The 120,764-nt window shown below is 38.2% G+C and overlaps 1 protein-coding gene across 4 annotated transcripts; it reads left to right on the forward strand.

Moving 5' to 3' along the window:
- Positions 1–20,147: 20,147 nt before the first annotated feature.
- LOC108231592 (plexin-A2) lies at positions 20,148–110,346 on the forward strand. Of its 4 annotated transcripts, XM_017408686.3 has the most exons (32): positions 20,158–20,513; positions 34,617–35,967; positions 38,051–38,233; positions 54,503–54,640; positions 64,804–64,904; positions 68,175–68,298; positions 69,040–69,193; positions 69,637–69,733; positions 73,814–73,928; positions 77,319–77,519; positions 79,216–79,312; positions 80,010–80,209; positions 81,769–81,920; positions 83,909–84,026; positions 84,857–84,993; positions 86,322–86,489; positions 90,102–90,195; positions 91,589–91,828; positions 92,399–92,542; positions 93,400–93,634; positions 94,049–94,191; positions 94,971–95,239; positions 97,425–97,491; positions 97,843–97,989; positions 99,742–99,901; positions 101,326–101,429; positions 103,091–103,187; positions 103,820–104,019; positions 104,843–105,012; positions 105,842–106,054; positions 106,350–106,500; positions 108,143–110,346. In XM_017408686.3, exons 2-32 carry the CDS (start codon positions 34,744–34,746, stop codon positions 108,236–108,238), a joined length of 5,739 nt encoding a protein of 1,912 aa, XP_017264175.1. In that variant the 5' UTR covers positions 20,158–20,513; positions 34,617–34,743; the 3' UTR covers positions 108,239–110,346. The 4 variants fall into 4 exon arrangements, with proteins under 4 accessions (XP_024860077.1, XP_037830990.1, XP_037830989.1 ...); XM_037975062.1 differs by lacking the exons at positions 101,326–101,429; positions 103,091–103,187; positions 103,820–104,019; ... (2 more) ...; positions 106,350–106,500; positions 108,143–110,346 and adding an exon at positions 99,584–99,665 and having other exon boundaries at positions 20,153–20,513; positions 99,742–99,871; XM_037975061.1 differs by lacking the exons at positions 99,742–99,901; positions 101,326–101,429; positions 103,091–103,187; ... (3 more) ...; positions 106,350–106,500; positions 108,143–110,346 and adding an exon at positions 99,482–99,613 and having other exon boundaries at positions 20,153–20,513.
- The last annotated feature ends 10,418 nt before the right edge of the window (positions 110,347–120,764 follow it).

Raw genomic sequence — 120,764 nt, forward strand, 5'->3', positions numbered from 1 at the left:
CTGGTATGTATTAGACAGAGATGGTTTGTTGACTGAAGATTTAACTAAATGTCAAATAATATTTATTTCTTTTCACAGACGAAACTATAAAATGATGACCTATCTATCTATTTAAAATCAAAAACTTTCAATAATAATTTGAATACTGATTTAACAATTACACTATTATTTTACTTATTTTTTCTGGATATCTAAATGTTTTTGTGGTATTTTAGCCATCAAAATATTCAGGAGGACAGAGGACGTCCACCAGCCTAACAATAGATAGGCTACTGGTTATACAATATTATTTATTGTTAAATATGTACATATGAGTGTATATCATACCATTTATCTTTACTTTGTTTGCATTTTTATGTTTGCTAACTGTTACTTTTGACAATGTATGCTTCTTCTGTTCCTCTTTTATCACCTGTGCAATGCTGCTGAATTTTAATGTCCCTGAAGGAGTCTTCCCAAGGGATTAGTAACGTTCTGTCTGTCTATCCATCTGCATTTTTTGCAGAAAATGCTATTTTTTTTTTTTACAGTAACTCACATGTTGCCCTTTGAGGCTAATTGTTGCCTTTAAGTTTTCTCGTAACCTTCCTGTTTTTAACAAGTCAGCTGAAAAACAAAACTGAGCCCTCGTCGTTTGTATCTCCTGCCCATCAATAACCTCAGCTCAACCTTCAACACTCACAACAGACATCCGGCCACTTTGGGAGAATGATGTGAGAGCAGCCGAACTTCTCTGCTTCTCCTCTTTCCTGTGATTTTTTTTTTAAAGACACCCTCATCAACAGCAGAGGGCACTGGACATATGACCTCATCACCTCCCTGCAGGACCGAGACCCTCCACCTAACCTTGGAAAGTGTCCAAGCTAGCAGCACGTAAGCCCTTAGGAGGGGGGGGAAAGAAGTTTGAGTTACATGATGAAGGTCATTGAACTGCAGTGCTGTTGCATGCTAAAGAGCTCCGCTACTCCTGAGACACGTGGAGTCTTCGTGGTTTTTTACTTACACGAAAAATAACCTTTAAGATTACAATGTTTTGATACTCTGGCTTCTGGGATTCAAATGTGAGCGGTGTTCAGCTTTGGTTACAGCACGCATTCATAATTGATGCCTCACTAATGAGGTACAACCGAAAATGTTATGTGACATTTTGCTGTCGTTTCCCTCAAGAAGCTTTGAAATGCAAGCGTCCTTTTGGCTGGCTGCACCTTTTAAACTCCATCTAGCAACAAAAATATACATCTGAGCACCATCCACTACCATCTAACTCTTTTATGTGAAAATACAACAGTCCATTCCTGAAACAGAACAGGCGGAGACAGAAACTGAAAAGTCCATTAATAAAGAAAATGGAGTCTAATGTGGAATCGACCAGCAAGTCTTTTCATGATTACTCACCTTTCATTGATCAACCACCCCAAGACACAAACCCAGAGCGCTCTGAGGGGACAAGTACTCTGATCTGCTTACGTATCTCATCAGTCATCTAAAGCTCCAAACAAAAGATGCATTTTCCCCAAAAAAGCAAAAGCTCTTTTTTTATAAATCCTAAGACCCAACCTTTTGTTTGGTGTGCATTTTTCCAATGAAATATCCCTCAATGAGGATGGAGGATCTCAGGAAGTTAAAGAATCTTTCAGGAATTTTAATGCACCAGAAATTGTCAACAGTTGTACAGGTGCAACTATTAAATAAAATAAAAGTCTTTAAAATGGCTTTAGCAATGATTTTGCTTTGGGTTAATGAGTTTAGATATTCTCCTTTAGTGCCATAGTCAGGTAAAAACTACATTTGTGGTCCATTAGGACAGAATATCTGCTGAAGGCTTGATAATTTCTGCTGCTTTGCAATAATAACAAAAAACTGCAGCTGATGTTTTCTTTTTCACCAACAGAATGACAAAAAAAATCAACAAAATTTACAAAATGCAGATAAATGCGTCTTAACTTAACTTATTTTAATTTTCTTGCTTTTTTATCTCCGCCAACAAAGGCACAGATCATCTTTTTGCCCATGTGTTTGTCGTCTGCACCCTTTTTCAGAAACTAATCACTGGATCTACATCGACATTCTTTTAACTTGGAGGGACACAATTCAAGATGGCCACCACAGCAAACTGGCCTTAAAAGCCCAAACTCAGTCACTTTTACATACATTCAGCTAAGATTTGGTGTGGTAGTAGCTGGGGGCTGTTCCCAATACATACTTTGAGAGCAATTTGTGTTCAAACCTTTGCATTAACTGTTCGAGTAAACCACGTTCGTCTGTTAGCAAAATATCTCATGAACCACTGCACAAATTTTAATGAAACTCTCAGAAAGTAATTATTGGCAGTACATCTACAACCGATTAAACAATTCAAGATGGCTACTAAATAACCTCAGCCTGCACAAATTGGGTGTTTGCAGTGAATTTTACAGATACTGAGCCAGAGTTGGGTGTGGTAGTAGATGACAGTCATTCACAAAAAACACTCCAAGCGTTAACAGATGAAGCAGGATATTGCATGAGATTCTGCATAATCTTATGCTGAAGGTTTGGCCAAAATAGCATTTTCTCAGTCATTTCTCCACATAAGATGATCTTAAAGGCAGTGAAGTTTATTCCTTTATGTTTTAACAAGTCTATCCGAAAAAAAACAGATTATTACAGGTTATAAATATTAATTGTATACTTATTGGTTTTGGCACAGAATAAAGAGGGCAACAACAAATCAAATTCTGTCAGACAGCGGTGCAGAAGAACTTAAAGATTTTTGGTCTTTCAAAGCCAAAGCCGAGCGCAGGTCTCACATTACTGCTGCTGTTTTCTCTGTATTAACTCCCCATACAATGAAGCACAAAAAGGTCAAGATCTGCTAAGAAAGCATGATGTATTGCAGAGCTGCACAGAAGTGACACCCGACATATTTCAAAGTATATTCTCTGGTTTGTCTGCCGTGTGTCACATTTGCAACACATTACATTGTTTGACGTCGGCCCTCCCTGAGAAAAACATGCCGTTTCTTGCTACGGTGCATTATGAAACATTGCAAATGGGCTAATTTGCAGCTTTGACAGCACCAGCCTCAGCAAAAGCGGGCAGTAATGGGTTTTGAGGTGCCGCTTCAGCGACTGCTGTGATGGGAACGACATGGCTGAAAGTAGGCATAGGTCAGGCTTCTCTGGAAACTCTGACAAATTAAAAACAGCAAACCTTTGACATTTATCATGCTAGGAGTCTGCAAAGGTCATTGCCTGTATTTGCTGCTTTCATTTTCCTTCTGCAGCCCCTCTGGACATGTTTTGCTGTAATTGCTTCTAGGCTGCTGCGGCAGGAGGAATCAGGAGCTGTGATTTCAGAGGAAAAACTCGCGCAGTGACAACATTTCTCATAAAAGAAGCAGAAATATGAGGTAAACAGAAATGAAAAAAGTCCCCTGCTCCCCTTTTTCCTCGTTTTTTTTATTTTAGCACAACACAACATTTTTAACACGCCTTTCTTAACGATCAGCGATCGCACCAGATTCATTTAGAAGTAAACTGCTGCTATGTAAAAATAAAAAAAGAGCATCGACATGTAATAACACATTAAAATTCATTTCTGATTTCCTTGCACTGCATCATTCCACACCATAAACACTCAAAACTTGTAGTCCCACTGGACCATGACTGTCTCATTTAAATGTTAATATAATTCCCATCATTCTTAATTTAATGTGCTCTCTGGCATTTCCCGTTCATCTCCGTAACACTATGCTTTGTGACAAGCCAATTTACGGCTGAAGTTGACCAAATTGCTTCAGCATTGTGAGGCTAAAACCATAATAAATCCTTGACATACTGTTTCTCCGCAGGTGATAAAAGGAAATGAAAGAAAGTTGCACACATTTGATGTGAAATCCATTTTCCTTGATTTCCCTGGAATTAGACACAGCAGCAGAAACATCACCTCTGAGGAATGTGGACTGATTGTCCCCTTTTTGCCCTTTTAATGTCAGGGGTGGCATTAGTGGGGCTGAAAGCATTGAGCACGATGACACAAGCAGTGCCAGGAAGACATATCAGACAGATTATAGCTCTGACGACAGAGCGGGAAGAGCAGGGTCAGGCTTAATGCTGTTAGGAGTCATTTTGTGTGATCTTTCTGGGAATTAGTACGGTGCAGGATGTCTACCTGTCACTGAGACGGTCGGGGCTTCGGTGGTTTTCTCCTTCATCCTGTCGACCAGTCTGCCTGTAGAATACTTTTCTCAAAGTCCAGAATATACTTATGTTTGAATTGTATTTTAGTGACAGATTTCTTGGTTTTCTTCAGTCACTAAACTTTTTTTTTTTTTTAGGCCTGCACGTCTCTGTGGGCTGCAGCTTTTTCTGTAGCGAGAATCTGAGAAGTAAAATAAGCAAGCCTCATTTCATATATATGAAACTATCAGTTAATCTGAGTCTAGCTAAGACTTTATTTGTGTCTGGTTCACAGTCTGTCATTCGGGGATCCCTATTCTAGACATCACAATCTCCTATAAATTAGCCTGATCATGACCCAAAGTTTTGGTAATCCTTCAATTCTTCACATCACTTTAACAAATATTTGAATTCTGCTGGCTCCCCCTGTGCCCGTGGTGCAGCTTAACCTTTGATGAGTTGCCTTCTAGACTTAGAGGAGACAACCGCAGATTAGTCGACTCGAGGAAGCTATTGTGCGAAACGCAGCATCAGACGCTGATCATCGTTTGGCGGGGTAAAATGAACGAGGATTCACCCAACATACAGGCAATCAAAGCTTGAAATCCTGCGATTAAGACATGTAATCCTATGTTAATTGTGGAAATGCTGCATATGCTCATGATTCACTGCAACATACTTGCTATTTTAAATCAGGCATGGCAAATTAGCTTTAAGGAATAAATCTGCAAAACTCATTCTGTTACTCCACAATTTTCAGAAATAAACTACAAACACAACTGGATGCAGCTTTCTTCATTGTTAAGCTTGTTGACACCAAACCTGATGGTTCCTATAGGGGAAACATTAATAAAAATGTGTCTTCGGTCTCTACAACTGCAGCCATAATAAAAACAAAAACAAAAGTGGAAGCAAAGTTTTACATACAAAAAAATATTTCTTCTAAATCAGCAGTTGTGTTTGTTTACCTTTCTGACAAAACAGCCGGGAGGAGTTTATCTGCATTAAAAGATATCCTCAAATATAATATTTATCTTTAAAAAAGGCTCAGAACTTTCTTTGTAAAACAGCAGGGTTCTTAACAAATATTACTTAACCTTGAGTATGTAATAGGAGCCTCCTTTCTGCAGTGTTTTAACTTTCATTCACCTGTAAATTTTCAATTTATATTACCATCCCAATACCTTAAATAACCAATATAGTATTATTTCTTACAGATTCAATCTGCTGTAACAGACTGATGATGCTTTTAGGTGTACTTTACCCCTCTTTTGATGACAGCTGCAGCTTTCCTCTGACCCTGAACACAAAATAAATCAATGAATGAACAAATCATGTATAAGTGATGGGCTTGAAATGCATCAGTGCTTACTTGTTTCTATCAGAAGATGCTACTCCTTCATCCACACCTTTCTGAACTTTTAATTTCAGCTTTCCTTCAGTTCATAACTTTTGTTTTTAATTCTTTTACAAAAACGAAGCACTAGAGAGAATAAAACTGAATGAACAAAACTACTTATATTTAAAAGGAGTGGTTTTCTGACTGGGATAAATATAACTGTCCTGGAGGTTTTAGGTTTTTCTGCTCCAATACGCCAGATTCAAATGGTTTAATTACCTCCTCACCAAATCATCAAGTTCTCCACAAGTCAACAAGTCATCCATTTAAACCAGGTGTTTTAACACAAGAACACATTTAAAATATGCAGGAGAGCAGCTCCCCGAGGAACGGAGTTTGACACCTGTGCTGTAAGGGCTCGGTCACACACACAAAAACTGTCGGAGGACTAATAGTCCTCATCTCCTGGATGTAGTCAGGTCCCAGTCCCAGATGACGGAGAGCAAGACTTGCAGGAACAGCTATAAATAGGAAAACAAGTAACTAGTGCGTATTTTTTGTAACCTATTTACTTTAATTTCTAACCTTAATTGTTTAAAAAGAAGAGCAAAGAAGGTCAATGATCGGAACACCCCAATTTATAAGCATTTTTATTAGCAAATAAAAAGTTTCATCTTTCTACAAGAGAAACGTGAAGATTCAGACATAAGCAGCTTTTGTAGGTAGTTAATAAAAACTAAAATGCCTGGAAATAGTTGGTATTGTTTGCGTATCCTTCATTATTTACACTATTGTTTTCCTGTTATTTTCTTTGCTGGAAGAAGAGAAGCAAACAACATAAAACAAACCCTATTCATATTGTGAAACAGTGATGTTTGTGCCGTAGACCTATGTTACGTTGAGTTGTTTAAGAATATGAGAACTTAAATATCATTTGTTGTTTCTGGACAGAAACAAAGGTTGATCCTGCCCCACACCCTTCTGGTAAATACATTTGTTTAACATCAAATATATGTTTTTGCTTTTTTTTCTCTAAACATGGTGTGGAAAATAACCATTTATCCAAATACAAACAAGAGGCCTTTGTCACAGGCAAATATAAAAATCACTCAGCTTGCAAAGAAAGGAAAGTAATTACTTCAAAGTTCCTATCAAAATAAATTCAGTGAGACGTGAGACAGAAAAAGGCACAGAGGGAGAGACAAAAAGGAAATAAAGTTACAAAGTTAAATTGTCATTCTACTCGGGATAATATCTGCAGGCTTGCCTTAGTTCCACAAATATATATATATATATATGTATTTCAAGACATCCAACATAAATTCATTTTCTTTCCCTCAGCATTTTTCTCCCTGAAGAAGGTTTTCATTTATTCATGACAGCACAGTGTCTGTGTTTTCTCCCCCTCTTCATAACCTCGTCTGTGTTTGATGTGCTCCACAATCCAGCCTTTGGATACAATGTGTTTTGAGAGACAGATGAGAGGAAATGATTCATTCATCAGACTAAGGCCTGGGATACAAATCCCAGCCGACCTGCCGATCACATGCTTGATATTGCAGCGCTTCCTCGGGGGCAGGTGCAGGGCCTGTGCTTATTAGGACTTTCAGCAGAGCATGGTACATCGGTCATCATCTCTGCAGGAGTGACTCTGCGTGACAGCAAACACAAGCCGGTCTCACCGCTCAGATTGTGCACAATGCAGCACCTAATTCAAACGTCAAAGCAGATAAGGAAGTGCAGGGATGATGATGTGATATGAGGGCTGGACAGATCTGTCAGAGGGGTAATTATTTCCCACCAAAAAGGAAATAGAGATTTGGCCTCAGGTGTGCGCTTTCTTGTATCTGTGAGTAAATGTGTCACATCAAAACTCTGTGGAGGAAGCTATATATACTCATCAAAACTTTTGTGATTGCTTTGGAAGGGTATTTTCAAGAGCTGCATGGAAGAAGATGACAGAGTGTGGCTGTCCCTGGTGCTGAAAATGACACAAAAAACTGGTGTGTTGGCTCTTCCTTGTCATTGGGTTGAATCTGATCAACATTATAGTGTGAATGCTGATTCAGCATAAAGCAGGTCATGATGATCTGCAATGTATTCAGCCATACAGCATTTTATTCAGCCATACACCAAAGTTTGTAAAAGATGATTTGGAGGGAATGTTTCCTGTTCCTTTGTTCGTATTATGCAAGGTCTTTCCTCTGTCAGCTAATGGACCATTGCTCAGACTTGATTGCTTTCTTAAAAAGCAATCAAGGATTGAAGGGAACATTTTCATTAAATCTAATTTTATCTCAACCTCATTTCATCTCGAACTAAAAATTTTCCCATGGGTTCAGAAAACTTCATTTGATATACGTCGCCTACACACCAGTGTGCGTCTAATAGTGACAAAAAAGTTACTTATAAAATTAACAATACAAAAATTATTTTTTTGCTTGATATTTGAACAAAAACTCCCCCAAACACAAGTTTTTTACTTGTTTTGAACCCCCCGGATAGTGAAATGTCAAAAAAGTCGTACTTCTCTAGCTGAGAATAGAAGAAATTCTTCATCTTCATTTTCTTCCAGATTTGCAACTTTAAGTCATCCTGCACTTATTGTCCCACTGAAATATGGGGTAAACTCTTCCTTTCCATATCAGAAATAAAATATTTTATATATATATATATTTGGTCTTTCTATGCTCTGCACACTTTCACGTAGGAACACGAATGTTGTTCGGTTGAAAAAACATGACAAACTAAACAAACGGTGTCATGCAAAAGTGTAGAGGTTTAATATTAGTTAATGCAGCATTCTTTCACACTGTTATGCATTTTGTTTGACAAAGACTTGTTTTATAAGCCTGAAAAACAGGCCTTTTTCTTTAACAAGCCATTATCGTAGCCTGCAGGAAGACTTTTGCCCTTTTCTCCAGACTCCAGGCTCTCTGACTGATGATGAGGTACGACTGGTAACTGTTTGACAGAACGTCACTTCAAAAAGCACCAAACTGTTCCTTTAACAATTTTCTCTTTTTTATTTTTTTATTTTCAAGAAAGAACGTGATGTTGATTTGTAACTCCAAACAGCTTGACAAACAGCTTTTTGAAAATCCTTCCCCTTACTTGTGGAACTGAGGTGCAATGATTTCCTGCGCGGAGCTGCTGCACAATACAGCCTCCATCCACCCCGTGTATTGTGAGGAAGGCCAATAATAAGGCTGAAAGTGAGAGAAACCCTGCGGAGATCTAATCAGTGCTGCACATTGTTCTGTGGCAGAGTCTGACGCATTCCCCGAGTCCGGCTCATCAGCAGCCATTTTCAGAAACCAATCTGGGAATTATTATCACTCAAGGTCTGTGCTACATTTCTTATTCTGCAAATTAAACCAAAATCGGCTCTGACATTTGTGCTGCCGAGGCTTCAATAAGTGACCCCTGGAACACATGCAGAAAGGCAATTCAGGAATGAAATGAGTGCTACAGACATTTTCCTCACTTGTTTTCCTGTTTTTGACCACTCCATTTTATTTAGGAACCTGCAGTTATAGTTGTCTATAAATTGGCACACCCCCCAGGGAAATTTTCAATTCATTCCTGCTGAATATTTTTTCATATATTTTCTTTCTACGGGAGAATTTATGTGGGGCACTACATTATTCTTGTTCACTGAGGCAAATGCAAATAAATTCCAGTAAAGAAGGTCAGACATATTTAAGGGTTTTGATGCTGTTTCATATTTAAAACAAAATCTGGTTTTGGCTCTCATATGTGAAACAAATTGTCCAGAATAAAGGTTTTTACCACATTCCACTTTCTGTCTGGAGTTAGGGGCTTTCTTAAATTTATTTGAACTTCATTAAATGATTTTTGTGCTCTGATTTGCATTTTTCTGAGGGACGTATAAATGCACAAGTCCTAGCTGTGTGAAATTGGCAGGTTACCAGCGTGATTTGGCTTAAAAAGTGCATCCTTCTCTACAGCATGGGGGAAGTGCTGAGTGTGCTGATCACATTTTCTCCACCTGTTCACAGAGGGAATGACCTCCAGGAGCAGGTAGACATCCCAGCAGGGCGAGTTTACCATCAAGCAAAGCATGCAGGGAATGATGAAGCCAGAAAAAAGGAAAATCGTGCAGCTTGGATAAGATGAAATAAAAAGAATAACTTAAAATATAACTGAACAGGGGAGCAAGGAATTAACTAAATTCCAGGCAGCATTGGGAGCTGAATGTGTTGTTAATGATGCTCAGCTACTACCACACCAAATTTTAGCTCAACATCTGTATTTCTACCTTAATTATAGCCATTTTTTGTGTTTTCTAAGGCCACCTTGAATTGGATCGGCTCTAAAAGTTAATCAGTGATTAATTTATGAAAATGTAATCAAAATCCACTCAGTGGTTCATGAGATATTTTGCTAACAGACAGACAAGGTCTTATGCCATCTGTCACAGCTTAGAATGTGTTACTAAAGCACCACATTTTAGGTCAGTATCTGTAAAATTAGTACAGTAAAGTATGACATTTACAGCATTGTTAGTTAATAATAAACCAGCACTTTAATACAATTAAATGAGAAGCTGTGAGATGTCAGCAAATGTCTTGACTGATGGAGCAAACTCCACATTTATCATCTCACATTCACTCGCAGCTGTCTGCTCCGTCCTGCTGCTACAAGATGTGACAAAACACCTTCAGAGTAAATTATGGCAATAAGACGATGATAAACTGTGCTGCTATAAACACATCGGAGAACTTCATTTACGTCCTGCTGGAACTGAGGAAAAGGTGAATTCACACCTAATTCAATCAAGCGAGGTGATAAAGTTCCTAAAGGGAGGAATCTTTTGCACATTTATAGTTTGTAAAGAACTCGTGACTCAGCTCTGCGTTAAAATGTTCAGATTTCAGAGCTGCACAAAAAAGTAATAATGGTGTTTTTCCATTATATTATAACCATTTAAAAAGATAAAGGTTTGGATTTTCTTTCTTATCATTCCTGCTCTCAATGAAGGCTATTAAAAACCAATGATGCAGCCAGTAAAATGTGAAATTATTTAATCAGCGTTCACACTACTGTTTTCCTGTTTTTTTTATTTTTTTAGATGTTTTTCTTTTGCAATCCAACTACCTCTGCATACTTTGTGTTATTTTACCTGTTCATACACCAAAACATTCAGCTCACTGAGGAGATGGGTGCTATAAGACTTTGTTTTTGCAACTTTTACTTTTACTGTTCAAAATATTTCACTTTATTTAAAAACACTTTCCTAATAGAATTACACTGAGATCTCTTTAATTCCTTGAAATCATTGTTCTCTTTGAAATCTGCTTCAGCAAACTGGCTCCATTTTTGTCCTCTTTTCTTACTTTAAGCTTTTGGTTCTGATACTTTTAGCCTTTTAGAGCTTTTTGCTACTTTTGGTTTTTAGCTAACAGTTTGCATCTTTTATCTAGCCTTTTGCTACTTTGACTTCTTGGCTATCTTTGTTGCTAATTTTAGCATTTTGCTAGCTTTTTTCTATTTCTAGTTCCTAGATAGCATATTTTAATTTTTAGTTTGCCTCTTTTTTCTTTTTTCTATTTTTAGCTTCTATCCTTTTGCTACATTTATCTTTTAGCCTCTTGCTACTGTTTAGCTACTATTTTGCTAGTATTAAGTACTATTTTGTCCCTTTTAGCTATTGTTTTGCAACTTTTAGCTTTTAATGAGTGTTATATTTTTAGCTTTAACAAATCAATTTCATCTTTTTGAGCAGATTTCGGCAGTCATTCAGGGCTCAGTTTCTCTGGTTATGTCGTACATTTTCACAACAACAAACAACATTTAACAAAAAAAGAAAAAAACAAACTTCAATGCTAATTTGGAATGTCCTAATTTCCTGCTCTTCATCCCTTTAAATAAACAGACATTATGCATGAAGTGCTCTGTATATTTTCTGGTTTTGCACCATAATTTGCAGGTTCTGGTTTTCATTATTGCGTAAGGCTGCTGAATACTAATGTGTCTCAATCCATTAAGCCTTCCATGAGAGTATATTAAGGCTCCCTGCTGTGAATCCATATAAAACTGCAAAAACATGCCAAATCCACACATAAGGAGCCAACAGAGGTGTTTCAGAAGCAAAGAAAATGAGGACTGTCATCTGTAGAGATCACATATTAAATTGTAGAGAATCAGATGACAGAGCATGAACTATTTGGTTTTCTAAAGAATAAATACAAAATCATCTCAAATATGAGATAAAATATGCATTTAATATAAATAAAGGAAGAAACTAAACACATCAAACAAAAATAGATTTGGAAAAAAAAGTTGTAAGCATGAATATCTTGTGCTGCCTTTTTTGGATGGGTGAATAAAGAGACTATATTTCAAACAGCGAATCTAAAATAGCTAATCTTAACACATAAAATCATCCTTTCTGAACAAGAAAATTCAATGCAGCAAAACAATGAACTGCAGAAGCAGCCATGATTCAGACATGACACATGGAGAACAGAGAGAAAGCTGATATGATGATTATTTCTACAAAAAAGATCAGCATGTTTGATGCTTCATTTGAAATGAAAGCGTCTTTTTCTACAAACAGGAGGTGGTTCAGACTCTTTACTTTTCCTTCACTTCCCCTCTCATGGCACACAGCTCAGAGAGACGATCTGGGGCAGATGTACAGCTCAGGATTGCTGGTAACTCTATGAAGAATTGGTTGTTTAACTTCAGACACACAGACAGAGACAAAGTTGGGTCTCGCTTCGACTCAGAAACTGTCAAACTACCAACTGCGCCTGGCAGATTTTATCAGCTTGCACTAATGAAATCAAAAGAGCTTTTTTTTTTTTTTTTTTTTTTGGAAAAATGCTGACACTGGAAGATCCTAAAGGAGAAGTTTATAAAACACACTTATATGTTCTGGGTGGGTGAATATAGCAGGAGAGAGAGGCCTTAAAATGAATGTTGTGCATCATCCTGGGTTAATATATCACAATCTACACAGGCTGCAATGCCCAAAAAATCTATCTACACAGCATAAAGATGTTTTACTTTTTAAATAAGGATATTATAAAACATAAAGTGTAAAGAATTATAATCTATCATTATCACCTGATGCTGAAGGTGAAGTATTTCTGAGTGTGTGATCATTTGTCTGCAGCGTTAGCAAAATATCCCATGAACCAGAGGATGAATTTTAATGAAACTCTCAGAAAGTAATTATTAGATGTACATCTACAGCTAATCTACTTTTGGAGCCAACCCAATTCAAGATGGCCGCCACAGCTAAGCAACCTTAGAAAACACAAACATGGCTATAGGTCAGACAGGTTTACAGATACTGAGCTACAAGCTGGTGTGGTAGTAGCTGAGAGTCATACTCAACACATACTTCAAGCGCTAACAGCTCATTTATATCTTTATTATTTAGGTTTGCCTAAAACTCCATCTTTTCTCAACATGAGGTGATCTCAGTCTAAAACTCTGTCCTGAAAGGTGGTGGGTGATGTGCATTTCTTCAAGGAACTGTAGGCCTTTAATTGTTCCTGTGCTGAATATTTTAAGCATGAACAGGAATTTTGCTTTTGGGACATTTTCAAAATTTAACACTGCTAATCCTTCATTTATCTTTTATCTTACACGCATTCAGTAAAAGCCTCTCTGTCTCTAAAAGGAATAATTGCATCATTCATATGGATGCGACCAAACTGGGTGTTGTTTTTCACCTTTTCACTCAAAGTCAGTCACACAAAGACTTCAGGATGTGGAGAAATCCCAGGCGTGACGCGACTGCAGAAGTGCCTGTTTATAATCCCCGAGCTCCGATTCCATTGAACAGTTAATTAATTGCTCACAGCTCTGATTATGTTCCTTTACACTAACACTATAAATAGCATTTCAAGGCTCACAGTCAGGTTTTTGTTCTTGTTGTGTTTGAAACTTGTGTCTGAAGTGGGGAATTGACTACTGGAGTCTGCAGTAACTAATACAGGTTTTTTCTCTGGCTGTTGGTGATTTGAAGTGCTGTTCTTGTCCTGTTTGGCAGACGTCTTGACAGCTTCCCTTGTTGCATCCTGGAACACAATAGATACACCAGCAACATAAAATAAAAACAGTTTTTCAGCAAGTTATCCAACAGTGCTTTGAAAAGATAAAATACACGACTGAAGTGAAATCCAAACACTGCAGGTATATATATATATATATATATATATATATATATATATATATATACAGATATATATTTATGTACCCAACAGTTCTGGCTGTGAGCTCTGATTGTTTAGCCCATCCTGAAGCTGAGGTCAGAAAATGTCTTCATGCTGCTCTGCCATCAGATATCAGTGAAAAGGGTCACTGAAGGACACACACATCTGTTAAGCCCTTTTCTATTCAGGCAGGGTTTGTTTCACTTAAAAGAATTGCCACCAAATCCCATAAAAGTCCAATACTTTGTGACTTTTGTTTTTAACTTGTCCGTACCAGTTGGTCACAACCTTTTTGTTTTTCCGACTTATGACAGAAATCCACATTAAAAGAGTCAAAGATGCTCTGTTTTATATTCTTTGTTCATAAAACCCACACAAATGTCACCCCCTTTGACACATCTTGGGACCTAAACTGCTTTATATGCCTGTAAGTTAATGAAATGAGGAATTAGGTATAAAGCAATTTCTTTTTTACTTTCTATATATGTATTTTTTTTAAATATCTGACATTTCTTCCTGCCCATGTTGAATTAACTCCCAAACTTTGTTTGGTGAACTCATTCAGCCATGATGTCTGGCTTCATTTATGTGCAGAAACAAAAGTTGCATTTCTCTTTTAGTCAGTGACTTTTCTGAAGCTAAACCTCAGTAAATCTGATGTAATACAAAGAGAAATTTTTCTGTCAGTTCAGCATAATCTAAAAATGTTTAAGGTAAAAATGGGTATTCTATAAACTGCTAAAAGGAAGTTTTATTTTCTTTTTTTAATGAGTCAAACATAAGCACATTGTTGGAATAGTTCCAGTAAAATCTAAGTTATTAAATTAGTTGAACCTTTGAGTTGTATTTTATTAAACAATGATCAAATAAATTACTATATTGTTAATGCACTGGCTTTTTAGAAAAATTTTTTGGACATCTTTAACTGATTAATCTTTCAAGTCTACCCCAATTATAAAATAAAGATGGCTGCCACAGGTAAGCCACCTTAGCAAAAATAAAAATAGCTACAGTATAACTTTAACTTTTGCAGATTTTGAGCTAAATTTGGTGTGATAGTGGAGCAAGAATCATCCTCAGTGAGCGCTAACACATCTCAGAAGATTTCTCAGTACTGCATGAGATCAGGCATAACATCACTTACAAGGTTTGACCAAAACGGCTGTAACTCTGTCTCTTCTCATCATAAGATGATCTTAGTTGAAAAGTTTGGCATGAAAGGTGGCAGACGATACGCTTTCCTTCAAGGAAGGCTTGGCCATTAATTTGAAACAAACTCCTATCATATTTATCTGACTGAAGTCAAATTTCACACAGATTTTCTCGGCCTCACATGCATGTTAATGACCAGCACGAACTTTCACTCTGACCTAAGAACGGCACCGTCGTTGACAATTTATTTTACTGAAAACATCTGTCTGTAAATGATTATATGGATCACCCAACAGAGGGGAAATTTTCTGTGAGAAATGAGCACAGAGTGAAAAGAGAATCAATAATTGTTTTCCAGCACACGCTTCCTTTTGATGAATGTCTCATTAAAACATGGAGGTGATGGATGCAAGCTGGATAAAGCCTGGTGTGTAAATGTGGCTGTTTAGGCAAAACGAGCAATATGAGAGCCTCTTGGTCCTATTCTTTACACAGCGAGGTGTTAACGCTTCAGAGTGAACGGCTTTAATGGCTTTCAGTTGTTATTATTCTCTGTGTTATGACATCTTGATTGGGCCCGCGGTCGTGTTTCATTGCTGCTTGGTTTGCATGCACCTCGCTTTGCCTCCTTCCAGAGCTTCGTGTTGTTATGGTAATTTTCATGAAGTAGATTGCATCTCGCTTGCTGCTCCACTTGGGTCCCGTCTGCGAGAGGAGCCCTGAGCAACAGCATAATAATCATAATGAACCCATCAGAACAATGCCAGAGCTAAATATCACGTACACAGACACACCGGGGCTGTCTGAATGACCACTGTGGTTACCAAAGTAACTAATTACAAACGCTGATGAAGCTGTGGATATGTTTGCCCTCAGGTGCTGTGTTTTCATTAGAGTTTCAGGTTGTAGTCGTTTTAATGGGTGTGGAAACACTGCAGCTACCGCTCGAGCACCTTTGGGATGTGGTGGAACTGGAGATTCACATCATGGATGTGCAGCTGACAAATCTGCAGCTACTGTGTGGTGTTATCATTTCAATCTGGACCAGAATCTCTGAGGAACGTTTCCAACTCCTTGTTGAATCTATGTCTCAAAGATTTAAGGCAGCTTTGAGGGAAAAAGGGGTTCTGACCTCATAAAAGCAAGGTGGACCTAATAAAATGCCCACTGAGGGTAGATCCATCAGTCATAACTCAAATGCACTGCTGTTTCTCCCGTCTTCTTTCCTTTAATGTTGCACACTGATATTCTTCCACTGACGGGATTAAATTTCATCTGAGTTGCAGTTTCAGATGGCATGATGTGATCTGAACTGACCAATGTTTGGTTTCACTGCATAGAAGCATATTGTGTACAGTTTCATTGTAAAAATGGTGAAGAAAAGAGTAATTGCTTCACAAGCTTATGAAAACCCTTTTCAAACCTCATCTCAGCTCAACAAAGTGCTTTACAATGTGCTCCTTATTCATCCAGTGCTTTTAATGATATATCTGCACATTATGCAGTGATTCTAACAAAGAATCGAAGCCAAGTGAACGCTTTACTCTAGCTGCCTTCAGTTCTGTTTGTTTGCACCATGTCCTGGATGAGTTACAGTCTGAACCAAAAATATTATACAGACTTAAAAATGATAGAACACATGTAAAACAAATAAACATCATAAGATAAAAGCTCTAAATAAAAACTTATCTGCTTTTTGACGAAATCAAAAAAGTTAATTTAACAGAAAATCAAAAGAAGATCATCCTATGGTTGAGGTACTGCTTTAAAAAAGCAATATAATCAAATTTTAAATTGGATTTAAGAACCTACTAATAATCCCTGGTTAGATGAGTTGTAGGGTCAGAGTTTAACGGTTCAGGAGGAGTTCGACATGCAAAGCCCTAAATGTTAACATCAAGATTTTAAATTATTTCTTAGAAACTAAGAACTTTTCTAATTAAAGAGAGTTAAATCAATTCTAAGTTTAAACTTCTGAAGATTTTTTTTGTTTGTTCATTAAATAGAGGAAACAAATTAGGAGTTCTTTTTCTTTTTAGAAATGTTTGATAGTTTTTTTTTTGTTTAAAGGCAACAGAAAGTATCACCATAAGAAAAAAAAAAACCACATACATGATAATTTTATGATTCTGCAGGGTATTTTTGATGCTTCTGGAGGCATTCAATTATTGAAAAAATGATGAAATCGGAATAACCAGATTTTTCTAACCAAAAGTCAGCAAAACTGTTTCAGGAGAAAACTTTTGGGTTTTAATAAAGACAGAAACTGAAAACACAAATCAGTGGAGGTAAAGTGGATAACAATGAGTTCTAACCTAAGTTCCAAACTTCTGGAGTAATCTGATATTTACTGTTTTAAAAAGAGAATAAAACCCATAAAAGTAAGGAACTACTATCAGACAAGTGCAGTAATCTTGTAAAGATGATGAAAGAAAAGAAACATTTAGATGTGCAGACTGAGTACATTTAGAGTCTGTAATCAGTCATCGGGGTGCATGTTTTCTCCATTTTGTTCATTATTGGATGTTCTTTTTGGATAAAAATATTCTAAAAACATTAAATTGGCCATTCTGCATTAACTCGACCTTGTTTTGAGCTTGGAGCTTTGCATCAGAAAAAGTGCTTGCTGTAATTTCATTGGAAATTAAGATTCAACAAGCGCTTTCCAATTACAATACCATAATAAGGTTTTCCAGAGAGACTGTGTTCTCCGCATGTGAGGCAGCCTGCTTCGAGTGTTTCTCACATGAGTGGCTAACCTGTGGCTTTTACTCTCAGTGAATTCACTCCAGAATTTTGAGTGCACGAGCACTGCTCTTGGAGGAATGATTACTCAAGTTTGCACAGCATCTTGAAAACTAATTCACATCTGCAATTGCCCTCGAATTAGACCTGTGGGGGGCAGATAACAATTTCTAACAACTCAGTTACATACTCACAGTCTGCAGCAGAGTGCTATAAAAACACCATAGCTGTTTAGTGCTATTTATGAAAACCCTGCTCATGATGCTTATTATGGTATTTATTAGAATTATGCACCATAGCCTATACACTACAATTGACAAATTGCTAAGATTAGTATTTATTTCAGTGCATAAATGGAGGCATACTCCAATAAATACAAGCTAGAGAAGTGAATTTTCTGCAGACCTGCAGGATGAATGCTGAGCGCTGAAGTCAGGAGATTTTAAAGCTGAAAGAAGCAGAACAGAAGCAAAAAACTAAGAGTTGCAACATGCTAGCTGAAAACCAAAAGTTCTAAAAGGTTAACTAAAAGCTAATAGCAGAAAAAAGGCTAGCTAGAAGCTAAAAGGTGCAATAGTTAGCTAAAAGGTAAACTTAGCAAATGACTAGTTAAACATATTAAAGGGCTAGCTAAAGATACAACTAACAAAAAGCTCAAAGTAGCAAAAAGCCAACTAAAAATATTAAAAGGGTAGCTTGAATATAAAAGTCGAGCTAAAAGTAGAACAAAAAGCGAAAAATAAAACACGTATGCAGAAGCAGTTTTTAAAAATAATGTTTTGAAGAAACCAAAGAGATCTCAGAGTATTTCCATAGGAAAAATACTGGTAAACAGAATTACATGTTAAAAAGCAAAACCCTAAAGCACCCATCTCCTGATTTGGAAAAAATCTGACTAAAATACATCAAAATATGCAGAAGCAGTTAAATTACAAAAACATGGATAGTGTAAATGCTGACTCAGCATTAACAGTATTACATGTTAGTAGCAGCACTGAAGTTCTTCAGTAAATGTTGTTTGAAAGTCATCATTATTCTGAACATTTCTTCCAGGTACAGCTTCCCTCCAGCTCTGGGTCCATCTGCAAACCTGCTGCCAGCCCTGTTCCTGTGCATCAAGTGCAAGTTTCATGTATGATTTTGCTCATGTGTCTCCAGGCCTGTTTATGTTTGAACTACAGTATTGTGGTGCAAGTGTGGGTTCATGAACCTCAGCACCTGACAGTGTAGCTGCCATCTGGTCAGCCCCCGAGGGAGCCCGACAGCCACCCAGAGCTGTTGGGCCATGACAGGTAGCCCTGTTTGACGTCTCTAACTCATCTCCATCCCAACAAACAGCAAATAATGAGACAAGGAGACAGCTGGCTGATGGACCCTGCATGGCTCCTGCTACCACCCTGCGCCAGGAAAACTGTCAGAAGTGCCTTTTCAGCAGCGTAAGCAGTTCTGAGAAAGCAGTGGGTTTAATGAATTTATGCAAGTGGGACTGGCTACTTTTCCATTAGACGCAGGGACATCCATGCATCATGCAACACCACTTAGCACTTTGCACAATCACACTTTTAGGGCTGGAATGAAACATTACCCTTATGGGTTATCTTTTGCTTTGATGTCATGTTTTGTTCCCTTGATTTTCTTGTTGATCTTCCTCTTCTCACACATCTGGTCCTAATCTGTTCATTATATATTCACTGCATTGTCTCAGTCAATTATCTCCTTTATACAGAAGCAGATACATTGGTTTGTACCTTCTGTAAGAGAAAGAAAACCCCACAAAGTTACTTCTTATACACATGTCTGCATGTATATATATATAAAAAACACACAGCTTATCATATGTATGTATATATATATATATATATATATATTACAAACCCAGGTTTCAGCTGTGCTCAGATCATTGTCCCTGCCCTGTTGTGTTCTCATCTCATCAAGTTCTTCTTTTCGTTTTGTTGCGAAATAAAGTTCATTATTTACATCATCTATCTGCCTCTGGAGTTTTGCTTGCAACTGATTCCTCACTATAATAGTTTTCTCGTTCAAAGAAGCCAATTTAAAACAAATAGTGTGGATGGTGGCTTGAATCCCAGAGAATTGTAGTTGCGTTATGCCCCCTACAGATGGCGGTATTTCACAGGAATCATGTTCGAGCTGCAGAGAGCACAGGTCCGCTTCCTGAATGAATGTCTTTTAAAATGTCTAAATCCTTTAAACTACACTTTGTTTCCTATTTGACATCTAATTAGGACTTAGTAAAAAGGAAATGTGTGGGTGTATTTTTTTTACTTTAGTGAATATGTGCATGCATTTTAAACAGAAGCCATTTGTGCACGTGGCTTTTATTTGACAGACATCTCTATTCGTTGTTGTTACAGGCACTCTTGGTCAGTATAAACATATTTGGGCATATGCAAACTTTTTAAATGCAGCTTTTTAACGTTTTATTGTAAAAAAATTGATTATTAGCAGCCACAATTAAAAGCCCCACCAGAACTTTAGTTTAAGCATGTGCGTAAAACGAAGCGCTCCAGTTGTGCCACAGGATGACGCGGCGGAGGTTGGGTCTAAAAGCTCACACCGTACGTGAGGTGCAAGTGAACTGATGGATGACTCCGTGTAGCACCGGCATCCTCACACTCAGACAGACAGAGAGCCAGAGGTTCGGCGGCAGCCTGTTAGAGAAAATGATCAGTCCCTGAGCGAGGCGAGACGAGGCGGGGCGGGCAGAGGGGGTCACTAGATCCCATCTCCTTCACAGCGGCTGACCGGGAGATGCTCTCTGCTGTCCGGGTGACTCTCCAAGCTGTGTCGAGTCAGAATAAATGAACCCAGCTGTGTTTTCAGCTCTAATTTCCCGGACGCTCCTCTTTAATCCAAAAGCACCGGATCTGCGCGTGTCGTGAATGAGTCCCCTGCTGTTTCAAGGTGAGTCCACCTCTTACTGTTTTGTGAAAGGTGAAAGTTGCGTCGACTTCTTGAGCGCACGGGGAAAGGATTGGCGTTGAGCATGATGTTTGAGCTCCAGAATGACGAAATCTCTGCTGACCACCTGTGACAAGCAGCAGCAGATGTGATGCTCTGAAAGCAGAGCGTCTGTGAACGCCTCAATCAAAACCAGAGACAAGAGGCAGATCAGGACTGGATCAGGTCAGACACGAGCGGCTTCATTCAGCTCTACTTCAGAAAAGACTGCAACAGCTTGCTTGTAAGGATTTCTCCCCCCTGATTATTCTGGGCACTGCATCAGATCTCTGATCATCAGGAGAAAAGAAATGTAGGTTTGTAGAAATATTCAGCCATCCTGTGCTGCCCTGCCTCCTCCTGCAGCTTTGGCAGCCAGGGCAGAGCGCGCGAGCCACTGGGATGCTGATAAGGCTGGAGGAGCTGAGATGAAGCCTGAGTCAGAAAGCGCAGAGCTGTAATCAGTGCCAGCCTCAACAATGCTGTTGACCAAGTGCATCTTTGTTCAAGCCCCCATATGTGTGTGTGTGTTTGGGGTGTTAGTTGGATTCTTTTGACTCTCACCCCTCATGCAAACCAGATGAACCCCTCTTCTCTCTCTCGCTCTGTGTGCTCTTTCTGGTCTGGCTTATCTGGCCAGCCAGTTGGACGAGCTTTTATTCTCCTGGCCCCTCCAGAGTGGCTAAAACCCCTCGCAGAGAGGAAAAAAAAAGAGAGTAACTGGCTTCTCTCTTGGCGTGCTCATTCCTGTCATGTGCTTCTACATTTTATCAGCTGCCTGCTAATTTTAGGATTTAAATGAATCTCCAAATTCACTCTGTCTTCTGGTCTCTGCTGCACTGATAACCAAAAATTAAACCAAGGTTAAGTCTGTGATGATTTCTGTGCCTCTAAAGTGAAGCATTGGGTAAGCAGATTCAAAAAGGAAAACATGCGACTTCTTTCAAATGAATTTAGAAGACTTTTGCTGCACATTCTGTTTAAACATAGCAGTCATAAAAAACTATATATCTGGAAGATATTGTAATTCCTAGAAAGACAAATAGATGCTGAACTTGTTGAAAGTCATTTAAAAATGTATTTATATGTTCTTTTCTTTCTTTTTACCTTGAAATTATAAATTAAAGGCAGATTGTTCAGTGATCTTAATCAGCATTTGTATTACAAGGTTTTTGAACTAAAGCCTTCTTATTTGCCCAGTTTGGATCAGATATTAAACATTTTTTTCACAAGCTTTAAATGAAAGTCCTGGCATTTCTTGAAGAAATGCATATCGCCTACCGCCTTTCATGCCAGACTTTTCGATTCAGATAATCTTATGTTGAGTTGTAGTTGTTTTGGTCAAACCTTGTAATGTTATGCACAATCTCATCTCACTACATTTTAGCTCAATATTTGTAAAATTGACTGAGTTATAGCCATTTTTGTTTTCTTTTCTTTCAGGTCAGTTGGCTGTTGTGGCCATCTTGAACTAGGTTGGCTCTAAACATTAATCAGCTATAGCTACAATGAGTGTTCCTGAAAGTTTCATTAAAATCCATGCAAAGGTTGATGAAATATTTTGCTAACAGACAAACAGAGTTGACTCTAAATAGGTAATGGCAAATTTTAAAACAAAGATCTTGGACAATCTGTTAGCACTCAGAAAACGTGTTGGAGATCAGTCTCATCTGCTGCCGCGCCACATTTTAGGTCAGCATCTGTAAAATTGAGTTTTAGCCATTTTGTGTTTCGGGTCAGTTGGCTTCAAAGTCACTCAGTTATACATGTACATCTGTTTGCAAGTTTCATTAAAATCTGTCTTCTGGTTCAGACAGACATACGAACACAGGCAAGGAGTGTTGCAGTTCTTCCATCTTGCAGCTCTTATTGCAGCAGTTTCGAGTAGAGAAGAATTGCAGGTGAAAATGCATTATTGTTGGGTCTTTTTACCCCCCGGGGGTGGGGGGAACACCAGACCAGTGTAGGTGAAGTAATTTAGAACATCTGTCTCTGTCACTTACACCCACAAGCAAGGAGTTAAGAGTTATCTTAGACCTCTACAGAGATTAATGAGCTACTGTAAGTTTGAGAGGATAGAAGAACAAATAAATAAATAAGGAAATGGGGATGAGGAACACACCACGGCTTTACTGCAAAACCAGGAAAAAAGAAAACAGTGTTTGATTTAAATGACCAGTCCAGTCCGTGGCATTGATTCTGAAGTAATTTAACTATCAGAGAGAGCAAATGTGGGTCAGGGGCAAAGGCGGCGCAATGTCGCTGCAATCATACATCAGGAGAATTAGTGTATGTAACACAATTACACGGTAGTGTGAGTGCACAGCAGCTCATGGTTACTACCCACAGCTGAAGATACCCCCAGCCCCACCTCCTCCACCTCTAAGCCTCACCCTTTCCACCCATTGCTTCCCTGGTTGCCCATGAAGATGCTGATTAAACCCGACGGTTCAGATGCCACAGCCTGAGGAAGGAAACTGTGTGGAGACCCCGGTGTGTGCCCTCGTGCACACACACTTTGCAGAAGACTGTATCCATTGGAGATATTTACGGTTCAGCATTCTTTGAAGAAATGCTTATTGGCTGCCACCTTCCATGCGCGAGTTTTAGACTGAGATAATCTTTTGTTGAGAAATGTCAGGTTAAATATTGGTTAAATCGCACAAAATGTTATTTTTAAGATCTGTAAGCATTTGGAACATGTCTTCTAAATGACTCTCAGCTACTACCACATGTTGGCTCAATTTCTGTAAAATCTACTGATTTATTGCCATTTTTGTAATTATCTGTGGCGGCCATCTTGAATTTGGCTGACTCCAAAAGCTAGTCAGTTGTAGGTATCAGCCAAATCATCACTTTCTGAAAGTTTCATTAAAATCCACTCAGTGGTTGATGAGATATTTTGCTAACAGTACAGACAAATAAAACTCTCACACTGACACGGGTGAAAACATTATCGCTCAGCCTTCTCCTTTGGTGGTGGGTGATTAAAAAGACAAAAGTGAGAAAACTGGTGAGCGATACCACTGATGGGAGATGGAAAGAGACAAATATAGAGAAGAAATTACTGCAGATCATTAGGCACAGCTAAACTAGTTGTTGTCCTTCTTTTTTCCCTCTACTTCACATCCCCTTTACTCTTCACACGTCTGCTTATTTCACTGTGCTGTCTCGGCCTGAAGGGAGTTTAATGGACAGCTGGGGAAGGAGCCTTACATGCAGAGGGAAATAAGAGGGGGAGGGGATTAAGTAGAGGGAGAGAAGACAACTATTAAAGGCTGAAAGGGACAAAGAAGAAGAAGAAGAAGAAGAAAGAGGTAGTGACAAACAGTGGAGGAGAGAAGTAAGGAGGAGGAGGAGTGGTAGAAGTGTGCAGCTCACCTGGCAGATGGCAGCTTTGGCAGCACTCAGCATGCAGTGATGGCGGCCGTGCAATATGGTGCGCTGCCTCCAGATTGTCACTCTGCTGTTGATACAAACACTGCAATAACTTTGCTGATGTGTGAGTTTTGCCTGATTTTCTTTGGCACAGAAGAAGGCATGACGGCATATGGTTCTTAAAAGAAGCTGACAAAGTCGAGCTTGTTTTTATTTTAAAACAGGATTGCTGTATTATTTTTAAGCTTTGAGTTTATAATCTTTTTTAAAATGGAAACTTTGAATGTCACCATGAACTTTTCATTTTGTAAGTTTGAAAGACATCTGCCTTCACCACACATGTTGGTACTGTGGGCATCACAGCATTCAGTATATTTAAATATGACTCACAAGACAAGCTATATGTCAGCTTTTAAACTGATCTTTACATTAAAGTTTTTACTTTAATGCATTCTGAAAACACCTGGAGTCATTACCTCTTTAACCAGCAATTCAAGCCAGATTTAGAAGCTTTCAAAACATTTTTTTACAAAGTACATATCAGAAAGATAGAACAGAAGTTGTAGAAAGTCACATTAAAATTACTTGAAAATTGGGTTCAGTGTGAAATCCAATTTTTGCATCTCAACAAACGAGTCCTAATTAGATCAACTCTGAAGCATGACATCTTTTACAACCCGCCTGTTTCTAACTGAAAGGTGACTGGCTGATTATCTACAAGTCATCACAAATGCTAAAAAAAACTAAACTGATTATGACACTTTAGAACTTGCTAATAATATAAGATAATTGTAAATCACTGCAGTGTTTGAATGAGTTCCTGAAGAAGCTGAAAAGCACAACTAAGGATTTTAAAGGCTGTAATTTATTCAGAGTTAAAAAAACAAAACCAGAAATTAGAGACATACTCAGCGCTGAAATTTGCTGAAGCAGCCACTACTTGAGTTGTTAAACTAGCAGAACACAAGCTAAAAGCAACAGAACAGTAGCTAGATGCTAAAAAAAGAAAAACAAACACTGAGGTTAAAATAAGTTAAACAGTAGCTAAGAGCAACAAAATGATATCTAAAAGTAGCAAAAATAGATAAAAGCTAAAAGTATCAGAACAGAAGCTAAAGTTAAAAGCAGTAAATCAGTAGCTTAAAGCAGCAAAATGGTAGCTAGAAGCTAAAAATACCAGAACAATAGTTTGAAGCTTAAAAAAACAACAATAAATAAAACAAACAAAAAAAGAAAACAATGCTAAAGCTGAAAAACAAAACCAGCAAACAGTTGCTAAAAGCAATAATATGTTTGCTAAATGCTTAAAGTGGAAAACCAGGAGCCTAAAGTAGAAAAAAAGATAAAAGCAGCTAAATGGTAGCTAAAAGCTAAAGGTTGCAAAACAGCAACAACGAGTCAGCATTCACTCAAAAACAGAGTTTATTAAAACTTTACTGAATTTGCACATTTTAGGGCTTGGAGAACAAAATGCAAAGCTTTGGATAAACGTCTAAACTGTCAATTTCCTTAAAACAAAAAAAAAAGTCAGAAAACTTCCTGATGTGTTTTCTGCTGCGATAACTTGAGACTCAGTATTTGTTGGAACTGACTAAATGAACTTGGCTTTCTGACAAGAAAAAGTCTGAGAGCAGATTCCAGAAAAGTGCCCACGTGGCTGCCCAGTGGGAACATCTGCAAAGTGTTTCTCTTCAGATTAGATATCCCAGCAAACTTCTGAGACCGCTGCATTGTGATCAGCTATTGGCAACCACAAACCAGACAGGATTTAGCTTAATAGATCAGGGGAATTCAATTTTAATTTGAGGATGAAGTTGTTTTCAGAAAGACTGGCTGGAGAGAAAAGTTCTCTCCTCTGTATTTGTTGTATATTTTTTTAGGCTTTTTTCACAGTAGGCATTATTGCAAAAGATTAAAAAAAACAAAAACTTAGTACCATTTGCAGTGAATTTCTATTTTAAAGCAGCAATACTTACATGGGTCTGTCTATTTCTGTGATTCTTCTGGGGAAAAAAGGAAAGAAAATGAGGAGACTGACTGAGGAAACTGAATAGTTTATGTTAAAATTAGACACAAAGCTGGCAGCACCAGCCATGAAGACAAGCTGATGTAATTGAGGCGGAAGCTTTTACTACATTTGACCATCAAAGCCCTTATTTGCACTGTGGATAAAATCCTGAACGGGTTTTCTAACGGCAGCTACTCAGAGGTTAAAGTAAAAGTTGTGAAACAGTAGAACATCAGCCGTGTCACATCCTCCGTCCTGCTCCTCAGCCTCGCTCGCCGTCCATCACTGTCTCCTCTTGCTGATAGTGATTTGTCAGCAGTGGAGGCAGCAGCTGTTCCTTTTGCATTGTAATTTATTTGACGGTAATTATTCATGCCAGCTACTGCTAACCTTGGCATCTTCTACCCCACGAAGCCATATGGGCAAAGATGGAGGGACCAAAGGAAACATGCAGGCTTCTTTTGGACAAGTTCTTTGATTTCTGTGTGCAGCGGCGTGAGAAATGTGGACATATGTGCTTTACAGCTCTACATGGTTACACTGTGTGTCTGTTTTTGATTATTTTTTTCTCATTCATACACTTGGTTGGGGTCTAGCGTCTGCACAATGTAGTGCATTTTCCCTGTCAGGCCCTTATGATTTATGCATGCAAAAGCAATATAGCCCTGCACATCTGTAAGTGAATCAGTCTGAGCGGAAGAATTGCTTTGCTCTTTACAGAAAAGTCAGCTCAGACAAGAAAAGACAGAGACTGATAAAGAAGAGACAACAATAAAATTACTGCCTCTTCAGATGATAAAACAGCTTACAGAAAGCGTGCTTCTGTTTGTCTACAACAATGAGCATATTTAACCACTCTCACTTTTTATTTACTACTAATATTAAGGAGCTAGCATTTCTTGAAGGAATGCATATCACCCGCCGCCTTTCATGCCAGAGTTTTAAACAAAGATTGTCTTTTGTTCAGGAATGATTGGTCAAACCCTAAAAACAACATTATGCTCAGTCTCATGATATTATCATCAAATTATAGCTCAGTATGTATAAACTTTGTTGCATGATATCCATTTTTGTGTTTGCTAAGAGCTTTGCTGTGGCAGGGCATCTTAAATCTGGTTGGCTCACTTAATTAGTTGTAAATATACAGCCATTGATTGCTTTCTGAAAGTTTCATTAACATTTCTTCAGTGATTCATGAGATATTTTGCTAACATGCACACAAATGCATACACAAGTACAAAAAAAAATTGTCCCTCTGCCTTTGTCTTCGATGGCGGGCGATAAGAAACCCAGATCAGTTTCCTCCATTAACTCCTTGTTCCTTCTGTTGTGCCAAAGGACGAGGGCCAGTCAATGCAGCACACATACTGTCTGACTCTAAAGCAGACACAGCTCACTCTGTCTTCTCCCGAGATCACTGAATTATAGAAGACCCTCTATTGCGCTTGAACTGCACAGGTTTTCATCACGGCGCTGGAGGTCACTTTGACTTTCCCCTTTATGCTCATCATATATGCAACAACGTGGCTTCGGCAGTTGAGATGAGCCAGTTTTAGGTCAACCTGCAAAGGCTGACATTGAGGTTTACAGAACAGGAGGAAAAAAAAAAGAAATCATGGTTAAATCTAACAAAAGCAGCAGCACCTTTCAGCAGGTCTCTGCTTTTAAAGGGATAGTCTGGTCATTTTTGAAGTGATCGTAAATAGTAAAAAACTGTCATTTGGCAAGCCATTGGCCTAGCCTGGAGAAAGACTTTTGCCTTTTTCTCCATACTCAGTTTATTTCATTTCAGTTCAGTTAGTTTATATAGCGCCAATTCACAACAAAAGTAATCTCGGGGCACTGTACAAAAACATTTACATGCATTATAAAATTCCAATTAGTAAAAGTTATCTATTTAAGGAAAGCACCAGATTGCATTTAATCTTCACTTTGTCACAGACTCCCATCCTGAGCAGCACGGAGGCCACAGTGGAAAGGAACAACTCCCTTTTTGCAGGAAGAGACCTCCAGCAGAACCAGAACCAGGCTGAGGACGAGCAGCCATCTGCCTCAACTGGCTGGGGTTTGAGAGGACAGGAACACAGGATGACTGGTCCAAGTGTAGGTTAATGATATGTAAAAAATAAATAATTACAAATAAAGACGTGGAAAGTAGAACGAGCTCTTCGACTGATGTCATGGCTGATAAGGTACTAACTATTGATAACTATCCTACAGAACATCACTTCAAAAATTACTAGACTGTCCCTTTAAGAGCAATTTCACATAGAGTAGTGTGTACCTGCATGTATAATGCATATGCTCTAAGATAATGACGTGGATTTGCAGAGCAGGCTGCTTACGGTGTTGTGGTGATGTGCTGGAATTAGTCCCCGTTGTCCCATTCGCCTGCGCCCAGGTTTCCTGCAGCATCCTGCACTTAATACAAGCCGAGCGAGTTGTGATGACATAGTGCCGTTTTACTGCTCCCTGCAGACATCCTTCTCTACTCTAACAGCAAGATTAGTGGCTGGCTGGAGAGCCCTAAAGCCTGCAATATCTGTGCTGACCAATAAACTAAACAACAAGCGTGCAAAAAAAAAAAAGAAAAAAAAAGGCAGCTACTGGTCATGTTTGCTGATATAAAAATAATGCCGGGACACACAGAGAGCTGCCAATAAAAGCTAATGAATTCCCAGCAACTTGCAGAGTTTCTAAAGTATCAGTGTGATTGATTTTAATAAGACTGAGAAAAATGTCTGGAGGGGGGGAGTGCTGCTATTTGACTTTACATTGTAGAACATAATGATGAAAATTAAACGCAGATTCCTCCGTGGCATCAAAGCGGACATATCCTCAGGGTATCAGCAGAGTGAGGATCCTCGCTACACATTCTGCCCTCTGAGGCCTAATTCTGCCGTTCTGTGATCGAGGGGGTGGGGAGGCATTACCCTGGGCCTCCCCCTCCCCTACATACAACACAGCCACGGATAAAACACAGTGGGCTGATCACAAAACATTGCTTTTTCTAATAAATCCCCACTGGTCTCTTGTGATTCAATATGACATTCATTTAAAAGCCATCGTTAATGAAGACGAGATTTTCATGTCCTAATTCCCCGACTCGTCGTTGTAGGTACCAGTGACCCCCCAGCTCCCTCCTCTCTCCTGTCTGCTGTGTTTGACCTACTTTTGTCTCCACAACATTGTAAACAGATCTACTAATTGCCTTCATTTATTCATTTGGAAGTCAAGTTCTGTTGCGACTGGCGCCCTCCCAGCCCATTCATGTGTGATGTGTACAACGCCTGCCCTCCCCCCTCCCTACCCCCACATTAGTTTGCTGAAAAGCTCAGACTAAAGTATCCCGTGTGAGGTTAAACACTGTTAGGTGCAACCACCGTTTACAAATAACTCTATTTATTTATTTATTTATTTTACAAACCCAAAGTTATATCCAAGTGGAAACTTTAGAAACTTTTGGCTGTGAATGTTCCTGCACAGCCAGATTGTAAAAATGAGATCAGAAACTGTTATGACTCCTGTAGTTTCCGCCCCCGTGGTCCTATTTTGTTATTGCCTTTGTGCAGCCTTATAAATCTAGGCCAATAAAACAACAACAAAAACAACAACAAAATATTTCTATCACCTCTGATGTGAGTGACAATGACTCCCATTGTTGACTAAGTGTGAGAGCAGAAGTCCAGCTCCTGACCTTTAGACAGATCACGGCGCAGTCTGCCAACAGCGTTCAGAATCTCACAGCAAACTACAACCAAAAACAAAAACAAGATAAACCCGACCGCAGAACTGTTTGTGCTAAATCTGTCATTCTGTGGTAGATAAGAAAAACAAATCTGGTTTCTTGTGTTTGAAAATGTAATGTTGCCAAATTGAGATTGCTTCAAGAATCCAGATAATCTTAATATAAAGATGTGACTTTTTGATTAGATGAGATTCAGAACAGCATTACAAACACATTCGATGTGCACCTACACAGCTGCCATCTTTACTGGAACAAAACTGAGAAAATAATTGAAGTTTAAAGGCCTGTATTCATTGAAGGAATGCATGTTACTCGCTGCTTTTCATGACAGAGTTTTAATTCAAGAAGGCTGCTACATCTGGCAAGAAGTGTTCATGTAAGAGTGTGTTAGGAATGACTCTCAGCTACTACCACACAAACTTTACCTCATTATTTGTAATTCTGAGTAAATTAGTCATTTTTGTGTTTGCAATTGTAGATTAATATGTGACAGCCTTCTTGAATTGGGTTGACATAAAAATTTATTAATTTTTATATATTTATCCATTGATTATTTTTTTAAGTTTCATTAAAATCCATCAAGTGGTTCATGAGATGTTTTGCAAACAAACGACTCTAATAGCTCATGGCAACAGTTTCACAACAGATCTCACTCAATGTATAATCTTCTACCACACCAAATTTGAGTTACAGCCATTTTTGTGTTTGCTAAAATTGCTTAGCTGTGGCAGCCATATTGAGTGTGATTGACTCCAAATGCTACTCAGTTTTAGGTGTTTATCCAGTGATTACTCTAAGAGTTTTATTCATTCTTGAGATATTTTGCTAATAGTACAGCAAACAAACACATGCACACACAGACAGGTAAAAACATTATCGCTCTGCCTTTGCCTTCGTAGGCAGGTGATAAAAATGCTTGTTGCTCTTGTGCTCTTTGGAAACAACTGAAATTTGGAGTTTTATTACAGTATTGCTTCTAAATGCTGTCAAACCTGAGGGAAAATTTTCCTACATGGATGATCTAACAAACACATTTGTGAATATTTATCTCTGGTGGCAGATAGGTCAACATATAGAAAAATAGAGTTCATAGCCCCTCTCTTCCATGCAGAGCAGAAGCTGTGACAGCATTTCAGCACGAAAAAAGCAGATCTAAGTGACAGATTGATCTCGATCCAGGTCAAAGGGTTATGTTTGCGGTGAACGAGAGGCCGGCTTCTCCCTCCTTTGCTTTGTGATTGGTGCCCACTGAGAGTTCGCGTCCCCAGAGGCCCCGGCCAGCCGGGTCCCTGTGTGTGAGCGTGAATGAGTCACGTCTGGGCTGGAGCGTGTCTGAGAGTGGTGAGGTGGAGAATTCAGTGGGGAGGACTGTGCGGGGAGAAGAGCTGTCTCCATAATCCAGGGTAAACACTGAGCAGCATGACTGCACGCCTTAGATGTGACCGGAGCTGGCAGAGCAGAAATGGATGAAATGATGAGGCTGCTGCTTGCCTGCATGCCTGTCCACTTCTGCACCTGTTTTCTCCCCCTGTTTTGTAACACCTCTGAGGCTTTGAGAGGTAGATTCTCAACACTAAATTAACCTCTGGGTGGCACTGCTGGTGCCTGTTGTTTAAGGTCACGGTAGACTCAAACCCTGCTCTGCAAATATCATTCAGTTTGCTATTTACTGCTAAATCTCAAGAGCGCAGTCTGATTTTTTTTTATTTCCGTTCTAGCATAGAGAAGTAAGGTGCTCACAGCCTGCACACGTGCACAATGCAAACTTCACGAAAGGTCTTTACCTGGAACTTTGGTGTTTGACTCAAACATTCAATCACAAAAGCAGAGTTGGAAAATACAAAACCACTCTTCTGCTGTTTAATTTAATGCATCAAAATGCTCAGTCAGAATTTGAGGATCTAATGTAGTTCAGTCCAACCTGAAAGTACTCTTTAGTGCAAAATGAGCTCAGGAGCAAGAATTCTCCTGAGCTGACTCTTTGGGGGTCAGCCTTTAATGTAGAAAATAGTTAAACAAATAAATGAATATAAGTATTATTGTTAATTATCATCATCTCTTTATGTCTGTGAAAATGCTGATTGACTTTGCTGAAATTTGTCAAAAAAAGCTAAGCAGAACAGAGGCTAAAAACAGCAAAACACAAGTTAAAAGCAACAGTCAAGTAGCTAAAGATAAAATCAGCAAAACAGATAAAATGAGCTAAACAAAAACAAAGATGAACCAAACAGTATGAACTCAGAATGTGTGTTGTTTATTATAAATAAGTTGTCAGACTGACAAAGTTTCAGGAGGACTCAGTTTAACCCTCAGATAAACTGGTAAAACTGATTAATTTGTACTTTATTATCTCTTATGTTTTGGGTTGTTTTAAAGTAAAAATACATGCAAAATATTTTAATACACTTTGACAGTTTTCCCCTCATTTCACATCGTTTTACTTCCACCACCCTTTCCGACCTCCACCTCTCACCTTCCCCACCCCCAACACAGCCCCCCGTGTGCTGGATCTGGCCTGCAGGCTGCCATTTGATGAACACTGTTTTAGTGCATTGCATTGCTTTTCATCATCTCCAGAGCCTTCATAAGAAATAAGGTTTAGAGGAAGAATTGACAACATAAAGCTGACCTCCAGTTTTGGACTTTTTGTTTGATTAAAACCCAACAAGTGAAAAGATTTCATATTTTATCTTGACAGGAAGTCATTAAAATACAAAAATGTCACAGCTTTGTTTGAAAATGAAAAAAAAAGAATTAGCCTAATATAATTTTATAAGAAAAAAAACCTGATTCAGGCACTCCTTACCTTTCAAAGCTGATTATTTGAAGGACCCTTAGCCTTTGGGCACGTTGTGGACAAAATAGAGACAATATAATAGCTGAATTCAAAATCTCCCCAAAAATATTAAAGTAATCAAAGTAAATTCATTTTTGTGTGTTCAGTCTGAAAAATAGGTTAAGAGCTACAAAAAGAAATTTTTTCCATTTCTTTTTTAGGTTAAAGGATTAAAGAACTGAGAGTGAGACTGATTTGGTTAAATTTGTGTAAATGTCATCTAATGAAGCAAACACACGAAACTCAAGGGTGACGTGTGTGGCAGATATTACTATTTCTTGGGCAGTGACTTGTAGAGTTGCTTATACTAACGCTGCCAAATCGAGCAGAGAAGGTCAAGGCACTTGAGTGACTCGTCCCCCTTGTGTGAGCGAGGTGGGGACAGATGGACAGAAGATGCTGGAGTGGAGCTTAGGATCGGTTCATCTGCTTCTTTCCTGGCTCCCGCTCAACTCGGCGGGTTGTCCTGTTAGTCAGCTAATGGAGAGCACCCTCTGCATCACGACCCCCGTATTAGGATCTGACACGGCTGTCTTCATTTAACCTTTACTTATACCACCAAGCCTCACCGAGACAACCCCTTGTTTTTTGTCCACACCAGCCAAAATGGACAGTTGGGTTTGAGGTTAAGTCTTCTTACATTTGGCAGGAAATTCACAAGATTTTAAGTGAAGACAGCTGAGCGGGTTAAAAAAAACAAAAACATGCTACAAGAGTGTGAAGTTGCTTCTGGTATGGTAATAGAGACAAATAAGAAGAGATAGAAAAATCTCCAGGCTAATTTATTGGATTAGTGTGGATTCAGAAGTTTTATTATGACTTATTGAAGGTGGAACAAAATGTTTTTACCCGTGTGTGTGTGTGTTAAACAAAATATCTCCTGAACCACAGGACGAATTTTAATGAAACTTGCAGAAAGTAATAATTGATTGGAGCCAAACAAATTCAAGATTATAGAAAACACAGAAATGGCTATAATTCAGTCAGTTTTACAGTTATCGTGTTGTAATTGTAGCTGAGAGTCATTCACTGCACATACTGAGCATGACATCTCGCAATACTGTACAAGATCGAGCATAACTCATTTAATTTCAAGGTTTGACCAAAACAGCTACAACTCTGTCATTTCTCAGGCTGAGGTGATCTGATTCTGGCAGGAAAGGTGGCAGGCGGTATGCAATTCTACAAGAAATGCTAGACCTTTAATTTTCTCTGTTCTCAGATGAAGGCAGGTTTATAAATCTGTGTTTGAACATCAAAGAAGTAACACCATGTCTGAAGCCATATTTGTTCTTTTTCTAGACATTGTCTACGTTTGAGATTAAAAAAAAAAGTTTGTTTCCCTTCTTTTGTCATACCTTAATCAGTCTAAAAAATATTAATAAGGAGAAACGTTAAATGTTAAATGAATAAACCCATCAAAGATTTATATGTGCAACTCATTTATTTTTCGGTCACATCACATGTTTGTTGGTCATTGCTTGTCTTGTGGAAATCCCCACATAAATTATGCTAATGAAATTAACCAGGGAAGTGTGAGAGTTGAAGCTGCCAAGCTCTGAATCTCTAATGACTCCCTGCCATCTCTGAAAAAAAAAACAAAAAACCTGATTAATTTAGGAATCAGACGCAGTGGAGAGTGATTAATTCCTCCTGGATTCAACCATTTAAACGAACAAGGCAGAGGGGAGAAGGGAAAACACGGGGCCCAAAATATGAATGCATAATTAATACATTTAGATCATTCAATTAGCCACCCAAACAGAGGGAATGCTCAGCCACATTGTGTCAGTGCTTTGTTCCAGGGGAAGCCAGTTAGTTTTCTCCTACAAAGTACCAAACTAATAATGAGCCCCCATGTTGAAAGAGAGAATACTGGCCTGTCTCTTTGGTGAGTAAATATGGGGAGACAGAACACATGATTACTTGTTTCTTTGATTTTTCTTGTGTCTGACTAAGCAGAGATAAAGGAGAGAATAAACATATTTTTAGGTCTTCAAATAAGTGTCGAATGATATCTTGAAAGCAGCTTTTTGCACTTGAATGAATCAAAGAGTTTTTCAATTTAACATTACATGTTTATTTTTTCTTTTTCAGAATGATATGAAAATCAATTAAGGAGGACAAGATCACTTTTTAGCGCTTTTTGTGCCCCTGAGACCTCATCTTTGCTTGCACACAATCCCATTCGTCTGAGTTTGGTGTTCTTTGGAGCCCTGTTGGGATGGGGACATGCTCAGATAAAAGATGGACTCACTTTAGTCCCACTAAAGGTCACCACCATCTAAAGGTCATGTCATGGCCTTTGGCCCTCCTGTTATGGACTCTAATCTCTGTGAGTCAAAAGACAACTTTTGGACAGACGATGAACACCTTCCAATCAGAGAGGAGGGAATGGTCGCTGAACCATCTGACAGTGCACCAGTCCACCGGGGCTTTGTATGTTGGAGCTGTCAACCGAATCTACAAGCTGTCTGCTAATCTCACTCTCCTCGTGTCTCATGATACAGGGCCAGAGTATGACAACAAAGCGTGTTACCCTCCACTGATTGTCCAGCCTTGTTCGGAGCCTTTGGCCTCGACAGACAATGTTAACAAACTCTTGCTAATCGACTACTCTCACAATCGGCTGCTGGCCTGCGGCAGCCTTTACCAGGGCATCTGTAAACTAATGAGGCTTGATGACTTATTCATCCTAGTGGAGCCCACGCATAAGAAAGAGCACTATCTGTCCAGTGACAACCAGACGGGGACGATGTACGGGGTTGTTGTTCCCTCCCAGGGTCAGGATGCTACTCTCTACATCGGCACTGCTGTCGGCGGCAAACAGGATTACTTCCCGACTATCTCCAGCCGTAAGCTCCCTCGGGATCCAGAATCCTCTGCCATGCTGGACTATGAGCTTCACACTGATTTTGTTTCATCCCTAATCAAAATCCCTTCAGACACATTGGCCCTTGTTCCACACTTTGACATTTATTACATCTATGGCTTCTCCAGTGGAAGCTTTGTCTATTTCATGACTGTCCAGCCAGAGACTCCGGAGAACGGGATGCCTGCAGGTGGCTCCCCTGGTGACCTGTTTTACACATCTCGCATAATCCGCCTCTGCAAAGGTGACAAGAAGTTTCACTCGTATGTCTCACTTCCTGTGGGGTGCGTACACAAAGGTGAGGAGTACCGTCTGCTGCAGGCAGCTCACCTGTCCAAGGCTGGCAGGGTGCTGGCGAAGTCGCTCAACATCAGCGCTCAGGAGGATGTGCTCCTCGCCGTGTTCTCAAAAGGGCAAAAGCAGTATCACGACCCTTCAGATCACTCTGCTCTTTGCATTTTTACAATCCAAGACATCAACATGCGCATTAAGGAGCGGCTCCAGTCCTGCTACCAAGGAGAGGGAAACCTGGAGCTGCATTGGTTGCTGGGAAAGGATGTGCAGTGCACCAAGGCGGTAGGTGGACACCAGAGATCACACCATCTAAAACACACACATTCAGGCCAGCTATGATTGCTTAACAATGGTGAGCCCTGACACAGATTTAACAAAAGATGGCAGTTTGATTATCCCATAACTGTGATTACAACTTTAACAGCAAATAGACAGGAAGCCTGAGATTCAGGTCTGAGGATCCCATTATAGCAGAAGAGCTGGGGGAGATTAATTCCACAATGCTAATCAGGGGAGTTTTGTATGGAGCTTTGATTTCATTCAGAGGTTTGGGCACTGATTCCCACCTCTTTTCCCACCTCGTTTTCTTTGCCTTTCTCCCAATTTCTTTTTTCATCTTCCCGCTCTTGTCGCTGTCAGCAGTACTTGAACCCTCAGAGACCCGTTCTTGATCTTGAGAAAAGGGCTTTCTTGTAAATGTCCAAGTCTGAGCCTTTGTGAAAGCTATAATTCTGCATAATGAGCGGGTCTCATGGAAATAAGTTGAAAGTAGCCCATAAAAACAGTGAAATCCATCACAAAAATTGCTCTAACGATTCCAAACTTGTACTTTTATTTCACCGTGCGACCGCATAAATAAGATGTAATGTTAATTGTAAAAGAAACCGATTGATAAAAGTAATACGAATAATTCAATAATTTCTTCTCTCTGTGCAGTTAACCAAAAGACTTTGTATCTTAACTGTAAAGTAATGTAAGTAGAAATAACTGGTTGGTGCAGAGTGTTTCTTAAAAACCAGGATTAATTTGTGAGTGGAAGATGAACAGTACAGTGGGTCTACAGATGCACCAGATCAGTTTTGATGCCAGCACTAATATCAAAAGTCATCATTATTATTCTTCACTGTTTAAAACAACCAACATGTTTGTGATCTGCTGCTTTAACGACAACAACAAAGTTACAAAAATGATAGCTTGTTTAATAAAAGAATAAGATTTTCCTCTTTGCTCTAATTTCTGACATTGGAAAAACACTTTAATTGAAATCGAAATTGGACTGACACCATATTAAGAACAATCAAAGACAAAGTTTTAAAGTTTAAGTTTATTTTTTGCAGTCTAACATTTTTGTCTCTTAAATGAATGCACATTGGACTTGGCAGTTGTTGAAATATTTCAAATGTGTTAAAATAAATCTATTTTACTCCAGAGTCTAAATTGTTGCCCTTGTACTTTATGGATGACAATGAAACCTTAGAAGTGATTAATATGAAAACTCATGTTCATTTTAAGAATTTGACAATCATTAACATGGGCAATATTTAAGATCAAAAGGAAAATATTCCTGGAAGGAAAGATCAGTGCCTTCTAAAATGTATTTATTTTTAATTTAAAAGATTTGAGGGTTGACAAGAAAGAGATGGGTGGGCTAGGAAAACAAGTTTATATATGCTGAGCTCACTTATCATAATCAGTAAAGATCAGATAAATCATTTGATGAAAGAAAAAGCACAGTGAGGGCTAACATGTTCATAGGAAGCGGGAAAATTAAATAAGAAATTAACAGGCCTAAAGAAGGTGTCTTTATATACTAAGTGACAGGCAATTAGCGAAGGTTTGAGGTGCTTGTAAGTAGATCCGATAGGACTGCTGAGTGTGGAGGCTCTCTTTGATGCTTAATCAAAACCTGACATCTCTTGTACTGTGTGTTTGTGTGATGTCAGATCAAGCAATCCAAATAAAATCACAGAAACTGGCGCAAAATACACACCGTTTCTCATGTTTGCCATCAGCAATTAAGTGTGCTCCATAAATTTGCCTGCTCCGAGGCTTGTTCAGAAGCCCAGCGGTCCAAACCCTTTTGATGTAACAGTTTTAGCCCTGAAAATTGTGCACTTAATGCTTATTAGGCTTACTATAAGTCAGTCTGAGTTCTCATCTTATATTCACGTGTCTACATTGATCTCAGTCTCTCACTTATATTTTTACTCTGTAATTATCTCTACTCTCCCCTTATATCGCTCATCCTCCCTCTTTTTACCTTCTTTCTTGTTTACGCTCATCCTCTGAAAAACACATCTTTCTGCTTCAATTTTCTTTATGTTTTCTTCGTTCTCACCCTCACATTTCGCCTCTCTCCCCACAGCCTGTCCCCATAGATGATCACTTCTGTGGCCTGGATATAAACCAACCTCTGGGGGGCTCCCAGCTGGTGTCAGGGCGGACAGTTTTCACCGAGCGAAGGGACAGGCTGACCTCTGTCACTTCCTACATCTACAATGGGCACAGTGTGGTTTTCCTGGGCACCAGGAGTGGCCAGCTGAAAAAGGTAAGAGCAACAACACCAGCAGTCAGCAACCATGAATGGCTTTAATCCATTTTCTATGCAGAGATTTCTTATGAATTGTGTTTTATCCACAGGTTAAAACAGAAATTCTTATGATGGTGCATAATTTTCAAACTAAAACACCACAGTCAATATTCTTTACATGCCACTGATGAAAAAAACATAACTGGTTCCAAAACCTGTGAATCATCTCCAACTCTGCAGATTTGGTTTTGTTGAAATAAGTCTGATGTGGTGCTCACTAAGCTATTTCTATGTTTCTCTAAAACAATCGAATGATCACAGCTTACTATAGAAGATTAAGAATGAATATCATCTTTCCACAGAGCAGCTTAGCTGTACTCAAATAAAACGGAAACAAAAACAAAAAAATCTGAAATAAATGTGGATGAGGGCTTGGAAGCCTAAAAGTCCCAGCACAACAATAACTCTCGACCCATGTTATCATGAGTATAAATTTTTTAAATGGCTGATTACTGTAATTAGTATTTACTACTACTGCTTCAGGGTCTCATAAGGATAAAATAAAACAATACATATAATAAATTTGATTAAATATCGTAATTAAAAACGATAGAATACTTTGAAATTTCTGTTAATATAAACAGTTAAAAAAGTCAACAGAACTCCAAAAGGTTTTAAAAATGTATATGTTATTTATTGGCATCTGAAATGGTTCCAAAAGAGAATTTTAGCCAGACTTTATGCTCAATACGTTACAAATATTTGGCGAGATTCAACGCTAACGTTACTTTTTGTAGCCAACTAAGAGTTGTTGAGCTCGCCAATAACGGTTTCAATCTTGAGTCTTTGTTTCTGTATTTGTCTTTTACAATGTCTCCTCATCAATGTTGTGATAATATTTAGGAGAGGATATTCAAAAGACTGAACAGCTTGCAGTACTTGTGGGGTTAAATTTGAATTTGTAGTTGTTTTAGACCAATCCTGGTCCTTGATGGCCTTACATGTTTTAATGTTTCCCTGTGCTAACACACCAGGTTCAGTGGTAGAACAACCTCTTCAGCATGCTTTTAATTTCTGCAGAAGCTTGTTAAACACACATTCATTTGAATCAAGTGGTTTGAAGCAGAGGAACATCTAAAAATATGCAGGATAACAGTCCTCAAGGACCAGGATTGGACAACACTTTTTTAGACTTGTCCAAGTTTATTTTTCTGTGTGCCTCTGATTTTTGTGACCTCCTGTGTTTAGTTATGTTCCCTTGACCCCCAGTCAGCCCTGCTTTTCAGTTCTGTACTCGCACCTGAGTTTTTACTGCCTTCCTGTCTCCCTCTGCATTTCCTCATTTTATGTGTGATACACTCACCAGCCCAAAGCATGATTGCTACACCCCCATGCTTAAGTGCAGAACATGTTTTGTTCTTGTTTCACATTCAGAGTTCTTCCTATAAATGTCATTGGGGGTTTTACAGTTGACTTGTATTACAAACAATCCTGCAAATAAATGACCGGAGACCTCATTTTGACTTTAACTCAAGTTCATTGCAAAGTTTTTCCTACATTTTAAAGAAAAAAACATGTCTGCTTGATGAAAAGCTATTTTCTTATAAGTCTGTACTACATCAAGCGGCAATTATTTAAATTTTGTGCTTGCCTGTTCTTACAAAAGAGTGTTGCATTACCTGACATTTCTCTGAGGTCACTGAAAAAAAGCCATGAAAAACTTATAAAGATGTGGTTTGCAAGTCAGATTAGTCTTCTAGACTTTTGCATCATGCTTCTTTCTTCTATTTTGAATATTTGATGAAAAAAAAACCATTTGTGGTCCCATGCGTACAATAATAATGTTTCTCTATCAATCTGAGGTGCTGACAAAAAAGCTCTGACACTTCAAGATTAAATCTACACACCAGTGACTTAGAGCGTTTTTATAAAGTCTGAGGGCGTATGAGAGACAGAGCATGAAGAGAATTGTGCAAAAAGTACAGAACTGTGTTGTGGAGCTTGATGTAATCTTTTCCATAAACCTTTGATTCATAAAGGCTTGTGTCTTTAGTTCAGTCCGATTGTTGTCTGAGGTCAAATATTTCATCTTACTTTATATTCTGGCAGCTTTTTTTAGATAGTTGCAGGGGAGTTACATGACAAATATACAAAATTCATTAAGTAAAATCAGTCAGACCCCCTTGTGTTGGGCTTCAGTTAAACAATTTGTCTTATAAAACATTAAAAACCTTTTGTTAGTTATCATGGAAATGCGACATCACCTGCAGCCACATCTCTGATGTCACAATGACCCTTAATCCATTAACAGTAATTAAACACAATAATAAGCCCAATTGATATAATTAGCATATGTTAAATATATCTCAATTATGCTGGGACAGTGTGGATTTGCACAAAGGAGCACTAATCACGCAGCACTAAATTTTGTGCTTCAGCCTTTAGCTGGGCACAAATTAATGTAAATCTCCATTTACAACAACTTGAGCCAAGAACTGAAGTACACACATGTTCCTTTAAATCCTTTGTGTTAACTAAAAGTAAGAGGACATTATGCACCTGTAGGGGCTCTTGTAAAACAGAGCCCTAGCAGCATTTAGCATTACAAATCACTTAAAGGACCGCTTCAACAATGTGGAGCATTTTTTTGTGTACTCTGCATAAATTATGAGAGTTTAAAAAAAAACAAAACCAAGATGCAGGTGTTCTGTGGGTAAATGTCTCCTGAAATTCTTAACGTGATCAAAGAAAATGCAGTGAATTGAGTGGGACATTTCTCTCTTTCCAAATCCTAACAATGGTTTTCAGTTCATTAAAAGTGACTGAATACATTAATGAGCATCGCCTGTGGATGCCTAATATAGATTATTCCTCTGTGCCACAGACCTCAGTTGGTCTCCAAAAACTATTAAAAGACATCATTGAGCCACACGCTGAGAGAAATGTTCCTGGTATTCATTAATATTTTTTTGACTCCTTTTAAAGCACAGTGCTGTGCTCTTTCATTAAATACTTCAAATTTAAAGCTGAAAATATGTTGAAAGAAATCTAATTTAATGCAGCATTTGCAGCATATTTTAAGGAATTTCTAACTCTGATTTAAAAGATGATGGTACTTATTTGCATTTGAAGTTTTAGATAAATAGTAACAAAAAGGGTCTGGGAGACCATGAGAAACTGAGCCAAACAAACTTTGTATTTTTAATCAAATTAGTGATAATGATATTAAAGGACAAATTACATAAACTGTATTATTTATTATGAGATCTGAACAGGGGCACCATGAGAACTTGATTTAGGGGAGACAAAATTCATTCTGTCAGGTTTCAAGTGGTGGAAAATGGTGCAGAAAGGAGACATTTCTGTTGATTTAACAATCAGAAACATCTACAGGTAAACTGAGTCATAGTATTACATGATTAGGACTCTGACATTCAGCATCATGTTGGTGGTTTTAGCTTTAGATTGCAGGAGTGTGGATTTTGTTAACATGTAATGTATATAATGTTGAAAGCACAGTCCTCCCACAGAAAGCAAAGTGAGGTAAGCAAACACACGAAGGATGACCTCTCTGAAAGATTCATGAAGCTGATTCAGCTCATTGTCCATCATGGTTATTTCAAGCGCAGACTGTAAACCTTTATCATGATTAAGTTCTAAGATCTAAGTGGTCTGACTTAGGAGGACTGTAGACTCTGTTTACTGCAGTCATACAGCACACAGCTGACAGAGGAAATGTGTGAGAGCACTGTTGTGACATTAGCCCGGGGGCCCAAGTCTTACGAGGAGCAATCTGTCTGACACACACACACACTCGCACACACACACAGGTCCAGACTGGGGGCACAGATAGCATCACTGCAGCTCTTTCATTTGATGAGCCACTGGGGAATAAGAAGAAAAACCTGACAGTAAGAAAGGAAGAAAAGGAGTAAAGAGGAAGTGTGATGGAAAACAGAATAATGGCCAAGGGAACGGAAGGGAAACAACAAACACAGAGGAAGGAAGACAAAGATATTACACGAGAAAGCAATTAGGAATATTTTCTGCAGGGGGAATGCTGAGTTCTGAATGATTTTGCTGAAGCTGAAATTTAATTGTCAAAAATATAACAAGCAAAACGGACACTAAAATTAGCAAATCAGGAGCTGAAAGCTATGATGAGCTAAATCATAGCTAATGTTAAAACTAGTAAAACCATAGCTAAAAGCTATAGCTAATAAAACAGTAGCTGAAAGGTTAAAATCAGGCAAAACAGAAACTCAAAAGCTAAAATTAGCTAAAATAAAAAAATCCTATTCATTTCAATGGAACCAAAAAAGTGTGAAAAGTTAAATATTTTAAAAAGTATAATAACAATCCTCGTAGCCCCCCTCTTCTAAATGAACTGAATGTTTTATTACCTAAATGATTAAAATTGTAGCATGAAGTAGTTAGATGCAGAAACACGTGAGGAAAAATGAACCTGAAAACAATAGTGTGAATGCTGAATCAGCATTTAGACAATAAACAACACTAGTAAAAGAGAAAAGAATAAAACTCTGTAGAAAAAAGTGAAATGTAACTTTGTGTGAGCAAACTAAAACATCCATCATGACTACAGTTAGGTCCAGAGCAACTCAAGGCTAGACTTTCAGTCGTTACTCTGACTGAACGATCAGCCATAATCTCAGACTCCCAGGAGCCTCAGAGGAGCGCAGGGTCACTTCTCCAATCCTGTTCCATCACACCCAAATGGACAGGCTCAGTGGAAATGAGGCATGACTACAAATGCCATCAGCGGATCACTGCAGTAGCAAAGGTCAGGCCTGCCACTGAAAGGGTGTCAGCAGGGTGAAAGGTCATAAGGATAACCAACAGCCTCACTCATTGTGCAGCATATGGATGTTCTCATCAATGACTCTTGATTTGGTTACTTGTGTTCCACATACAACAGGACGTTTTTGTCATTATGTGCCACAGTTTACTGTTTTGTAGCTGTAGGTGGTTCATTTAAGTTGACTAATAGGACCCTTTTTGGTAATTCTGAACTGAAAACAAAATACGCTTTTACTCTTTTTATTTGTATTTACTCTTTATTTTACTGTAATGAGGTGAATCCAGATAAAGTCATCATCACTCACTGATCCTTGTTTAAATGCATTCTACTCTCTCTGTAGATGGATTCAAGTTTCAGTGGCACAGTTTCCCATTTTTAGCAAAGTGCAAACCGAAAATTAGCATTTCAGTCAGCACGGTTGCATCAAAGTCTTGACAGTGAATTGCAATATTGGCGCCTATCTGAGTGTGGCTGCATGTTCTGGAAGAAAATATGAGCTTTCAAACGCACATCTTAAATGTGTAAAAGTCAACATACAATTTATTTGGTTTTCACTGTGTGCTCATCTTTCTTGTGTCTGTTTAAATGTACACTGAAAGAAACATTTAAAATTAGGTAAGTGCCTGTGTGAGAGGTGGACAGAGTGCAGATAAAATTAACACAAGATAGATTTAATGTACCAAATCATTATCACTTGGTCAGTAAATGGTGTTCTGTGCTACTTCCAAGCTCTCTAAAAGCCAGTAAAGAATATAGAAACAATCAAGTTTTGACGTAATTTGGTAGAAGGGTGGTTAAAGTAGAATTAACTTTATAAATAGTGCATACTATTTTATAACATATTGACTCAAAGAAGAGTCTGTAGACAGTACAAAGTAAATGTACTACTCTAATGTCTACATTGTAGACTGTTTTATAGAAAGCCTTTTTTTATACCTGGAATATATTAGAGCATTGTTACACCAATCAAAGCAACAACTTCTGTCATTTGGAAATAAGTCACTTTTAAGTTAATTTTCTTTGTGAGAAATATAATGGCAATCAATGCTATTTGTCTAACATTAAATGACGCATCAGCGAGATATTATGGGAAAAGCTTTTCAACAACATGAGGTGTTATTTGAGACCATACTGGTTGTGTAAAACTTACCAACAGTGAATAGGAACAACTGATTTTTTTCACATCTTTTAGCTTTTCATACAAGTGGTATAATAAAGGACTCTTATTTGAAAATGCTTAATTGCAATTATCGGTAATGACCATAGTTGTTGTTAGCTCTACAAAATATTCCCCTGGATACACTGTTACTGCTGCTGGCTTTGGTTTCAGTATGTCAGATAAAAAAAGAGAGGCTGCATTCCACAAAAATGTGCAAATGAAAAGTATTTATCTCTGCAATTAAGCTAATATCTCTCAGTAAAGCAGATCAAAGTCACAACTATATATGCCTGCCTGTTTGTTAATGGAACTGCCTTCAGTTTAAACTTGCACTGTTGAAAGCAGTCTGTAACCTTTTCACTGGAGTCATTTCAAAATGAAGTCATGTTCAGTTGCTGTCAGATTACTGGAGAGGAGTGCATGTCTAAAAGGGGCTTATTTCAGCATCTCATATTTGACTGCAGCTTCCCAACATTCAGTGAATTTTACGAGTATTTGTATTATGATCAACAATGAGTTTCTAATTTAGGATAACAGTATTTCCTACTTTTTTCTATGTAGGGCAGCAGATTTTGGCCTCGATGAAGCGAGCATGCAAATAAGCGGCAAACACACTGCAAAATGACATTATACATTTGTGCTGGAAGCCCTGTGGCAGCTTCAAACACATTACAGCTGCTGAGTGGAATCGATTTTCTGCAGCGCACAGTTCTGCTCAGAAGAACTACAATACCATACAGAGGGGAACTCCTCCGACACAGTGAGCACTTTTAAAAACTCTGCAAAAATGTTTCAGTTTTTTAGCAATATTTATGTTCTTTGGTGTGCAACAGATGTCAGTGCTGCTGCACTTTATGATTAACATTTATTGTGGCAGAAAGACTTCACCATTTGGCTGACAATAATCACAAATTAGATCCAGGACGCTGCCTCCAGACTGATTTATCTATTCAAGGGTGGCACGCATAAGCTCTGAAACACCGACATCACAATCCTGTTCAAATTCTTGTTCTGAATCCCATCACGCAGCTTTGAAATACAACTTTCAAATTGGACACCAAAACATGTGGCTTGACTGGGAATACTCTGCTATGACTTTTGATGGGGTACGTCAAACAACGTAGACAAAATCTGCAAAAAACTATGATCAGATCTGCCCAGAATGCAGAATGTGCACACCCGAGCTTCGATACACTTCAATTATACTTCAGTTTGAAATATTTTTATTCAAAACTTAAAGTGAAGTCTTTTAACTCATCATATCTCCTACATGATACACTGTAGAAACATAAAAAATGTACATGTATAACCACCAGTCTTCTAATGCTCGCAGTTCAAGAATTTTAAAGATCTAACAGTGACTACTTAAGTCTTATTTTAGTCTGCCTCTCATGAATTTAGCAGTCAGGGAGTGACAGACAAGTGTGTAGTTACCATGGTAACCATAATGAGCCACTGGCAACAGCTTTAACATTTAAAAAAAAAAATCCTGACTCATTTTACACTTCTTATACAACTCATATATCAAGATTTAAGCATTTTTATTTAGATTTTTACAAAATTATGTTGGAATTTCAGGCAGCAGCTGCAATGGCACGTTTAAAAATTTCTGTAAAAAATGTTCTAGTTATGCCTTAGTAATCAGTATGAAGGATGCGTTTATGAAGAGATGAGCAGTGTTGAACATTATAAAAACGAACCGACGAGTTACCTCAGAGCCTCCAGCTACTCAGCAACCATTTTCCCCTTGAAAGTGCTGGAAATGTTAAGCTTAAGGCAAATAAAGCTTTAGTCAAATACCTTCATGTGCAAATAGTGGGTTCATTACGGCTTATTGAGAGCACTGAACGGAGGGAAAAACTCTCCATTGCTTGGCTAAATGACTTGAACTTTTCTAAGTCACGGTTTGTTCGGGGGCCAGGAAGAGAAGATTTGATTTGGTGATTGAAATCACTAAAAAAGGAGGTTTAGAGGAGGAGGGGGGAGGTGCAAGCTGAGTAGGTGTGTTTGAGGTTTAACTGAAAGGATTTTCATAACTGCATGAGCTGAACCTGAGGGTAAAAGTCTGCAGATTGGATTGTCATTCCATGTCTTAGTGCAGTTGAAATAGTAAAAGGTATTAAGAGAGGCAATTTAGTGATAGCAGAAGGAGGTGTCCGTCTCTTTGCTTTTCCTAACTGGCTTTTATTTTTGCTGCTTCATCTTCTCCAACTCCTTGTCCTCTTTCCCACCCTCTTTTTTTTCTTTCTACTGCTCGCTCACACAAAATGGAAACACACAAGAACTGTGACTGCACTCTGCGGTCAGCAAAATGAAGACCATACGGGTGCCATGAATTGTTCCACTGTCCTCCTCCCACAGCTTTTGTTGGTGAGCCATGGGAACTTGACAAACAATGGGAATGATTGGAGGGATACGGAGGAGGACAGGAAACAGAGAGCAGGAAACCATGGCCTCGAGGACAGAGAAAAGCAGTGAACATGCACAGATTGAGAGGAGACTGTGGTCAAGATTTAGAAAATGTAGGATGAAGATATGGAGGGTTGCCATGCAGCTGGAGGCTCATGAGAACTGAAAATTTAGTTGTAACTGGAAAACTTTTAAGAATAATCCCAAAAAACATACATACGCAAACACACTCACCAGAGTGACTTCACCTCTCTTCCAACCCATTTGGTAATCATGTTATACAACACACATCACATCTCATAGCAGAGATCAATATGTCTCTCTTTGTGCAGTCCTGCGATACACATCTCTGCAGCAGTGATGCTCTGTTGTCATTAAACACTTCCTGCAACTCAGCTTTTTTCCAGACTTTGCCTGTTTAAAATTCACAGAGACATGATGAATATATGGGTTAATCAATGTACACTCTCCTTGGCGGCCATCCACAGGCACACCATATGCACAGCCACTCAGCCTTAAAGGTGAACAGTTGTCGGGCCCTTATGTCACCGTGGAGCCTGTCATAATATGAAGTCAAGCCTGTAAGCATCCTTACTGAAATATGCTCCAAAGTCTGTCTTCATTAAGGTGCTATCTCACTGAGCCGAGACTATTTTGTAAACGTCATTCATGAGAGAGACTCCAGAAAGACTCGCAATAAATTCTCAAATTCTTCACTTAAGTCGCAATAGTGGGAAGGCTGATTTGGCATTCACACTACTATTAAAAAATCTGGTCTACAAATGCCTTTTTTAATATTAAAAGTGTACTCCAATAGCTAAAATCACACACATGGAAGCAGCTGCCAAAGTGGGTACAAAGTGGGGCGATGAGGGCGGAGGTGGGCCGTGAACTAATCCACACTCCCAAGAATACAGTTTTTTAAGCCATGGACACAGAACTTAATTTTAAAAACTGGTTGTGTAAAATGTGGCTGCATGGCTTGCTGGTCACTTGGTTGCAAAACTCACAATTCAATGTTTTTGAAAGTGAACATTTGCAAATTTTCATGCAATACTGAGGTAAATTTGAGTCACCAGCTAGTTTCCAAGAGTTGCAGCCCAGTAACACACAACTACAATCTAGCTGCATTGACTTTAGATCTAGTCTTGCATGAATTTTCATTTGAAATCCTTTTTTGAAGGTATTTTTTTTTCCATTAAACTTGAATGATCAGAACTAAAAAATGCTTTACTTCATCTGAAATGGGTTTTGTTTCAGGCGTTTGTGAGGAAGAGATTGACCAACCTTGTCATGTTTGTTTTAAAGTGGATATACTGGTCTTAGGAGACATATGAGACCTTGTCAGGGCAGCAGATTGGGAATGATTCATTGAACAGATTGCTCTTTGCCTCCTGGGTCATCGTCCATATGTTTAGGTTAACTGGGCACAGATCGGCTGGTCATACAGGACATGGACACATGCTGTCTCTGAAATTTGGACTTTCTGTAACTCCTAAAACATAGTAATAAAGATATATATATATATATATATATATATATATATATATATATATATAAAGATATATATATATATATATAAAGATATATATATATATATATAAAGATATATATATAAAAGAAAAAAGAAAGAGAGGGAGACATCTGCTTTAAAATCATCGCCTGTAATCAATCCCATATGAAGACAGTCACTGGAGAGACATTTGGGAAGGTGATTTCCTCATACAGATCTGGCAGCTTTACAACAGAGCCACCCCGACTCAAGCCAAGTAACATCTTTAGAAGTCATTTCTTTTTTTTTTCTTTCTACTTTTTGGCTCTCATGGGATTAGAGCATGACCCAGAGTTTAAGATGCAAACACATCCATGAGAAAGAAGCTGTTTTTGTTAAGCGCAGGCTCAGGTTGCATATCTGTTTGCGGGAGCCAAACTAAGCTGCATTGTTTATAACCACCACAGGTTCTGCTAGAGAACGTAAGCAGCAGAACGGATATTACTGTTATTGGCTTACATACTTATGGGTTAAATATATATCCTTGTCAGCTGAGAAATGCTGGGAAGAAATGAGAGGCACACTGAGGTCATATAAACCAAGTAATAATGGAAAAATTTGTACATTTCTTCTCTTACATGAGTCAACAGAAGAAGCTTAAAACACAATCTGATCATTTTGACAAACCTATTGTGTGAATGCTGATTCAGTTTATTCACTTTATTGTTTTCCTGTTTATAGTTTCTTCTATATTTTGTTTTTGCAATCAAACTACTTCAGCATACTTTGTTCTATCATAACCATTCATATATTACAATGTTTGGCTCAATCAGAAACAGCGTGCTATGACTTTTAGTATTTGTAACTTTTATACATTTTAATTATTTGTGGGGTTTGCAGCGGTCTTGTAATTGTGAGGCTACAGGTTTGCTCGCTGTGGCAACCCCTGCAGAAGGAAGCAGCCATAAGAAAAGCTACACACTTTTTAATTTTCGTAGAAATACAGTACACTGAAATCTCTAAACATTCAATAAAAAACATTGCTCTCTAAAATCATCAGCACACCAGCTCTGTATTTGTTTTCTTATAAGCTTGTTGCTCCCTTTAGCTTCTCTTCTTGCAACTTCAGCAACTCCGTTTCAGCTTTGATCAGCAGCAATGTATTTCAGCTCTCAGCATTCACGCTGCATTTTATTTTGTTAAATTTGCTTTGTAATGAACTTCTGGGATGGATCAGGCGTAATCCTGCATGCCAAAAGAAGCTGCATAGAGCAAAACAACATTTTAGATTGTCTAAAATCTGATTGTCACATTAGAGCTAGATCTAATTACAGAAGTACCTTATCTGAAACAAGTTGCCTACTTTAATTAAAATGTCAGAAGAAATAACTACATTGAATAGTGTTGAGCTTTTGTAGCCTCTGTCTAGTGCCAAATCAGTCAAACAGACAAACAATCAGATGGTTCCAAATGACAAACTTTAATGACAATAGGATTTGTGTAACCTGCAGCTATTTTTAACGTCTAACAGAAATGCTTAAATGAAAGCGTGTTAAACTTTTTCTGCTTTTTATAAGAAAATTACTACAGTAAATGTATTGCTGCAGGTTGGTATGTATGTAAACAATCCAATAAAGTGCAAATAAATCATCACGTACACAGTTTCTGTTTACTAGTTTTATAAGAACAACTAACTTGAGCATAAGAGCCTAGTTTAATTTGTTTGTAAACCTGCATGTGAGGAGGTATCTGTGTGTAACTGTGTGTCACCTTCAACAAGCAGGCTCATTATAAAACTAATTAAACCCGCCTTACTCTCATTATGAAGCTGTAGGGCTTAAAGAGAGATTGAGGACCTTGTACTCCCAGAGGGCTTCCACCTGGTCAGCGCTGCTTCAGATGATAAAAAACACATTTAAATCCACTGAAATCAAACCCCTCAGATCAGTCACGATGGGTCAGTTTTTGTCTGAGCTCATCCCTGGCCCCCCCGATCACCCTCATTATGCCCGACAAAAAAAAATCAGAGAAAGCTTTTTATCCTTTGAGTGGCTGTTTGGGTTTTAGAAACATAGTTTCACAAGAGAAATGCTTACATTATCTGGTTTCTATTTGTGGCATATATGAACGGAGGAGTGTGGGAAAAAAACGAGACAATGAAAACTGCCTGCGTGGAGCTTTGGTACAGGGGAGAAGAAATGGGATGAGGATGAAGAAGAATGGGAGCAAGAAATTGAAAGCATTCAGTGAGGCAGAGTCAAAGAGGCTTAGTTCTGAGATAAAACTGTTTGAAATACTGTTTTTAAAGATAAGGTTGTGCCAAGAGACACACAACATTCTGTTAATGATCTGGATTCAAGAGATTGTTTCATGTCACTTTTGTATTTGGTGTTATTATCACCACTGCCGAAGGTGAGGAGACAGTAAGGATTTTCCTGTGTGTGTGTGTGTGTGTGTGTGTGTGTGTGTGTGTATGTTCATTTCTCTGTTGTTTTCACAAAATATCTCATGAACCACTGGACAAATTTTAACTAAACTTGCAGGAAATAATAACTGAATATACCTCTACAATTCATTACCTTTTGGAGACAACCCAATTTAAGATGGCTACCTCAGCCAACTAATCTTGTAAAACCCAAAAATGGCTATAACTCAGTCAATTTTACAAATATTTTGCTCAAATTGAGCAAGAAATGTAGCATTATACCTGCTGGAGTCAATAATGTTAGTCTGTTAGCAAAATATCTCTTAAACTGCTGGGCAAGTTGAAATTAATCTCATAGAAAGTAATCATTGGCTGTACATCTACAACTGATTATCTTGTGGAGTCAATCCTATTCAAGATGGCCACTACAGCTAACCAAGCTAATCAACATTAGCCGGAACAAAAAAAGGCTAATACCTCTGTCAATTTCCCAGATATTGAGCTAAAATCTGGTGTAGCTGAATTTAGTAGCTGACAGTTATTCCAGACAAATATTGCACACAATTGTGAATGATGTTATCCTCATAGTTTGACCAAAATGGCTAAAACTTCATCCTGCCTCAACATAAGATGATCTTAGTTTAAAATTCTGGCATGAAAGGTGGCGGGCAATATGCATCCCTTCAAAGAATGCTAGGCTTTTAATTTTAAAGATCGGATTGTGCCGAGGGACACAATGTTCTTAATGATCTGAATGAATCTTGGACTGCTTCATGTCAGGTTTGTATTTGGTGTCACTGTATGTGGAAATAAAGTCGTTTTCTTGCCTCACTCCTATCTGTTCCCTTTCCCCCCCACAGAAACCAAAAACACACTTGTTTTTTGAGCAAACATTTCTCTTCTGCTTTTCATTCCTGCCTGTTGCTGTTGGGGGGTGTGTGTGTGTGTGTGTGGGCACAGCTGCCTGGAAGGTGGAGCTGTGATTGATTGATGAAGTTTTGGTGCCTGGGGGATCCAATCGTGTAATCAGTTTGTATTGATTGACTGTCCCCACAGAGAGAGAGAGCGCCGAAGCTCTGCCACAGAGCGCGGAGCAGACCTGGCACACATTCAAGATCCTCTGCAGTCAAATCTGATTTGGGCGGCGAGGGCCACGTTCAGATTCAGGCAGGGGGGTGGGAGTGGGATAATCACACAGACGTTTTCAGAACGCTTCCAGGTTTTCGTGATCTTGCATTTATTTTAATTATCATGATTGGGAAATTAATTCAGCTTTACTATAATTGCATCATATGATTAATGATCCACTTTCGCTGGGATTTAAATCGGGCTTCAACTTGCTTTTGCATAGTTAATGAGGATGTTTTTTTTTCCAGGCTACTGTTTGTTTTATTCATACACCACTCCCTTGTTTAACATTTCCTGACTTTTATTCAATTTGTCAAGGTATTATTAATTTATTGTGCACAAACAGAAAAATAGAAGTTTTGGGAGAACAAACATGTATTTTTATGAAATAAAAATAAAGAAATGCACTAAAGAGACATACAAATATGTTTGTCATTGGGGCAAATGGATAAAAAAGTTAAAACACTTTCATCCTGTTGTGAGAACTACTAAAAATCTGTTTTGCTTTCTACATCTGTAAGATGCTTAAGGACTTATTCTTTCTCTCTTGTAAAACAATACACATTGTTTGTCGAGGTGAGAACAGAAAATTGAAAACCTTTCACTGGTGGGCATTTGTTATGTTTGCATTTAATGAGTCCCAAAAGATTTCTGTCTGAAAGTCGCTGCAAAGATAAATGAACGCAGATGAAGATGTTTGAAACCCAATTGTTGCTGCGTTAAGCTCAGGGTGAAACGAGGGTCAGAGCTGCTGTGGCAACTTTGACTAATGAATAAATTAAAGGGTTGTAAATGCTGTGAATGGCTAAGCTACATCTACACCAATTTGTAGCACAATATCTCAAAAATTGTCTGGATTATAACAATTTCTGTGCTTTTTAAAATCAGTTGGGTGTGGCAGCCGTCTTGAATTGAATTGTAAGGTACATCCAGTGATTATATTTGGGAAGTTTCATTAAAAGTCGTCCAGTGATTCATGATATTTTGGTAACATACAGGCACGTCAACACACACAGAGACAGAATCAGACACATTATAGTGATATTAACAGCTGATCTTTCTCATTTTCTTTCTCTCCTTTTTGATCCAAGTCGAGTCAAGTCAGATTTATTTATATAGCACTTTTCAGCAACAAGGCGAAACAAAGTGCTTAGTCTCATAGGTGACCTTTCTATTACATTTTCTTGGTGGCATTAAGGAAGTCTCTTACAGAAGAACTGCAGAGCCTCACAAAACAACCTGCGCTGACAACAAACATGCATCAAAATTAAATTAAAACATCCACACATACATACAATATACATCACAGACTCCCCGTATCCGTTTACTGTGCCAGTGTTCGCGCTCATGTTAGGAATTTACAAGGAACTGTTGATTGTAATCCAGACTGGAGCTGAGCTCGGAGGCAGATCTGAGAAATTTGCTTATTTGCTGGATGAAAGGCAGATCAGAAGATAAACATTAATTTTTTATCCCTATAAAATTCATCTCTTTGATGTTTTAGCCAAATCCTAGTTTTGCATTTGCACAGAAATGAAAGAAACACCTGATTTATGGGGAACTATTTTAAAGCGAGGCTTTAAACTGGTCATTTAGACGTTTTTGATGCACAACCACATCATTGGCCTACAGGCTTTCTCTTAAATCCGACATGACTTCAATTAGCTGAACGGTCTTATTAGATAAATACTTGGGGGGAAACAAAAGCTGCATTTTCTTATCGGAAAAGAGCTCGGTAATTTCTGTTCATTGTAAAATTAACTAAAGAAACGGCATTTTCTGTGAAAATGTGTGAATTCTGCAAGCAGGAATTTGCTGATGAAGCTACAATTGAGATGTTAAAGAAGCAGAACATTAACTAAAAGCTAAAAGGAGCAAATGCTAGCTATGAATTAAAAGTAGAGAAGGGCTATCTAAAAGCAACAAAGGGTTAGGTAAAAGCTAAAAGTAACAGAATGGTAGTTAAAAAGTACATGTAGCAGAAGAAGGCCAAATACAGCAAATATGCTGAAGGACATTTCAAAGAGAACAATGTCTTAGAAAGAGTTGTAGATATTTCTGTGGGGAAAATATATATATTTGAAGTTAAATATTTAGAAGAGTATAAAAATGACAAACATTTAAATTCAAAGCATCATCTCACTGAATGAGCTGAATGTTTTGATATAAGAATGGCTAAAATAGCACAAAGTATGCAGAAGTAATTGGATTGCAAAAAAATGTATTAAAAATAATTTTAGAAAATAGTGTTAATGCAGAATCAGTACTCACAATAACACATCTAAAAAATGTTGTTAGGCTAGAATAACAAGATTTCAGACTTGAAACATGTTCAGCCTAACAAAATTAAATTAATGTTTCAACTATTTATTCAGAAAATAATCAAATATGTGTTATTAGTTTCACGAGTTATTCAGAAAAATTATGGGGCCAGTTTTAACAATGTTGCCATCTGTAACATATTTGACTATATTAATAATAGTCCTAATATTATATAGTTAGCATGTAGTTAATAAATACGAACAAATGTTGATGACTGTACACATCTTTTACATTTATTGCCCTGGTTTTATGTTAAAATGATTAATAATGTCACGTTTAAACTAAAGACTGTTGTGGTTCCCTGTTGTCTCATAAACTGCGTTTCTTCAACAGTTTATATGTAGAAAGATAAAACTGTTGTGATAAAAAGAAAACGATGGAGATTTTCTGATTTATTATAGATTTAGGTATTTTTTTATGATGATGAAAAAACTAAAGAGATGCAGTAGAAGGCAAACATCTCTTTACGTACAGAAAAACACTTGATCCCTGCTTCATGCGGCGTGACATTAGGTGTCTCTTTGTCTCTGCAGATCAGGGTGGACGGCGCTTTGGAGGGAGGAGCGCTGTATGAGACACTGACTGTGATGAAGGACAGCAGCTGCCTCGTCCTCCGGGACATGGCCTTCTCCCTAGACAGGAATTCTCTCTATGTCATGTCTGACAACCAGGTGAGGAAACACCCTAATTTTGGTGCTGCTGTCAGGAGACGCTCTGAGCCGGGCGGGGGTGGAATGAGCGGTGGAAGCCTCAATCTGAAGGAAAGCCTGCGGGTTCAAGTCACTTTGAAATCGAGCGATCGGCATACTGATGTGTCCTTGAGCAAGATGTTGAATGTGTAACGAGAAAATTTGGAGGTGAAAGTTTTATTTGACAAGAAGACATTTGATTCAGTGGAACAAAGAAGGGTAAACTGTAATATTTCCACTTTTACTGGGCTACAAAATGAACATTTTGTTGTTGTTGTTTGGATTAATTAATCTGGATACTGCAAATAAAATGTCTGATTTTGTTCTACATAAAAAGTAAGTCACACATTTCTTAAAGTAATGCATATCGCCTGCCACCTTTCACGCCACAGTTTTAGACTAAATCTTCATCTTGTGTTGAAAAGTTGTAGCCATTTTGGTTAAAAGTAACGCTATGTGTAATTTCATATGATTTCATGAGATGTTACACCCTGAGCTTGTATTGTAAATGACTCATATTTTAGCTTAATGTCTGTAAAGTTTACTAAGTAATAGTCATTTTTGAGTTGGTTAACGTTGATTAGCTCTGGTGGCCATTTTGAATCAGGTTGGCTCCATAACTTAATGTTCTGTAGATGTACATCAACTCTTTCCTGGAAGTTTCATTAAAATCTGTCCAGTGATTCATGAGATATTTTGCTAACAGATAAAAATAGTTAACTACCAAATTTTGAATAAAGACCTTGGTTAGCGCTCTGAATCAATCTCAACTACTACCACACCAAATTTTTTGTTCATTATATAGTTATAGCCATTTTGTGTTTTTTTTTTTAAGGTCAGTTTGCTGTAGCAGCCATTTTAAATCAGGCTGAATCCAAACAATAATTGCAGATTTACATCCAATGATTACTTTCTATTTTGGTAACAGAGACACAAACACACAGACACAAGCAAAAATATTAATGCCTTTTGCTTTTGGAGGCAGGCAATAATTACTAATAAAAGAAGTGTGTACAGTTACAAAAACAAAAACATACTACTGAAGCAGATTTGAAATAATGCATGCCAACTAAAACATTGCTGTTATTTAGAATCCAACCAGATTTTTCTAAATTGCCACCAAAAAACAGTAAGAAATTCTGATTTCCACATCATTCGTCTCCAGAAAGGCTTGTTGAATATGTCGACTGTGTAAGAGAACAGCCTGCTGCTCTAATTACTTATCCAAGCGAATCGACTTACAGTGCGTGCATCTTTTGTAAACGCTCCAGACACACAAACTGTAAAACACCACTGAAGGCTGTTTTTCCTGTGTGACTGTACCCCCTGCTTGGCCCAGCTTCACAGAGGCAGACAGTTGTCGTCGGTGCTGGACAATATTCTCTGTACTCGATGCAGATAAGAGTGAACAGTGGTAATCACTTTCATCTCCCATCAAGTGATTATTTTGGCACAGCGCCACGTCACTGTGAAATGGGATTAGGTTTCAGAGTGGCCAAAAAAAAAAAAAGCCCCCTATCGCTGCTCTCAGTTGTTTCTCTGACTGTTGCAACATAGGGAAACAGAGTCACGAAACAGAGTTGCAAAGGGCGACGGGACAATTGTTGGTTGTGTCAGTTATGTCATAGTGGCTTTAACTCTGTTTTAGAGCATAATAAATACTGTGTCTGTAAAAGCCATCTGTCTATAAAAGTATGAAGTTTAAAGGTGGCATCTCACTGGGCTGAAACCAGCAAGATATATGAAAGCTAGAGACAAGACAGGAAGCCAGAAAGGACGAGTGCCTTAGCAAAATTTTTATGTCCTTCACCTCCATGTAAAAACCAAACAAAAATAAAGCCATTTCAGATCATTTTTTTTTTACAAGTGTTGATTTTTGCTGATTAACGTTGGATACAAGAATGTAGTTTTGCAAGCCATGCACATAAAAATAGGCTGCAGTCTTTATAAACCAGTCATTCGAAATGCAGCTGCACAGCTCTGTGTTTGGTTGCAAACAGAGAGCCGTCACAAAAATGAAAGATTTGCACATTTCCTTCCAATATCCCCACAATGTTGAGTTGGCATCTAGTTTCCATCAGTCGCTGCCCAGTGAGATGCAACCTTAACCCTCCTGTTGCCTCTTGGTCAAAATGACATTTTTCACTCAAGGGCAGCAGGAGGGTTGAAGCAACAAGGGACACCATCAACAAAGAAGGGGAGAATAGAGACAGCATTTTGTTGACTACTTTTTTTCTAAAACAAAGCAAGGCAGCTCTTCTGTCTGTGATAGACTGGAAGAGACAGGGCATCACTTATTGATGAGCTCTGTTCGTTCAAGGAGACACACAAGCTTCTTTCAAGGAGATCTTTAGCTCAGTCTTCTTCAGTGGTGCATAATAACCGAGGAGAAAACCAAACCCAGCTTGACCAAGTTTTATCCTCTCAATATTAGATCAGCTTTTGGTTTTGGAGCCCTTGCGAGCTTTGAGGAGAGTAAAGCCTTCCCCTTTCTGTCTCCATCTCCATGTGTGCTGAGCTCTCCCTTCAGACTTTCCCCCGCAGCTCTCTGGTAATGAATCCCCCAAAGGGAGAAGGCTTCACACACAGATTTCCCACATTTCCAGTGGATCCCAGAGATGAGAGATGTTCAGTTTGGTGCAGGAACGATGGGGGAATGAGGAACGAGGCGCAGACAGATTTGGCTGAGATTAGCCGACCCTTCTGGAATGACAATGAGCCCCTCAGTCTCCCGCCGGGCGAAACATGCAGGGTTAGCATGATGATGAAGAGTGATGAAAAAAAATCAGTGTGTACATGTGTGGATATGAGTGTTTTTGTGTGTATCTGTGTTCTTACCAAAACACCATTTGGGGGCTATTATTGATATGAAAAAGTCTTCACAGCAGTCTGTTTTTTCTCTCACTGGGTGCCTTTAGTTTGATCATTTCTAAGAACAAAGATGCTCCGAATCCAAACACATAACTCAGAGTTTTATTCTTCTGTCTGTGAAGTGATGGCTGAGGCTTTAAACCTCAGAGAAAAGGGGAAGCTGCTGCAAGGTTTTTCCAGGGCAATCTCTCAAAGTGCCAATCTGTAAAACGCTAAATCATTGCTTGAAATCTCTGCCACACACGTCTTTATTTCACTCTCTTTTATTTTTTAAAAACCTTTTTGGATTCAACATAACCTCACAGCTCTATCAGATGAGCTCTGGTATCAAAACCTAGCTAAAATGTGCTATTTTAAATCATTTTTAAACAAGATAATATTCAAGGCTATTAAATACATGAACGGACATTAAATAGTTTTAGAGCTCAGGCATATTGATACTAGAATTGTCCTCATTACTTTGCTAACTACATGATACTAATTGAAATGTGATACCAATACTGTGGAAAAAATACTCAGTTTGATACTACAGGGTGAAGAATGTTAAATTAGGAAATTTAACAGTTCCCGCTAACAGCACTTGTGATCCTAACTGGAAACTTTAACCAGCACCACTTTAGTTTATTTTACCCGATAATTTGTTGTCTTGACAACATTACTGATGAATAATTTATCATAAAACAGACAATGTAAAAAAATTACGAGAACATTTGTCAAATAGATCTTAAAGTAAATTTGTAGAATGAGTAAAATGAAGCTTTACAGGTTGTTTTAAACCTCAAAGGAAACAGCCATGAATCCTTTAATGTTTATCAATTCCTTTAAAAAAACAGCCCTTTGCACTTCTGTAAACTGAGTTACATACGTGTTATTCAATAAATAAATAAATTTAACCCATAAGTTTAATGGTAAATAAATTATCCTTTACAAAGTGGTTGGATGATTGGATTTTCAGACCTTGTTTATTACTTCTTCAATTTGTCTTTAAGGATTAGATTGCTTTCAGATGGTGTTAAATAGAAGTCTGAATTCACTCAATGCTCATTTAAAAAGTCTTTACTCAAACCATGTTTGGAGTTGGTCTGGACTCCTTTTATCAGCAGATGTTTGGTAGTCTGAACACAATCTGTCCTGAGCCTCAATGTAGGACCTCCGACTGAACTGACGTGACTCCACCCAAGCTGCAGTTATTACATGGATATCTCAAGGCTACAAAAAAGATCTGCTTCAAATACCAGCTGATTGAAGATACTGGTGATAATTATGTATCCCAAAACGTTTTGTTTTTTTTTGCAATCGGATGTAAGATACTCACACTGCAGGATGGTACACACACATTAAAAATAAAACAGCCATTCTTGGGAATATTCTGAAAAGATTTGGTATTTTTTTCTGTTTTTGTTTTGTAATTTCTTTTTTCGGCTCAAAGTTTTAATGAACTGTTTATCAACATCCTTCTTAACAGAAATGTCCATTTGGTCAGGATTCTGTTCATTAGAGTGGGTTGCAGGACGTTGTATGAGCGAGTTTCTCCTTAGTTTAAATTTGTTCTAATTATTTTTAGAATTAATTGGACCTGCTGTGGTCACTGTAAGCCGTGATGCTCTGTGTCAATCACAGGACCTCAGTCTGAGCAGAGTTATGTCACATTATAGCCACCTAATTAGACACAGGGCTGGATTCACATTCACCGTGGAGCAGTGTAAAACTAAACAAACAGACAAACAACAAAAATTCACAACCAAAACTCAATGGCTGCCAGTGCATCGTGGAGTTTAATGAGTTGAAATCCTAATTCTTTGGTCTGACAGAGTTAGGTAATAGGTTAGGTATTAAGCTAAGTAAGAGTTAACTTGACAAAAATGTAGCCTAAATGGTTTAAACCATATTGATGTAAAAATATATGGTATGAATGACCTGCTCTGTCATGCTGATCTGACTGTTTGACATGGTTGTGTGTGAATCCTCACACACTGACGGTATCTGACATCCGATTGCAAAAAACGTTTTGGGATACATAATTATCACCAGTTGTGAACAAGCTTAATCAGAGACAGATATTTAACAACAGGTCTGATCAGATGGAAGTTTTACCTACAACTGTTGAATTAAACAGAAAGAGTCATTATATATATACAGCATTAATATGTTTATCACAGACTGAAGTAGATTTTTTGTGGTTGATTTCACAACTTCTCCCTTCAGAAACTCGTCTCTTTCTCATGTATATTTGCTTGTTTCATTTGAAGAACTCTCCAAGCCGAGGAACAACAGTAAGCCGTTCGCTGTGATGTAGGCCAATGCCAGGCCACCCAGTGTCGTCATGACAACACTGTCATTATGAGTGGAGGCCATGGCCACCCCTACTCACCCCTTGGCTACACCCCTGTTTTAAAATTATAAAATGCTTCTCAGGGTTTCTTCATGTCGCAGCTCGCTGTTCTGTAGCAAAGCAATAAGAAATAAAACTATTATTAATATTAGAATTATTTTTAGATGTATTTTGTGGACATTTCCTGTTATTATTTTCTGTCTCTTTCTTGCTGCCTTTGCATTATTACTTCTAGCTTATTTCCTCACAGCCATCTAATAGTTGCTTTTTCTGGGGGTGAAATTTTACACTGTCATTGTTCGGTTGTAGAGCTGCTGATAATAGTTTCTTCTTCTTATTATTATTATTACTACAACTGGCCTCTCATTTTGATAACTGAATCAGTTCATTCTATTCAAATTTGCACATGCATTCAAAAAGTCCCGATAATAAGATTAGTTTAACTTGAATCCTGGAATATGCAGTATATATCTTGTATTTTTAAAGCAACATATGGAAACCAGACGCCAGGGGCCACAAGCGTAAACAAGACCTGCACACAAAAATATGTAAACCTTTTCCAGCAAACTAACTTGCATAAAAATAATGCGCAGCAGAGTTAAGCATAAAATGAAATGGACCATTTTACTAGGATAGTAGAACACTACTTTTTTATGGATTCATTTTATCACTTTCTATAATTTAGTCATTTTAAATGGTGGGTGCTATAAATATCTGCAGCTGTTCTTAATGAACATTTATAAAAGACTTCATAATGAAGCTCAAGCAATGTTTAAAGACTTTGCTAAAAGGACTTTTAGAAGAAAATAAGTTCTTTAAAAAGTTCCTAAATTAATTATTTTTTTTAACAAGACAGAGTTGTGTTTTGAAATTTTGTTAAAAGTAATCAAAACTGCGCTAAGAGGCAACAGCACTAACCAATCCATCACCATGCAGCTCATTGTGGAAACAGCATTTTAACACGTTTGATCAGGTGAAAATCTTCATTTATTTATAGCTAAAAATCTGTGTATTTGTAAATTTATGATAGTATTCTTTTAAAGAAAACTATATGTTTGCATAGTTTTATAAATCTGCCCCAATATAATACATGTCCATATATACATATACAATCCAATAAAAACAGATAGAAACAATCATGAAATAAGAATAAATGCAATAAATGACTGCCTAAATTGCCCCAAAGTTTGCAGAAACGGAGATAATTTAAAATTAGAGATAGCTCATGTTTAGAGACAAAGTCAGAGGCAAGGCTAAGATTGTTTAAACATGTGAAGAGGGGAGAGTGGATACACAGTATTGGACAAAGTATGTTGAATATGAACCTGCCAGGGAGGAGGAGGAGGAGGAAAAAAGGAAGACCTTCTGCAGAGAAGGTATGCAGAAGGTTAGTGTGACAGAGGAGGGTGCTCGAATCAGGCTGGAGGCAGATGATTCGCCGTGGCGACCCTTGAAGGAAGCCGCCAAAAGCATAAGATAAAATCTGGTCCTCACCTGGTTTTAAAAGTGATTCGTTTTGATTTGAAGCGTTTTATGCACAGCTCCTTGTAAGTCTTGCCGTAGCATTTCAGTTGGATTAAGGGCTAGGTTTGAAGAGGGCCTTTTTCAACATGTTGATTCTTTTCATTTTCTGTGGATGTCAAAGGAAGTGTTTGAGCTGGTATGGTGTTTGTTTTTAACCGAACATAACTCTGTGGATTATGGCCAAACATTTCCACTTCGGTCTCATCTGTTCAATCTTTGTGATTTGTACAAATACAACTTTACAAACCAAAGCTGTGCTGCCATGTTCTCTTTAGAGAGAAGAAGCTTTCTCCTGACAACCCTCCCAAGCAAGTCATATTTATTCAGAGTTTTCTAACTCAACAGCCATGAACTTTAACACATCTGAGGTTTGTCGATACAGCTCCCAGATTTTCTGCATTTCTCCCGGAGCATTACGGTCTGACCTGAGGAGGAAGTTAGAACCTCCACTTCTGAGATGACAGAGTTCATCTTAAAAGTTTTCCACTTGTGAATAGTTTTTCAAACTATAGAAATGATGGATTATGAAGTGTTTGGAAATAACTTTATAACCCCATTCAGACTTCTGGAGTGCAGCACATGTTTCTTTAGGGCCGATTTGATGTCTTTCCCACATTTAATAGAAACCTGAATGCTGCAGATCAGCAAACTGACAAACCTTTTAATAGAGAGAATCAGAATTGCTGACAATCAAATATTAAGGTGCATTTAATTAGCTGGACCCTCTTAAATGTTATGCAAAAGTGCTCTAACTTTAACTTTGCTTAGTTTGTTAGAACTTCACAACACTAAGATAATTAAAACAATGTATATTGGCATGCCAGCTTTAGAAATGAAAATAGGACACCTTTTTACCACAGCTGTATGCGTTAAACAATATAAATCTGCAGCTGAATAATAAATTTTCCAAGTTGTGTCTTAAAAATAAGCTGTAGTGACATCAGCTTTGGGAGTGACGAGTCCAACCTTCCCTCTTCTGCTTCCTCAAAGCATAAAAACAAACTGAATATTCTGCTTTCACATGATAATGTCATGTAACACTGAAGGATTTTCCAAAGTCAGTGGAAGATAAATGACAGAATTACAGAGGTCTAAATGCCCATATGTTCATCCATCAGCATTTCTAAAGTTTCAGTAAATCCTGATGAAAACCGTTAAAGTGGGAGTAAGTCGTTATAATCATAAGATCACGTTAGTTTAAGGGCACTCCAGATGTTGGGAATAGAGAAAAAAAAAATCCTAAACCTAGAAAAGTGGATGTAATAATAATCCATAATGTGCAAAGCTAAAAGCACGAGGACAGATTTCACCTTTTGTAACTAGGTGATTTCTATTTGTTTAAATGTTTCCATAAAATCATCATTTTTTCCTAAAAAAAATCCTCTCAGAGAAACGGAAGAATAACAAAAACTTGATGAATTTTGAACATTTTGTGTAGTCATGAATGATTTAAGACATTTACATAACTAGATACAGTACATTAAATATAAAAAAGAGCAGATTTATAGAACCCCATAAAACAAACAAACAAATAAATAAATAAAAATAGGGGAAGCATACAGGAGCAGCGGTCGGAACTGTTGCCTCAAAGCTAAAAGATCGCAGGTTCGCCTCCCCCCTGGAGTCTTTCTGGGTGGAGTTTTATGCTCACCCCGTGCACGTGTGGGTTTTCTCCAGGTACTCCGGTTTCCTCCCACAGAACAAAAACAAGCATGTCAGGTTAATTGGCAACTCTAAATTTTCATTAGGTGTGAACGGTTGTTTGTCTCATTCAATGTTTTATTAAATTCTGTTCAGATATTTTTCAGATGATGGTGCAGACAAAGAAACAAAAGCTCCGCCTTCAGTGTCAGGTGATGATATGTACATAAACTCTTTCAGTTTCAGGAGAAAGTGAAAAGGTAATTAGTTAACAGGTGCTCCGAAAGAGACACTTGATTTACTAGTTGTCCTAAAAAGTGACCACTTCTATGAAAGCTGAAGTTTTGTCAGTTTTCTAATCTGGAGCATCCAGTTAGGTGTATGTTACTACAACACACATCTGGATGAGAAAGATTACTCATGAGTGGAAAACATTTAACACCAAATACATGAACGATAATGAAGGAGGCTGGTGCAAACTCACACACTAAGTTCACACTGTGTGACCACACCGAAGGACAACTCTTTTCGATCATTTTTTCTGGATCAAGCTCAGAGCTCCCGCCTAAATCAGATTCACTAAACGAATCAAGCCTGTTGTGCAGAGCAAGCTTCGCATTTCATTCTCAGCAAGCCAACAGAAAGCAGATCCATAGCTCTCCCCTTGTAAAGGTCATGCTGCTTTCCATCCACAGAACAATGATGTGAGTTTCAGAGGAGCTCTGAACCACAACACTTCATGGATTAAAGCCCTCGGCCCCTCCCACGCTAAAATCATTTTGCTAATGGAATGCACTGAGCATTCTGCTTTAAAAAAAAAAAAAAGAAAAAAGTTATTTGTAGGGAGCAACAGATAATCCATTTTGCCAACACAGACCTGAGAGAGCACCCACTTATGCTATCAAGTGCACCGGAGACACTCTAATCCATAATCCACTCTTCATTTGTGATTGCTTACATCAGGAAATTGCTTGCATCATATGTACAGTCCTGGAATAATAACCAAGGAGAAAATAGCTGGGCTCGGGTTGGTCTGGTGTACATGGGTGGTACAGCAGTGACTCTCACAGCAACTAATGGAGTGCTTCACCAGACATTTATTCAAGGAAGAGGTGGCAGTAGAGCCTTTGCCTGAAGAAATCTGAAAAAAAAAGCTCTGTAGCATGTGGTGTGCTTTCCAACTTCATTGAAAATAATCTAAAAGTAGTTAAATGACATCAATAGCAATTTTTTTAAAGAAAATACATGTAACACACCACCTTTCATGCCTGTGTTTTAAACTAAAATCATCTTGTGCTGAACAGGAACAAAGTTATATCTTAATCTTGTGCATGATCTCTTGCCATATTATGAAATCTCACAAGATGTGTTAGAGCTCAGAGTATGTGTTGTGAATGACTCTTAGCTACTACCACACCAAAGTTCAGCTCAATATCTGTAAACCTGACTGCATTACAGTCATTTGTGTTTCTTAAAGTTAGTTGTTTGTGGCGGCCATGTCAAATGGGGTCCAAAGGTTAATCAGATGTAGATGTGTATCCATGAAAACTTTGAGGGTTTCATTAAAATCCATCAAGTGGTTAATGCAATATTTTGCTGACAGACACAGCTGACTCCAATACTTAATTTTAGAAACGTAAAATACGATGAAAACGTCTGAAAATCTGCAACAATGCTGAATGAACGTTTCTCTGGAAAAAAAAGCAACTTTTAACTTATTTCTAATGGTTGTGACCTCCCACTTCCTAACTTTCTGTGTTGCCCCCTCTGGTTTCAGGTGGTCCAGGTCCCTGTGGAGGCCTGTGAGCAGTACGGTACATGTGCCGAGTGCCTCAGCTCCGGTGATCCGCACTGTGGCTGGTGTGTCCTGTACAACATGTGAGTCTGCTCCCTTTATCTTCTCATACACACATCAAAGCAGACGGATTAAAACCACTACGTCACTGTTTACCAAACAGCTTGCAGAAAGCTAGGAGTGAGTTTTTAAGCCTGTAGTTGTGCAATTTGTGTCACTGACTATAACACTGCTATGTTTATGTCTAGATTTTCTGTTCTAAATATTTAGCAAGACAGTCAAAAAACCAGAAAGTGGTCCCAGGACTTTGTGATCCTTTTTAAATAGCACCATTTAGACAACAGAAGCTGTATGAGCACCAGATTTTATTGTCTGCCAGCGAGAGGACAACCGGTGTTAACGGAAAAGGGAGGGATTAGCCTTGCAGTCATGGCGAGTGTACCAGCTGCACTTCTACGTACCCGCGGAACATTTTGGACCTGATGGAGCAAGCTTTATCTCCTCCATCTTAATTATCTGACCCCAGGTTGGCTTGCATAACACTTCGATATGGAGCAAAGGGGATTCAGAAGATTAAAAGCGCGTGTTTCCAAACCAGCCGCTGTGTTTGAAGCTGACCTCAGCCAGGGATTTATCCCCGTCTCATCATTCCACGTCTGCAATTCAGCGCGCAATATCTTGATGATGATCAGCATTATTTAAATTGCAGCTCTCAATTTTATCTAGTGAGGAGAAAAATAATGCTTTTTAAATTCTAAATTACCTCATTAAACAGTTGCTGTATTTTTTTGAGAGCTCACTTTGTCTGAAAGTCTCATTACAGTCTTTATTTGAATTAGTGTCTTCCACTTATCAGTGAGTAGAAAGGCTGCTGTTGCCTCCAGTTACCCAAAAAGAATCATGATCCCTCACACAGCGGAATGAAGCTACTTTGTTTTCTGTCCTATTAAATCCAGATTGGAGTTTCTTCAGCTCTTTGAATGACTCCCAGTGTCATATTGACTGCTTTCAGGAGCTCACTTTCCCACACATGGAGAATTGCAGCACAGTATCTAATCATACCAGAACATTGTTTTTGGAAAAACAATTTTTTTTGTTTCTTAAAATATCCACATAATCACTGACCTGTTTCAAAAAATGTTTTCATACACATTAAAACACAGAAAATGACCTAAACTGCTGTAATACCTATGCCAAGCATGTATGTGGTGTTGTATTGCTGCCACAACAAAACAACAAAAACAGCGTGTGGATCATGCACATAAAGCTGAAGATGGACTGAATCAGCCGATATTGACCAAAAATAACAAAATTGGTGCTACATATAAACAACCAGCTGCCCTGAATTCTAAAGATCTGTATTGGTCATGAAATCAGTCGACCTCTACATAAGGCTTGCCTGTTGGGAAGGAACCATAAACTGTACGTATACAAACCTTAGACTTTATTATTTATACAGACTATAGTATGTGCGATTTCTAAACACAAAGAGAAGGTGGCAAAAACACAAGCAAGAACCCAATCCTCTTTGTGGATTGACGGAGTGGAACTTCTGCTTTAAACTATATTTAAACTACCTGACCACAAAAGTTCAGGACCGTATTCACTGGGCGTTGTGTCAGTCCAAATTTGGGAACATTGGACACTTTTCAGGCAGGAGGAAAGAGTTTTCCTCATGATGTTCAAAACATCTCAGGGTAAACTCTATCCACACGTGTCAGCCTTTATAAACTGTTCTTATTTCTTGCGTTTTTGTTTTAAGGAACACTTGATGCATATTGTAGTTTTTTTAGTACTGCTGATAGTTCAATAGAATGATAAAAACTTTTTTGGTCTCAGATTATTTGGTGTAATAATACAGTGAACAGTGCTGTAGCTGAGAAACTAGCCTCTGCAGAACAAACACAAGCATGTAATCTGTCTTCATTGTTACATCTGTCATGCTTTGGCTCATAGGTTATGTAATAGACTCACCTCTAATCTAATAGTTTTTAAAAGGCTGTGTTTTGGATGTCTACACAAAAATGCAAAGATGGCAGTTTAAAATTTTGTCACTCTGGAAATCCTTTCCAAAAATTACAGTTTAGAGTTTCCTAAAAATGCCATTTTTATGTAGACTTAGGGCTGAAACAACAATAACAACAAAACTTTTACATATTCATAAAACCATTCTCGTGTGGACAGGGTCTAAGAGTGGGCAGGGGGTGTTTGTGAACATATAAGAAGCCTGAAGGAAAAAGGAACAAAAGGTGTGATCAAACATGAAAGAGGTAAAAATAAAAGGCACAGAACAACAGTGAGAGATGAAAGGTGTTTTTTTTCCTCTCTCTCTGCCACTTCAGCTGATGAGTGGTCAGAAGGTGACCGTCTATAGTCCCATAGCTGAAGTCTGCCTGAAGGAGCCGAGCCAGCAACAGCTGCCACCTTCATACTGAGCCGTAATTACAGCAGAGGCCTCGGCGCTCTTTGAGTTCTCTCAGGAGCTGCCACCCCCTCAGCTGCAACTGAGCTCGTATTAAGCACCGCCTCCCCCTTATTGTGAGCGTTTCACATCGAAAGGAAGCCAAAATACTCCCAGAGTTTTCTATTACAGGTCAACTTTACTGCAGACTATTTTAACTCGAACATTTAGAGATGAAACAACTACACTGCCTCTTTCAAAATGCATCCGCATCAGAGCTGAAAAAAAAAGTATCTTAGCAACTAATCCCCATCTGTTCAACTGGACAAATTGCTTGAAATTTCCACTCTCCACAAGTACTTCAGATGTACTTTTACTCTGCTCTTGTCTCTGATAGCATCACTGATGCCCTCCTATGCTGAAAACCTTTTCTCTTCTTACTTTTAATTGCATTTAGGAGGATCTAGGATTTTAGTTTTTTTTTTTCCAATAATTGCTCAGCAATTTGCTCTACAAAAGAAACAGACAAAGAAAACAAGATCCATTAACATTTACAATCCTTTTGTCTGTGATTAAATTAAAAAGACAGCCTTAGAAACTCTGAAGTAACATAATGCTTAGAATTAGATTAAATATCTGCAAACTATTTGTCAGTAGATTATATTATGACTGCAGAAGCTGTTATGAGGAACTTTCCAAACCTTGATTTAGAATAATTAGCTTTATTTTTATACTGTCACTGTTTTTACAATCATGCTATCGTTTTTTAAAGTTATGATTAAGCAACAGGATTGCATATGTTTGCATGATGTTTTCAATTTACAGTTTGTTTACTTCTGAAAGGCAAAGGTGGAGCAATAATGTTTTACCTGTGTCTGTTGATATGCATTTCTTGACTTAAACATAAAAAGTCACTTCATCACTAGACTTTTTTCCTCACACTTGTCCACAGGTGCTCGAGGAAGGATCGGTGTCCGCGGGCGGAGGAGAGCTTCCGTTTTGCCAGCGACATTGACCGCTGTGTGAAGGTTATCGCTCACCCGGACAGCATCGCTGTATCAGCACACAGTGTCCCTGTGAGTCTGCTTATCATTCCACCAATCACCGCGCTGCCACTCACAGAGCTGGAGTTTTTCAGAGCAATCACCTTGAGTAGCCTCGTACAGCCACATGTACTGGAACGGTGAGGCTGGGAGAGGTTAGTTCTGTAGGAGATGAAGTGAAACAGGAGGCCGAGTCTCTCTGTGGAGCATCTACTGTGTTTCTGTTTATTACCAGAAGGCAAGGGGCGATAATGTGTGTGTGCGCGTTTTTTTGTCTGTAGAATTAGCAAAATCTCATAAACCAGTAAACTATCGGAAAGTAATGATAGGATGTACATCTAATAATTATTAACTTTTGGAGTCACTCCAATATAAGATGGACCCCAAAGCTATTTAATATACGCAAACAGTCAGTCAGTTTTACAGATATTAAGGTAAAATCTGGCGTGGTTGTCGCTGACAGGGACCACCGACACATTCTGAGTACCATCATGAGATCATGCATAACATCATTTCATCAACATTTGACCAAAATGACTTAAACCTTTCTTACATAACATGTTCACGGCTTTCATTGTTAAATTTATTGAGGAAGAGTATATAATGTGATGTATGGGAAGTTTATAGCAGCAGCTGATTTGTTCTGCACACATGTTGGATTTATGATTTTCATCCAAATAATTCTGTTACTCATTTGCAAAATGCAGACCAAACTATGGTGGAAATTTCTTCAGCGTTTGTGTTATTTTATATCAAAATGCTGTTTTCTTTCAGTTGCTGCTGGAGGTGAATAATGTCCCCGACCTTTCTGCTGGAATTACCTGTTCGTTCGGCCAGCAGGCCCAAGCTGAGGGTCACGTCAACGGTAACCGGGTCATGTGTCTCTCTCCGGCTGGGAAAGAAGTCCCTCAGATATCAGAGGGACAAGGTGAGTGCTCTAAAAACCAACAAATAGTATCCAAGTGTTTTCAAGTATTTTCCAAACTCAAAAGTTTTATTTTTTCATATTTACTGGATACACATTATTTGTTTATCCAACATGTTTGATGAGTACAAGGAGCTGTACATACACAGTAATTTGTCATTTGAAGCTTCTGACTGAAGATTTTCTCACAACAGCAGCAATACATCCTCCCATGAACCCAAACACAGGTGGCTCTTTACAGGGAAATGATAAAAGCATTAATTTTCTTTCCTCATTTTGAGTTCTTTTTTCCCTTAGTGTTATGGCTCTTCTACACATCCTTTTTTGTTTCTTCCCCAGTGTTTTTTGTTTTTTTTCACCCTCACTCTCATTAACCCTGCTTCATAATTCTTCATCCTTCTCACTGTTAGCCATGATTTCTGTTATTGCTCATTCCTCTTTTCCAGACTGGGCTGGTGTGGAGCTTCGTCTGAATTCAAACGAGACCGGTCAAATGGTTGCCAGCACGGAGGTGAAGTTCTACAACTGCAGCACGCATCAAATGTGAGTGCAAGCTGCCCCATCCCCCCACCTTTGATTTGTTCAATAGATGGACGAGCACAACTTAATTTAGGGCAATGATGTACTGATGCTCACAGCCCCACTTAAGATGGCTGTTAGATAACCTCTGAATTCAATTTATCTGCCAGGTTTCATTTAAGTCAACATGATGCATTTGTCATGGCCTGTTTGTTTCGACTTGGCTTTAAGTGGCAGTTTGTGGGCTTACTGCTTACAGATTTAAATAAAGCTAGAAAGGGTATTTTTTTGAGTACACTCATGTAAATCTTTGAATTTATTCCTGCATGTATAATTGTCAGATGATATTCTATAAAATTCTGAGAGGATTTGCTTTTAAGATTGTTCTAATTTTAGGCACTTATAGACTGATTTGACTGACGTCTGCAGTATGTGCGCACAGGAGGCGTCACCACGCTGGAAGACAAACAAAAGCTCATTAACAGCAGGACTTGGATTGGATTGAGATAATTTGAGATAATAAAAAAAAAAATTGCAGACTTGTGACCCTGTCTTTTGCAGTTTGAAGTAAATAAACATTGGTTATAAGGCATTTAACAAAAAATAAAACATATTTTTATATATTTTCATAATTTCTGTAGATCTTCTCAAGAACCCAACTTGGTGTTTTGCAACCCAGCTGGTGTCCCGATCCCAAACTTGGGAACCACTGCTCTGAGTTCTCTCTGTTTAGGTTAATCCACTGGTCTTCCAGCATGATAAGATCATGTGCACAAAGGAAGTGACACCATCACAGACTGGTCTTTAAAGAAAAGATTGTTACATTATTGCTTCTTACCATGTTTAGGCTCATTTAAAAGCTGGTGTGACTACAGAATCTCACGTCCCCTTACATGTGAGGGTTTTACTTTTTACAATAATGAGAGCAGATTTTTGCCAATTTATAACTACTGTGCAAATTTGTGTTCTGTTGAGAATGATGGAAATGTTTATGGTTGTACAGTATATTAAGATCTTGGGGGAAAAAATAAATCTGTTCTCATTTAGACATGACACAATTTTCTGTGATCAGATCGACAATGCCATGAGAACCAGAAAGAGACTCCAGCGTGATTAAAGCTTGAACTTTTTGTATTTGTGTCGTAAGATTTTCAATGAAGACTAAGTGATTAAAACGGAAAATCTTTGTTGGATTATGCTGCAATAAACTTTTATAGTCATTTGCAAACCTCATACATATTCAGAGCAGGAAGCTGCTCCCTGTAGGCTGGTAATCTCTAAGGGCTGCTAAATAGATAAGCATTAGACTCACAAACCCCCTTCTGACCCAAGTTTGTCCTAAGGGACCTTGCTGCAATTTTGTGTTTGCGAAACATAAGATGCTCTACATTTTTGTCCTTCTCTGTTGCCTTGAGGGCAGGTAAAACCATGTAAATTAAAGAGCACTTTATTTAAATGCCAGCCAATATAAACTCCCTAACTGGACATGGAAGCTGTTTTGACTATGAGCCATTTTGTAAATGTCAACCGTATTAATCACAAGAGTAAACTATGACAAGAGTCTCTCTTTGTGAATAACAATTACAGGCAGGAACAATGCTGGATCTTATTAGGATGAATGTCAATTAGCTGCATTTGTCAGCCTAAAAACCCTTATGCAAACAAGCAACTTTCTCTGTTTTTCAAGGGCAGTTAAAATTCCAAAAGGGCCAAATCATAATGCTACAAAGTCACTTTGAAGACCTTTATTACAAAATGGGTTATTTTTGTATCTATTCGTGCAGTCATGCAGCAAAGACTGGTGAAGAATGTTTTTCTTTTTAGTGATACTGGCATTTAACTGACTTTCTTACATGCAAGCTTTGCTCACATCATAAACCACTGTATGGAATTTAATGAAACCTGTTGAAAGTAATCTTTATTTAGTAATCTGCATTTGTAATTCCAAATGCTTAACTTTTGAAGTCAACCAAATTTAGGATGGCTGACCTAAAGAATTTCAAAAATGGCGGTAACTCAACCTATTTCACAGATATTGAGCTAAGATTTAATCTTGTAGAAGTGGAGTTATCTGCATCACATTCTCTGAACACATTTCACAAGAACGCATAATATCGCATGAGATTGTGGATAAGATTTTTACATGGTTTGACCAAAGGGATATAACTCTGTCCCTTCTCAGCACAAGATGATTTTAGTTTAAAACTCTAGCATGAAAGGCTGTGGCCTTCAATAGCAAAACACAAGTTGGATTCAGTGATAAACATTAAATTAAATGAAAGAGAGATCATTTGATTGATCAGATGCAAATACCAGGAAATTATCCCCATCTGGACACAAGCAGTTTATTAAAAAAAAAGCACTTTGACTTAAACACGAGTGTCCCAATAAAACCATATTAAGCGACTGCGAAGAAACAGTTGGAAGCTCATCACATGTGCTCCGCACCAATATGGCCTCCATTAGCTGTGGGGTGACCCTGTGTACCCATGTGATTAATATTTCAGACCAAACATGCTCCAAACCCAGCTTCCCCAAGCACTGCCATCACCTCGGCATCACATCAGCCTCCTTAATTAATTATCCGGTGTTCGCGGCACCCTGCTGGTCCAGCTCTACTGTATTAACACCGAGCCCCCTAATTTTTTATTTCCTATCACACACCAGCACTTATTTTTATGTTCATACTGGCTCAGGGCAGCTAATTAATATCAAAATTTAATTATGCTGCACTACATTTATTGGTGTTTGTTGTTTGCTATGAGCTGCAGTATGCACTGTTGTTAGTGGTTTTATGGCTTCGTCATGTTTCATCTTATTACTGCCTGCCTCTGAAGGCGAGTGCAGAGCGAAAAGGTTTTTCTTTACCAGTGTCAGTGTGTTCAGTTGTCTCTTCTGTTAGCAAAATATCTCATGAACCACTGAATCTAACTTAAAAGTAATCACTGGGTTGGGATCTAATGTTTGGACTCAGCTCAGTTCAAGATGGCCACCATAGCCAGAATATTGCACAAGATTGTCCATAAAGTTGTTTTCAATGTTTTACCAAAATAGCTATGACTATAATTTCTCAACATAAGAATATCTTAGTCTAAAACATGGAAGACAGCGGGTGATATGCATTCCTTTAAGGAAAGCTAGGGCTTTAATTAAATATTTTGAATTTGGGAAAGCAGATATCAAACAGTGCTGGATCTTTTTTTTACCCCCAGCCCTCCCTTTTTATCCTCTCAGATTCTTCTGTTGGTGTATAAACAGATATACATCAGCCACCTCTGTTGTATCACCACTGTCTCCTTGTTTGCTTTTCAAAACGTGATTAAATTGAGTCCAGTGAGGTTATTGAAAAACGGCTCTAATCCACATTTGACCGCTTGCTGCAGGCTTTTGAATCAGAGCCAAGGATGTTGCACAACTCTTCCCTTCTAATATTCTGTGGTCACTTTCAACCCAAATAGATTTTCACATAATACGGTCCTGGACAAGTGACACATAAAAAAAAATAAAAGCAGGTAAGCTGTTGTGACCAAGAGAAATCAGGAACCAAAGCAATATAGTGGTGTACTCTACAGCTCACAAGAATGTCAGTCAGACATTTTCTGCTGAAACAACATTCTTATGATTGTTTATGATCATCAGCTTTCAACCTGCCTGCTTAAAAAAAACTGAGAACACCAGTTTCTTTATAAAACAAACTGGCAAAATAAATTCAGTGGAAAGTTACAATCCTGCATGAGTCAGTCCTCTTTAAGAGAAGGAGAAGTTAAAGTACATTCTCCTAAAATTAAAGACTTAACATTCCTTGAAGGAACGCTGCCTTCATGTCAGAGATTAAGACTAAGATCATCTTATGAAATGACAATATGTGCAATGTCATGCAGTTTTGTAAGATGTCACATTGAAAGCTATACTTTTTTTGTGTTGCCTTTTGCTAACATTACAGACAAATGAATAATCAGATATTGAGTCAACAACCAACAATCAGAGATAATACTCATTGACTGCCACCAATTAAAAGATTTATACTTTTTAAAGATAAATCATTTCAGTCATGCTGCATTATGTTTATTTTGAGAGGAGTAACATATTCATTTCTTCCTGCAGGTGTCTGTCTTGTGTAAACAGCACTTTTCGCTGCCACTGGTGTAAATATCGAAACCTTTGCACCCACGACCCGAGCAGCTGCTCTTTCCAGGAAGGCAGAGTCAACGCATCTGAGGTACAACAACACAGAAACACTGCAGCCGATTTAAACACAGCCTTCAAGATCACCATTAATCTGCTGACAGGTGACACTGTTGCCCTTAAAGGAGCAAAGAAAAAGATTTAAAGATTAAGGCCATGTCTGAGAGGTTGTTCAGGGACAGAAAAGCTGAAGTCAGCTCACCAACATGATCATATTAAATTACTGACATGATGCTGATATTAATGCAGTAAGGACAGACCGACAAATATAAAACTTTAGGGACAAACAGAAATTTAAAGAATAAATAATGTGATACCTTTTTACATTTCATCAAGTAGCTTCATATGAACAGTATACCACTGCTATTAAAAGTTACTTGATTGTGTGGGCTCTTCTTTTTAGCAATTAACAATAAAAACACATGATTATCTGTACGAAACAGAAAGGTTGCAGAGAATTTTATTACATTATTATTACTTGTCTCTGAAAGCAAAGGTAGAGTAATAATGATTTGATTAAAAGGTGGTCGCCACAGCAAAGAAAAACGTTTATAATTCAGTTACTCTTACAGAACCTTTTTGATTTAGATTGTGGTGTGGTAGTTGCTGAACATGGTTCCCAACACACTCTGAGTAACATGTTACACAACATATTTGCTAAAAACCTTGGCATTAACTGAGATATGCGATCACATAAAATGCTATTTTCATTTAGGACTAAATTTACACACTTTTCACACTGCGAAAGTCTTATTTTATCCCTCATTTCTTTCTATTTTGTTTTTAAGCTGCCAGACTTTCTTTTAATTTCCTACAGTGGTATTGATTAGGCTCTTTCAAGGGATTTGAAACTCTGTTTCACTTATTTTCTGCTTAGAACCTGAATATTTAGTCAGAAAAAAAAATCAAATAAACTGAATCATTGTTTTTTTTATTTTTTAAATATACTAGCAACAGTTTATCTTTGATTTTTTTTTTTTTCATGAATATGTCTTGAAAAATATATATTTTCCCCAATTAATCCTGCCTAATATTTCAGGAAAGGTAAAAACCTGCTCATGTTAAAATGGAAAATAAAGATGCTACACAAGATAAACAATCTCAACACTATTTCCAATCCACATGATAGCTGTTAACAAAATTTAATTTAAACCAAAGCCAACAATTGTATGTAGGGCTATTTTTAACTCTACCAAATATGATGCCAGGAAAGAACATTTTGGATAATTTTACATATAATCATCTATTCAGTAAACAATTGTGTCATGTGTAAAATGAACTGTGGCTAACATTTGATTTAGTTAAATGTTTAAGTCAAAGTAAATGAAAATGATCCAAATCAATATAATTCAACACAGCCCAGTTCAGCACGTCAAGATTCACAAAACGCCATCTTATAAAAAGTTGCCTTTCCCAAAACAACACAACATACTGCATCAAATTACCAGTCTGATACAATCCCCTGTCCAGAGCATGCACAGAGCAGCAGGGAACCGTGGAGAGGAAAACTGTTTGAACAGGAAGAGACCTTCAGCAGAACCCAGACTCAGGGAGGGCAGCAATCTGCCTCCACCAGCTGGGAGTTAGAGGACAGAGAAAACAAACACTCAATATTTATGCCAGAAATTCCTGACATGGGAAAGCAAAAAGAGAAAGGAAAAAAAAGGGAAAGAGAGCAAAAATTTCATATAGATGAACGGAGTAAATTGGAGAAATATCATCTTTCCTGCGAGCTCCAATCAGAACAGCACTTTTAATCAACCGAAGGGTTTTCAAAGAAGTTTCTGGGATATTTACATGATGAAGAATTGCGATGGTTTAGCCAAGAAGTAATAAATCTGATTTATATTGAATGATTTTGAACATGCAGTATATTTCCCCCCGAGATGAGAACATCTGCGTTTTTGCATCAGTGGATAACACATCGTGTGAATCCAGATTATATTTAGACCGATGATATATATTTTCCCCATTTGCCCTAATAATCCATGTTCTACTTTTGCCTTACATAACATGCAGACAGATACACAGGGAGAAAAAAACAAATATTGAAGGCCTAGCATTCTTAGAAAGAAGGCATGTCACTTGCCGCCTTCATGTCAGAGATTAGACTAAGATCACCTTATGTTGAGGAAAGACTGAGTCGTAGTTGTTTTGGCCACATTATGCAATATCATGCAATATCTTCAGACATCACATTTAGAGTATGTGTTGTAAATAACTCCCAGCTACAGGTACACCATGTTTTAGCTCAATATCTGTAAAATTAAAATGTACACATAATCATTTCATTAAAATCCATGGTTTAATTGGTTATTGGTTGACTCCAACAATTAATGTCAAAGTTTTAGAGAAAGAACATAGGAACTGAGCAGCAATCAGAGTTTGTGTTGTGAATGACTCTCAGCTTCAACCACATCAAAATTTAGCTCAATATCTGTAAAACCGACTGAGTTGGAGTCATTTCTGTGTTTTCTAAGGTCAGCTGGCTCCAAATGTTTTTCAGCAGCAGATGTACATTAAATGATTACAGCTTAATTAAAATCCGTCCTGTGATTCACAAGATATTTTGCTGACAGACAGACAGACCTTACTTTAAAATAGTTAATGGTAAAGTTTTAAACGTGCAAATCCTTAGAGCTCAAAATGCAGATTAGTATCAGCTACCACCACAACAGACTTCAGCTCAATATCTCTAAAACTAATTGAGTTGTACATGTACATCCAGTTTTACAGTAAAATCCATCCAGTGATTCATGAGACATTTTGTTGATGCTACAGACAAACAAACGGACACAGGCCAGCACCTTATTGCCTACACCATTGACGGCACGCAATAATATAAGGAATAAGTGATGTCATACCATACAACATGAATCAGTAATACTAATAGTAAAGAGATGTTTGTCGATGCAGTTTTCCTTGCATAAATACTAAAATTACATGGATTTTTCTTTCGGCTGTTCCCTTTACAGGGGTTGCCACAGCGAGTCATCCTCCTCCATCTAACTCTGTCCTCTGTGTCCTCTGTCCTCTCTAACTGCATCCATATATGTCCTCTTTGTCTCTAACATCTTTCCACCAATATACCCACTGTCCCTCCTCTGCTCATGTCCAAACCATCTCAGTCTGGCCTCTAACTTCATCTCCCAGTCCTTCAACCTGTGCTGTACCTCTGATGACCTCATTCCTGATCCTGTCCATCCTCGTCCCTCCCAAGGAAAACCTCAACATCTTCAGCTCTGACACTTCCTGTTCTGTCTCCTGTCTTTTTGTCAGTCCCGCTGTCTCCAAACCATACAACATGGCTGGCCTTGCCACTGTCTTGTAAACGTTTCCTTTGACCTTTGCAGCCACCCTTTTGTCATAAAGTTGTTTTTTTATTAATATAGAAATATATATATATATATATTTTTTTTTACAGGATTGCCCTCAGCTTCTCAACTCTGGTGAAATTCTCCTTCCGGCCGGTGAGGTTCGACCGATCACCCTGAGGGCCCGAAACCTTCCCCAGCCGCAGTCTGGCCAGCGGGGCTACGAGTGCGTGGTTAACGTACACGGTGTCAGCCACCGTGTCACAGCGCTGCGCTTCAACAGCACCAGCGTGCAGTGCCAGAACAGCTCGGTATGGCCTCAAACACTCTCAGTGGGAGTCTCACAGCTGTCAAACGAGGCACGAAGCCTGAATCCTGCGAAGTCAAGCTGTGTTGGGTGAATCAGCATCAGTGAGCTGTGCCTTGGGTTTCCATCATACTGATGAGAAAGTGGAGGAAAGGGAAAGTGGAAGTGATGAGTTAAAGTGCAACTCGTTAGTATGCGGTTTGAGGAAATTTACAGGGCAGGTATGGGGAAGAATTAAATTTGTTTTTTATAAACTGGAATTTGTGAAACTAATTTTAAGTAGTCCATAAATTAAGTGGAACACAAGACTTCTTAGGATTTAATTTTTTCACATATCACAAATTATAAATTAAATTTTAAAGCATAATAAAGTGGGTGGTGAGTATTTACTAAGTACACCTTGCTAGTACTGACATGAGTGTCTGCTCATTAGAGCAGGTGGATCAGCTACTTCCCCATTTTCTAAAGTGGGGGTGAAAATTTGTATGTTTTCTTCCCCAGTTTTTGACTTAACAACATTCTATCACTCCCAGCAATAATACAAAGTCATTTTTTAAAGCTTTAAAACTATGCTGCATCTTTTTTTAAGCTATGAATCAGACAGAAGAGAGGCATAGATTCAACAAAGTGTTGGAAACATTCCTCAGAGATTATGGTCCATATTAACATGACAGCAACATGCAAATGCTGCAGATTTGTCTTCTACCGTTACATCCCAAAGGTGTTTTGTTGGATTGAGATCTAATGACTGTAGAGATCACTGGAGTTCAGTAAATCCAGACTCATCAGACCAGGGAAAGTTTTAACAAACTCTTAATGTTCAGTTTTGATGAGCCTGTGCAAATTGAAGCCTCTGTTTTCAGTTCTTAGCTCACAGGCGTGGCACCTGGTTTGGTCTTCTGCTGCTGAAGCCCATCTGCTTCAAGCGTTGCTGTATTGTGTGTTCAGAGATAGTTTTTTGCATACCTTGATTGGAACAAATGGTTATTTGAGCTATTCTTGTCTTTCTATCATCTCAAACCAGTCTGCCCATTCTCCTCTGACAACAAGGCAATTAAATTTACATTCTCTGCCGCTCTTTGGATATTTTCTCTTTTTTGGACCATCGTCTGTAAAACCCAGAGATGGTTGTGCATAAAAAAACCCAGCGGATCAGCAGTTTCTGAAATACTTAAAGCTGCCTGTCTGGCACCAACAACCATTCAAAGTCACCTAAATCCTCCGCCTGCTCCATCCTGATTCTCGGTTTGAACTTCAGCACGTTGTCGTCACCATGTCTAAATGCATAAATACACCGAGTTGCTGCCATGTCATTGACTGATAAGCTATTTGCGCTAAAAAGCAACTGAACAGGTGGAATTAATAAAGTGACCAGTAAGTATAGATTAAATTTTAAAGCACAGGATATATTGCTACACTGTGATGATGTATAAAAAGGCCATTTTCCTCAGATGTGCATGATTGGTCACCCCAGCTAGAGTTTGCGTCCCAACATGTCAAAGAGGAGAGGAGCAGACAACCATAGCAGAAAATGACAGATGGTTAAAAGCATCGTCTCTCTGCTGCCCTTTCATCCTCTCATTTTCCCCACTCTGTCTCTTTCTGTATCCTTTTATTCACTCTACCCTCTGTCTCCGAGTTTCTCTCTTCCTGTTCCTATGTTCTGGACACTCTCTTCAATCTCGGTTTCTGCTTTTCAGTACATGTACGAGGGTGTGAAGATCAGTGACCTGGCAGTAGACCTCTCCATCGTATGGAACGGCAACTTCATCATCGACAATCCCGAGAAGATTAAAGGTGCCTCTGCCATCCATCACTGCCAAGCCAGAGGAGTGTAAAGCACTCAATCCACAGGCAATGGATAGTTTATAGAGAGCACTTCAAGGTTCACAAAAGGCCTTGAGAGAAAGTTCACAATAGCAGAGAGTGTTATCAAAGAGCACCACATCACTTGTGTGCTTGAAGATGTTAAGAGTGAATTTTCATATTTGACCATCGTGGCTTCTTGACTTCAACAACTGTGTAGGAGAAGCCCATAGTTCTAGTGGCCTTTAACAACATCCACACAATCAAGAATATTCTTTGTGAAGCCATGAATCATTTTATTGCTTGTTATCATTCAGACATTACTCTGAATGGGATTCTAAGGGGTAATGTGAGTTTCTTACATTAAAAGATGTAAGAAAGGAAAAAAAAAGAAGATGAAAACCAAAAAGGTTTATTGGGTTACTTTGGGATATTTCCTTTTGCAGAAATATGTATTTTTGTGCATTTTGCTGAATTCACAAGATGAATGGCCATTTATTTTTCAGTGTCTTCAAATAGCTGGTTGATTTTATTTCAGGATTGAGCTGAAATGCAACAGTACTCCCTGCTGGTTTAAACTGTGTTTATCTCTTTAATCACTTTGCGTTTTATAAGCTTTCTAAAAGAAGCGACATTCTTGTCTGTTATTACTTAAAACAAATCCTTGTTGTCGTATATTATCTTGCAGTGCACCTCTACAAGTGCAGTGCCCAGCGAGACAGCTGCGGCATGTGTCTGCGGGCAGAGAGAAAGTTCCAGTGTGGCTGGTGCAGTGGCGAGGGCCGATGCACCATGAGGCAGCACTGCCCTCCCATCTCCCCGTACGCGAGCCGGTGGCTGGACCTTTCTGCCAGGAATGTCAAGTGTACCAACCCGCGCATTACTGAGGTCTGCTGATCGTTTTGGCTCGTCTTCAAATTTTTCATTCGAGCCACCAGATAACGTGTTTTTAAAATAACAATCAATAATATCAATAATATTAATATCAATAATAGTAAGTTCTACTAGTGCAGATTTTTCTAATGCAACACTTTTATGTGGTAGTAGCTGACAGACATTTACAACACACACTCTAAGCACCAACAAAACATGGAAGATATTGAAATATTGCAAGAGATGGTGCATGAAGTCACTTTCAAGGTTTTTTCTAAAATGGCTATATTTTTATTATTCCTTCACATAAGATGATCTCAGACTAGAACACTGGCATGAAAGGAGACAGGTGATATGAGTTCCTTCAAGGAATCCTAGGCCATTAATTTCATTTTATTTTTCCAACTTGATTTTATAAATCCTGACCTACACGAAAATCTTCAAAAAATAGATCATGACACTGCAGCAATTTGTTCTGAAAGTGCTGAAGTAACAACTTTTTTGTCAGAGCACTTTTACTGATGTCTCTTTGACACTGAATAGTAAAATTTAATGACATAAGAGTCTGAGAAATCTTGGAGAAGGTTGCTACAGTGGCAAACAAACCTCATCTTTCATCTATTGGAAGTACAGAAAGAGCAGGTAGAGGTAGAAAGAAATGAGAAAAGATAGTCCTAAAATAAACAGTTTTCTTACTATGAACCTAAACAAAAAATATAAGACTTAAAATCACAGAAAGAATGAAAACTTATGTTCTGCAGTCCTTGCACTCCTTCAGGTTTTTGCTGGTATGTTTTGGTGATAGCATAAACAATAATATTTTTGTATCTAAAGTTGGAACAGAAAAACCTGCCAGCATATCTTGTCAGATATACATAATAGTCTAACATGCATCTTTCTTTCTTCTTGGCCACCTTCTAGTTTCCCAGACAAGTGTCTGTTTACCTGAGACTGCCTCACATTTTCCTCCCTGCCAGCTGAATACCTTAAGTTCTTGACAGCTAAACGAATTCAGTCTGTTTAGAAAGAAGTGATGGATCTTTTATGTCCCAAACCCCTGTTCATTCTCTTGAATAAGGCACAGTGGGTCATGCGCAGAGATGCAAGGCTCTTCCACTTCAAAGAGCTGGGAGTCTTTGATGTCCCTGACACATTATTAGTGTTTCTGAAGGAGCTGCAGCAGAATGAATCAACCGCCGAGTGCTGCTCGGGAGACGAGCGAGAGTTGCTCCAGCATTGCTCCTGTTCTGCTCTGTAGGTCCGAGTGTACCCTGCTGGCATGGTTAACTTCCCATTGGAACGGACTGTGAATGGGTTTCTTGAGGCTTTGTAATTCATTGCATTATTCATTAAAGTTTATTTTAAATTATAGCCAATGTCAAGGCTTTCTGAATAAACTCCCTCAGAAAACTAGTTATGGTCTTCAGATTGAGGTATTCACAAAATCACCATTGTACAAGAATATGAATAAATAAAGTTTTCAAATTTTAGGATAATCTGCAGCAGTGATCAACATTCTGCACAAGTTAAATCTGATTTCATCCCACTGTCATTTTCTTCTCCTTCCACTACAGGTGAGCCCCGTGGCAGGGCCTCTGGAGGGGGGCACACTTGTCACTATCCAGGGCCTGAACCTTGGCCTGTCCTTCTCCGAGCTGAAGGGTAATGTGGACGTGGCAGGAGTGTCGTGCACCCCACAGGAAGATGGATACATCACCGCAGAGCAGTAAGGGACTCCTCACCTTAACAGACACACACGGCTCACATTCTTACTTCCACAGCAACTCAATACATAAGCAAACACACAAGAAAATGAACACATGCAGTTCAACAGACAGTTCTATCCCATAGAGGTTGTTTAGACATGTTTTAACAACTGCAATCAGATGGCGCTAAATACAAGTCTGTACTCCCTCGATGTGCATTAAAATTGTTGCTCCTCAGACCACCTTCAGCTGTGGTCTGGACCCCTTTTATCCACATATGTTTGGTAATCTGAATGCAGTCCGTCCTGAGCCTTGAGGAAAGACTTCCTACTGAACTGACGAGACTCCAGCCAGGCAGAAGAGCGGATATCAATGTCAGCTCAGATGCTGGCTGATTAAAAATAATTAAAAGTAATTCTTGGGAATATTTTAAAAATACAGCATATTGATTTTTCAATGTCAGGGATGTTATTAATGTTAGTAGATTACAGGATGTTTGTATGGATGGGTTTTTCTTCAGTTTAATGTTTGTTTTGGTCGCACTGTGGTCATTGTAATCTATAAGTACAGCTATATGTGTTATCAATCACAAGACAACAGCCTGAGCTAATTATATACACCTAATTAAACAACGCAGATGTTAAAGTCACAGTGAAGCTGTGTAAAACAGCTAATAGTTGTCAGCTCAATGAATTTTCACAGGGTAAAATCTTCGGTGTTTATTCTGATACTAAGCTCTGTGAAGTCGCTAATCATTGTATGTGCTTAACAAGACGTAACTTTATGGCTCTGAACCATGTTAATGTCATAATAATACAGTTTAGACATCTGAATGTATTGTCATTTTCACAAAAACTTCAGCAGACTTGCTGATGTCTTGTTTGTTGCTCACTGACAGCCATCTGTGTGATGTGGAAGTGTGTATCTGCATACAGAGCGGGTGACTGGCATCCAATCACAAAACGTTTTGGGGTACACAATTTACCATCAAGTGCTAACAGCAGTGGCAGAGCTGACCACTTTCAGTCAAATCACCCGAAACAAATTCATAACAGATTCGTAACAACAAATCTAAAGAGGCTCCAAAAGACACCAAGACAGCATCATAGTCTGCATGTAAGCAGAACCTTCGTGACGCCTCATCAGGTTGCAGGATTGTGTGGGGGCTCCACGTTGCTCTGGTGCAGTCATATACAAAGGAAAAGACAGACAGACTCTGTGTCGTTGTCGTTATGAGGCTGTCGGCGCAGCTGTAATTGAAATGCGCTGCATGTCGCTGACTGAAGGGACAATCTGTTAGCCATGTGTTTCTCTCACAGCCATGTAATGCGATTGGGCCCAGGCTGCGGGGACTTTATTTATATCCTTGTAAATAAAAAAAATAAAAAAAAGAACATGCCAGCAGTAAACAGAAAAACCCATGTGATCTCTGAAGAGAAGGATTGGGCTGGGACGATTGATTGGGTGTTCTTATTGTATGTGGGAACAGTTTTTTTTTTATTTATTCTATGCCGTGGATTCATAAGCACCTTTCATTCAGCTCACAGGCTGCTTTAAAACATGACATTATAGCTGTTACAAACATTAATTTCAGCATGGGGTCAGTTGCTGTAATGACTTAAACATGACATGCTTTATCCTATTGACCTGACAGGCAATGCTGATTTATTGAAGAAACTGCTGTGTTGTCATGGCAACGGAGGGTAATGGTGGGTGGCGGTCCTGTTTGAGATGGGGAGGGATGTAGTTTATCATTTGAGTTATATTGCTGTTATAGGTTTTCCATTAGGAAGAAAGATGGCCCTCTGTATTGACCCGCAACTTGTGCAAAAGTCTGCTTCAGTCACTCTGACTAAAAGGAACCATCTTCCACCGGTGCTGTGAACAATGAAGTGATGATTTGTGTGTGTATGACAGGATTGTATTATTATTCATGTATGTGTGATGCTTTTGGATTGCATTACTCACTTTCATTGTATTATTAATGATATTATTTTGTTTTGAACAGGATTGTGTGCGAGATGGCTGCAGCTCCTGAAAAAAGCACACCAGGTCCAGTTAAACTGTGTGTTGGCGAATGCAGACCAGAGTTGAGCGCTCAGTCCTCACACCTCTACTCCTTTGTGGTAAATCTGCAAAAAACACCATGCTTCTGTTTGTTCTTAGACAAACACTGTTTTAGTGAAGTATGAAGGCTGAATGCTTGATTGCAGGTGAAAGCAAAACAGTTTGGTCAATGTGATCCAGAAGTCAGTCTATAGAGTACACTCGGTTTGTACATCTTTGATCTGCGGTCGATGTAAGAATCTCAGTACAATGTGAACAGTCCAGTTCATTAAAGGTAGATGGGCAGCAGAAACTCATAAGATGCAATGTGACCCAGCTTCTAACTGATGCAGTTCAACTTTTATTCATGAAACAAAACAATTCAATACATTTGATTTAACACATTATGATTCAATGCAATATATAACAAGAAAGTAAAAGAATGGCCCTACATCAGTTATTCAGACTAATTATTTACTGCCTCATAAAAAATGGTCACTCACAAACAGGTTGCTTTAAAATAGCTGAAGTTCCCCTCCTGAACTCTAGGTGTAGCTAAAGAGAAAACACAGCAGGCAGAATAAGAGCTCTTCACTGTCAGAAACAAGCCTTATCTTTGTCTTTTTTTATCTTTGGCATTTTTATAGTGGATGTCTGGGTAAAGAAACAAACCTGCTTGCTTACTTTTAATTATTAAACTGATTCAATTTTATCAGTACAAAGATTGAATAAATCCATGCATCTAGATTTTATTCCAGAACCGAATGGTTCACGGCTGCTTTACTGATGCAGCTGCATCGTGCACGTGTGGGTCCATGAATTTATACAAATCGATCATCATCACATTCTTAGTGAATACTTTGTTTGGATTTGTTGAATCAAACAGGGATGATTGTTTTTGTCTTGATAGACCCCCATCATGTTGGCGCTGACCCCAAGCAGAGGGCCTGAATCTGGGGGCACCAAGGTCACCATCGTCGGGGAGAACCTGAGTGCCGGCAGCACTGTTAATGTGCACTTTGGAAATCAGACCTGTGAGCTATTCAGGTGAGGCTAATAACAAGTAGAAAAATAGCATTTCTGTGACAGTGCAGTGTGAATGCTGAGTGCTGAATGACTTTGCTGAAATTTGCTAAAGAAGCTAAAACTGAGTTAACGTTAAAACAAGCAGAACAGAGGCTAAAATGAGCTAAAACATGCTGAAAACAAAAAGCAGCAGAACTGTAGCTAAAAGGAGCAGAACAAGAGTTAAAATGAGCAAAACAGCTGCTAAAATTCATAAAACCAAAGCACCTGTAAAAACTAAAAGGAACAACATAGTAGTTAAAATTTGTAAACCTCTCCATCCATCCATCCATCCATTTTCTTTAACCGCTTCTCCATTCCGGGTCGCGGGTAGCTGGTGCCTAACCCCAGCAGTCACTGTGCGAGAGGCGGGGGACACCCTGGACAGGTCGCAAGTCCATCGCAGGGCCACATATAGACAAATGAGACAAACAACCATTCACACTCTCACTCACTGTAAACCTCTCCTAAAGTTGAAATAAGAAAAACGTGATAAAAGTTGCAAAACAGATGGTAAAGCTAAAGTCAGCAAAAAGGAGCAAAATAGTAACTAAAAGCTAAGAATAACAAAGTGGAAACTAAAAGCTAAAAGTGTCAGAACAGTAACTAGAAACTAAAAAATGAGGAAGTTTGCTGAAGCGGATATCAAAGTGAAGAATGTTTTTGAAGGAACTGAAATGATCTCAGTGTAGTTAAAAACAATAGTTACAATTTTTGAAAAGTCTAAATGTCATAAAAGCCAAAAGTCATAGCATATCATTTTCAGTGCACACTGTTGTGTGAATGCTGACTCAGTATTCACACAAGTAGACCTACCAATGTTATCCTAATCTTTAAAACTCTAGAGTCAGAAACACCAGTGAGTTTGCCTCTGCACAGTATTAAAAAATTAGTGTTCTCCAGTTTCAATCAAACACAGTATGAGATCACTTTACTTTAAAAAAAGTGCACTTTAGACACAATTAGTGCCCACATGTTAAATTAAAAGTAATGATTGGTGAGGAAGTGATGAAACTCACAGCAGTAGATTTTGTTCTCTGTGTATTTATAGAAATCTATTTAAAGCCCAAAACTGCTCACATCATAGCAGTCAGGTAGGAGAAGCAAAGAAGCCATTAGCAAGAATACCCTCTAATTACAGTCTCCATTTCTAATATGCCTGTAACGAGGAGATGGGACCGACTATTATGACTCCTCTCTCCTCGTGCGTGGCTCATAGCTCTATGAAGACAGGGATTTCATATCACAGCAGTGAAAGGTCAGCTGGGATCAAAAGCATGAATAAACTCTTCTTCTGGTACTCCCACCAGGAGGAGCATGTCAGAGATTGTGTGCTTCTCTGCTCCCTCTGTGACGGGAGCAGGACCAGTGCAAGTCAGTCTGAGTGTGGACCGGGCCAACGCTTTGGGAAGTCTGGCCTTTGAGTACATAGAAGACCCCACGGTCCAACGCATCGAACCCCTCTGGAGCATTGCAAGGTAAGACTGTGTATACAAACACTTTCTGTGTCATGTTTGTAAACCTTTATATAGTTTTTCTGTTTTGTTATCTGGCAACCACTGTTGTGGCCAAAAAATAATTTCCAGGCACTGTTAGATGAAAACACTCAAACAGATTTATTTATATTTTGTGCACAAAATATAGAGAGCATTAAAGACAATTAAGAATTAACATCAGAGTCCCAGGTCCGAATGGGGAAGCTCCGAATCAAAGCTCTGGCCCCCGAACTCCACACAGGAGCTTTTATTAAAGATATTGAAATACTGGACCAGAAGGAGGAGTTAGGGAAAAGCAAGGCAGTCTGGTTCCCATGAGGATAAAAATCAACATCACTCCTGTAAACAAGTTCATTCTGTGAGAAGTCATAGCATAGTCAGGTGTTACCCTATAATAAACTCTGCCATTACACCACACAATTCACAAACATAAAAGTAGAGTTTTTTTAAATGATCTGACAGAAACAATTGCTTTCTGTTTTCAAAGTTGCAAGGATGAGTTTTGGATCATGTTATTAATGTAACAGGAAGTGATTTAAACTGCATCCTCTATATTAAAGATTTTGTCAACAGAATGACGAATTGACTAGTGATTACCTAGATTAGAATGTCTAATTTCTTACATTGTTTAACTTCATTACTGTAGGTTTATATTTGACAAATCCTCTTTAAGCAGACTTAATTTTATTCACTGTAAACCAAAACAAATTCTGCTTTCAAAATAAAGCTGACATGAACAACTGCACTCCTTTGTTTGGTAAAAGTCACTTTTGTTGAAGTAATATGTAAAGTGGTAAATTAAAATAGAATATAAACACTGATCATAATATCTGTATTTTATGCTATTACACTAAGGAGGTGTGCATGTGCTGTATTGAATAAAAAAATAACCCTTTTTGGTACAATGAAGACCAATATGTTCAGCCTTTTGTCTAGTATTTCTGTGATATAATTGAATTTATGCACTTCGAATAATAGCATCAATACTGTATTAATTCTGTAAATAAAAATGTTAAAGTTGACATTAAAGCATCTAGACTTCAATTTAAACAGAAGAAGAATCCCAAAACTTTACACCAAACTTTATTCAGTTTGTAGAAAAACACCTGCCAGGCCTAAAGTACATCAGATGATGAATGGATGCTGAAATTGGTAAAAGAAGAACAGATGTGGTTTATTTTTAGGAGAAAATTTGTAATAAATGTTTCTTAACGAAAATGCCAATTTGACTCAGTGCTTAGACTCCTTTGTGTTAGAAAATCCTTTAAGCTGACATATCCAGGCTGTGTGTGAAACAATGAAAAAATCAAGATGTCAGATAAAAAACATTTGTTAAAATATCTAGATCATTTCATTTGCTAGTATGCCCATATTAACAAATAAAAATCTTTAAGACAGCAAGTGTTTTACCCTGCAAGACTGTCGATTGAGTTTCAGCGGTGTAGCTAATAAAAATATAACAGTAAAAAACAAACTAATCTGCTGAGGAAACGTTTCTACCTGACTTACGGAGTGCTTTACCTGCACGCCACCAAATAAAAGATGGCACTTAATTTAGGTTTGGGTGGGATTAGCCAACACTATGTCTCTGCAGATTAGACTTCAGAGAGACACGCTGGCCCTCAGCCTAGTGACAGGAGGAGCTTTGTGGAGCTGCAATCAAGAGCCCTCATCATAAATGTGCATTCCCACTATGAGGCCCTACAAGCTTAGGTAGCCTTTGAAGTGCAAGAAGAGAAGGATTGGCACTGTCAGTTCAACTAGACCGGACAGGTTTTTTTTTTTTTCAAGTTTTATTTCTGCATTTTCCTCTCTCTTCTCCAGAGCTATACATTCTCTAAATTTGCAACGCAGCACAGGTTATGAAAAGATTAGAGAGTGTTGTTTATTCTGAACACATCTAGCACAGATATGTAAACAAGCAGCACCTGTATTCATGCGTTGCCAGTCTCACAGTCATGGATGAATATAAAATAGCAGCCAGCTGGTTTTCTGTTTGATCTGCCTCTTCTGCCCAATAACAAAAGGTGAGCTACCAGCTATACCGCCTCAAACATGCATTAATGCAAATTTTCTAGAAAATGCTGATGAAAAAAATTGGTCTCTCTGTGGTTGCCGCTCTAATTAAATCATGATGGAAAAAGCAGCTTGTATTCATGTTCGGCTACCTGGAGTGTGCGCATGTTTGAACAATAATTGATCTGAAATGGAGTGCTGTGCAAAAGTCTTCAGACATCTTTCATTTTGTTTATTTTTGCTTGTGATGAGCCAAGCTTACTTGTTTTGTTTTATTCAGGTTTTGAGGATGGGTTCAAGGTTTCTGAAAATGATTCATATAATCTTTAAACATTCATTGCTTAACACTGACCTATGAATCATTCAAGCATAAAAGCAAGCACAAAAGGCAACCTCTCAGCTCTTTCTCCCTGGTACAGTCCAACACAAAAGCAGGAAGTAATATGCAGGCAAATCATACATGGAACACCATGACCAAGTGGCTGGAATAGTGTACAGGAACATCTGTGCCATTTCCTACAGTCACAGTGAGAGACTTCGCCAAAGGTGGTGGAGAATGACAGGACTAAGATACTGTGGGACTTTCAGACAGGTGATGGTTAACTAACTGGACACTGTAGTGGACAACAAACCACCAAAGGCAGTGGTGATAAATGTAGCAATGCAAGCAGCTGTAACATCAGGAATGAGCACGAGAAGCTTGAGAAATACAAAGAGCTGAAAGGACTGGAGATGTGGAGAGTTAAGGCCTCAGTGGTACCAGTAGTCATTGAAGCACTGGGTGCTGTGGCCCCAAACTGGGAGAGTGGCTTTAGTAGATCCTAGGAACAACCTTGAGGATTTCATAAACTTGTATTTCTGCTCTATAAGTGATTTGTAAGGGCTGTTAGATGAGCAGAGTGTAGACTGTACAGTGTCCTCAAAATAAGGGACAATAAGATATAAAGGGCAGCAGAAGTAGTAGGCCAAAAAAGAAAACTTGTTCACAGCTGAACAGTATCTGGATTACTTGTCTTTATAAAACAGGAAAAATCCAGCAAAGATCTGGGCTATGCTTCATTCTTTAGTTGATCTATTCACTTCATGCCAAGTTTTCAGTTCACAGATCTTTGACAATCATCCTGCCAGTGCAAAAATATTACAATGTTTCTGTTGAAATGTATTTTTTTTGTATTCTTGCAGATGCATCTAAAGAAATGAAAACATTTTGTGCCTTTGAAACTGTTTGATCATCACAAAGCACCTAAAGTAACAATTCAAAACCTGCGGTTTTCTGTTATGTACGCACTGCTTCATCCCTGGTTTGGTGGTTTTTTTATGCTTGAAAGACTCAAAAGGTCTGTGTTATTTAGCTTAACAAAAAAATTAAAGGTACAAAGACTGGACTTAAATTGAGTGAAAAACCTGTGAATGTTCAAAGGAAAACTTTAAAAGACCTTCAGAAAGCCTGTGCAACTCTTGCACAAGAGCACTTAGAAGATGCAATAAATTCTGGTTTCTTTGAAGCTACTTGTGAAGAAAAAAGTGTTGGTTCAGGACTTTTGCACAGGATTGAATGTTTTTCTCTCCTTTGAACAGCGGGCACACCACTCTGACAGTGACTGGGACAAACCTGGATGTGGTTCAGGAACCTCGAGTCCGAGTCAAATACGCTGGCCATGAATCCGTCAACGTGAGTAAAACAAATGTGAAAATCCTGCAACCAAGCTTTTCTGATAAGATGGTCAAAATGCTCAATAATTCTGCTTTTATCTGTTGTTTAGGGTGCATATTAATCTAAAAGGCAAATAAAAATACGTGATTGGATCAACAAGGCCTAACATAGCAAAAAGAGATTAAAAATAGAATGTGTGTTGATCAGTTCGTGCCAAAATAATATTTTAAAAACTGCCATTGAAAAATAAAGTTTTGGGCAATGATTTATGGTGTTGAGACTGTCTGCCTGAGCTCCTCAAAGTGATTGATTGTACTAAAGGGCAGCAACCCTGATGGCAAAACTTCAGGCACCCTCTGCCCCAAGTTTTTAACCCATCTGGGTTTTGCCAGAGTAGCGTGCACTTCCTGAAGGCGAGCGATTTTATGTCAAACCTCAAAAATCAATACTGAAACAGGTAACAGATGAGTTCGCCAAAAGAAAAACAAAGACGGAATTAAACTCGAAGCACTCTGAGAGCACAAAGCCCCAGATTGTGATCCGGATCACCACCAAAATGTAATCAAGTGGTTTGCTTTGTGACAACCCCGACATTTCCGGAAAATTTCATCAAAATCTGTTCATTAGTTTTTAAGTAATCCTGCTATCAGACAGAGACCGATGGACGGACACTACTGAAAACACTATTGTTGTTTGTCAGCGCAAAGGAAAAACTTTTGGACCTTCCAGTGTAAAAGGTTCAATGGTTTTTTTTTGCTTGTTGATTTGTTTTTCTGTTTTTGCTTTGTGTTTGAGATATGCCATGGGTCAATTAAATATTGTTATTGATGCCATATCAAAATCTGAGCCAGTCAAATAAAACTGCATGACCTCCAGTGTCACCAGCATCGCTGAGATCAAAAAGGATTAATCCTGAACTTCTAACTAAATGAGGGGCAAACAAACAGCGGCGGGGGACTTTAATGAGGGCATTTATTAATTGAATATTTTCTGAAAACAACTTTGATTGCTTAAAAATATTTAGAGTAAAAAAAGCCTTTAATAGAGATTGGTAGAGCTCCTCCAATAAAGCCTAAGATTTGTCTGAGGCTGGCTAAAAATGTCGGTAAGATTTTAAACAGCTCTATTTTTAGAAGGACTTTATGATCTACAGAAAAACACAACAAAACAAACAAAAAGTCTATTTTAATGAGTAAATAATTGAAATAGTTTGAAACTGCGTGAACAGATAGATAACTTTATTAACCCGAGAGGGACTTTTTGTTGTATGCCCTCAAAGAAAAAAAAGATAATAATGAAACAAGTAAACCAGAAAACTTGTGTATTATAATGTGCATACACAGTTTTTCATATTTCTGCCACTGGCTCAGGTTTTATGTTCTGAATGACACCTGATTCGATTCCTCTCCAGGTGTGCAAAGTTTTGAACACAACCACCATCAGCTGCTTCGCCCCCTCCCTGAAGGCCGAGTACACCACAGACCAGGAGACGATAAAACACGTGGACGAGTTTGGCTTCGTCTTCAACAACGTTCAGGCTCTGCTGACGTACAACAACACGGGCTTCGTCTACTACCCCAACCCGTACCTGGAGCCCCTCAGCCTCTCAGGTGTTCTGGAGCAGAAACCTGGAGCTCCCATCATTCTCAAAGTAAGTCAGAGGAGACCCCGCCTCAAAGATTCAGATCAGAAATGATGCAAATAATTAAAAGTAAAATAAACAAAACTGCTGAATCTTTTTATGTTCAGTGAAAAAATAAAAACAAATCTAATGTGATTAAATGCTTCCAATCAGAAAAAAAGACACCATTTCTACTTGACTTAGTGAAAGGATTTTCCACTTGATGTGCTCTCTTTACATCATGTGTCACTGAAAGGAACTTCACTCTTTAGCTCGGTTTCGTCATGGTGAAACAGCATGAAATTCTGGTCTGAGCCTTAAAGGAATCATGAAAATTATTTAGAAGCTTCCCTGCATATTGTAACTATGTATAACGCAGCAACAGATCAGGCTGCCACATTTCTCTATAAAGATATTTCATTAATACATCATGATTTAAATGTGATAATTTAGTGAAAGTCTAAAATAAATGACATAAAACCTCAGAAATACTGCATGTCTAAATATTTTTTCTGTTAAAAGGCTTCCATTTCACCAATAGGGTTTCTTAAAATGTAAAACATTTGCTACATTTTTCTTGCTTCCTTCACTGTGTTGCAGGGTCGTAACTTGGTGCCGTCTGCATCTGGGGGAGCGAGGCTCAATTACACGGTGCTGATCGGAGATACGCCCTGTTCTCTTACTGTGTCTGATACTCAGTTACTCTGCGAGCCCCCAAACCTCACTGGGCAACACAAAGTCCTGGTAAGTCCTAACATCATGCTTAAATGTCCGTTTTTCAGTCTTTTTGTCTGCATAAATGTGGGTCACCCTGTGTAGGTCAGCATCTGTCTTTACGTCACTCTGTTTTTGGGTCACTGACAGGCTTTCAGCTAGTCGCTGGCTTTCTGTCATTGTCTGTCACTCATGGTCTGGTAGGTTCCCCATTACAGAAAATTGTCCTCCAGAATATTGACAGGCAGTCCAGCAAACAATGACAAAAAGCTAGAGGAAAGCCATCCTGAGAAATTTTGACAACTTCAAAATATTTATCCTCAGCGGCCATGTTTTTATTGAATAACCACACATTTACTTAGGAGTTTTGTTTTATTTATTGTGTAGGCTAATTCAGTGTTCCCACTATTGTTTTCCTGGTTATTTTCCTTTGTGTTTTATACAACTAGTTACAACTGCATACTTTGTGCTATTTTGGCCATTCATATATCAAAACGCTCAGCTCATATAGAGGATGGCTGTTATGAATTTTGTTTCTCGTAACTTTTATAGTTTTCATAATATTTACTTTTATTTTCAAATATATCCCCCACTGAAATACTTTGAGATCTCTTCAATTTCCTCTAAAACATTGTTCACTTTTAAATTTGCGTCAACATTCTGGCTCTATTTTTGTCTCCTTAGGGTGCTTTTAGCTACTGGTCAACTACTTTTAGCTTTTAGCTACCATTTAACTAATTATGGCTTTTAGCTGACATTTTGCAGCTTTTAGTTTTCCGCTTCTGTTCTGCTACTTTTAGCTAACCTTTTGCTAGTACCTTTAGCTAGTGTTATTTGAAGGGTTTTTTTGTTGTTTATTTGCATGGGCCTTTTTTCTCCTGATCTAGGTCCAAGTAGGAGGACTTCACATCTCTCCAGGAGAAGTTCACATCCGATCAGACAGCCTGCTCACCCTGCCTGCCATCTTCAGCATCACAGCTGGAGGAGGGCTGCTCCTCATCATCGTCATCATCGTCCTACTGGCCTACAGACGCAAGTCTCATGAGAACGACCTCACTCTGAAGCGCCTGCAGATGCAGATGGACAATCTGGAGTCCAGAGTGGCTCTTGAGTGTAAAGAAGGTAAATAAGATCAGAAACAGGAAAACATTTAAACCTATTTTTTAATCCCACATTCATCTAGTAAGAGCTGATGTGACAGTGAAGATAGGGTTTACTTTTTTTTTTCATTTTGCTCACAACTTACTTTAAATTGTGTTGAATAATAGACTAACCTTACTGTAGTAAATTATTAAATTACCATTCTTTCCTCACTTGCTTAGGAGGTAATGAGGTGAGGATTGCATATTTGGTTGCATTTTACAATTTAAGTCACTACACCATACACCCTGTAGCTTTAAAGGGAAGCTTTAACAGATGCACTGACCAATAATTCTTATTTATCATAATGCAATCCTTATAGTGTTTCTATATAAAACACGTGAAAGCTTGACATCATATTTGGCAGAATATTTAACACGCCTCTGTCTTGCGAAGCCTTTGCAGAACTACAGACAGACATCAATGAGTTAACCAGTGACCTGGACAGAGCTGGCATTCCCTTCTTGGACTACCGCACTTACGCCATGAGGGTTCTCTTTCCCGGCATCGATGATCATCCTGTGCTGAGAGAGCTGGAGGTGAGGAGTCTTTGAAGCACTGCTGCAGCACTCAAATGCAGTTTCAAGAGCTTGACCTTGAGTCTCCAACACATGCTAAACTAAACCAATATTGGCTTTTTGGCAGGACTGCTGTCGAACAGAGCAGTGAGAGTTAATTAGTGTGTGTGGTATCAGGTTAGTTTGCTTCAAGGTTTCTCCACCAGCTGAGGAATGAGCTGGATCATGTTCGAACTTTCTTAGTCATGCATATGTGTTGAAAGAGGTTTGTTTTCTTCCAGTGCATATTGACAGGTTGTTTTCATTATTGTCATAATAACAGGGCATTAATTTTAAAGCACTCTTTACTTAACTTTGAATAAAACATGTCATTTTTTGTGAGAAAAACTTGCATAAGATTAAAATTGGTCAGTGTTGCAAAATATAGTTGGTTTTATCAGCCATTATTATGCTTTCAGTGACAGGCATTTTAAAAAAGGCATTGAATGGACCCTATTTTTATGAAAATAAAGGCCCCTCAGAGGAGAATTGACAAATATGTTTTGTTTTTTTTTGTTTTTTTTTTAAATACTCATCTTTTCATGACAAGATTTCGTGAGTCAGGACCTGTCCAGCCTTAGCTCATAACGCAAAGCCTGTGGCCACTTGAATTGTTTTGGTTTGCTGTATTTGAAGTGGTGTATGAGAGTTTTTGTGTATATTCCACTTGATTTTCATCTGTTATGACTCATCCTTCAGCAAGCACTACCTAATGAGCGTGTGCATCTTTGTGTGTGTGCAAAAACCCATGATGCGTGTAGGTGCCGGGAAGTGGACAGGCGAATGTGGAGAAAGCCTTGAAGCAGTTTGCTCAGCTGGTGAATAATAAGGTTTTCCTGTTGACATTCATTCGGACGCTGGAGATGCAGCGCTCCTTCTCCATGCGTGACCGCGGCTATGTCGCTTCGCTCATCATGACGGCTCTGCAAGGACGGCTGGAGTACGCCACAGACATCCTCAAACACCTGCTCTCAGACCTCATAGAACGCAACCTGGAGAGCAAGAACCACCCAAAACTACTCCTCCGGAGGTACAGTTTTCTGTCCAGAAATTTGAGATTTTGTTAAGCTTTGAATGCACAGTGCTTTGCAAAAAAATATTAATCCCATTAAGTATTATTTCTGTCTATCCACACAAGTCAGAGACAAAGTTTTGAAGAAGTACAAATCATTGGTTTATAAAAAATTAAATATTCCAGAACTCTGAACAGCTCACGGAGATCCAAGAAATCTTATAATTAAGAAATAGAAAGATGATGCCAACCACAGCAAACCTGCTAAGAGAGAGCCCTTCACCAAACCTTATGGACTGGGTAAGGAGGCCATCGATAACCCTGATAGAGCTGAGTAGCTCTTTTGTAGAGATCTGAGTAAAACAAACAAAAAACTCAAACCTTTAGGCCATTAAGGACACCATGATTAGGGCAAATCTACCACCTCTCATCATACTGAGAACACCATTCCTACAGTAAAGCATGGTGGTGGCAGCATCATGCTATGAAGATGTTTTTCATCAGCAGGGACTGGGAAACTGCTCAAAGTAGCAAAATACAGAGAAATTCTAAAGTGGAACTTTCAGAGACTTGAATCTAGGACGGAGGTCCACGTCTCAACAGAACAATGAGCCGAAACACAGCACTGAAGCAACACGTCACTGGTTTAAAGAGAGTTAAATGTCCGGGAATGGCCCAGTCAAAGCCCAGACCTCAGTCCACCTGAGAATCTCTGGTTTAATTTGAAGATTGGACACAAGCAGCACCCTTCCAAGCTGAAGGAGCTGCAGCAGATGGTCACAAAGAACAGACAAAGATTCCAGTCGGTAGATGGACCAAGACATGAAGATGAACCTGAAGATAATTACTTATAAACAAATTAAAAATCCATTTAACTTCATGTTGTAAGGCAACAAAATAAACAGAATACAAAGTGGGATGAATACTTTTGCAAGGTGCTGTGTTTAAAATAAGGAATCAATGTTATGTAGTCAGCAAATGGTCTCATTTCAGCTGCATTTGCAAAAATCCATGTGTAAATTTCAAACATTGTGCTGTTTTGCAGTAAAATACACGTATTTTCCACCGAGGAGAGGGAACTTAAAGTTGAGAAGTTCTCTGCCAGAAACCCAGGCAGTTCTGATCAGTGCTGCTTATCTTTTAGCATAGATAATTCCTCGGTGCATTGTTCTTTCCAGCCCAGTTACCACACTTCTAATGGCTGAGTAACTAGGGCAGTGGAGGAAAACCCACCTCTCTTCAGCTTTGTTTTGTGCAGCCGTGTGAAACACTGGTTACGAGTCTGAGGAACAGGGTGGGTGAGCAGACAGGTGAAAGACAGGAGTGTTAAAAGTGATAGAGAGTGGGAGGGACTGGCAGAGGAAGAGAACCTAATGGGGAAGAGTGAGTGCAGCAGCAGCAGAGTTGTTGTCAGTCTGACTTATCTCCTGTGAGCCCCTCATGAAACATTCAGCTGTAGCTCACGTTACTGTTCCCGTCACCTCTCCTTCTCTCGCCTCTTTCCACCTCTAGTTATCTAGCGATTGTTTTTCTTGTGCTGAGACCAGCCGGCTGAATGTTTCATAAGATTTTTGGAGCAGAAAAGTACTCTCCTCTCAATTTGAAGCACGCTCATTATATATATATATATATATAAGGATGACTCACATTGGAGCCGGTACAAGCAGTTGTTAGCCCAAACCTGCTTCTTCTACTCAAAAGTTTAACAGGATCCCATCGACAGTCAAATCAGTACAAGTTAAGATAGATATACAGGTAAAGACTGAAAAATAGTACAAGAAAGATACCAGGTTAGGGAAGCTTCAGATCAGCTTTAAAAAAAAATTCTGGTTTGTTTTTACAATAAATTCAGATAAAATACACATAATAAATCCTAAAGTCCTGCTTTTCTGACTCATCCAAAGCTGCTACGCAAACACATTACAAAAACACAGAGTGAGACTTGAAGTGGCCCTATAATCTGCACAATTATGTCATGACCCAAATATGTTGTACTCTAGCAGCACTCGTTATAGTGAAGTGTGTATCCTCTGAGGCCAAGTGGCTGAGCGAGAATCTTATGAGCTATTCAGGCTATGTCTTTTGGTTTCAACACCGTTAGGCTCTTATACATCTAAAATTTTAAAAAAGTAATCAGAGCACTCTGGGTCTCTGTGGGATGTCTTTTGATAACAAATGAGCATGCCTCTTTCTTGTCTTGCAGAACAGAGTCGGTGGCAGAGAAGATGCTGACAAATTGGTTTGCATTTTTGCTCCACAAATTTCTTAAGGTAAAATGAAGCTTTTTTTCCTGCTCTTCTACTACAGGTGTCAGAGTGATGCACAAAGGCTCTACTTCTTAAAATGATTTGCATTGATTTTTAAATAGACTGCTGGGTATTCTTGTGTTGTATTGGTAATTTAAAAGGCCTAATATTGACGTGTTTTATGCACACCTTACAAGGTTTATACTGCATTTCCTGTAATGCTGAACATTTCTCCAGTTTTGTGAGAAAATAGATTTTATTTCATAAGGCAAGCCCCAGTTACTAAGACCTTTTTTCTTCCCATTTATTTTCTGTGTCCTGCTCTTTTTTCTTCCACCTATCCATTTAATCCTTGGGTTTCCATCCAAACCTAAGGAGTGTGCTGGGGAGCCTCTCTTCATGCTGTTCTGTGCCATCAAACAGCAAATGGAAAAAGGACCCATAGACTCCATCACAGGAGAGGCTCGCTATTCCCTCAGTGAAGACAAACTCATCCGCCAGCAGATTGAATACAAAACACTGGTGAGTCACAAAGACATTCTTAAAGGAAAAAAATCCAAAATTTTGTCTGGATCAATTTTTGCACTCTTGGCAAAAAGCCCTCACAGATTCACAGACTGCCAGGCTAAGGCTATACAGCCAAGAAAAAAAGCTGGGACGATGTGTAAAATTACAAAAAAATTGCAATCATTTGCAAATCTTCTGCATCTATATCTCATTCAAAGTGAAACACAGAAAACATCAAATGTTAAAACCAAGGAATTATCATTTTTTTTAAAAGTCATTTTTAATTTGATGTCAGCAACACCCAAAAATATATTATGATTGCTTTCAAATAAAGACTTTTACATAAATAGATTTTAATCTTTTAAAAGATTTAAAAACTACATTTCTTCAAAACTAATTGTCAAAAAGATCCAATGTTGCTATCTTTGATTCCGTCACTTACTTTGGTTTAAATGCCTAATTTGCAAAAACATCAGTGTGTTTGCAGGATCAATTAAAGACTCAAACTATAATTGTCTTTACATGTTCTAATTCCCACTGTTGGTTTGCAGAGTGAGTAAACTACTAAGTGTCTTTCCTACTTAAACTGAGATTACATCGTATAACAAAAATGTGTTCGTCTTAATAACCTCAAATCACACTGACAGGGCAAATATTTCTGCAACTCAGATGCTGTTTTCAGTGCAGAAACAGCTCTAAAGGAAAAACAACATAACAGTGCTGGACATCATTATGCAGCTGGAACAGCCTCAACACATCTTAAAGCTCCAGGTGATCTGAAACTCCAATCTTCCAAAACATATTCCCTCATTTGGTGTGAAGAGGACTTTTGTCCAGAACATCCATTGGTGTTTTTTCAAATTAAGAGTTTCTTACTGTGATACGATAAAACATATGACACAATATGATCCAACAAAATGATAAGACATGAAACAGGATGGCATGGTAAGACAGGCTTTGATGCAGTAAGATGTGAAATTGTGTGTTACAATATGATGTGATTCACATCATTTTCATACTAGTAAACCACTGAGTACTCAGAATGAAGGTATTGTTATCAAACTACTTTCAGCTGCAAGAACCTTTATTGGAGTTAAAGGTTACAACTCACAACATTATGTTGATTTGCTGTGATTATGCCCTCTAAGAGGAAAACTAGATCCAACCATGCCAGAAAAATACCCCTAAAAGTAAATCAAAGCCACTTACTATCCTGTATTGGCTCAACATTCACGGTTCTTTTTTCACTCATCAGTAAGTTATCATTCATCAAGTCTGGCTACTCATAAGAAAGGGAGAAAAATTAAAAAGACAGTTTTATGTATGCAAACTGTTAAATATAATTAAGGACCTAGAGTCTGCCAAATTGCTAATTTTGTGTATGCTAATCAGCGCAGTAAAGTGGCAGGGCCAACTGCATGTCTTTGTCTTTTATATTTCTATTAAAACTGTGCTGGCTGGGTTCCTCGAGCAGCCCGTCAGAATAAGTTTCCCCCTCTGACTTTAGCTGCAGAGCAGAGCCAGTCAGCGACGAGATGACACCTCTCTGATCGCCATGTCGGAGAGTGTGAGAGGCACTGTCTCATTACTTGTTTAATGCTCCTGCCAGAGCTGCACAGCCACATCCTGGAGGTGTGAAATTACATTTCAAGCCAAGATGCTCTCCACCAGGACAGTTTGGTGAGGAGCAGGTAATGAAAGGCCCCCCCAAGCAACACCTCTTTCTCTTTCTTCCACTGCCATCTTCTCTCTGTTCTGGATCTCCAGACGCTGAGCTGCGTGAACCCCGACAATGAGAACAGCCCAGAAATCCCTGTCAAAGTGCTCAACTGTGACACCATTACCCAGGTGAAGGAGAAGATCCTGGATGCCGTGTACAAAAACATGCCATGCTCACAGCGACCACGAGCCACAGACATGGACCTCGGTAAGCATCTGAAAGACTTTTTAAACTAAAGACCAAACGTCTCATGAAGAAATGCTCATCACCTCCCACCTTTCATGTCAGAGGTTTAATCTGAGATCATGAGATATTTTGCTAACAGACAGTAGAATCCAACAGCTATTGCTAAAGTTTTAAGCAAAGATCTCGTGCAACGAGGAGCACCTGAAGTGTGCACTGCATGACTCTCAGCCACAAACACACCAGATTATAGCACAATATTAATAACTGAATCGTAGCCATTTTTATGATTTTCCTGAACGTTTCAAGGAAATTCATCCCGTCATTCATGAGATATTTTGCTAACAGTCAGATGGAGGTAAGCCCAAATAGTTCATGGCAAAATATTAAACAAAGACCTTGTAAAATCTGTTAACGCTCGTGTGTTAGAGATCAGCATCAGCTACTATCAGGCCAAATTTTACTCCAATATCTGTAAAACTGACGGAGTTAGAGCCATTTTTATAGTTGTTAAAGTCAGTTGGCTGTGGCAGCTATCTTGGATTAAGTTCACTGCAGAAGTGAATTAGTTGTAAAAGTACTTCCAATGATTACTTTCTGCGAGTTTCATTAAAATTTGTTCAGTTGGTTTACAAAATATTTTTGTAACACACGAAACGGGCAAAAACATCTTCGGCTGCCTTCACCTTTTGGTGTCGGGCAATAATAACAGAAACGGTGTCTCAATTTCTACTTTGGGAAAAAAATAAAATGATGAATGAAAATCATTTATGGCACGACCCGGTTAAATAATGACAAGTGGGAGAAAGTTTCCTCACAGGGGCCATGTTAATACAAATAACTCAGGATGTCTGACATCAACAAAGGGTCTGTTTCTGTCTCCCTCCCCTCTACCTGTTTGCAGCTGGATTCACAGTAACACCCCAGCTTTAAGTGACATTAAACCTTTCTGACAGAACACCTCCTCTCAGGCTTACACCCACCACATGTCAGTGAATACTGAATGATGCGGCACAAATTCAGGTGGCGTGCACCTTCAGAGGGAGGAAATAAGACACTGTGATGGTTGTGGCTGATAGTGCTTTGGGCTTGTACTTTTACACCTTAAGGGTCTTTTTACAGGATAGGCATTTGGTGAGGATGTGTTCTGTTCCTTTGGATAGCTTTAGGCAATATAACTGTGTCATTTTTATTTGCTTCACAGAGTAGCAATCTGTAATTGTCAAGGACAAGAAGCAGTCTTGGTGACATTTTGGCTGCTTCGCTTGACAACTTGCTGCTTTTTAGAGAATAAACATAATACACAAGGGTAACATAACCTCCAGTGTAGCGCAAACAAACAAACCATTTCAGATATGAGAAAATATGTGTCAGGCACGTGGGATATAAACATTACACACCTAAAAGTATCACCAATTCACAAGTGACTGTTTTTTTTCCCCCCACAGAGTGGCGGCAAGGCCGAACAGCTCGAGTGGTCCTGCAGGACGAGGACATCACGACAAAGATAGAAGGCGACTGGAAGAGACTCAACACACTCATGCACTACCAGGTGACTAAATAAAGCTGCAACAAGAGTAATTGTGTGAACGCTGATCAGGCACTCACACAGTAGTGATCCGGTTTCTCTTTATTCTTTTTTTTCCTGTAGCTTTTCAAACATGTAACTACATCTGCATACCTTGTTCTATGCTGTCAAAATGTTCAGCTCATTCAGGACATGCTGGCTTTGACTTTTAGTTTTTGTAACTTTTATACTTTTTAAAATATTTAACATTATTTACCAAAAAAAAAAAAAAAAAACCCAATAACATAGAAATACACAGATTCCTTCAAAACCATTCTCTGACGTCTGCTTCAGCATTCTTATTTGTTTCTTTGTTTTTAACCAGCACTTGCCACTTTTAGCTTTTGGCTGGCATTTAGCTATGTATAGCTTTTGCAACTCTTACCTTTTAGCTAGTGTTTTGGTTCATTGAGCTTTAACAACTCAGTTTCAGCTTCTTCAGAAATTTTCTTCTGATTCATTCAGCTCGCAGCATTTACTTACGGTCATTATGAGTACATTTTGTAGATTATTCTTCTAATGAATGATTCAGTTCATAAATCATTGTCAGAACAGGGAAAGACGCCCATCAAACATACCAATAAACTCAAGTGAAATTGCTTGTTTGCACCAATTAATTAATCTTAAAGCAATTTGCTTTGCTGACTGCACCAGAATAATAAATACCATCTTAAATTTAGATGAAAAGCACAGAGCTGATGTCTGTTTGTCCCTCAGTCAGGGGAGCGTGAACTTTTATGCCCGTGTCTTTTTCAGCAAGTTTTTTTTTTTCCAGCCCTGAATTTCTGATACACAGGTCACTGACTTCAAATGTAACCTCCTACTTCTTTGTCACTCAACTGTATCAACTTCATGCCTCCTCAGACAGCTGACATTTCAGCAAATGCTTTGTTGAAATACTGAAAGAAAAAATATGTTCAGCATTTTCTGCACCAAAACTGTTTTGATACGATGATGCACTCCATCTTATTTCCAAATGAGACAAACAAGTTTTCTTTTTTATTTTTAATCCATATAGGAGGTGTAGATGTGTTTGTTCTGTAGTTAAAATGGATTTGGTATTAGATAATATTGTGACAGATGACAACCAGTAGCGTGAATTTTGTCTTGTATTTTGGATGACTGGTCCTCGCCTGACAAACACACACATGTGTACAACATTCCACACTCACACAGTTAACACACAGTTTTTTGCAGGATCTCTTTCTCAAGTTTAACAAATTAGGTTAGCATCTCAGAAAAAAAATGTTTTTATTAGACCAACTCATGTTTTAAGTTGTTTTTTTAACTCAGTTTACTAAAATACAAAATAATCTCTTCTTCATCTACATCAGTTAATTTTATCTTCTAATACTATAGTTTGCATTGAATGTTTAATACTTAACTTTATAATTAGTGTTTGGACTCTGCTGATGTTTTAATGGAGTATTTCTATTAAAATTAAGGTGGTGGGTTTGACACACAACTCCACTGGATATAAAGGTCAGCTCTTTATTAGCCCACACAGGAATATTACTAGCTTATAATTACATGTGTGAAAATCTGGTCCTTGGTTTTGTACTTCTTTGAATACTTTAAAATTCTGCTGTAATTGCTTTTCAACAACAGCAAAAAAAAAATCTCAAGGTTGTCTTTTTGTCTCCCAGGTCTCTGACCGCTGTGTGGTGGCCCTGGTGCCCAAACAAATGTCCTCTTTCATCATCCCTTCTTCAGCCAGCTTCCCACGCAGCATCAGCAGATATGGTCAGTACTGTCAAAGTACAGCAAATACTTAAGATTTCTCATGTTGTAGCAGTTAGCATGTATCAGTATTTTTATAAAAACAATATAAAATTATCAATCTAAAAAGTAGGAGTTAAAGATGTTTTGTTGTGTTTCTGTTTTAGAGGAGACATGCAACTTTACCAACATTGGCTCTAACAAAAACGTACATCTCAGTTTGAGAATTCACTTAAAGTGTGAATCGAATCACAATCAGACACTGACTTTAATAAAACAACACACTTTGTCACAATCTAAGACGATAAAAGCTATAAAACAAAGCAATGAGTGACAGGAAGTGAGAACGGCAGCACAGCTAGAAAGCCTGTCTTTATTGATTGCATATGTCTGAAGCATTACTATGACAACCAATGAAGTAATGACTGCAGCTGATTATGCAGTCTAAACACACATCCCACCTGTTTCGCTGCACATCACAATGAAGACAGTCAACCTTATGTTCACATCTGAGAGTGAAAATTTGAAAATGTGACTTTCGCTTTGTTTGAGTTCTTCTTTGACACAATGTTCATAGAAATATGCATTTAAATTGCATCTGTAACAGTTGAAATTCTGTTTTTTTTGTCTTTTTATTCACGTATTTGACAACCAAGGTGTGGATGTCCCATTCCGCTCCACCCCCACCAGCCCTGACAGCCCCCACTCCCGCGTGCCCATGCTCACCCCTGACCTGGAGAGCGGTGTCAAAGTTTGGCATTTAGTCAAGAACCACGACCACGGGGACCAGAAGGAGGGCGAGCGTGGCAGCAAGATGGTGTCTGAGATCTACCTAACGAGGCTGCTGGCAACAAAGGTGCCACAGAAAATCTAATATCCTAGTGAGAATGAACCAATAGAGCCAAGTCTTACCAGAAAATGTTCTGTAGGTAATTGCATTTAGTCACAGCTCCAAAAAGTAGTAGGGTCATAATCCGTGATAAAAAAAAATTTAGTTTTGTAGTTTATTTTTTTACGTGGTGGTAATTGCAAACTATTTTATCACATCTGTACCTTACAGTCTATCTCAATTCTAATTTTCACCTTTTGCAAATGAGAGCAAATTAAAAGAAAAAGTTTAAGTTGCATCTTAAAGTCAGCTCTCTAGGATGGGAGTCAGTAGATTAATACCTCCTCCTCTTTGCAATGCAAGCATTTGTTACCAACCACTAATTCATTAATTAGCAAAACTTTAAATGATGCAGTTTTGTCAGACAGAGCGATAATGAACATTGGGACCATCAGGTACTGAGATGTTACACATTCATATCATGATATAACAAAATGAAAGCTGTTCATATAGCAAAAAGGGAAATAAAGAAAAGTGTACATATTTTGTTATGAAACAGCAACATTTTGTGATATGAACCAATAAATTACAGTACATGTTTTGTGTGAAGTAAAGCTGACTAAGAAAACTTGCTGGGAGTAAAGTTGTACTCAATGTACAGAAATTGATGGCATATAGTTCAATAAACTGAAGTGTATTTTATATATTTATTCGTCTTTCCATTCTTGTGCAGGTTTTTGCCTTTAGTCCTATAACTACTGAAAAATATGACAAAATAAATCCCACAAATTGGCACCAGAAGCACAAACACTGCACGTCTTTATTCTGTTTATATTGATTTCCTCTGCAGGGCACTCTGCAGAAGTTTGTGGATGACCTGTTTGAGACTCTGTTCAGCACCGTGTGCCGAGGCACAGCCTTGCCTCTCGCCATCAAATACATGTTTGATTTCCTGGATGAGCAGGCCGACAGGCACGGCATCCATGACATGGACGTTCGCCACACGTGGAAGAGCAACTGGTGAGACAGATTTCTGATGGTTCATTATACTAAGAAAACCTTTTCAATGTTTTGTTTTAATGTCTTTGCAAGAATTATAGATTCTCACAGCTCTGTTCATGATTTATTTAAACTACAGAACAGAACACTGAATATTTTCTCAACTCTGCACACATTTCATTTACAAATTAGTAATGTAATGTGTTATCAAGTGCAAACTCCTCAGCTGGCTTTAGGTTTTAAAATTTGGTTGAATAAACATCAGGTGACCAAAATTCAGTGCTAGAACAATATTGACAATAAAACTTAATATGCATTTTATTTTTTTTTAAGAAAATTAAACCTGTCATGTGATCAACTTAATTACTTTTCATCCTTGAACTCTCTCTCTCTCTCTCTCTCTCTCGTTGTTCGGTCCGGGTCTGGACCGGAGTCTGGACTGAGAATCGCTGCTCTGAAACTTTTTTACATCAGAAAAATAAGTCTTGTTTACGGTGTTTAAAAACTGAAACTTCACAGCTTATGTTTAAAACTAACAGCTGTCAAATTAGTTAAAGATGATAATGATGTTTTTAATAAATGCAATTTTCACATTTTACCCTATGCTCCTTTGTGTTGTACAGTTTCAGTATTTTTCTGCAGCTTTTTAAAGATGTCTAGAAACCATACAAAATTAACACGTTTCTAATCTACAGCTTGTTTTCATGTCTAAAGTCAAACAAAAGTCAACGAGAAATGAATGAAATACAAACCCAAAAGGAACATTTGGTACTTGCGAATTAATTGATTTTGTTTGCAGAAAGGAATGTTTCTCGCAGTTTTATTCTGCATTTCTTCTTCTATGTTTCAGCCTCCCACTGCGCTTCTGGGTAAACGTAATCAAGAATCCCCAGTTTGTGTTTGACATCCATAAAAGCAGCATCACAGATGCCTGTCTGTCTGTGGTGGCACAGACATTTATGGACTCCTGCTCAACATCTGAACACCGTCTGGGCAAAGACTCCCCTTCCACCAAACTGCTCTATGCCAAGGACATACCGCATTACAAAAGCTGGGTAGAAAGGTGTGTTTTTGTAGTTTCACTGTGTGAGCACAAAAGATAAACCCATAATATTAAAGCCTTTCTCACTAAATGAAGGTATTTCTTTACCTACATGGATTTGTATCTGGATATAAAGTATAAAAACTGATGCAGTTTTTTTATTTTTCCACCCAAACACCACTGATGTAGACGCCTTAATCACCAAGCGTTCTGCGACTTTTCACAACAATGAGCCGACTCAACTGAGGAGAAAAGCTTTGATGCGCATGACCTTGACACTGACAGAGCGAGTCTGTGTGTGTCTGTCTGCTCCCAGGTACTACGCTGACATCAACCGCCTCCCTGCCATCAGTGATCAGGATATGAATGCCTATCTGGCTGAACAGGCTCGCCTCCACTCCAGTGAATTCAACGTGCTCAGTGCTCTCCACGAGATCTATGCTTACATCAGCAAGTACAGCCAAGAGGTGAGGCTCAGCCAACACAACAAAACACAGAGCAGGGTTCTAGACATTTGTTTGCATAGTGAGATTACAGAGTTTGCATTTAAATATGCCATTTTGTTTTTATGATAACATAATTTTGTTTTGAGACTGTAAAGAGTTACCTTGCTGTAGTTCCCAACATTTTGTTTCTCTTGAAATTGTTGTTTTTGCTGATTAATGTGGTTTTATGATTTCATTTCCAGCCACAGAAGACACCAGATTTAGTTAAAAGCTGCAGCAGATGAAGCTGAATCATTTAGTGTCTAAAGAGCCAAATACATTTCACTCACACGTTGGTGGAAGCGAACAAGAAAGTGAAAATTGAACTTGCTCATTGTTCAATAAAAACAAGTTTATTACTACCTAAGGCTTTCTTTAGGGAAAAAAGCCTTTTAAAATATATGCACTTAAAAAAATATCCTATTAGGATGCGTCACTGTTTATTAAAACCTCAATTTCGCTGCCTCTGAAGCAGAACACACAAAAACCACTTGAAAGCTTCAACAATTCAGCTTTTATTACACATCATCTTTGCCCTCATGACATATAAAACAGACATGTTGTGTCAGGTTCTAATGATGCTGTGTGTCTGAAGGGCATGCATACATGTTGCATCTGCTTTTCATAGATTCAAGTAAATATCCTGCATTCACAGCAGGATTGTCTCGTCCTTTTCACCATTCAACATGTTCAGCCAGTCACCATAAAGCTCCTTTATTCTGTAATTCTCCATCATAAATGCACCTCATTTAGCCACAAAAAGGTGGTAGGCGTTAGGAGTTTGGGAATCTTTTTTGCTTCTAAACCACAGTCATCCTGATGATTATTGATTGGCCTGAAATGAATCTTGTAAGTTACTCAAAGACCAATGAAAAATTCTCCTGGAGATCAAAACTGTGTTGTCAGATTTCTTCTGATGTCAATCAAAAGTAAAAAGCTCAAAAAGGTAAAATCCTTTATTTGAATTGAAATGTCTGCATTTAATTCAAACAAATCAAATAAGCAATGAATAATTTGAACAAAGAATGAACTCTAGTTTTTAACTAGAGAAATGCTGAATGACTAAAGAAGCTGCAACTAAGCTGGTAAAGCTGAAAATAGCAGAACACTAGCTAAAAGAAGCCAAACACTAACTAAAAGCAGCAAAATGCAAACTAAAGACTGAAAGTTTTAAAAAACTATATTAAAGTATAAAAAGATATCTAAACATAAAAGTAGCAAAGCAGCAGCTAAATGCTAAAAGTAATAATAATAATCATACTAAAACAAAATTGAGCACGCCTGCTGAAGCAGATTTCAAAAGGAACAATGATTTTGAAGGAATTGAAAAGAACTCAATGTTTTTCAATGCAGAAATTTTTTTAAAATAGTTAAATCATTTGAAAAGTATAAGTTACAAAAACTAAAAGTCATAGCACCTATTTCCTGAATGGCGAAAATTATGCAGAAGTTATCAGATAAACAGGAAAACAGAAGCTAAAAGTAGCAAATTAGGACTTACTGGTAATATACCACTGCAGTTCATTTTAATTAATGTTATCAATAAATTAAAAAAAAAACTATGTGCACAACTCACAACTGGTGTAAGTGTTTAAGATATGCAACACGTGTCTTTGTGTTTCAGATCATCGAAGCGTTGGAGCAGGATGAACAAGCCCAAAGGCAGAAGTTGGCGTATAAAGTGGAGCAGATCATCTTAGCAATGTCTGCAGAGAGCTGAGATAAACACACACCAAAACCAAATCTACACAAACACACACATCTGGCCTGCACACACCCCCAAACCAAACGGTAACAGAAGAGTCATAAACATTCAACACACATGGTACGCAGATGTGGACATTATCCCTCACAATATGTGCACGTACATGGATGTACACAATCAGACATAATCACAAGTACTGATACAGTTTACACAGACACTTTAGATTTAATGGACCTACTGTGTAAATTAACTTACAACACACACAAATGCATAAAGACACAAATACAAATGTACAAACACAAACCACAGCACACATCAAACAACAGAGCATCCCAAAGCAAGACTTTTGAATCCAATGTGACTTTTTTTTTTTTTTTTTAGAAGAAATTCCAACCGGCAAACATTCAACTTCTAAAACACTCCAACAGAGAGAGAGAGAGAGAAAGAAAGAGAGAAAAAGGATTTAGGCCATCACTGTTGCAGAATTTACTGCCAATTTCTGTCTGCTGGGTAATGGTTTGTCTTTGTAGTTGGTGCTTATACTAAGTGTGTGTGAGGCATGGCTGGAGCTCAGAGGAGAGCAGCACTTAATAAAGAATGACTCAATGGGAAAAGTCACTGGAGGAACTCAACGAAGACAGGAGCCAATTTAAAGGGATGGCACATCTGGTGAGACAAGACTCAAAGTACTTTTTTTATATGTCAGAGTTGTAGGACTTGTATTCGTACTACATATCACTGAGCTGGAGTGACATCGCCATTTGTTGCCATTTGGAGCAGAGCTGTGGAACTTCATGTTAAGCCTTCTTCACAGGCTTTTAAAGGCTTGCAGTGTTATTTTTTTGTTCAGTGATGATTGAACTTTCAGGTTCTGAAGGCAGTAAACTCTGTCACTGACAAGGTCTGGTGTCCAACAATCCACCTTAAGGACGTCCAATTTTAAATACATGAGCAGAGTATTTTGGGCCCACTTACCTTGCCGGCTTTTAGTGCCAAATATAATGCATCTCGTGTTTTATTCAAGTTAAATGCTCCTGTCGAGGCCAGTAATAAAACAAGCCGTTGGACAGAAGAGCGCCTATTTGAGATGGGAATTTTTTACAGTGATTTATAGACCACTAATTCAGCCATTCAAAGATAAGTGGAGCCCAAATTGAGCTGTAGCAGAAAGCATGATTAATGATGTTAGAAGCGTGATCGTGGATCAGATTAGTCGGACCTACAGTGCCGCCGCTCCCCCCTCCACCTTTCCCCATCTCATCAGTTATTGTTTACATTGAGCGTAATACTTGAAATGCACCCAGTGTACAAGATATTAAGAACACCTGCAGCTCCTGTGAAATGATCTGAGCAGATTAAGTTAGATGAAGGTCTTGATGCCTTATTGATTTTCTCAATATATCTGACTTGAGCATGACCTGGAAGTTAAAACGGGGGTAAAAAGTTGAAGGATTATTTCTTCCTTGGAGACTGGAGATCTGAGAGCTCTAGATTAATGTAAAGCAGGTGCTTCTTATATTTTGTAAACAAAGTGAATATTTAATTAATGAAATGGTGTTGTGTAAAAGTGTTTTCCCCTCTGACAGAATTATTTTGTTTTTGCTTTTTTTTTTGGTCACACCTAAATTAAAAAAAAAATTAAAAATTAAAAAGGAGCCAATATCCACAAATGGAAAAAACTCACAGTGAACCTTCCCAGGAGCAGCCGGCTGAGCAACATTACTCCAAGAGATCACTGACGACTCATCCAGGAGGTTTCAAAAGAACCCAGAACATCTAAAGTTAGGGTCAGAGTTCATGATTCAACAATAAGAAAGAGACAAAGGACAAAAACATTCAACGAAAAACCATCGCTGAGCAAAAAATGCGCAAAGGTCCGTCGCACATTTCCCCTAAAAACATCAGGATGATCCAAAAGACTTTTGGGAAAAGATTCTGTGCACTGATGAGACAGAAGTGGAACTTTTTAAAAGGTGTGTCCCTGGTTACATTCGGAGTAAAAAAAAAAAAAACTAACACTGAGTTTCAGAAGAAAAACTTTGTTCCAACAGTCAAACACGGTGGTGGTAGTGTGATGGTCTGTGGCTGCTTTGCTGCTTCAGGACCTGGACAACTCAGTTTGACTTTAAAGGAACTTGTTGAAATGTCATGAAGACCAGACAAAAAAACCCTCATTAAGTAAGAAACTAAATCTGCAATAATTCTTTCCTCATTTTGATTGTTAAGTTAATTGATCCTTAAATTAAACTTTGTGACCACATAAAAATAGGTTAATAATGGTGATGTCCATGGAACAGTTGTATAAAAACCTGAAAGTGTGACAAAGAGGCAGAAACAAAAGAAACCTGTGAGGGGGTGAATACTTTTCACAGCACTGTACATGTGTGGATCAGCTTCTGGTTCTTGTAAAGTCTGTTTGTTGCTTCACAGCGTTATTGTTGCTTTACATCTTGACTGTTCTTGTATTTCACAAGTTTTTATTTTAGCATTCCAGTCTACTTCGACCTGGCTGCTTCTTGTCTCTATGCTGCTGTAGTTATGGTGCCATTTCAGAGCGTTCAACAATTATTCTCATCGTAAAAAGGAAAAAAAATAATTAATTGATTGTCTGGACGTCCCACAAATTCAGGGTTTAAGTTTTGGTCTTTTCTCTTGTTACAATAAAGACTGATGAAGACCTTTCTGTGCTTCATTCTGTTTCATGGCTCCATAAAATCCACTCAGTCGTGTTGCAGCTCTGCTGATTTTACCATTTCAGTATTAGTGGGGTTAAAATACTCCTAACAGGACCTTGATTCATGTGAATATTGACGAAAAAGATAAAAGATACATACATTTCTTGTTAAATGTTAAAATAATACAGAACTCATGTTTCATTTGTGGTTTGATAATTTATAAATGTGTTGTGCAATAAAACTGTCAAATGTTCAAACTGTAATGTTTTTTAAACTATATATTATTGTATAAATGCTGTACATAAAAAACACTCCTATTTTGCAAGTACAAGATTCACTTTTTACTGTTGTTATACATTAAAATATGCAGCTGATGAAAACGATTTTTTGCTTCAGTTCTTTTGAGTTTATTTTGAGTTATTTTGTAAGAATTAAACTACAGCTTGGGATGGTAAAATATTGCCTTAATTTCTTTGTGTTGACATGTTTTTGAACTTTATTCTACTTTTAAAGCACAACAGAAAACCATCTGAGAATCATTAAATGACATCATGCTCATTGAGTTTTGCACTTTGTAGATAAAATTCTGCCACTGCTGCAGTTTCAAGTGAGCTAATTTTCAAGCCCATGTGAACCCTGCCACACATAACCAGATAATCCATTGTTACTATGTTAGTGGACCATTAGCATGTTAATTTAATACTTACTCTTATTGAGTTTTCATGAGAAAGGCTTTGAATCCAAGATGTCAGAGATGACGTGAAATCCCAGGAGTACATCTATCATTTAGCCATTATAGCTCAAGCTTAACAAAATCACTTGACCCCCCCTACACTGCACCCAAATTATATTAGCAAGCCAGTAATGTCTCCATTTACTTACAATATATTAAGGGTTTAAAAGAAATAGAAAAAAGTGTGAATGCTGAGGGCTTAATGACTAAAAAAATTATCTGAAGAAGTTAAAGCTGAGTTGTTAAAAGCAAAAAGAAGCCAAACACTAGTTAAAAAGTGAAAATAAAAAGACCCCAACTAAAAGAAAAAAAAACACTAAAAACAAAAGCTGAAGTAGCAAAAGGCTAGCTAAAAGTAGCATAAGAAGACAAAAAGAGAGCTGAAGCAGATTTCAAATGTTTTTGAAGGAATTTAAGGGATCTCAATGCATTTCTGTGGAGAATTCTTTTGTAAATAAAGTTAAATATTGTGAAAAGTATAAAAGTTACAAAAATTCAGAATGGGCTGAACATTGTGACATTTGGATGAGTAAAATAGGACAAAGTGTGCAGTAGTAGTTAAATGTCAAAAAAGGTATGGCAGAAAAGAAGAAACAAGAAAACTATAGTGTGAATACTGAATAAGCATTCATACTAAAAAAATACAACAAAAAAGTATTGCCACTGCTAAATTACTATATAGTATGATATTCATGATATACCCAGGTTTTATATTTCAAGACTGAAATCTGGTTTGGGGGAATTGAGTAAAAATGCTGGCGTGTCTTAAATGAAATATATTTGCTGTAAGGAAAAACAGAGATTCATAAATTCCCCCATTTGGCAGAGATTTACTTGTGCATTTGGTTGGATTTAAATGCACATGTGCTGGATTCCTGGAAATCCTTCCTCAGGAAAAAGGCTGTCGTGTTTCCAGACCAAACCCAAGTAAAGCCTTTCTGGAACAATCACTTCCAACTTGTTTATTTACCTCAGGAGGCGGTAAAACAAATGTACACAGTGACTGGATGATGACCAAGTGGTTTCTTCTCCATGTGGGAAATCAGGACGTTCAACTGAGCAGTCATTTTTGGAGCTTAAAAATCAAACTAAACATGTTCTATCAGCTGCCACCGAAGGCAAACGCTGAGAACGTTCTTGCAGGTGTTTGTGTGTCCTTGTTAGGTTGTAGCATTAGGAATATGAACCACGAGACAAATTTTAATGCAACTTTCAGAAAGTATTCATTGGGCGTGCATCTACATCTAATTACCTTTTGAAATCAACCAAATTGAAGATGGCCGCCACTGTCGACTGACTATAAGAAACAGCAAAAATGGCTATAACTCAGTCAGTTTTACAAATATTGAGCTAAAATTTGGTGTAGTTGTTGCTGAGCATCATTTATATCAAATACTTTGAGTGCTGCCAGGAAAAAGGACAGAGGCGATATATGGTCGCAGTTAGAGAGGACACGGAGGTAGATGGAGTGAGGACAGAGGACGAAGAGGACAGAGTTCGATGGAGAACTGCTGTGGCGACCCCTGAAAAGGGAACAGTCCAAAGAAAAAGAAGTATTTAAAGCAAAGATTTTGCACAATGTGAAGCACTTAAAGTTTAACATTAGCTGTTGGAAATTACCCTGTTTTTCTGTTCTGTTCTTATGAACAACTGAACACTTTTTAATGAAACTCAGAAAATAATGAAATGGATGTGCATCTACAACTGATTGGAGCCTTCCAGTTCATCATGGCTGCCAGCTAATTCACATTAGCCAGCACAAAATTGGCTCCAATGATCTTAAATTTATTGATATTGAGCAAAAATTCTTGTGCTGAGAGTGATCCCCGACACATAATCTGAGAGCTAACACATCTATCAAAATCTCACAATATCATGCATAACATCATTCACAAGGTTTAACCTAAATGGCTCTAACACCATCATTTCTCATCACAAGACAATCTCAGCTTAAAACCCTGACATAAAAGGCAGCTGACGATATAAATTCCTTTAGGCCTTTAATTATATCTGTAAATCATCTGAACATATGAGCATTAAAAGCACCCTTTTCATAGAGAGCTGAATATCTGCTACCGAGGACAAACTGACCTTGTGAAATATTGTGAAAAACGTGAGGAAACATGAAACCGCGTCATAAACAGGCTTTCATACTTTGACAATATTTGCTGCGGCGTGTGAGCAGCATATAGGGACTCCTGAACATTTGCCACGAGGAGCAAGAATCCATAATTCATGTGCAGCCCTCAGGCTTCTGTGTGAGCAGAGCAGAGGAGTGTGGGGGTGCAGGAGGGTTGTATGAACAGCCAGGACTCCCCCACCCATATAACCTGTCAAATTTAGGTGGGGTGTCAACAGTGTGTCGAAGGGTCTTCTGTACAGCTGCCAGGCTCTGACCCCCCTCTGTCTCGCCTCTCTTCACTCTTTACTTGTCAGAGTACCTACACAATTCCCCCCAGCTTCCCTCTCCAGCACACACACCCACAGGAAGCAGGATCATTAGGACTCGGGACATTTCCACTGACAGCTGAAAAACCTGCAGGATAGCCTCTTGATAGACTCTGGTGGGATGAAATCAGACAGGTTTATGGAGCTACTACACCCGTCGGAAAGGATTCATCTCTCAAATCATGGCAAGTGTCATAATATTTTATCACGCTCTGACCCAAGACTGACATAATTACAGCACATTATTATATATGTGATGTCAGGTAATGTAACTCTGCAACACTTCATCTCTGTAAAATCACCTCCAACTAGAACAAATCTACAGCTCCTGCTTCCTGATCAGATTTTGTGATTCAGGGGGAAAAAGAAGATCATAAAGAATAATTCAAACTGTGAGCTCATCTGAGGAATGAATGCTGGACTAAAAAGTCCTTGGACTTTCTATTCGCATGAATACATCTATTAAAACTGGACATGGCTCTTGCTCAGAATAAAGTTATTGCATCAACAAATGAAATGGACAGTTTCTCTCAGTAAATATTAACACTAGTGTGCACTCAACAGCAAAAAACTGAACTTGTTTAACACTTGATAAACATTAAAGGTCTAGCCTTCCTAAAAGGAATGTTCCACATGATCCATTAGAACTTGAACTATGCACAACAAATTTTAGCTGTGTTAGCCAAGCCTTTTTTTTTTAAAACTGGGTTAACTCCAAAAGTTAATCACTTGTAGATGTGCAGCCACTGATTCCGATCTGAGTGTTTCATTAAAATCTGTCCACTGCTTCATGAGAACAAACTGATTCACAGAAACATGGAAAAACATTATTGCTGTGCCTTCACCTTTGGCCAATAAGAAAACTAAAACCCAGCAAATATTACTTCAACTATATTTATAACTTTTTGCATTTCTTCAGTCCCTTAATATTTGCATTATCTTTAAACAACAGATGCATTTCTTTCCATACTGCAGGTTAAGTGAGGTGTTTCCTAAAGCATCTCGGCAGCAGAGTCTTCAGGCTTCAGTCTCCTGATGCTTTAGTTAAAGAAATAAAAAACAAACTTGGAATGTACAAGTCAGTTTTTTACTCAGTATCCTTTTACCTCATCATGACAGCATGTTGCGCAGCGAGTGCTTAAAAAATGAGGACAGTGGGGAAAAAAGTGGAGTCAGGTGTAAAATCTACAGCAGATGAATAATATTGAAAATAGGTAGTGGACTTAAAGATTGAATAGAAAACTGGTATAAAAGCAGACAAAGTCTAAAGAAAAACTTCTCATGTCTATTTAGAAAGTCTGTAAAATTACTGATCTAAACCACCTAAAAAGATTATAAGAAGGTTTGACTGAACTTAAGTGTAAAAAAAAAAAAAAAAAAAAAAATTAAAAATGAGGATTTAAGACTTTTATGGCAAATCTATATAAAATCCCTAAACTACTACTAAGAATAAATCACACATGATCACAGCTCAGAATGTGTCAGCGCCAACTATTCAGGACATTTATGTTTAGTCCTCTGAAAATTTATGATTCTCATTTTTACGGCTAAAATTAGCCTTACTGGTCCTAGTCTGAGACAACATGTGAAAATAGAAAAGCAGCACAGAGCAATACATGTGAACAAAAGAACAGATAAATGATATTCTGATGCAGGATGTGTCCAGTTGGTTAAGCTGCACAACAGTTTACTAATGCCATCTTCTGGTCACATTTATTATAACATGAACGAACAAAGGAAAACAGAAGGATAATTCATTTATTCAAGACTCATATCGGTTTAAGGTCAAAGTTAAAAGGTTCAGGAAGAGAGTAAAGTCTAAAACTGTTCATTTTCGGTTGTAAAGGATTTGGAACAACAAAAACCATGCCTGTCATCTGCCTCACTTCTTTTTGACATTTTATTTTTAATCCTGCATCTGCAAATTCTATACTTTTACACATTGTTTTAGTCTTAGAATTTTGCATATTTTGTGTATTTCACACATCTGTTTGCATATTTCTATTAAGCAGCAACTGTGTGTCACAGTTTGTTTTCGTGAATGTTTTGCACCAAGTCACCAGGATGAATTCCTCAGAACTAAACTTGATTAAGTTTCTGATTTTTGATGCGTGTGTTTGTTAACCTCCATCGGGGCCAGGCTGCATTCCTGCAGGTCAAAAATAAAACAAACCCAGGCTGGACCTTCAGACCGTAAAACGAACCCACACAGGGACATCCCTGAAGCACATTTTGTTTTGAAAAAAAGGGTGATTTCATTGGTCTGGTACTTTCCTTTTGTTTTTTCCCCCTTTTCCTGCTCACTTGAAGGGAGCTGGCTGCTCAACACAGAGAGGTAATGGTCATCATTTTCTGCAGTTTGAAATTACATCCCCTCCTCCTCCCCCTCCTCAGCTTCCTTTTCATGAAATCACTTCAAGACAGACTCCCTCCTACGAAACCAATCACTGAGCTTCCTGGGACTTATGGCTCCCATTTTCAAAGCTCCATAAATTTAACATTACAACATATATACATGTTTGGGACTGAGTTTGCCTGCCTGTTTGTGGCTAAATGTAACAGAATAGTAGCTAAAACTTAAAATAGTAAAATGTTAACTTAATGCTAAAAGTAAAAGGGTAGCTAAAGTAGTGTAAGAAGACAAAAAGTACGCTGACACCGATTTCAAAAAGAAAATGTTTTTAAAAGAATTAAATAGATCTCAATGTATTTCTATGAGAAAGTATTTCGAAATAAAGTTAAATATTTTGACAAGTAAAAAAGTTACAAAAATGAACTATCATGGCACCCATCTCCTGAATGAGCGGAAAATTTAGGTCTGTGAGGGGCTAAAAAAGGCACAAAGTATGCAGACAGATGGCAACACGTATGGAAAACTAAAAAAAAGCAATGGTGTGCCTGCTGAATCAGCGTTCACATAATAATTCATAGCAAAGATATGCTTTTCCTCTAAAAGGACCGTCACAGTTGGTGTGTTGTTCTGTTTACAACTTCCTGTTCAGAGCGCTGCTTGAGCTCTTACAAATAACGCACTGATGGTAAGCTCTGACAATTGGGCTACTCAGACAGGATAAAAACCAAATGCTGCTGCTACAGCAAAACATTTTAGAAACACCAAAACAAACAAAAAAAATCTGCTGTCTTTTAGAAGATATGGAACTTAAGTCTTTTGGGAACTTACTCCACAAGCTAAAATATAAAACTATAAGAATTGTATGAGGTCCTTAGCAGCTACTTGACAAAACAAGATGCTATTTTAATGTAGTTGGTGATTTTTAATCAAACAAACCTCAAAAGTTGTTTCAAAACTCATTTCTTAAAGCATGTTCCTGACCAAAAAAAAAAGATGGGTTTACTGATAGATATAAAGATCTTCCAAATCATCAACAGATATGCACGCCCCAAAACTCTACAAACATGTAGAAAATGATGTTTCCAGCTGCTTCCAAACACTGGCAGTATGTTTTATACATAATGACAGATACAATATACCTGTCATGTTGTTGAATGCTCAAGTTTTTATGTTATACCTCAGTTTACTATAAGTTATTGTCATAATAAACAATGCTTAAATGTCTGAATGAATAAATCATTACAGTTAAATATTTAATGTTTGAAAAGGGGTTTAGGTCAAATTATTTTGTTTAACATCATAATTATGCTCTAATACCTTTACAGCAGCATGTTAAGTGTGCCATGGTGTGCAAAGGTTGGGAAATTCCTACAAAACGGCACCAAAGGGCTCATTCAGACATGAACATGTTGGCATCAGATGAATGGAAAACTCTTCATGTGTGAAACTGGCTTCAGAAGCTTTTTGTTTTTAGGAACGAGAATCTTTGTTTCATGTTTTTTGTTGCTTCTAATAAAAGTTACAAGTAAAAGATTAATGATAAAATAAAACGACATGTATGCTTGCCACCTAAAACCAGTAAGGAAGTTCACTTAGATCCCACTTTACAAGAAAACAGGTCTTGAATAAAAATAACAATTTTGTTCAGAACTGATTCAAGAGCTTTAATGAAAAAACAATTAATTAAACTAGTCTGCTGATTTGTTTGGATCAGCACCATCTCAGTGGATTTATATACACAAATGTTTATATAACCTTTAATTTTGAAGTTACCTATATTATCAGCTCATATGATGGAAACTAATCTGTCGTAAAGTTGATCGTTTTAAAGGTAACAGATTGAGGTTTTATATTAGACACGGATGATTGTGAGTGAATTTACATGCTTTTACTGTGTAAAACGGAAGTAAACATATGTACAATACAAATGAATAAACAAATAACAATGTACGTTTACAAGATGTTTGAAAGAACCCAGGATTTCTTGGGTCTTTAAAGTTTAGGATAAATCTAAAGGGCCCTGCTTGCGAGAGAGTAAAAGCACCAGGCTTTTCTTTTGATACTGAGCCAGCATGAGGCTCTCCTGAGACGCTCCATCATAGACTTCAGAAAGCATTTAACACACACACACACACACAGAGGTGTGTGCACACCATGCATGAAAACAAACAAAACAATCTAAATTCTGACTAAAATCTGCCTAGAAGCAAAACGAAAATATGCACTGAAGAAAAAAGGTTTCTAACAGCATCAAATATTTGTTGATTAAACATGTTCATGAAAAATACAATAAAGGAACAAAAAAAGAAAAAAGAAATCATGCTTTAAAAATAGAAAAGGTGCGACTAATGTTCAAGGTGGGTCCACATAGTATAAACCAATTAAATCATGCCAAGGGAGACAGTGTTTAGAGCATAAGTTGGCAGAAGTATAAATCTTCCCAGACTGACCTTTTGTAAGGTCTTTACAGAAATATTTCCTGTTTGGTTTGTCTTGTGACCAAAACAAATGTTTAAAATAAAAAGTGACTCTTGTAGTTTATTGGAAAGTAAGATGGTTTCGTCTGCATTTGCAGACAAATATTTATTCTCTGTGCTGAGTTAAAAAGACAAAAAGGACAAAAGTAAAAAACTCAAGAGGCAACTCATAACGAAACAGCTCACTAAAGTCCTTAAATGACTCAAAAATGCAATATATTAAAGATAAAATCCAAAAGTTTGTTGATGAAAATAAGGACTTTCTTCCACCTGACAAGACGTATAAAGTACCATAGACAGTATAAGAATTAGGCTCCGACTCCCAGTCTATACTGTCCTGCACTTCTGTTGTCTTGCAGTTTAATGTGACACAAACAGAAGATCCACTTCACTCAGTCCACAAAAAGAATCAGATTTTTTTTCCTTGTATTCACCATCCTCATATATTTCTTCTCGTCTTAACAGCTCAAATCATAGACTGTATAATATAATTCATACAGTCTGTGGTCTGCATGCAGTCTCCTGTGGTCGCCCTCAGGAGCTCAGTGACTTCCAGCGTGGTACCGTGACAGGATGCCACCTGTGCAATAAGTCCAGTTGTTGGATTTCCTCCCTGTTAAATATTCTACAGTCGACTGTTAGTTGGTTTATAACAAAGTGGAAGTGATTCAGCCATGTAAAATCACAGAGCGGGCTTAGAGGATGCTGAGGAGCATGGTGCACAGAGATCATTAACGTTCTGCAGAGTCAACAGCTCCAGACCTCCAAACTTCACGTGGCCTTCAGATTAGCTCAGGAACAGCGTAGAAAGCTTCATGGAATGGCTTTCCATGGCCGAGCAGCTGCATCCAAGCCTTCCATCACCAAGTACAAAACATCAGATGCAGCGGAGTAAAGCACGCCGCCGCTGGACTCTAGAGTCTTTTTCTGCATCTCAGTGTGGGAGAAAACATTTCTAGAAACAATGCCATGTTTACACGAATATTTTAGAAGCAACAACAAGAATAAGAAAAGGTTGTTTTGGAACAAAAAAAGTTCCCATGTGGACAAGACTTGAAGCAGCAGAAATACCTAACATAGTTTCTAATGTTTTTACACGGGTGACATGACTGCTGCTTTAAATCTCTGGCTACAATAAACGCACAGCCAATTTTTTTTTCCTCTTGGAGCTTTCAGCTAAGCTCATCTCGAATCACAGTGAGAAGCCAATTGCCCACCTAAACACCCCGCTGTTTGAGCAGCTCGTTTGATAGAGGTTTAGTGTGAAAGAAAGGGGGAGTAAAAGGGAGAAAATGTGATGACAATGGGGGAAGGACGGGGCCAAAACAGAGTTATGGGGACCAGGACTAGTTTCAAATTACATGACTGTCTTAAGAATTCAAGATTTAGCTTTGGTCCTGTTTACTTCTCTCCACTTGCTGTTATTGTGTCTTTCTTGGGCCAGAAGGGTGGGCTTTTTTTTTTCTTTTACAACTCATTTAGCATACTTTCACCAGTGGTTCCAGATGTGTAATTTATAGGGAGCATGAGAAGTCCAGGCACAAAAGCGAACAAAAGCAAAGCAAAGATCCTCTACTTTCAGGGGGTGCTTTCTGAAGTGTGTGGAAGTGTGAAAAGTTTAAGCGGATCCTGTGGTGTCACAACAAATGCTGCCGGTGATTGATAGCCTTGCTGAGCAGTGGGGGCTTCCAGCCACTGACATGGATTAATACTATTAGCATAACAGTGGATTGCACCTTTGTTTCGATTCTGATATTCTACTCCATGGTCTATCTCCATAAGCCTATTAAGGACCTGAATGTCACAGCCTATTGTCTGCTGTCACCTTTTATTGTGAGGTGGATTACTGCTCCCA

The sequence above is a fragment of the Kryptolebias marmoratus genome, linkage group LG4 (genome assembly GCF_001649575.2).
Source record: "Kryptolebias marmoratus isolate JLee-2015 linkage group LG4, ASM164957v2, whole genome shotgun sequence".
Lineage (NCBI taxonomy): Eukaryota > Metazoa > Chordata > Actinopteri > Cyprinodontiformes > Rivulidae > Kryptolebias > Kryptolebias marmoratus.

Coding starts and splice junctions, on each gene's coding strand:
- LOC108231592 (XM_017408686.3), top strand. CDS start 34,744: ATGGGGACATGCTCAGATAAAAGATGGACTCACTTTAGTCCCACTAAA. Junction 73,929..77,318: donor GCAGAGTCAACGCATCTGAG/GTACAACAACAC, acceptor TTTTTTTTACAG/GATTGCCCTCAGCTTCTCAA. Junction 79,313..80,009: donor CAATCCCGAGAAGATTAAAG/GTGCCTCTGCCA, acceptor ATTATCTTGCAG/TGCACCTCTACAAGTGCAGT.